This window comes from Musa acuminata, chromosome BXJ2-5 (genome assembly GCF_036884655.1).
Source record: "Musa acuminata AAA Group cultivar baxijiao chromosome BXJ2-5, Cavendish_Baxijiao_AAA, whole genome shotgun sequence".
Classification (NCBI taxonomy): domain Eukaryota; kingdom Viridiplantae; phylum Streptophyta; class Magnoliopsida; order Zingiberales; family Musaceae; genus Musa; species Musa acuminata.
This window is the reverse complement of record NC_088342.1, coordinates 30272248-30416426: the sequence shown is the minus strand read 5'-3', so window position 1 is coordinate 30416426 and position 144179 is coordinate 30272248. Positions and strand designations below refer to the sequence as shown.

Sequence of the window (144179 nt, the reverse complement as noted above, 5' to 3'; positions counted from 1 at the left end):
TCAGCATAAAATAAATGAATGAGTAAATTCAATTTAGTTAGATCTCTCCTCAAATCAGAGGTATCAATTCCTTAAAAGTTAAAATACAAAAAAGAAATATGATTTGAAACTAATGGATAAGAAACAAAAAAGCAAGGAAATGGAAGAAAAATAGCTAACCTCGAAACGAAGGCCACAGATGATGATCCAACACTGGAGCTTCTTGAGAAGGCCTTTGTCATGTAATCTGATGCCAGTGTCAGCTTGGCTTTGCTGTAGCTTAACTATCAAGGAAAGAATAATTGATGTTTAAGCCCAGATTGCTCTGATCTCGTTGTACATCAACTTACAAACTGTGTTAATGAAGGCCCCAAAAGCATGCCAACACTTGGGAATCTCCCGAACGCTTTTCCTGTGCCTGCCCAACTTTATGCTCTCCATTTGCTTCTTGTGTTCCTGTGATGAGTTCACCAAGCTCTAACAGTAGTCAGAAGAAAGGGTGGATTGGTCATTGCCACAAGCACAAGTGCATTACAGTCAAATCTGATAAAGGTAAATGCACATAAAGCAAGTTTTGATCTTTATTTTTACAGATGAAAAGCTGCAAAGGAAGGTGACGAATAATCATATGTAAACCACATTTGAGTGATGGAACCACATGAACAGATGCCATCAAGGAACTATTAGGAGGATATCAGAGAGAGAATGAAAGAACACTGAAAGCCAAGAACATGCATGACAGGAAAAACCAAAGAAGAGGAAGGAAGGAAGAGTTGAAGTGATCCATAACCCTAGGCTTTTGTCAGAGACACACAGCTGATTTATGCAGCACATGCGGCGGCAAAGAAACACTGAAGAACTGCAAAGATCCAATTGGTACCGCAAACAAATGATGTGCACCCACCCTTTGCTTCAAAGAGAAAGAATATGATGCAGAAGGTGGTGCGCTCATCAAAAGAAGAGATGACTTCTTTTTCAATGTAATGACGATGTCCCGAATGAAATTAAAGCCTACAAAGATGTACAAGCTATCTTTGCCAACAGGTGGATTAAGAGTGACAAACTAATTGCATGATCTTTCTTGGTTTTATATGTTGAGATGTTGAATTTTCTGCTATCTCAGGATCTTACTTGAAAAGTACATGAACATCAATCAATATGAAGCAAAGCTTCATGCCTTAGTTAATCTAAAATAGCAAGTCATTAACTGTGAATAATTCTTGAAGGTGCTAGCTAGCTTGGCAGGTAATGATTGAATCTCGCATTTGTCGCTTATATGAACAATTCCCTCTCAGAATTCAGTGTTGTTTCTGCTGAAATCAAATAATTGAATCACATGATGAAGTATTATATTTTCTTAAGATTATTATTTGAAGAATATCATCTATCATTCACTTTTTTTATCATCATCAAAAAGACTGTCAACAGACACGAAGGTCCTTCCCACATGCATCAGGTATTAGTTTTCTCTTATACACTTGAGAAAAGGTGGGCAAAAAAACCTTGGAGAAGTGAATGGCAAAGGAAGCTACCAAAAAGAATTGGAACAAGATCAGAACATAGTAATTCTGGAGCAATTGATTATAGAGGGAACATAGAGAAGTAGTAATACAATCTAATAAAAGATCAAAGGTAATTTTAAGAGACTAGTCTAACTAATAACACATCTCATTTTCTAATTACTCATGTTACTACTGATGAACAAGTGTAAAACTCACAGAAGACTTCTGAACTGAATCCCATAAAAAGCAATTACAACAAGTGTTGCTGCTGCTGCAATTAGGAATGCAGACCCAAAAGCATGATGAAACAGTTTAATGGTGCATAAACGATGCTAAAAGATCTTCCTAACATCACCAAATGATTGTGGTGCCTACTCCAAATGAATCTGTTTGTTTGCAGATATCACGAGAACTGAAGTGTCTATGTTGGCCAATTGCTAGAGACCCACTGAATAAAGCTCACAAAAGATCTCCTCATATGTAGCCCTGCCCCATATGTGTTGCTCAAAAGAATATTAGCTTAACACAGTTGGTAGCCAAACAGATCTTAGCTTTTCTGCTCAAGAAAAAAGAGTATCTTAGCTTAGTTCAGCATTTTTTTTGTTTTTTCCCTCTTTGAAGTCTTTGGATTGTCTATAGACACCCCATCTGTTCATATAATATAATATAATATAATATTATATTATATATGTATATTTATATGTATATATATATATATATATACACATGTATATATATATATATATATATATATATATATATATATATACATGTGTATATATATATATATATATATATACATGTGTATATATATATATATATATATATATATATATATATATAGAGAGAGAGAGAGAGAGAGAGAGAGAGACAGAGAGAGAGAGAGAGAGAGAGAATATGGTTTACTTAATAATGGCTTCTGCAGCCAACTTTGCTAATAAATGATTGGCTCTTAACATTGCAAATGTTGAAGAATAGATTAAGTTGGAGTAATGTAAATTATCAACAACAATCTTCTGAAAGGATGTATAGAGTTGTTAGGAAATATAAGAACTTGTATTGCAGAAAATAGTGAAGAACACAATGTCTCTGTTGTTTTGTGTAACAAGAACTCTGCAAAGAGCACTAGTGTTCGTAAGTATGAGGTAGCATCATATCTATCACCACCCAACTCAGAACTAATCATTAAAAATTTAATGTCTGAACTGTTGGTAATACAGTCCTTATAAGTCAATCAAATATTTTGATATCGACTTAATAGGATAATTGAAAAGAAAATTTTCACTTCTCCTTTGCCAACCAAACACATTTCTTAATTTGATTGTGAATGACAATCTCTTCAACCAAACACATTTCTTATATCACAGAACATGTTTCTAGATCTAATTGAAGGTTTTGCAAATATTTCTTATGGCAACACCTAAAGCCTTATATCTTATACCACATCCAATATATTTTATACCTTAAATAGTAGTGTGATGATGATGCACCAAACTTACTTACCAACATATTTTTTAAGGTACTAGCAAGCTTCATTAGCAAATACTTTGTTAGATCATAAGTTTTTGGATCAAATCCCATTTTCTTCACATACCTTCTGCAAAAAAATAAAATAAAATATTTCTCATGACAAATTTGTAACTTCAAATATTTCTCATACCAAGTTGATCAGAGTTGTAAATATGTTTTTCACCACAAGTACGTACATCAGCATATATTTTCATTTCCCAAATCTTATATTAGCAATTTATTTTTCTAATACATTATTTATCATTTGTAATGAGGCATGTGCAGATGGTGGAGCCAATTCAACACCAAAAGAAAAGAAAATTAAGGGGGAAAACAAAAGCAAACAAGGTTGAGTATCACTTCACAGGACAAGGTTAGGAATTCCAAAGCATGATTAGCTCCCCTCCTAATGATGACATAAGCCTAAAGTGTGATGGGTGCTTTCACTAGCACACTTGAGTGTTCCAACATAAACTACTGTTGACCTCACAAACAATTTGAGGCCACAGATCGCAAAGCTTCACAAAAGCAAATAGCTATGATGCCAAAGTAGACTCTACATGGACACGCATAGAGAGAACTGGATGACTACATTAGCCATGCTTTCTTTAAAATCTGATGAAGATTACAACCACTATACACCTTTGAACAAAGTACATCTTTCTTGGTTTTCCTGGTTCTCCTCTGCAACTTGCATCCAGATCTTGGGAACATATAGAAGAAGCACCTGTGCATACTAAAGTCCTTCATTCCTTTACAGTTTTGTAGTAATTAGGTCAAGAGATCCGGAAAGAGCTTGCAGTAGTTGGTCTGCTTCTTGTCACGTGCAGTAGAAGAGGAAGAGGGAGACTGGTTCTCGGGAACATGGTGAGGGAACTCAGACAACATCTGGACCACCTCCCTCATCGTCGGCCTCTCCACGCTGTTCTCCTGGACACACAGCATGGCCACGAAGAAGACATGCATCAGCTCGTCAACGGGCACGGTGCTCAGCCTTGGGTCGACAATGGCGGCGGCGTTGTCTCTGCTGCAGCTGGTGACACTCTTGGCCCACTGAACTATGTCAACTCCGTCGCCGAAGCCTCCCACCGGGCGTCGACCCGTGATGAGTTCAAGTAGAACCACTCCGAAGCTGTACACGTCGCTCTTCTCGTCCACTTTGAGTGTGTATGCGTATTCTGCGTGCACAATGCAAGCAAAAAAGCCAAACTTATTTAGATCAGAAGAAAGAATCCCTTCTAATACTAATCAGATACCAGGAGAATCGTATTCCTTCCTCACATGCTGATTCATTGGAAGCATTCTAAGAAGAAAGCAATTTAGATGGGCCGAATCATCCGAATAATGAAAACTATTAGAGGTGATTATTTGGAAATTAGATGCATGAGCTCCATCGAGAAAATTTTGTGCAGATCTGAAGGGTAAGATAGAGACGGAGAGAATATATGTTAGTAGAGCGTTTGGTAGTTCCCAGGAAAATCCTTCACGAGGATCAAAAGATCTCATGCTTAAGCACCTATGCATGGGAGAGGAAACATGCTATCTATCCTCACTAAATCACCTCAAGATTCTTCTCTTCTTCATGTGATGGTCTCTCGTATCCAAACGAGGAATCAAGTCATGAGTGCTGAAGACGGGAGATGACAGCGAGCAAAAGCCAGATTGATGAGCGCACCTGGAGCGATGTATCCGTAGGAGCCGGCGATGGCAGACATGGTCTCAGAGGCGCCGCCGTGCTGCAAGAACTTGGCCAGCCCGAAGTCCGCCACGTGTGCCTCAAACCCCGCGCCCAGCAAGATGTTGTTGGACTTAACATCTCGGTGTACGATCATGGGACTGCAATCGTGGTGGAGGTAGCACAGCCCCCTCGCTGCCTCCACCGCGATCCTGTACCGGCGGTCCCAGCCCAGGAATCCGCCCCCCTTGCCGTGCAACACCTCCCCCAGGCTGCCGTTCCCCATGTACTCGTACACCAGAACGTTGGTCTCCTGGTTGGTGCAGAAGGCCAGCAGGCGCACGATGTTCCGGTGGCGGATGCTTCCCAGCGTCCTGACCTCGGCCCTGAACCCGTGGTCGTGGCCTCCGGCCCGCAGCTGCTTTACCGCGATGGCGTCCCCGGCGCGGGTCCGCCCCATGTACACCACCCCACCGCCGCCGCGCCCGACCACGTTGCCGTCCTTCATGCACTCCAACACGTCGGACACGCCGAAATCCACCTTCTGGAACGCGGTGAGCCGCCATTCGGCGCTGCCGCGGTGAGACCGGGCTCGCACCGCCGCGGCGGCCGCGAACACCAGCGAGCACAGCAGCAGCCCCAGCGCGAAGACCAACTTGAAGTCCCCCGCGCCGCGCTGCGCTTGGACCGGGCTCACCGTGATCTCGCACGGGTTGTTCACGGCCGGCCCACAGAGCCCGGCATTGCCCACGAACGCGGAGGCGTTCAAGTAGCCCAGCTGCCCGGCCTCCAGCAGCTCGCCGGAGAGGTCGTTGAAGGAGAAATCAGCCGCGGTAAGGCTCCTCATCGCCGCGATCGACCTCGGTATCGAGTCGATCAAGTGATTCCGCGACAGGTTCAGGTAATTCAGGATCGAAACCCCTGCAATCTCCGCTGGAATTGAGCCCGACAGGTTGTTCTGGCTGAGGTCAAGGTAGGTTAGCTGGGTGCAACTGCCGATCTCCGGCGGGATCGAGCCGGACAGGCCATTGCTGCTCAGGTCGAGTTTGACCATGCGCCGTAGCTGGCCGATGGCACCGGGGATCGGACCGGCCAGCTGATTGCTCCCAAGTAGCAACGTTTGGATCGAAGACAGGTCTGAGATGGAGGATGGTATTGGACCAGTGAGCAAGTTGTTCGATAGGTTGAGCTGCGCCAATTGGGTTGGATTGTGGCCCCTGTTAGGATCATTCTCCGGTATTAGACCAGAGAGGTAGTTGCTCTGCAACTCTAACAAGTTAAGGTTGGGAAGGTAAAGAAGGCCTGATGGGATGCTGTCATTGAGATAGTTCTGGCCAAGTCTCAGTCTCGTGAGGCTCAAACACTCACCTAAGCTATCAGGGATTGGCCCGAACAAGAAGTTGTTCAAGAGGATGAGGACTTTGAGCTCGTTTAGTGGACACAGGTGGGCAGGGACTACACCGGTGAGCTTGTTCGACGAAAGGTCGAGCACCCGGACCCGGCCGCTGGAGCCGAGCTTCTCCGGTATGGCTCCCGTGAAGTTGTTCATGAAGAGCTGGAGGGTTTCCAGGTCCGGTAGCCCGGCGACGAACTCCGGTATCGAGCCGTGCAGCCGGTTCATGAACAGGTTGAGCAGGCTGAGCTCGGCGAGGGCCGCGAGCTCGTGGGGGACCTCTCCCGTGAGTGCATTGTTGGAGAGGTCGAGCAGGGCCAGCCGGGTTAGGTTCCCGAGCGTCGTTGGGATAGGCCCCGACAACCGGTTGGAGTGGAGGAACAGCGTGTCGAGATTGGTCAGATTGCCTATCTCCGGCGGTATTTCTCCGTCGAGGCCGCAGCTAGGGAGGTCGAGGTGGACCAGATTGGTTAACTTGCCGAGCTCGGTCGGAATGCCGCCGTCGAACACGTTGTAGTAGCCCAAGTAAAGCTGTTTGAGGCTCGTCAGGTTCCCCAGCTCGCCGGGAATCCTGCCACGGAGATCGTTGCCGTTCAAAGATAGGTACTCCAATCTGGTCAGGCTTCCATAGCTTGCCGGAATCCTCCCGCTGATGTAGTTGCCCCCAAGGTCCACGTACTTGATTCTCTTCGAGCCATCCAGGCCGGATGGCAAGCATGCCGTGAAGTTGTTGTCGTAGGCGTCGAGCACCTCCAAGTTCGGCAGGCTGGCGTAGTCCCAGTCGAGCCCGCCGTCGAACAGGTTGGACGAGATGTTCAAGTATCGAAGGCTCGGTAAATCGGACACTGTGATTGCACCTTGCAGCTGGTTTCCGGCGAGCGAGAGGTTGACGAGGGAGTCGAGGCCGGAGATCTCGAGCGAAGCAGAGCCAGAAACGTTCAAGTTGGAGAGATCCACGGCGACGACGCGGCCGTGCTCGCACCGGACTCCGAACCAGGAGCAAGCTGAGCTCAGGTCTGTAGTGTTCCAGCTGCCTAGTTCTGGGGTGGAAGAATGGAAGCCTTTTCTTATGGAAGCCAATACCAAAGCATCACTCTGAAGTGAAGCACAAGTAGTAGGACTTACAACAGTGAACAAGGTGAGAAGGAGAAGAGAAGGGACCATTTTGATGAGGTATTGGTGAGCTACCTAGTTGGACATGGTTTTGTAGGAATAAGACATGGAGGAAATGAGAGAGAATAATGGAGGTTTACACAGACTGTACATAGGAGAATATAAGGCTACTAAGTACATGGAATGGAAATGGAGACTGAGAATGGCATCTTCTAGAGAAGAGAATTCACACCAAAGATTTCTTGTCTTTGTTGTTCGCTGTGCTCTGATCTTTGATTTGTGTGCAGAATTGAGAGAGAGGCTGGAAATTGTGCTCAGATATGGTTAGAAATAGGATGATTGTTTCTCAAAAAACCATTTTATAATGCTACAAAACCTAGTGAAATTAAATATTATATACTAGATTATATCCTATGTTATTTGAGAGAAAGCCTAAACTCCTGTAACTAGAAAACAAAATTAAAATAAAAACTGTATGTGCAATAAGAAATTGCTTGGAAGAAACAGCAGTTGATTCTTTGGACACCATGTACCGAAACTGGCATCTGATTGCTGCTGGGGTCCCACATCAGAGCCTGCACACTGCCATTAGAATGCCCCAGATGACCATGAGGACGAGTTTTACTCATCATTTAGACATTCTGTTTGATCCGTAGATAATGGGAAACAAAAATTCATGTGCAGAAGATGCATGGAGTTTACTGTCGTAGCATTTTGCAGTTGATGAGCTGCAATCAGTAAAGCAAGCTGTGATTATAGCAGAATCATTATGTCAAGGTTAGTGAGTTCAGACAGGTCGTATTAGCAGACAGTGGAATGATTGTGGACTATAATGACGGCCGTAATAAAGCATGTAAAGCTGTGGGCATGCTGTGTGGAAAGTGATCATTGAAGGAATACATGGTCCTCCAGAGAGGCCTACAAAAGCGGATAGCAGAGAGAGAGATGTGGGGTTGAATCCCCTACACGTTCAAAGGAAAATAAAGATGCACATCTATGGCCCCTCTCACATGGGAAAGAGTGCTCTTGTATCATATGGAATGTAACAGATACCTCTCTCTCTCTCTCGCCCCTCTTCTTTGCTAAAGTTGCCTTCTTTGCTTCCTAGTGCTTCTACTGGTCTCCTTTTTCTCGTTTAGGCCTTGTGGATGGATATTGGTTCCACCCTGTCTAAAGTTAATTCACTCCCTTACAGGGGGGGTGTTGAAGCCTGCATTTGAGACAGCATTGAAGATAGCCAGCCATATGAGCGTTTTTTGGCAGTAGTGTAAGCAGCAAGTGGTCTGCAAACATGGGCAAGAGGCAATGTGATCATGAATGCTAGTGGATTGAGAAGAGGTCCAATGAGATGCAGCAACTTGGGTGAGTGGATCACCCTTTGGATGTAATTTAAGTGAGATGACCAGCTGAAAGTTCTCTAAAGTTCTGTCATGCCTTGATACCCATAACAAGGTTCGTTTGCTTCTTCCAAGTATCCATCCAGGATCCTTCTCCAATGGCCTATGGTCCCTATGCAGCCTTTCTGTGTTTGATGCAGGATCACTCACCTGGGTATGGTTGCTCACCTTTGTTTAGTTTGGTGGCATATATTCTCTTGCACATCAAGAATATGTTGACCAGTAAAAGGGAAGATTTCCATCTGACATGATCTTCATATATAATTCAGATGAACTTAAACTATATCTGCCTAAACTCCTCATTCTTAAGAACATGCAGATTGTAATGGATAGGCTATTAGGATGCACCATGACTATCTTCACAACAAAAGAGCAAAGTCAAATTTCACCCCATATTTCTAGTCTTACGTAAAGAGGGCAGGAGGCCATGAAGATGCTCAGGCAAAGGAAAAGACAAAAAGAGAAAGCCGTTGATCAAAGGGAGGAAAAAATAAAGGAAGAACACAGCATTTTGCTTTTCTCTTTTGCCTCCGAAGACTTGAGAAACAGTTGAAAGAGGTCATTGTGGCTTCAAGGACAAGTGAGGATCTTTAGAAGGTGCCATGGGTTACCCTTTGTGATGGCAATGGAAGAAGGCATGAGAGGAGAAAGCACATGAGTGCCAACACCGGGTGTCTGCTAAAGCTTTAATGTGTGCACATCTCCCCAGTGTGATGTTGGATGCTTAGTTATAATCCATGGACATCTCTCTCTCTCTCTCTCTCTCTCTCTCTCTCTCATGTGCAGGACTTAGCTTGCGGAAACTCCAACTCAGGAGTCTCAGTGGAATATTACTGAAGAAGACCATGAAATGGGTTCTTCCAATGTTTGAAGAGAGAGACGCCGGTGCACATCAATTGTACAAACTTATGTGGGGTATTTACATATAAATCCTCCCAATTTTTCATATTAGCAGAAACTTTTTTATGAAATAGTTTGTATATATTTAATAAATAGTTAGTTTTATTTATTTATTGCATTAATTTTATAGATAGTCATTAAGGATTTTAAATGTAGTTAACAATTACTTTGCACATAATTTTTAGGAATTTGTACATAATTAGATAGAATTACATTGTTAGATAGTTAGTTGGAAATTATTTTATTTAAAAAAATATTTTATGCATCATATACATTTTATAATTAATTAGCAGGAATTATTGAATATTTTATACATGAGCAAAAAATTCAACATGCTTATAATGAGATTTGGCAACTAGGCCATTGTAATACTGTACATTATTAACAAAACTATGTACATATTTATGTATTTAACAGAGATTTTATATTTCTTTGTAGATATTTTGTACACAATTAATAGTAGGGCAATCTCCCAAAAAAAAAAAAAAAAGGGCCCTTCTTTTCCCTCTTTTCCTGCATAGGCCCCGAGCACTCCTTTTTTTTTTTTGCTTAGTTACGTTTTTACCTCATATCGACCATACTTTCCCGCCAAAAGTAGTGGCCAATTGACCACTAGTTCACATGGATTCACTCAGATATTTTATGATTTTCTGCTTTTTTTTTTGGCTAAATTTGGTTCGGTATGAGTTTATGGTTGTCATAGAAATGAAAATAATAAATGCTACTCTAAGTGGGTTTAAGATGTGGCTTTTGTGGCTTAAAAGGAATTATTTTATGTTAGATTATGTCATCTAATCTAATTAGATAATTTATATTATAAATATAATTATATTTTAATTATAATTATTCATCAATAAAAAAATTTAATTATAATAAGATTCCTTAGGAGATAATCTTGATTAGAGAGACTCTCCTAATTATTTATACTATACTCTTTGTTTTCACTTATATGAAATTTTAGGAACTCAGTATGCATACGTGACATCATTGAGAGATTATATATCTTCTCTCATCTCCCTTTAATCACATGAACCAATCATTAAGATATTACAAATCATCTCTCCTTTCTTCCTAATCAATCACTAATCCTATAAAGGATAGGAAGAGAATAGAAAACAAGTTTATCTTTTCTTATGGATCAACATCACAATACACCAATAGATCAAATAAAAGTTTTTTGAATAGCATCAAAAGTAAGTATCATAAATTTGATCTATTACTATTTAATTTTAACTTTTGGCATTAAAGTTTTTTCATATAACATAATAACTTAATCACTATTTTTATGTTTATAATGAGTATTAGAGTTATGTTTAAAAATTAAATACTATAGATTATAAAAGTATTTTAGATCTATTTATTAACGTCATTCGCTTGTAAAAATGTATTATTTAGTTTTGATTTACAATGCTTAAATGATCTGTTTGTATTATTGATTTGCTTTTCTATCCTGCCTTTCTTATCACTTTTTATAAGTGATACGAGGTTTCTCATATTTGATCGATAAAACATTATCGATAATTTGCTCTCGATGATAGTACTATTAAGGGCGACAATCTCTAGTGGTCATCAGCCTAATCATGGGTAACGATTGCATATGTAGCGAAAGCACCGTGGGGTGTGATTACTAGTCATAGGTGCCCTGCAAGCCAATCATATGAGTGATGACACGCACTCTTTTTGTTTATTATATTATTTGATATTTTATTAGTTTATATTGCTTGTTGTATGAATATATATTGTGATGTCCATGGATCTATGTAATGAGAATTGGATCGTGATCAAATCATGATAATGAGACCGATTCGTCTTTAAACACAAACCCTAAATAATATTGGTCATATGTTACTCGAGAGGGACATCGAGATAACCGGACAGATTAGTATACTATATACCAATCCATATGATGGAGGAAGTTGATCTTATAGTTGCTCGTGTGGGGACAATAGGGATGTTAGGATCGTTTTAGCATTAAGAAGGGGGGTGAATTAGTGCTTACGTAAAAATCTTAGTTTAAAAAATTATATTCAATAAAAATTAATATCAGAAAAGATTTTAACTTAAAATATTTGTAAACTAGTGAGCAAGTAAATCAGTTAGCAATATGAGAAAAAAAAAAACATAATAGAAATGGTAAATCGATTTATAGTGGTTCGGTCGTTGTGACCTACACCACTCCCGTTTCATCTTCACTCAAAGCCACTGACTTCCATTACCGATCTTCTTTCCAATGGGCGAAGATCAACTACCCTTACAACTCTTTTATCCTTTTCATAGGCCTAAGAGTTAACCTTTACACCCCTAAGTATTCCCTCACACTCTCCTTTAGAACATCCTCAAATCATATGGAGAAGGAAACTTAACTTTCTAATAGGGTTTGCAACATTAGAATCATAGAGTTTTAGTTCTACTTTCGTGCTTTGTCAAGTAGAAAAGATTGGATATTTGTAGGCCCCAAATGAATTTAAATTTAGAGTCAAAACAATCTCATCACGAGTTTTCAGGGTACTAGCAATATCACCGCTAGTACTAGGAGATACCACCGCTTGATAGACTGACAATTGGTGGTACCATCACTTGTCAGTCTGACACTAGGGGGTACCATCGCTCAGTTTAATATTAACGTTGGGTGGTATCATCGCCTGACACATTCTTGAAGATTATGTCTGAGCGGTAACACCGTCGGTCTAGGTGATACCATCGTCGGTCTAAACGATACCACTGCCCTAATAACCTAAAAGGTTGAGTCCCAAGCGGTGCCACTACCAGACCTCGCGGTGGGCCTAGGCCTGCTAAGGGTTGCTATATAGGCCTCACTTGTCCCAAAATAGTCTCAACTTAGGTCCAATGGGCCCTTAATTGAGTTGGCATGGTTATACCCCAAAACCAACTCAATTAGACTCTAAACTAACTTGATCTAGACATAATCAATTACAAGCATGAATCATATATTGTTCGACATATTATTGGTTCATCCAATGCTTCCTTCGATCCTTCGGCGCATCGTCCTCTCCTTCGGACTTTTATAACTTCCGATCTCCTTGGCGTAATGTTTGATCCTTTGGCCCACTGCCCGAACTCACGACATGAAGTCCTTTTGCCGACACGTCGACCGATCCTCCGGTTAACATCCAATATTCTAACATGTTTACTCTGGCCCAACATTCGATTCTTTTTTCTTTAATCAATTTATCTTTCCTTAATTGAAGTTAGTCCTACATCACTCAAAACGTAGATTAGATCGTAAATTCATTAATTTATTTCATCATCAAAATCCGAGATTCAATAATCTCCCCATTTTTTATCATGACAACTTGACGATGGAGTTTAAACTAAACTCCCCTATCAACATATCATAATTTCAATCATGAATTATATGCAATACATCATATTATTACTTACATTATAAGTTCAAGTATTGCATCTAAACCATCATACATAATAAAATTTCATTTTACCATACATGATCATCATCATACTTTCACCCCTTTTGTCATCAACAAAAAGGAAAAGTGCAACTAGTAATTTTTAAATATGCAAGCTAGTAAAATAGCAAGTTTTGAACATGCAAACTAGTAAGTTTTTCACGTATGAAAGTTAGCAAAATTTTGCTTCTTTTGAGATGTGCACGATAGCATATTCAAGCTAGCAAGTTTTTGAAAAAAAAATATGCAAGATAGTAAATAGCAAGTTTTTGAAACATAATGCAAGCTAGTAAATTAGCAAGTTTTATATCATTTTAGAATATATAAGCTAGCAAGTTTTTTGAGATATGCAAGTTAATATTTCTTTGGTTCTTGAGATTGGCAAGATAACACTTTTGCTTCTCTTTAAGATAATCGCAAGCTAACAATTCTTGTTTCTCTTTTGAGATAAGTTTGTAAGTTTTGATTGTTGAAATATGCAACATAGTAATTTTTGCTTCATTTTTCAATGTGCAATCTAGCAATTTTTTTTTTTTTGTTGTGATGTGCAAGCTAACAAGACTTTTCTCTCCCTTTGTTATTGTCAAAAAGAAGGAAAGAATATAATATTGTAATTCTTTTTCATTTACATTAATTTTCATATCATGACAAGAATAAATTTAAATCAAATGTGATGAGGTATTCAATTATGAATACAAGGGAGTATCATAAATAAATCATGACATGAAAGATATAATAACAAAGATTATTTGAATACCAAAAGACATGATTCATTTTGACAAATCTCTTCTTTTGTAAATAGCAAAAAGAAACATAGGAGAATAGAATAGTAAAATATCTTAATTCATGCATAAAAAATCTTATGATTCATATAGAAAATCTCCTCTTAAATAAAATCCAATAATCATACAAGAATAAAGAGTAAGAGATCTTAATTTATAAAAGAAAATCTCAAGTTATAATTCCGAAAATTCAAGATCATAATATAGATAAAACTCATTCAAATTCAAATTGTCAAATCATCAAAATCACTTTCAAGAGATTCAAAATGATAAAAATAGATTTATCAATTTCTTATTGAAAATTTTAATAATTTTTTGAGGATAAAGTCATTTTCAAGAAAAATAATGCATTCCTACGTGTGATTGATTTCATACAAGCATGCCATTATGTTCTAAACCAAAACCATGCATTATCATTTAAACTCGAAAAACAAGCATCGTTACGAAAAATTATCATGATCAATAGTATGACATATTAAAACATCTTCAAACAAAATATTCAATTTGTTAATAATCATTTTAATTCCAATGGTATTTCTTTTGTTATTATTTGTTGTAGTAATACATTTTTCTTCTTAAGTGAATCTAATTTTTCATACTTAGTGCAAGGAATTAATACGTAATAGTCATACTCATTAATTAGTTTTTTTATTTTTTTTTAAATCACTAGAAAGATAAGCATGATTTTTTTTATATTTTTTATTTATTACTAACTAATTTAAAAATAACTCATGAAATACATCAAATAATTTTATAGTAAGGTAAAGGAGTTTTGATTAAGTTACTTACCTCATTGTCGAAGGCTACTAAGGTTTGGTTCACAATCTCGTCTTTAGATGCATTTGATTCGTCCTATGTCACCTTGAATGTTTATTCACATTTTGAGTGGCCTTACTGATTGCATTCATAGCAAGTTATTTTATCCTTTTTAAGTTTATTTTTATTCTTTAATTCTTATTTTATGAACTTTTTAAATTTTATTGTTAGGAGTTCAAAGTTATCATCATCATCATTATCATCATGACTTAAGTTTTCTCTCAAGTGGTCTTCTATTGTTCAAAGTATCAAATCATTCATATTCTTTGAAAGGTTATTCTCATATTCATCATGTTCAATATAAGTCATTTCATAGGTCATTAAAGACTCGATAAGATATTCAAGAAAGAAATTGTTCGAGTCCTTTGTCTCTTGTATTGCCATCACTTTCGGATCTCAACTTTTTGAAAGTGATCTTAGTATTTTGTTAACAAGTTTAAAATTAGAAAAATATTTACCAAGACTTTTTAAACCATTGACGACATCCATAAAACAGGTCTACATGTCAATAATGGTTTCGCTTGGCTTCATTCGAAACAGTTCAAAATCATACATCAAAAGATTTATTTTAGACTCTTTAACTCTATTCGTGTCTTCATGAGTTACTTTTAGTGTGTGTCAAATCTCATATGCAGATTCACATAAAAAAAATATAATTAAAATTATTTTTATTCAAAGTATAAAATAGAGCGTTCATAGCTCTAGCATTCAAAGAAAAAGTTTTCTTCTCCAAATCATTCCATTCATTCATTGGATTATAAGACTTTTGAAAATAATTTTCAATAATATTTCATAAATCAAAATTCATATAAAGCAAGAAAATTCTCTTTCGAGTTTTCCAATATGTATAGTCCATCCCATTGAACATAGGAGAATAAACGATGAAAAGACCCTCTTGATTGCCAGCAAAAATTATTTCTCTTGGGTGTTAAACCAAATAAGAAAAATATGGCTCTAATACTAATTGTTAGGACCTTTTTGGCACTAAGATGGGAGGTGAATTAGTGCTTACATAAAAACCTCAGTTTGAAAAATTATGTTCAATGAAAATCGATATCGGAAAAGAGTTTAACTTGAAACGTTCGTAAAGTACCGAGCAAGTAAATTAATTAGCAATATGATAATGAAAAGCATAACAGAAATAGCAAACTAATTTATAGTGGTTTGGTCGTCATGACCTACGTCCACTCCCGATTCCTCTTCACTCGAGACCACCGGCTTCCACTACCAATCTTCTTTCTAATGGATGAAGATCAACTATACTTATAACTCTTTTTTTATTTTCATAGGCTTAGGATTTAACCTTTACACCCCTCTATTACAAGTATTCTCTCACACTCTCCCTTAGAACAATCTCTAAGTATATGATAGAGAGAACTCAATTTTCTAATAGGGTTTGCAACCTTAGAATCATAGAGTTTTGGTTATACTTTCATGCTTTATCAAGTAGGAAAGATTGGGGTATTTGTAGGCCCCAAATGGATTCAAATTTGGAGCCAAAACAATCTTATCCTGGGTTTTCGGGGTATTGGGCGGTACCACCGCTAGTACTAAGTGGTACCACCACCTAACAGACTGATAATAGGTAGTACCATCGCTTATTAATCTAATACTAGGCAGTACCATTGCTCAGTCTGACACTAATACTAGGTGGTACCACCGCCCAATATGGCGGTATCACTACTTAACATAGTCTTGAAGAATGTATTTGGACAGTACCACCACCCAAACAACCTAGGAGGTTGAGTCTCAAGCGACGCCACTACCAACCCTGGTGGTGCCATTGCATGGGCCTGCTAAGTGTTGCTACATGGGCCTCATTGTTAGGACCGAGATCGACATAAAGAGGAGGGGTGAATAAGTGTTTACATAAAAATTCGTCGGTTTGAAAATTCTTATTCAATGAAAATCAATAGTCGAAAGATGTTAACTTGAAAACACGTTCATAAGCATAGTGAAATTAAGAAATCAGTTTGCAATGAAAATGAAGAGCTTAAAGTAAATGCAAACCAAATTTATAGTAGTTCGGTTGTCGTGACCTACATCCACTCCTGATTCCTTTTCACTCGAGGCTACCGGCTTTCACTTCTGATCTTCTTTCAATGAACGAAGATCAATTACCCTTTTACACCCATTTTCTCCTTTTGATAGGTTTAGGAGATAACCTTTACAACCACACACCCCTCTCTTAAACATCACCCAATATTTAGAGCTTAAGAGGAGTTCTTACAATATTACAACAACGTTTTCTTTCTTTTTTTTCTCTCAGTTCTTGTGTTAACTGAGCAAGGATGAGTGGGGTTTTTATATGCCCTAAATGGATTCAAATTTGAAGCCAAAACAATCTCATCCCGAGTTTTCGAGGTACTGGCAGTACTAACGCCAATAGTGGGTGATACCATCGCTTGACAAACTGATAATTGGTGGTACCATCGCTTGTCAATCTGATATTGGATGGTACCACCGCTCAATTTAACATTGATATTTGGGTGGTACCATCGCCTATCAGATTGTGTTTGAGTGGTACCATCGCTAAACCCTACTATAGGACACTGAATGAGCCAAACAACAGGCCCAATTCAACCCTGATTTAGGCTCAATTAGCCCCTAATCAAGTTGACATGGTTACACCTAAACCTAACTCAATTATACCTAACTAACTTGATCTAAACATACATAATTACAAGCATGAATTCTATATTGTCCGGCATGTCATTGGTTCATTCGGCGCTTCGTCCGATTCTTTCGGTGCATTATCCTCTCTTGCAACGTATTGCCTAATCGACATATTCACTTCTACAACATCTGATCTCCTTGGCGCAATGTTCGATCCTTCTGGCATGATGCCCGAACTCATAACACAAAGCATTTTGCTGATATGTCAACTAATCCTCCGGCTTGACGTCCAATCTTCTGACATATTCTACTCAAGCCCAATGTCCGATTTCTCTTGCTTTAATCGATTTGCCTTTTCTGATCGAAGTTAGTCCTATGTCACTCAAAACGCAGATTAGATCGTAAGCTCATTAATTGATTTCATTATCAAAATCCGAGATTCAATACTCACTTGGCCCAAAACAACCCTAACTCAGGCCCAATGGGCCCCTAATTGAGTTGGCATGATTACACCCCAAAACTGACTCAATTAGACTATAAACTAACTTGATCTAGACATAATCAATTATAAGCGTGAATCTTATGTTGTCCGGAATATCATTGGTTCATCCGACACTTCGTTCGATCTTTCATCACATCATCCTCTCCTTTGGAATATTACCTAATCGACATGTTGACTCCTGCAACTTTTGATTTCCTTAGCACAATGTCCGATCCTTCAGCTCGATGCTCGAACTCATGACATGAAGTCCTTCTGTCGACATGTCGATCGATCCTCCGATTGACGTATAATCTTCTGACATATTCACTTCGGCCCAACGTATGATTCATATTGCATTAATCAATTTATCTTTCTTTAGTTGAGGTTAGTCCTGCATCACTTAAAATGCAAATTAGATCATAAACTCATCAATTGATTTCATCATCAAAATCCAAAATTCAACAAGAGATACAATCCAGGTGCTCATTGGAGAATGAGTTCACTGATTGATCCAATCACGGAATATTAGATGGTTGATGATGCCTTATTATCAAATAGTGATTTTGTAGTCCCAGTGGTGTATTTGGTCCTTAGACTTGAGACACTAAAGATATCCTGTATTAGTACTCCACTCTTTGATACCAGACTTATAGGCTTGGAAGTTCCAGAACTAGCATAACTGGTCATCAGGAGTAATAGCCAACTTTACGAGGGCTATTGAGTATTGATGGAGGATCATCCACTCTCGGTGTCATGAGACGAATATCTCATATGTTCTTGCTGAGACAAATCCCTATAAATAGGAGGGAACCAAAGGGCCATGTGCTAGGCTCTTTTTGGCTACCACTTATTCTCCTCTCTCTCTCTCTCTCTCTCTCTTCCTCATACTGTAGCTCCTATTTGGGGCATGTGGATAACAAGAAGGGGTAGCCCCTTCTTGATTGCATGGTGCGTGCAAGGAAGAGTTTTAGGCAACAATTTCAAGAGTATCTTCACAGCCCTTGTCATGTAGATTACCACTAGAGAGGATGACATTTGAATTCCTTCATCCTATAAATCTATAGGAATTTAGGGATATACGATCTCCTTGGGTAATTCTCTTATGCGTAGTTTTTCAGTTTTACGAGTTTTTGCGCATAAACTTTTGCACGACGATAAGAAACATTTTTCTGTATGAATTCTGGGATTTTGTTTTATATTCTTTCGTTGTACATGTGATGTCACCCTAGATTTTCCAATAGTGACAACCTTACGGTGGCCGTAGTACAACCATTGCTTATAGAGGGTGTAGTAACTACATTAGTGTTGCGACTGTGGCGACTAAAAGTGTCATGATTGCAGCAACGTCGTTGCGACATTTGTTGGTTGCGACTAGTATTGATTGGATGTCGAGGTTGCGATACCTATTAGTTACGCAATCACGCATGGGCACAATGACATAGCATAGCGCGATGGTGCATAGTTGTGCATGGGCACAACGGCATGACGCGATGATAGTGAGGTTGCCTAGCTGCATGCGAACAACTATGCCATCGTGGGCAATGCACAAGCGACAAATGTCCGATGCACCATAGTGAGACTCGTGCATGCATGTGGGTGCGACAATGACAACTACAAAAGAGAATTATGGTTTTTAGAAAAGGATATTTTTACCTCTCAAAAAATTAAAAAAATAATTTATATCCTTAAATTCAACTTTAATAGTATGCCCTTTAAAATTTTGATATTTCCATTGTATATCTCATGCAAAATTATAATTGTACCCTTAAAAAATTAAAATTTTTTGACTTATTTTTAATTATAAAATTAACTAATTTAATTTATTTTAATCAAATATTTTGATTGGACTTGATCATGATTGTATCTTGATTGTTTGACTTGATTTAGATTCAATCAGTAAAGTTTTGATCAAATTCAGAAAAATTTAAATTTTGATTAATTTTTTACTTTAATCAACCTTAATTTTGATGAATCTAATTGGGAGAATAGTTAGCTCAAATATGAGTCTAATTTGGATGACTCAATTAAAGAGGGTTGACTAATCTAATAGTTCTATGTGGAATTTAAAAAATATATAAATTATAATTTTCTTTTATAATTTTATTATATAAAATATTGATAAAGTTTTACATGTGATAAATAAAAATCTAATTATTATTCTTAAAAATTTGTTTTGTTATTCACATGCATATGTTTGAAATTATGAAATAATATTTATTTTTACATAAAAGGACATGATTTATGCTTCATCATGATTCTAGTTATCATATGAGCTTTTTTTTTAATTAATATCTAATAATTATTATGGTTATTATTTTATTATTATTGAATTGCTTCGGCATGTATTAGATTAAATAAATTTTATGAATATTATTTGTAACTCATACCCTTAAGTTACACATGACTAGTAGCTAAGAAAATAACTTGGAATGGTAAACTTATAAGATATAAATTACAACAACAAATTTATCATTTATAAGATATTATTGAATTGGTTTAGTAGCTACCAAAGTAACATAGACCAATAACTTATAAAATTATATTAACGAATTAGTCCTAAATGATATTAAAAATAATAATATTCATAATGATACACATAATTATGATATTTAGATAATCCTAAAGAAGAATATACTTTAAATAATTATATTAAGGGGTAGGATGATATTGTTTTAGATATCCTGGCTTTGAATTCAAGAATGACTTATCTCAATTATGGCACATAGATACGGGGAGTTAAGGTTAACTCTGTTATCAATTGATTGTCATCATCAAAAAGGGAGAGATTGTTGAATCTCGGATTTTGATGATGACGTTAATTTTCATTTGTTATCTAATCCATATGTTGAGATAAGTATGCAGGATTAACTATGATAAAAGTAAGACATGTAGTAGGAGTTACGCCGGAGTCAAGACTATGATCACGTTGGGGGTTCGAGAATTCGACTGAAGTTCGGACAGTCGTCGGAGGTTCTGCGGGAACAAATCCGAGAAGTCCAGGAGCTTGCCAAAGAAGCTCGTCGAAACTTGTCAAGTGGATCGTCGCAAGTCCAGGAGTTTGCCAGAAGTCCGTAGGAGCTGGTTATATACCCAAAAATAGCAATACTATTTCATAAAAATGGTATCAATCATCTATAAATAATTTTGTGTCAAAACTATATATGTTAATATTTCACTCAAAAGTGAAATAAAGATAATATTAATAGTTCAACATTTACTAAAAACCTTAAAATATTAATATTATATTATTATATTATAGTGATACTTCCTTTATTATATTTTTATAAATATTCTTATATTTTTTAAATTAAATTATTATAAATAACTTAAAGCATATATAATTTACACTAAGTATGTTAAACCTTACTCAAACTAGTTGAAAGGATCACTAACATAATTGTTGAAAGTTCTATAAAATAAATAATTAAAAAATGTGTAAAAGACTTAGTTTTATGATAATTGCTAATGATGCTTAGATTTCATTACTGTCTACAACTAGTGTACTAGAATATTTAAAGATCTATTTAAATTTACTAATAAGTCATTGGCTAACATATCAATAAAAGAACCAATTGAAATATAGTATTATGGTATTTGAGGAATTGAAGATTATTTTCTTAATATGCTTGGCAAAGCTAAAATCTCAATATAGATAGGAATATAGTTGAGTTTTTTCTCATATAATTACTCTCAATATATTTCTTGTTAATTTGACTTATTTAAAATTTACTATTATAAAATAAAGGATAAATAAAATTTAAATGAGCTGATTAGTATATATGCTTAGACTAGTATATGTGCTTAGAAAGAATTAAGATTAAAATAAAAAAGACTCATAATATTTTGGACTACTCAAGGAGTGGGTAATAATAAAAAAAAATTGAAGTATAAATCCTTAAGTTTTAAAATGCTATATATAAACTCATAAAATAAAAAACTTCATGGTAAAGTATTACTTTTTTTTGCAAATAATACGAAGAAGGACTATAAGTCTTTAGTTTGAAAAAGAAAAGTATAAGTTTAACCTTTGTATTTCGAATCAAACATTATAAGAATTTTTTTTTAATACTTAGTGGATTGATACTAATGTTTCAACTTATATTACTAATAGAAAAAATTCATTTTAATATGGGAACCAAACGAGTATAAAATATTTATCATTATAAGGAATCATTTTAAAGTGAAAGCAAAAGTAATTGGTACTTATTACTTATTGCTTATGCATAAAAATGATTCATGTGATGTTATATTCCTATAATTCTAGAAATTAATGTTCTTTATCTAGAATTGTTAAGATATTATTTCTCTTTTGGTGGAGAAAAACTCATCATGATTTAATAAAAGTTAATTTTTAAATTATATATGATGATTTATATAGAATTAATGTCAATATTGAGTTTACAATGACTTTATAATCAAATACTATAGTAAAATATAGTTTGATTAACTCTTTAAGATTATATATGTTTGTATTTGCGGGTTACTCTATATTTCCTATTTTAATGAGGAGAGGCATCTTATCACCTTTATAAATAACCTATTGAGATATAATTATATATATCTAATTCATGTAAGGTCTTAGATTGATGATATATGTACATATAAATGAAGTTTGGAGATAATTAGATAAAAAAATAAAATTACAAGATTTGATAAGGGTGATAAATTTTATAATATTTATGATAAGTTTGATCATAATTCTGATTCGTTTATTAGATTCTTAGAAAAGCAGGATGTTTATATTTAGTATGTTTTACCAAATATGTCAAATATAACAAGATTGTTGAAAAACAAAATCGTACTCTTATGAATATGGTTAATAGTATAATAAATTATTCTTTTATACTTGAATTAATGTGAAACGAAGCTTTAAGGATGATTATATGTATCTTAAATATGGTTCCTATTAAGTCAATTCTATCTCCTCCTTTGAGTTATGGATCGATAGAAAACCCAACTTGAGATATTTATATATTTATAAAGAAATAAAGATCTTTAATTCACATGAACAAAATTCGGATTCAAGGACCATTTTAAGTATTTTATTATTTATCTAAAAAAATTTAAAGGGGCATAGATTTTAGTACCCTAATTATGATATAAGGATGGTTGAATCTGTTAGGATTAAGAGCACTAAGAAGGGGGGAGGGAGGGATGAATTAGTGCAGCGAAAACTTTCGTCGATTGAAACTGCGTTCGTACGTTGAAATCCGATTCCAACGTAAAAGTCATTTCATACAGATAACAACTTTGAAAGCTTACGAAAACGTATTTGAAGTAAGGTAAGGAAGGCAGTTTGTAGTTAAGATAAATAGCACAAAGGAAATGCAAACCAGATTTTAGAGTAGTTCAGTCAAACATGACCTACATCCACTTTCGGCTTCCTCCTCTAACGAGGTCACCGATGTCCACTAGAGGCATTCCTTCAATATACGAAGGCCAACCACCCTTTTACAGTTTCACTCCTTTTGACGGGCTTAGGAGACAACCCTTATAGAATTTCTCTCCTCTCTTGAAAGCTCAAAACTTGGAAGAAAAGAGGGAGGAGAACTTCTAGCCTTTACAACACTTTTGAGCTCTAAAAATCACAGAGTAAGATTGGATTTTCGGTGCCCTTTCATGCAGGAAAGGGTAGGGTATATATAGGCCCCAAACTGGTTTGAATTTGGAGCTCAAAAATGTCATTTCCTGGATTTTCGGGGTCCTGGCGGTACTACCTCTTGACTGGGGTGGTACAACCGCCTAGCGGCTTGGAGACTGAGCTTCTAGGTAGTGCCACCACCTGATAGGGTTAGTTTCACCACCCAGTCTCACTCGAAGACTGAGCCCAGGCGGTGCCACCGCCTAACCTGGGCGATTGCACCACCCAGCTTTCCTGGGAGACCATCTCCTGGGCGGTGCCACCGCCTAGCAGGAATTCTGGTCCGAATGGGTTGATCCATTCGGCCCAATTTGGGTCTATAATGGGATCACCTCCCATTCCTAACTTAATCTACATGCTAACTACGATATTTCTTAAGACATTTACTGCAACTTGCTCCGGTGCGTCAATCGCTTCTTCCGACGAGCTTCCGGTGAACTTCCGACGAACATCCGACGAACCTTCGACGATGCTCCGGCGGACTTCCGGCAAACTCCTGGACTTGCGACGATCCACTTGGCGAGTTCCGACGAGCTTCTTTGGCAAGCTCCTGGACTTCTCGGATTTGTTCCCGTAGAACCTCCGACGACCGTCCGGACTTCCGTCGAACTCTCGAACCCCCAATGTGATCATGGTCTTGACTCCGGCGCAACTCCTATTGCATGTCTTTCTTCCATCGTAGTTAATCCTGCACATGTAAAATAAAACTTCGATCGAGATAATTAATCCTAAGTAATTAGCCAAGTTGTCTGGCATGTCATTGGTCCCTCGACGTTTTGTTTGATTATTCGGTGCATCGTCTTCTCTTATGGCCTATTGCCCAATCGGCCAATTGACTCCGCAACTCCGATATCCTTGGCACAATACTCACTCTTCTTGGCCTAATGCCCGAGTCCACGGCCCGAAGCCTTCTGTCGATACATTGACCGATCCACCAGCTCGACGTCCAATCTTCTGACATGTTCCTCCGGCACAACATGATTTTTTCTGCTTTAATTATCTCATCTTGATCGAAGCATCCTGCGTCACTCAAAATACAGATTAAATCATAAACATATATCAACTGGTTTTCTCATCAAAATACGAGATTCAACATAATCTAATAATACAATATTCCTAAACAATAAAGAATCAATGAGAGTGAAAATCTTAAATTTTAATTTTAACATTAAGGAGATATAAGTTAATACTTCTTTATCATTTTATATTCGATAGATTGTTGTTTCTCAAATCGTTAAATGGTTTGATATAGATAAAATAATAAGATAACATTAGTGAACTCCCAAATAATATTGATATCGTTGCTAATGAACTTGTAGAATAATTATAATCGATAATCTTAATAATATCTCAAAGAGAAAGGAAACCTATTATTTTTATTGATTATGTGATATATTTATAAGAATTAGATTATAATATAGGAATCAAAAGATCCCATATTATTTTTGTAAGTTATGAAAAATAGTGATTTTAAAAAGTGATATAATATAATAAAAGAAGCGTTAAAATTAACGACCAGAATGATGTTTGAGAATTCATCAAATTGCTCAATAATTGTAAAAGAATCTATTATACAAATATGACTCAAAAGATAATATCAAAGGATATTATGACTAGACCTATAGTCAAATGTTTTATTCATAAAAATGCATCGATTATAACGAGATTTTTTTTAAAATAAATTTATTAAAAATCATCATGATATTAATGGCTTATTATAATTTTGAGTTACATTATAAAGATGTGAAAATAAGTTTTCTAATTATGGATTTAGATGAATTAACCTAAATAATTTAAAGAAAAAAAAATTGGTATATAAATTAAAAAAATCAATTTATGACTTTAAACAAGCCTCTAGACAATGATAGATAAAGTTTCATAATATCATTATTTTTTCATATTAAAAAATATTATTGATAAATATTTATATTTAAAAGTTAGTTGGAGTTATTTTATTATATTAATTGATATATGGATAATATTTTGTTTATGATCCTAGTTTATTATATTAAACTAAAAAATTTTGCACTAAGAATTTTAAGATAGTTGATATAAATGAGGCATTTTATGTTATTGGCATTAAGATATTCAATGATAGATCTCAAGGATTATTAAGATTATCCTATAAAAGTATATTGATCGAGTCTTAGAGATATTTAGTATAAAGATTTGTTAAGAAAATAACATAAATAAAATTTTCAATCAAAACAAGTATATTTTAAATAATTTATAAAAAAAATTAAATAAAAAAATATTCGTTATGTATGTGCAATTGGAGGTCTATTGCATGCTCAAGCCTATATCAAACCGTATATCAATTTTGTAGTTGAAATACTGAGTATATATTAAAACTACCTAGAAATGAAATACTAAAATGTTATAAAAAAAATAAAATATCTAGAAGGTACGAAGGATTATATACTCACATATACAAAATTAGATAAACTTGAAATGATGATAATTATAGATATTGATTTTGTAAATTACCTCAATAATAGAAAGTTCACTTTACATTTTATATTTATTAATAGAAGGGATAATTTATAAATAAAAATATTAAGCAAAGTATTATTACATTATCAATAATAAAAGATGATTTTATAGTGTGTTTTGAGGTCATTAATCAAGTTTTATGATTATAAACTTTTATCTTAAGACATAGTGTAGTTAGACTTAATTATTAATCGTTAAAGATACTTTATAATGTACCGTAATAGTTTTCTTCTGATAAGTATTTTAGTAGTTATATGTATTATGATATAAAATATTTAAGTTTCACTATATTGATTGTTGATCTATTTAGTTATGACTTACAGTTTAAAGTATTTGAAAGAACATATTATTATGATTGAGTTTGTAAGCAATCCATAAAAAATATAATGATATATATTTGAACAAATATTATAATTAATATTCTTGTTTATATACTTAAAGTTATTAATCATAATTAATATTATTATGATTGAATGTGATAATAGAATTATCTTGATGAGATAAATTATAATGATCATTTTCGATTGTATTAGGAAGAGGTAATAATATTATGGTACATACAACTATTATGTTTCGTATTCATAATTAAACTTAAGATAGTATTATGTTTATTGGACTTGTTAACTTGTTTTATAAAATCTATGCATATATGTAAAATATTTTTTTTAAAAAAATTAGAATTTAAATAAATAAAATTATTTTTAAATAAATTTTTAGTTTATTTATTTTAATTTTATATTTCTTTTATATCTTATCGGTCAAATGAGAGAATATTATATTATATAGCTCTATCATGATATATTATAAATATAATTGGATTAATTAAGAGATGACCTTGAGAGGGACTTTTGCCTATAAATAAAATGATCTAGTAAGAAATTAGTGTGAATATATGACATTATTGAGAGACTATATCTTCTCTCACATTCCCTTGAACAAATCATTTAGATATTATAAATCTTCTTTCATCTCTTTTCTTATTTATAATTCATCGTTTATAATAGTCCTACGAAGGATATAAAAAGAAAGATACATATCATAAATTGAATATATTATTATTTAAATTTAATTTTTAGTATTAAAATAGTTTTACAAATATATTATGATTTTTATATACTTAGCAAAAGGTATTGTTCTGGAAATAAAATAAGTTAGGGTTTTCATGATCGTTATAGCATTAAAAATATTATTTTTAGAATTGGATACTCTTTTTACTATTTTATCAGTTATTGGATATGGTTTTGATTTCATCTTTTTACTCGTGTGTGAAGCCCTCATCTTTTATAACCAATTAATAAAACTAAAGAAAGATTTTGAGTCATCCTTTGGTAATCATTTGTTAATTAAATAAATATATCATTAATTGATAAAAATAAGTATGCTATCATTTATTGTTTAATGTAAAGGGAACTCAAGAAGTATCTTATTAAATTTAAGCTTATATCTATCTGTGTTCTATCGATTTCATTGTCAGATGATTTTCTTTTAAATTTTTTTTTTATAATATTGATAATCAAATCTTAGGTGATTAGAGATAAACATGAAGGATCAGATAGCTTACAAATTGACAATCAAAGTCCATGCTTGATTAATTCATTTTTATTATGATGAAAATTATAATGTCTTTCAAAATGAGTGAGCTGAAGAAAACATAAAATAAAAGGTTAAATGCGACACTGATCTTAATATTTATACTCCATTTGACGTTGCTAGTTATTTTAAGTGAGAATATGCACGATTAATAATATTGAAGGAATATTAGTTGAATACAATCATTAGTTAGCTAGGGATCATGATTTGATTTTTATGCTGAGGATGATGCCATATGCCTCAACCTAATTTTTCGTTTGTCAAGTTTAGAACTTATGTATGGTTTTTAAAATGATATTAACTTTTAACAAGTAGCCTAATATCGATGATATATAATAAAATCTAACTAACTGAATTTGAACTTTCTACAAGTAATTTAAGATAAAAAAAAAATTTAAAAAAAACCTTAAAAAACAATGATTCGAAGAAGCCTTAAAATGGAACATGTTGTAACTCGAAGTTAATAAAAGTTTGGCATATAATTTCTGATCACAGATGGATGATAGTAGCTTGCAGTAAAATTGAAATCTTCATAATTACAAAGTCTTCCATAGAGTATCAATGTAATTTATGACTATTAAATAGAGATCATAAGAAATGTAATAATTCTTTCATTGACATCAAATTAAAAACAAATTATAAATATACTCCAAAAGTAATTATTGTAAATGTTTAAAAAAGATTTAAAAAAAAGTATGAGAGCTCATGGTGACTTTAAACGATCATATAATCATTTAATTTAATTTTTTTTTTAAAAAAATTAAAGAATTCATGATTATGAGACATGGTAATGACATCTGAAAATTATTTTCAAAATATTTTTAAGAAAAAATTATAATATATATGTGACTTATTTTTAGTATTGATATGAATATTTATCTGATTATTTTTAATTATTTTTGTGCTAATAAATTATTTTTAGTTGTATTTGTCATCACCGAAATGATAAATATGAATTCATTGTTGATTGTGAAAACTTAATAGTTATTAGTGATTTTACTTGAATTTTTTTTTAATCGCGCGAGCGATCTTCCTAAAAATAAAATTACAGTTATTGAATGATGATCTTTTTAAAATTCTTATGATAGATATAATAGGAGATCGACTATTTTGGGCTATTGCTACTGCTATATATACTAGTTTGATAAATGCATGTGAAAAACAAAAACAAAAATTTATTTCGATATCTAAACTAGAGAAGCAAAAATAGATTAAAAATATGTTCACAACAAATAGATTAAAAATAATATAAATTCATTACTAAAATATATTATTGACCTACCTAATACTTATTAATTGAAATAATAAAGATTAAGATTGTCGAATATTATTATTGTATCCATCAAAAAATAAATCGATGATTAAAATTTACTTCGACAAGACACTTTCTAACTTTTCCACGTGCCTATAATGAATTAAAAATGCTGTACGGTAAGTGCTTATAAGATATATAATCATAAAATATTTTTCACTAGAGGTAAATACTATTGAATATAATCAATCAATCAATCAATCAATCAATCAATCAATCAATCAATCGGTATTACCTCTTAGAACATGGTGCAGCTGAAAATAATAATAATAATAATAATAATTCCATGTAAATTCTCATGTGTTATTCAGACCAAAATAAAAAATAAAAAAATAAAAAAATATTGTCAGCAGGAATTTTTGTATTTTTAAATGACAGCCGAAATCCTGTAAACATACATTTTATATTTCTTTGTAGATAGATACTTTATACACAATTAGTAGTAATTTTTGTACATATAAATTCGAAATCCGAAACCTTCATTACACCCCAACCCGATTACCAAAACCCGAAACCGGACCCAAAATTCGAAATCCTGAACCCGAAACCCTAATTTTGACGTCCTAAACCCGAAATCCCGAAACCGAATCACTTGAAACCCGGGAACTGTGCTCGGCCGATGGAGGTCCGAGAACCGGACGGGGCGACGGTGGCGATGGGCGAGCCCGTAGCGGCGGGGGCCGCCTGCGTGGCCGAGCCGCCTCGGATCCGGCGGCTTGACGAGTCAGTGGTTAACCGGATTGCGGCTGGGGAGGTCATCCAGCGGCCGGTCTCGGCGGTGAAGGAGCTCGTGGAGAACAGCCTCGACGCAGGCTCCACCTCCATCTCCGTTGTCGTCAAGGACGGCGGCCTCAAGCTCATCCAGGTCTCCGATAATGGCCACGGCATCCGAGTAAGCCACCATTCCCGACTTACGAATCCTTTTTCTGTGAACCCCACTGGCAAACCCTCGTCGGGCTTTTACGGCAATCTCTGTGGAGATTAACGCACGGATGGAACATGTATCGTCCTTTAGACAGATAGATTTGATAGGCTATCGACTAATATAGTTCTTTATTCTATCTTCTTTGGGTGTTTCCAATCTCTTGTTTCTTGTGTATGTAAGCGGAAATAGATGGATCGATTGTGTTAAGTATGGGTTACTAGTAGTCCAAGACCTAATAATATTTGACCATTCGTCTCTTTCACGTGCAATTTGGCACAAGTATTTGATAAACACGTGCAAAGTAAAGAGGGACATGTACAGGTTTTTAACCTACGATGTGTTCTGGTGCCAGTACAAGTACTCTGATCGAATGGCCAGAAATCCTAAAAGCTTAAGCTATTAGGAAATGATCCAATATATTATAAGCTTTAACAGATTGTTTAGTGGTGGTTGCTCAATTATATTTATGATTTGTAATTAGCATGCATATACGCTGATGATTCCTTCTGTTGGTAGTCTTTATGATTGCTAACTTTTCTATTTGATGGTGTAGTTGAGACACTTTCATTCTTGTACATATATAATTCCATCAGTTGGTTATCAATTTGTTGTTAATATTTCACAAACATTTGCATGCCAAAGTGCACCGGTGGCTGAATTTTGATTTGCAAAATTTGGACTTCCTGCTTGGTGTTGATTCACCTATAGTGATTCAGCAACAAGACAGTCTATTATGGAACCAAATAAGTGCATTTAATATAAGGTAGGATATACCTTCCACTTTTAGTTAACAAAATAAAAATTTTCAGAAGAAACAATATTGACTACTGATGGATGTCATCATCGAGCATATTTTAGTATTGGGCAATTTTGGAGAAAATTAGTGCATTTTACATAAGACAGGATATATCTTCTCATTTATAAACAAAAGGAAAAAAATAGAAAAACGATTTTCTTACTCCTGGTGGATGTAACTTTGGGGCATAGTTTTCACTTCGTAGTATTGGCTTTTATTGAGAAAATACAATCAATTCGTATTGATATTGTCTACTGCCAATGCATTTTCATTTTTTTCGTTGGCCGTATAGTTAGACATCTGTGGAACCAGCTAGTATCAAATAAATTTAACTGGAACTGACTGATTTTGGCTAATTTAAGTGATTTCACAGTCCCAGAAAAGGAAAAAAAAAGGGGAGGAACATGAAGGGAAAAATCTATTTGCTTTTACATTATCTTACACATCATCTTCATGGTGATTAGGGACCAGGGAAAAATCTACAAGTTGTGGAGCTTTTGTATGATATATATAGTGTGGTTATTTACTGTAACAATATTTTTGCACAAAATTTTTATTATTTATTTTCAAATAATTATAATACAATTTTTTGGAAAATTTCTTAATTTTATATTTATGTTTCTTTTTTTTTTTTGGTAAAGACTGATATTGGAGCTTTTAGCATAAAATAATTTTATTTTCCCATTTTTATTTGATTATTTTGATTTTTTAATGTTGTAATTCTTTCAGATTAATTTTTGATTGATTTGATCTTACTGATCTTGATTGTAGCTTCCATAGCTGATTCTAATTCTGATTTGGACACCAATCTTGAGAACTATTTGGGAAGTCCATAAATAGTATCATATAATGTCTTTTCTAATGGAAGGCACCTATTAAGCATTAGAGGCTGCAGGAATTTCTTTTCTCGTGCTACTTGTTACAGATGCTTATAACCATAATATTATACCAAGATGTTATGAAACAACATCTATCAATTTATTTTACATAAGAGCATCACAAAAATCAGTAAATTTGTCTTAAACATAGACTAACCTTTTCTAAGAGAAGTCAATATACAGACTTGTATAACAGGTGTGTCAATTTATCATAATTGTTAATATTGCAGAAGCTTTTCTACCTACAGTTGATATTAATTGTTCAGTTGCTGGCAGTCTGAAGATCTTCCAATACTATGTGAAAGACACACCACGTCGAAATTATCTGCCTATGAGGACCTCCAGTCAATTAAATCCATGGGTTTTAGAGGAGAAGCTTTGGCCAGCATGACTTATGTTGGTCATGTGACAGTGACAACTATAACTGAGGGCCAGCTGCATGGTTATAGGTGCATTATCTTGAACTAGTTTGGTTCCTTCTTTGTAACCGTACAATTCCATAGTGTCCTTTTTGGTGCTTCTTTTACAATGCAGGGTTTCCTATAGAGATGGAGTAATGGAGCACGAACCCAAACCCTGTGCTGCAGTAAGAGGAACTCAGATAATGGTAATGGATGTAATATATTTTAATAATCTAACTCTTTCTACGTTTACAATCACTTCTTTGCATATTTTAAATTCTCAAACTTCATATCTTTCAGGTTGAGAACCTCTTCTATAATATGATTGCTCGTAGAAAAACTTTGCAGAATGCCAACGATGATTATGCAAAGATTGTTGACCTAATTAGTCGGTTTGCAATCCATAACAGCAGTGTGAGCTTTTCCTGCAGAAAGGTTAGCTGAACTCATAATTCTTCCAAAATATTTGAATTTCAAGGAATTCAGATCATTGTTGCATCTGAAGTACATCATATTTCTTTTCTATTTGTACAGCATGGTGTTAATAGAGCAGATGTTCACACTGTTACTACTTTGTCAAAGCTTGATGCCATCAAAACCATATATGGTATTTCTGTTGCTCGTGATCTGATGGAGATAACTGTTTCGGATGACAATCCTTCTCGATCAATATTTGAGATGAATGGTTTTATTTCAAATGCAAATTACACAGCAAAGAAAACTACTATGGTTCTTTTCATAAATGGTAAGTGTTAATAGTGTATATACATATTGCACTATATTTGATGTCTTCAATTTTAGGGAATCCAATTGACATGATTGTCAAGTTTGAAGAACTGCTGATTGATAGTGACCAATAAGTTGAAAAACTGTCTGCTTCATATTATGATGCACCAAAATAAAATGAAAAGTAATCGGGAAGTATTTTATGTTTTGCTTCTTCTCCCTTTTCTTAATTGCCCAAAGCTCATGTTTTCAGCTTCTTCTCTGATATATTTTGTTTTTTCACTTCTCTTCTGTAAAGCTTACACCTGCTATGACAACAGCAAAGTTGGAGAAAAATTTTTGCATCGTTTTTCTGAGCTGTGCTATGGTGAATAGTTTTTGTGCACCTATCTTTGGATGAGGGGAGGACCTTACACTAAACACTTCTTATTTTGTGCTGTGAACTTAAGTTCCTGCTGGTTATTGGAGCAAAGAAAAACATAACTTAGGAAAAACTGGATCATTACTTTAAATTTATTACCAAATATTATGACTGATATACTTACTCTAGGAGAATGGAATCATATGATATCTTTTCTGGAACTCTTAGAACTTTGTTAAAAAGTTCTCATGAACCTGAGGAAAATATTTATACCATGATTCATGTTGATTCTATCAAGTATACAATAGATATGTAAATTTTGAGTATGCAACTTTTTTTCTCCTAATTCCAATTGTCATGACTCGAAGGATTTTTTTTTATCATATCATATTTGTCCCAATATACATCTGTGTTATTAGTACTTGATCCCTGAGATGTGCCAATTAAAATCAGTCATCTTTTTTAGCCTGCATTTTTATGGTTCTGTGCTCCTATCATATTGATTATTGGATCTTGATGGTTAATTTCTAATACTTAGGAGAGTGGTTAATTTGTTTTCAAATTGATCTTTTTTATTCTGGTTGAATATTGAATCTTTCATTCACTGGAAACTTCTTATGATAAGTTATTTGGATCATGTTTGTTGTCACTGAGGACATGCTAGTGATAATTTCTGACACAGAGAGGTGTCCATTAGTGACAGGCATGAGTGTCTAACATGGCAATTGTTCAAACTTCAGAGCCAAAGTATTGGGATCGAAGCATACAAATTTGTTCTTTTAATAAAAATCATGTAGGCCTTCTAGGTTCTCTTCATGATATTTGTATGTGTTGACATGAATGCTATTGACAGATATGTGCATCATAGATCCATTTTCTGTTTGTTTGACATATCAAGTTGTAGAAACTTTTTTTTTCCTGTTGAGTCTTCTTTTTTTTTTTCAGGGAACTTATCAGATACTTTGATCAAGTCTCCAATTTATTAAATAATTATTAAAAACATCAGATACTTTTGGATGATCGGGAGATATACTTCATGAACACTTTATAGGGATAATTAGTTTCAGATGAATATTGACTTTTAGTTAAAGAGATAGATATATGACTAAATAAGTTGTTTATATGATCGTTGTATTAAGCTTAAATGTTTAATGAAGTTAAATCGTGATCGTACTTCATCTATTTTAAATTGTTGCTAGGGATTCTAGTTAATTACTTATTATTTGTGTTGATATTACGACTAATGATATAGTACTATTAATTTTAACACTATTAATATATTTAAATTATTCACATAAAATATCAAATATTTAATACTATTATTTTGATGTAAGAATGCTTTATTGTAATTTTTTTAATTTTTTTTTGATATATCAGACCCCATTATCGATGCTTCAACTAATTTTATTTTCACTTACGCTTGTTAAACTGGAAGGTCTATACTGCAAGTATCATTATCGGTTTCCTTTAATCTTTTTCTTGAGTAATTCACAGCAAAGGAAATCACATCCGAGACATAGCAAATAGAAGTAAATGATTGTCATTTGAAATTTCAGGGTTAGTGATGTCCCTGTTCTGTATCATCTCTTAATGTTTGGACCTTTTACATGTGAAATATGTGATTATATGGGACAAATAACAGTAGTGTAATGTTGACAATTCATATGATCTTTTTCCTGTCAAAGTACTCTACATGTTATTAGTATTTTAGTGGTTAATCTAAGTGTCTTTCAGGACAAGTTCACTCTCACAGGAAAGAAAAGCCAGAAGAACTTTTGGTGTTCTCATCTTTCTCATTCGTTTTTAGGTGTTATTAATCCTATCACAGTTATCCATGGGGAACCATGCTTATCATGCTTGTAATTATCATGGATGAATGGTGAATGTATGGGTGGGCACACCTATCATGTCCACAGAAATCTGGGGACCTCCTACTGTATTTCAGGAAGTTGCAGATTCAGTTTTGCTACTTTTTCACATTATCTGAATTTGTTTCTTTTAGACAGGCTGGTTGAATGCACTTCCTTGAAGAGAGCTGTAGAAGTTGTATACTCATCAACTCTGCCAAAGGCATCTAGACCTTTCATTTATATGTCGATTAAACTTCCATCTGAGCATGTAGATGTGAATATCCATCCCACCAAAAGAGTGGTACGTTGCCACAGATAAGTGTTTTATAAAATAGATTCTTCAAAATTTTAGAAGGTTATTGGATGGTTTTTTAAGTTTCTGAAAGTTGGTAACAGGATCTGTGAACATGGTGCATTTTTGTTATATGCAGGTGAGCCTTTTGAATCAAGAGAGTCTTATTGAAACTATACAGAATGCTGTGGAGTCCAAATTGATGACTTGTAACACCACAAGGACATTCCAAACTCAGGTAGTTTGAAACTTTTGCAGTCCCTTTTCAAGGAAGTTGGCATGACTTTCTCTGTCATTTAAATTGCTTGTGAGCACAGTTCAGCTTGCAATGTTTGAAATCAGCATATCTGGATATATCAGCCTTAGATTGTTCTGATCAGCCTAAGGTTGGTGAAAAGTAGCCAGGACTACAATTTTGAAGTTTTCTTTTGAGAAGGTAAAGTATGACTTGTCTATGGAAAACCATTCTACGGGTGACTTTTTTCCCCAAATAAAAGGCCATAAATCTAAGATCACATTAGCCACTTGTTATTTTAGGTTTTCAAGGCTTTTGAGATCTTTCTCATTAGTAATTATGCCACAGGATCTCTTAGAATGCAACTAACTTGTACTTAAGAGCTTCCCCTCATACTTAATCATTGTTTGCTTCTGTATATGACAGACTGTAAGCTGTGCACCAGCAAGTAACTTTACTGCAAGAAAGGACACTGAGATCAGTCCTTCCGTTTCTGGTACTAAATACTCTTCAGTTGTCTTTGCCGCAGAAACATAATTAAAAATATATCTCAGATGTACTCGGCCATGATGTTCCTGTGTTTATGACATCATGGTGAATTTTATACTTAGGGACAAAATCCCAGAAAGTGCCAGTAAATCAAATGGTTAGAACAGATTCTCGTGATCCTTTTGGTAGGTTGCATGCCTACTGGCAAGATTGTCCTGCTTCCCAGCATGAAAAGAAATCAGACCTGGCTTCTGTTAGGTATGATCTGCTATTCAATGAAATAACCAGAACTGTTTTGTGGATCCCTTAGTTTTCAATTAATTGATATTAATGTCACATTGAACACAGTACTACATAGTAATTTACAGAGGATAGGGAGATACTGTAACCGGAAATCACATGTAACATGCTGAGGGCAAATCTTTAATTGGTATAATATATTTTTATGAAACCACTGTTTCAGTTTGAGATTTCTAACTGACCTGTAAGCCACCAAACTGCTAGTCTTCTCAATTTTTGGTGTTCTTCTTGGAGCTTGCATATATCTGTTTTTGCCATCTTCCTTTGAATGGGATGTTTCAGTGTTTTGCTAATCTCGTTAACCTATTATGACCATATTGTGGTATATGTGACAAAAAATCTGGAGATGGGCACTCAAGGTGACACAAATGCTTGAAATTAAATAATTGCTAAATTAACTTTATTTGATAAAATTGTTCAGTTTGCAGTGTGGAGGTTGCGTTCTTGAATTTATTAAAAGTTTCATGCAAAACATATATTCTTAATTTTTTTTTGGCTGCATACTGTATATACAAAGCATACATTACGCTCAAACATAAGGCATTTGTTTTCACTTTCCCATAAGAAGGCATCTTCTTTAGTTTATAAATGGTTTATAGTTTGGGATGTATGCAACATATAATTTTATCATAGTACGCTTGTTTTTGTTGTGGAGGTTATTATCTGATTTTTCTAATCATATATTCTAGAAGATAGAAACTTAAAAATGATATATGGTCACTTTGTGTGCATGCTAATTGCAGCTTTTTATATGTTTCTTTACATGCACAAATTTTGCTGTAACTTTTCTGATATTGTTATTAATAGACTGTTCTATCCTCATACATAAGAATTGCTGTAAGGCAAAGGAGGAACCCAAGGGAATCTGCAGATCTCACCAGCATCCATGAGCTTCTTAATGAAATCGATCAAAACATTCATCCAGGTCTGTTGGAATACAAGTTTTATGTGCTCACTTAAATAAAACTAGATGGTCAGCTATCACATTTGGGTTGATTTGTTTCCTTTATCAATGTAGGTCTCTTGGAAATTGTCAAAAATTGCACATATATTGGACTTGCTGATGAAGTTTTTGCACTACTTCAACATAATACTCATCTGTACCTTGTGAATGTGGTGAATGTTAGGTAAGGGTGTAATGCTTTGTCCATCTTCTGTTTGTTCTACTTGTTTCTTTTAGTAGATTCTTTCCAATTATGGTTCTATTGATTTTTCTTTAATGGAAGGAAGAAATTTACATAGTTGCCTCTTTGAAAAGAAAAAGAAAGAAAATCTTTCTTGAGTATTATATGTACATAAGGTTAGTACTAAAGGCATATACTTATCTACCATTTCTTGTGGCAATCGAGGATTAAACTGCATTGTACCACCTGGTGTGTCCTCAACTTGGGGTTTTGGTATTTATAATCAGATACATTGTGCCATCTGTTGCAGTCTGAAAAGCATGGACTGAATTCAATTTCAGTGGCATAGTTAATTTACTAATCCGAGATCTGAGTTTATGATTTGCTTGTGTGTGGTACCTCATTTTTACATAGTTATGTTGGCTGCTTCGAAAGTTTGGTCATTTTTTGCATCTTTTAAATGACCAACGCCAAGTTGGTCCTGCTCTTAGAATATAATGACGCTATCCTATATATAATGTTTAAATTCTTATATCAACCTCCAACATTTAAACTCCAAAGCATAAATAGTATGAAGATAATAAGAATCTTTTGGACTTAAAATAAAAATGAAAATTTTGGAAGTCAAAAGTTTATCGAGAGCAAGGTTCACAATACCAGCTGGTATGTTTTGGTATGAGTGAGATTTAGCGATTCAACTAGTTATTATTACACAGATTAAGGTAAACCAGGTGGTATGTTCATACAGGACATATATTTGGCAATATTGCTTACTACGAGGTTGGTACCATCCTATACAGGGTATAGGGCGGGTATAGAGCCATGATACAGGCTCTATACCAAGATTTTTTTTTTTTTTTTTCAGTTTTTTTTATTCTTATTTTAAATTCAGTACGTACTAGTGGACCGAGTGTTGGACTCCAATATGGTCCTGGTTCAAACCTTGACCGATCAGTATCGGTACATGAAATTGTGAACCCTATATTTGAGGATCAACAAACAAGTTTTACTTTTTTATTATGAATTTAATTAAGATTCAAATTTGTACTTTTTTTTAAAATTTGTAAAGTCATGTATCTTCACCGAACAATAAAAAATTTATTGACAATTCTTCTAATTTAAACTATTTAATTATGGCATTGATGTAGCTTGAATCAATCTTGAAAATAGTGCTACAGGAATTGATAGAATCTTGAGGAAGGTAGCTTAAAGGATGGCTACTCAGATTTGGAACATGCACTCAGATCAAAGTCAAAACTTTAAAAGAGTGATGGGATATAATAAGAGAAGTTCAAAGTGTGACAGTAATAAACATTAAGATGTCCAATTAGCAAATGAACCCATACATGCTTTTCCCTCTATAGCATAATATGTACTATGGATCATCAGAACCGAATACTCAGCCATGTCTTAGGCCATTGGGTCATCGGTTAACCTGGTGAGTCAATGGTTGGACTGCAGTTTTAATATTTTTTTTAAAAATAAAATTATATTATATGTATAAAATTAAAAATATATGAATAATACTATGTAATTAAAAATATAATGAATGTGGATGATAGGAATGAAGTAGACATGTTGAGCGAATAATAAATAATAATAATTTTTTTTGTTACAAGAAAAACACCTAAATACCTTTGTGCATGGATTGCTGTACTATCGAATTGGTATGGTACGAGCAGCACATACCAGTCCGAGCATGGATTGATATGCAGACCACTCCTGTTTTGAGCAATCCGATTAAAATAATAAGAAAAATCAAAAAGTGGTGGGCCCTATCCAACTTAGTGTTAAAAAAGAAAAAAAAAAGTAAATTAGGGCTCATGAACACAAGCCCTCTTCTCGTGTATGAAGTCTTTGCCCTTGCTGCTACGACTTCACTGCTGTGATGCTACCTCTTTGCCGTAATGATGCTGCCACTGCCTCTGTGATGCTGCCACTTGCCGTCGTTGTTGCTGCTTTCAAATTTATAACATTTTCCCTTCTCTAAAATTTATGTGATTGGAAACTTGGCATCAAGTTTAGAGGTTCATATCAAGTTGGCATATGTCGATTCTCCTTGTCTTTTTGACTTCCAGTCACACACTATAAACAGTATTTTTGTGGTCGACCAGAATCTACTAGTTACAAAAATCTGGTGCTTTGTTAAATAGTTTCTTTATTCCGCTTAATTCCAATTGGTTTTCACTCTTAAGGAAATGTTGTCATCAATCGAACCGTATTCAGGTAATCCTTATAAATTGTGTATAAATTTCTAGATAGTTACTGTCCTTGTGGAAATTTCTTGGCTACTGTAGCTTATATTTGTTGTAGTTTCCTTGACAAAACTAACTACTTATGTTTTGCTAATTTGTCATTCCTGCATATCAGCAAAGAACTTATGTATCAACAAGTCATACGCCGCTTTGCCCATTTCAATGCCATCCAACTTAGTGAGCCAGCACCTTTACCAGAATTGTTAATTTTGGCATTAAAAGATGAAGACTTAGAATCTGGAGGTGACAATGATGATGAATTGAGAAAGAAGATAGCAGAGGTAATATCATTGCCTTACATGTGCTTCTTATTCAATGTAAATTATTGTAATATTATCACATTTTGTTTTTATTTTCTCTGCCTTTTCAAAAAAATGGGTGGAATAAATGCACTTGTCAGTTTTTCTTAACAATTGCATGTACTTTTTGTGCTATTTTATGCTGTTGAAGCTAAATGGAAAAAAATGTCTGTTAACACAAGTATTTTCTTTCAAAGAATTATTAGAAGCTCATGCGGTACTGCAGATTGGTCTTTCTCGAGGTTCCAAGTTCCAGTGGCACACCTTGTGCCAATGAGCTATCAAGATAAAGTGGACCAACATATTAACCAATGCTGATACTTGACATAGTCTAGGCTGTCTAGCATGCCAGCAGCAAAAGAAAGGGGTGAAAAGCAATCAAAACAGCAACAAAATAGGTAAGGGTAAGCGGTGGAAGATCGGGTTCCAAACCTCGTAATATACAATCAATAATCATCTTTATCAGCTGAGCTAGTCGATATCTCTAAAATTTAGGTAAAAGCAAAAGACAACTGAGATTTGGTCACAGGACCTCATATTCACTAATAAAATTTTTTACCAATTATACTAGCAAACACCTTCGAGATGTGAGTAAAGGTAAGTAATTTTTGGTGAAGGTAGAGGGCAGTAGTTCATAAATGTCTATGATTAAATTGGTTTTCCATATTTGAGTCATTTGTCTTAAATTGTATCCTGGTTAGTCAAGTTACGATTCCAATATATTTTTGTTGTACTGGCCTTTTTATTATCCTATTCACCGCTAGATCTTTTACTGTCCCATACATCGGATGAAATGGAAGCTTAAGGGGCCTCATGTAGGCAAAACTGGATGCATTTTCTTCTCGAGCTCATTTTCATTTTTGTCTGTCTCAACCTCTTTTACTTTTGTGTTCATTGATGCATTATCTTGAGTGTGCTGTTCAACTTAGAAGAAGAGGCACGAGTACTTGCCCGACTGTGCATCTACCTAGAAGAAGACTGTCAGTGAGCTTCTCTTCTGCTTTTCTATTTCTTGTCATGGGCTAGGTGCATGATAAAGAATGGATTCTTGTTTTTGTCCTTTCTTTTGTGAGTTAGAATGACTAATATTTGATTTACTGTTATATTGATGTCTGTTACTTCTACTGCAGCATATACTACACATTTGAATTGTTAATAGCATATTGTAATCTTATACTAATAATCCACTTTGGGCTCATGGTGTTCACAATAACATTGAGGGGTATATGTTTTTTCCTGAGTGGTGTATATGCCAAAGGGAAAAGAATCATAGAGAAGCATGTGCCAATCTTATTGATCTTCAATCTAATTGCTTAGATAGTTGGAAATATGTTTAACCATTATTCTTGTGGATCTTATACAACTTGCCTAGAAATACTTGAGTGGATTTGGCAATAAAATGTTGACGAGAGTAGCATGACATAATCATCTTATCTTATCCACACTTTGATGTATCTCATACAAGTGTATATGATGTACACAGCTTTATGTTGCTTTCTGCCTTGCGTGTCAGATGAATACCGAGTTACTTAAACAAAAGCGTGAGATGCTTGAAGAGTATTTCTGCATAAATATAAATCAAGAGGGGAATTTGACGAGACTACCCGTGATACTTGAGCAGCATACTCCTGATATGGACCACATTCCAGAATTCTTGTTGAGTTTGGCTAATGATGTAGGTTCTGAGTTCTGTATCTTATTCTTTTGGTTTTTGTGGATCAACATATTTGTATATAATTTTTTCACCTATTTAATTACAGCAGAAATTATTCTGTTGCAAAAAATTTCTTAAAATTAAAATTCTTGATTGGATTATTGTAATTTAATTTCAAATAAGCACAGGAACATAAGAGTCTCTTTACCTTCTTCATGACATTTTAATTTGTTACACTTACAAATAATACATCACTGCACTTGCAATTTTCCTTACCAAATGCTGATTCTGAAATGTTCTTTATTAAGTGCTAATGCTGGTCAGATGCTTAGATCTTATAGATAAATGCAGTCATCCTTAATTAATATAGTATCTAATGATTCAAATCTTGATTGACAGATAATTTATATATGTTCAGGGAATAATATCACTTTATTGTCACCATGTGCAATCTTTACCTTTCTCTGTTTGGCTTTTGGCTTAAATCTTAATTCTTGGTTAACTTTATAGGTTGATTGGGAGAATGAGAAAGAATGCTTCCAGGCAATATCTGCAGTTCTCGGTAACTTCTATGCCATGCATCCTCCTGTCCTGCCTAATCCAGCAGGCGATGGGATTGAATTCTACAAGAAAATTAACGGCAAAGCTGCGTCTATTGATGATGCAGGTAATGAGTTGACTGGCACCGGTAAGCTATAGATTTTGCCAAGACACTAATCTCTTTTCTATGTAAGAGTTGATAATTATTAACGCTGCATATAGTTCTTTGTAAGGCTTGTCCTCAATTCATAATTGTAATTCTTGTCCTTGAATTCCTAAGAGTAGGATTACGTCGGTAGGTCAGATAATAGGTCTTCTTAGTTCCAATCACAATTGCAATTGTAAACATAACAAGAAAGATTTTTTTTATTGGTCTTCTGATCTCATAACAGATGATCATGGACAAGATGATCTTGACCAGGAGCTACTGGCTGAGGCAGAAACTGCCTGGGCCCAGCGTGAGTGGAACATTCAGCACGTATTATTCCCATCTATGAGACTGTTTCTCAAACCACCAAAATCAATGGCTACAGATGGAACTTTTGTTCAGGTTATCTTCTCTCGCTGCTAGCTTTAGGAGTACCAACTTTATTGCAATATTTGATGCTCTATCTTATTGTTGTTACTTCAATATCAGTTAGCTTTTCAGGCCATGTGAATACATGGGATATATAGAATCAAATGCTCTTATCTTATTGGTTCTCAGTAGTTCACACCTTTATCCCTAGTCAGTCCATGTAAATACATGGGATATATAGAATCAAATGCATCATCAATAATGACCCTCTTGTTGTGTTTGTCCTCCCATATTCTAACCTGATTCAATCTAGATGACTGCTCCGTAGAGTTTCTTTTGATGTAGGCTCCCTTGCATGAAAGTTTTGTATTATCATTGTGTTATAAACATTGTTCTCTACTAATAAAACTAACAGAAATTGTACCTTCTGATTTGTGATCTATACATGCAAGTCCTGCCATAGAATCACATGATGGGGCTTTAAATGCAATATATTTGATATCATACTGAACTGTTCTGGCAAGATAAGAACATTGCTCGTCTGTTTGTAAAACATGTTAGTTTTTTTTTTAATGGAATTTTTTGTAATTAGATAATAAGTAGATCTCAGTTTCATATTCTCGTGTTTAAACATTGACAGGTTGCTTCTCTAGAGAAGCTCTACAAAATCTTTGAAAGGTGTTAGAAATAGCTCGTACAAATGCAAGCTACTTAGTAAATGCTCAAAGATAGGGGAATTAGATGCCCTGTAAATTGAACCATTCTACTATGGTTATCAAAGATGGTTAAGATCTGCTCTAGTATGTTTGGATGAAAAATGCAGGAATTTTGATGCTTTTTTGTTTTTTCACGGATAGAGGGCATGCCTTGTGTCATGCTGGTATAGCTTTTTGATGTGAAATATCATCATGCATTAATATTTTCAAGAAAGTTCCTGTTTAATCAGTTGAGAAAAGCTTTCTGTATTCTCATTAAATTTCTTCGTGGTTCAAATGTTTCGAACTTAAATTAATCTTTAAACATTAGGAAGGTAAGTGGTAACGGAGAAAAATGTTCTTGATGGCCGAACTTATATATATAAATGATTTTTTGATCCTTGTGCTCCATCTCTGTTTTAAGAATATTTTTTACCATCTAAAGTGAGAATTGTATATTTATGTTTGTATTTTGGTGTTTTAGAAACATATTTAAGTATTAAATTATCTTATATTTGGTATGAGAGCAAAAATTAACCTATGCCATGACATAAACAAATTTTAATTTTTTTTTCATTTTTTATATCATGAATATAATTTGATTTGAGTTTTTATTTTGGAACTTTTGATGCTTTTTGGTATTGAAAATTATGAGGATATAAGATTTTTAGCCTTTTTAGTGAAATAAAACATTCATTTTGGTAAAATACTCATATTATGTATGAATATTTTATTATATTTATATAATTAATCAAGATAAAATATCATTATTTTTATAATTTAATTACACGAATTATGAATTGATACATAATTTGATAGTTTTATCATAAAGATTATTTGAAGCTATTTGAATTAAAAATTTAGATTATTAAGCCTCAAATTTTAATATAAGCATTTAGGGTCTTTACCAAACTATTAATTTCTTCGATATCTTATGTGACATTCTCGAACTTAGGGGTAATAACTATAAAGAATGGAAGGAGTGGATTCTCTTTCATATATGGTGGATGGATATTGATTATCCTATTAGGAAAGACGAGGTCGTGTTATATGAGCGAGGTCGTGTTATATGAGTGATGAGAGTGATCCAATCGGCTTAACCTGATGTTTATCAAGACTAAGATAACTGTTAGTATATGTGGTTCTATTGATCGGTATGAGAAGATCCGAGACTTGCTGTAAGCTATTGATGAACAATTCATCACATGGAAAAGGCATTGACAAGCACCCTAATAATGAAATTCTCATCCCTTAGACTCACCAATTTAAAGGTGTGTGCGAGCATATAATGCAAATGTGGGATATATTGGCTTAACTTAGGAAACTCGAGACTTTAAAGATTTCATACAACATATATAAAGATAAATAGATAATTAATAAATTAATAACCATGTGTGCTCAAGAATAAGAGAGGCTAGTAAAAGAGCTAGGTGAGAGTGCATTACTAGTAACCGTTCGTAGGAAGAACAAAACTAACAAAACCAACAAAAATCAAGTCAATCAGAAAGCTATTTAGTAAGGAAAAAGTGAAATACCATCTCAAGTTAATATCAAGAAAGAAGTAAAATATTTCTTCTATAAAAAGAAGGGACACATGAAGAAGGAATGTACAAAATTCTAATAATGACTTGAAAAGAAAAATAAACCAACCTCGTTTGTGTGCTATGAATCTAATATGGTTAATGTTAATATTAATACCTAGTGGATTGACTATGGATCAACAATCCATATTACAAACTCTTTGTAGGGTATGCAAAACCTAAAGAAGCCAATGGGAAGTGAGCAAAGCATCTTATCAAGTAATAAGATTGGCTTACATGTGGAGGCGATGGAAACTTATATTTTAACTTTAAGTAGTGATTTTGTTTTAGAATTAAAAAGGATTTTTATGTACTAAGTATCTCACAAAACTTGATTTCTATTTTTAGACTCGTACCATTTGGATATTTCTTTAATTTTCAAGAAACAACATTGGAAATCGAGTTTGTGATATATGTGGGTTTGGAGATATCCATCTAAGGTCAGGATATATAATCTACAACTTGAAACATTTTCACATGCCATGAGTTGTAAAGAATCAGATTTGTGACACGATGCCATGAAGAGAAGATAGAATTCCATGAAGAGTAATGAAGTTTGGGATATTGTAAAGTTGCCTAATGGGGTAAAGGCCATTGGTTGCAAATGGGTCTTTAAGACCAAGAAAGATTTGTTCGACAACATTTACTCAAAAAGAAGGAATCAATTATATATAGTTGTTTTCTTCTATATCTAAAAAAAGATTCTCTTCGTATCATTTTGACATCAGTTGCTCATTTGACGTTGAATTGCAACAAATGGATGTAAAAATGATATTTCTTAATAAAGATCTAGAGGAAAAGGTTTATATGAAACAATACGAAGGTTTCTCTTCTAGTGTTGGTGAGCACTTAGTTTATAAGATTAAGAAATCTATATACAATCTAAAACAAGCCTTTGGTCAATGGTATTTTAAATTTCATAGAGTAATTTCTCCATTCGGATTTATTGAAAATCCCATGGATCAATGTATATATCAGAAGGTTAATAGGAGTAATATGTTTTTTTGTTTCATACGTGGATGATATTTTGCTTGCAACTAATGATTTTATTGTATGAGATGAAACAATTCCTTTCTAAAAAATTTAACGTAAAAGATATAGGTGAAGCATCTTATGTCATTGGTATTAAAATCCATAAAGATAGATTTCGAGGAATTTTAAGCATATTATAAGAAACCTATATTAATAAGCTTTTAGAGAGATTTTGGATGAGAGATTGTTCACAAGTGTTGCTCTCATTGTGAAAAGTGATAGGTTCAATTTGAACCAATGCCCGAAGAACAACTTTGAGAGGAAATCAATGAAAAACATTTCATATGCTTTTGTCATAGGAAGCCTTATGTATGCTCAGGTTTGTACTAGACTTAATATTGCATTTGCTATGAGGATATTAAGGCGATATCAAAGTAATCCAAGTATGGAACATTGGAGAGTTACAAAGAAAGTGATGAGTTATCTTCAAGGAACTAAAGATTACGTACTTATGTATAGACATACAGACAATTTGGATGTGATTGACTATTCAAATTCAGACTTTACCGGCTATGTTGATTCTTGTAAATCAACATCAAGGTACATTTTCAAGATAGCTGGTGGAGCTATTTCTTGGAGGAGTGTCAAGCAGACCTTGATTGTTACTTCTATTATGGAAGCCGAGTTTGTCTTTTATTTTGAGGCTATTTCAAATGGTGTATAACTTAAGAGTTTTATTTCTAGGCTTAAAGCCATAAATTTTATTTCTAAGCCATTGAGAATTTTCTATGATAATTCAGTTACTTTTTTATGAATAAGAATAATAAAAGTGGAAGTTGAAGTAAATACATCGATATTAAGTATTTAGCCATAAGAGAACGCATAAAAGAAAAGAAAGTGGTCATTGAGCATATTAGCACTGAATTAATGATTGCTGATCCTTTGACTAAGGGCATACACCTTTGAAATTCAAGGATCGTGTAGAGAAAATAAGACTTGGTTTTACTTTGTAATTGGATTTACTATTGAAACTCTTATATATTATGATGTTTTTTCATATTCATGTGCACATTAATTTATTTAACAAAATATATTTATATTGGACTAAGAATAAACATAAGTTTTGTTCATCAAGTAATATTACAACATTCAGATTAATACTTGAGAACTAAGTACATCGTAATACATGGATGATAATACTCGCTCTTAGCGGACTTATCGTTATGATTCATGTATTTATTTCTTAAAAAAATTATTTGATAAAATTAATTTAAGTTATTAAATTAAACGTATAGACCAAGTGATCAGTTCAGGAACATAGTTTCTACACATGATCATATAGAATCTCAACCTCCATATCGAATAATAGATTAGTTATAGTTCATAGCAATTCTCAAGTAAAAATTTGTGTTGAACAATCAATCATTGAGGTTCCACAAGTTGCTGACAATACTCTAATAGATCAAGCAATTCAGTAATTATAATAAACTCTTGAATAACTAGTTGAATCACAAGTTTCTCGTGGAGACATTGGTACAACATTAAGAAGATCTACTAGAAATAAAATATATGCAATTCCTAGTGATTATATTGTATATCTATAAGGATCTGACTATAGTATTGGAGCAAAAAATGATCCTGAAATATTTTCTTAAGTCATTAGTTACAAAGAGATAGATTTATAGCACGATGCCGTAAAAGAGGAGATGAATTCCATGAAGAGCAATGGAGTTTGGGATTTTATAGAGTTGTCTAATAGAGCAAAGATCATTGGCTGTAAATGAGTATTTAAGACTAAGAAAGATTCATTAGGCAACATTGAGAGATACAAAGCGAGACTTATTGTAAAAGGATTTACTAAAAAAGAAGAGAGGTGTTTTCTCCTATATCTAAGAAAGATTCTCTTTGTATTATTTTAGTGTTAGTTACTCATTTAACTTTGAGTTGTAACAAATAAATGTGAAAACAATATTTCTTAAAAGAGATCTAGAGGAGAAGGTTTATATGAAACAAATTAAAGGTTTCTCCTCTAGTGTTCGTAAGTACTTAGTTTGTAAGCTTAAGAAATCTATAAATGGTTTAAAACAAGTCTCCTATCAATGGTATTTTAAATTCCATAGAGTAATTTCTTCATTCAGATTTATTAAAAATCTCATGGATCAATGTATGTACTATAAGGTCAATCAGAATAAAATATATTTTCTTATTTTATACGTGAATGATATTTTGCTTACAAGCAATAATTTTATTTTATGAGATAAAACAATTCCTTTCTAAAAAAATTGATATAAAGGATAAAGGATAAGAGTGAAGCATCTTATATCATTGGCATTAAAATTTATCGAGATAGACCTCGAGGCATTTTAGGTCTATCACAAGAAACCTATATAAATAAACTTTTAGAGAGATTTCGGATGAGGGATTGTTCACAAAGTGTTGCTCCCATTGTGAAAGGTGATAGGTTCAATTTGAACTAATACTTGAAGAATGACTTTGAGAGGGAATGAATGAAAAATATCCCATATGCTTCTACCATAGGAAGCCTTATGTATGCTCAAGTTTGTACTAGACCTGATATTGCATTTACTATGGAAATGCTAGGGTGATATCAAAGTAATCTAAGTATGAAACATTTGAGAGTTACAAAGAAAGTGACGAGGTATCTTCAAAGAACAAAAAATTACGTACTTATGTATAGACATACAGACAATTTAGATGTGATTGACTGCTACTTTGCTGGTTATGTTGATTCTTGTAAATCAACATCATGGTATGTTTTCATAATAGCTTGTTGAGCTATTTCTTGGAGGAGTGTCAAACAAACCTTGACTGCTACTTCTGCTATGGAAGCCGATTCATCTCTCGGCTTAGAGCCATGAATTTCTATTTCTAGGTCGGTAAGAATTTTTTATGATAATTTCGCTACTATTTTTATGACTAATAACAATAAATGTGGAAGTTGAAGTAAACACATCGACATTAAGTATTTAGCAATAAAAGAACACATAAAAGAAATGAAGGTGGTCATTGAGCATATTAACACTAAATTAATGATTATTGATCATTTGACTAAGGATTTGCTACTTCTGAAATTCAAGGATCATATACAGAAAATGAGACTTGGTTTCACTTTATAATTATATTTACTATTGAAACTTTTATATATTATGTTTTTTTCTTATATTCATGTGTACATTAATTTATTTGAGAAAATATATTTGTGTTGGACCAAGAATAAACATAAGGTTTATTCATTAAGTAATATTACTATATTCAGATTAATACTTGAGAAACTAAGTACATTGTAATACATGGATGATAATACTCACTCTTAGATGATTTATCGCTATGATTCATGTATTTGTTTATTAAGAAAGTTATTCGTTAAGATCAATTTAAGTTATTAAATTAAACTTATGGACAAGTGAGAGAATGTAACCATTCTCATTAAGTTTCTCTATTTATTATGTAATTATTCTTATTAAATTTCTTCATTTATTACGGTCCAAAAGTTAAGTTTCGAATTTGAATTAATCGGAGGTCGATGATAATAGAGAAAATTAGTTTTTATGGTACAACATCTATATATAAATGAGTTTTTGGTCTTTGGGCTTCATCTCTGTTTTAAAAAAAATTTTACCATATAAAATGAGAGTTGTGAGTTGAGAAGCACCAAAATACTATAAAAAAATCATTACTAAAATTCTCAACAACAATTATAAAGGGTATGTAATTTTCACGTTAGGTTTGTGAGAAAGACAATGTCGCCGAAGTGCCGAGGTCCGGAGCCAGAAGCTGGGCGCGACACTACCCTTGGCTGCGCTCGGGCTTGCGCCGCCGTAGTCGTGGTGCAAGCAGAAGTGGAAGTGGGTCGTTCTTTCTCCTCCCTCCGCCTTGGCCATGGTGGCAGGCAATCCAAGGGAGCGTGGTGGATCACATGCGGTTGGCTGCGCTCTTTATAACCAGCCAGGGAAATTGTCAGTTTCGTTCACCTTCTACTCGCTCTGCGTGCACGTTCCTCCATTTCATGCTAGAAAAACATTGTGGAGGTTAGAAACGATTGAATTGGAAGGACCCTACGATACATAATATGGATGCAGACGAGATGTTGGGGTTCGTTCTCTTTCGTTTCAGAACGTCCCAACTAACGATTTCGAACGTTTTCCTGTGTGGTATTTACTTACCTATTTGGTTCTCATATCTCATTCTAATCCATTTCTTTTGCTTTTGCTTTTGCTTGTGAGACTTGAAACGAACAAGACGAATATGGCATTTGCATAGGTGCAGTGCTAATCCAATTATGTGTTGCCCACTACATTATTGTTCTCCATGAAGAAAAAAGAGGAGATCTAATGGGAAAAGACAGGGAAAATTATTAAGATAGATATGGGTCAGTCAGCTTTACTTTTCTTTTATCAGGTTATTTAATGGGGAAAAAAAAAAGTGAAAAAGATCATAATCTCGTGCATGTTCTTTAATTCTATGCCTTTAAAGTGTCAAAATTTCAAGTTTATTGTGTCCTCACCACCCTAAACATAAAGAAAGTGAAGGCTGCTCAAAATTTAAGATTACGTAACTTTGTATTTGAATTTTTATTATCCATCGGTGATCGATCTGTTCATTTGCCAGAAACTTTTATGCCTAACAAAACCTATTTCTTTTGTTTTGATTTGATTACTGTTAGGGTAAACACCTTTTGGAATACTTACTACTACGGTGTAACTCTTGTCAATAGGGTGTAACTCCTCGTTCTCTTGTTAACAGGGTGTAACTCCTCGTTCCTCCTGTTGCTAGGCTCGACTAGGTGAGGAACGAAGGAGAGAGATCCCTCCCCTTTAAATAGGAGGAGGCGAGCCTCTATTAAGGGAAATAAATTTTTAATTTTCGTATTTATAAATTATTTCCATTTAATATACTACCAAATATGATATCATCATATTTGGAATACTTACTAGTTATTTCCTTAATTCATATCAACATATAAGGAAGTAGATTAAGATTTCCTTAAATTATAATAACAAGTAAGGAAAGAAAATCAATTCCTAACTTAAATATTTGATGTGATTACATATCCACTTTACTAATAACTTTCACCATCAAATCATTCTCTAGACTCAACTTACTAGTCATCTTATCGTTCAGTGAATTAAAATAATCCTTTTGAGTTCAAACATGAGTAACACGAGTAGAATCTAAAAATCAACTCTTATAGAAAGATGTATTATTATCTTTAGAGATTATGATGATATTTTCATCATCATCTATCACAAAAGAGTACTCATCGACCTTTTCTTTTCTTTTTTTTCCTAAATAATTTTGTTTGATTATACTCTTTACATCTATAACACTAAACATCATCCAAAGACCTAACTTTTGATTTTGATTTGCCACGCTAAGATCCACTCTCGTTAAAAAATCATCCTTATCAACCTCTACCCTCGGTAGCTAATACCTCATCATCCGTATTCTTATATTTATCCTTTTTCATGATAGTATGAGATATTAAAGTTTTGTTTGAACTTATTTATTTTAGAGTTACTATATCCTTCCCATACAATATTATCTCCATAAAAGTTGTCATAGGAGTAGACAAGCGATTAAGAAGCAACAATATCTTATCTTCTTTATTAATCTTTTCATCAACTTTCTTCAATTGCTCCAATATTTCTTTGAATATGTTCAAATGTTTTACCAAGTTTATGCCTTCATCCACCCCCAACCTATATAACTTTCAATTTTTTACTTATCCCAAATAACCAAGTCATCATTACTAATATTATTGATAATATTATCGATGATGCAAAGATGAATAATATTTACATACTTTTTGCCTAAGCTCATCCTAATCTTCATTTCTCATCATTTTTAGTTTATCTATTTATCAATTCAACATTTTTGCTAGGCATTACTGAAAAAAAAAAAAGTCTTTAACACTCCTCTATCATAAAGTGAAACTATTTTTTCATTAATTTTTTTTACAAAACTAGCAAAAACAACCAATATTATCCTTATTGAATTTTTAATCATCATAATTGTTAAATCTGATACCACATTTTGAGGAAGGGAGGAGAAAATTTTGAAAAACCAAAAAACAAAAAGACCCCAATATTACTTATTAAAATAATATATTGGAATACTAATGTAAGATTTAACAAGTTTCCACATCTTCTACCATAAAGTGAACATAAGATTTAATATAGTTCGACAACTCTCACCTATATCTATGGGAAAAACTAAATTCTTCAATATACGAGATTAATTAAAAGACTTTTGAACTATTCTAAATATAGCTTTTCTTATATACTTTCTATATCTTAAGAAGTTTTCTTAACTATCTCAATACCCACTAGAGATAAATGCTTAGAAACACCCAAAATATCTTACCTCTCCTTCTCTCTCTCCCTCTTCCTCTCATCAAAACCTTAATAATAAATTCTAATTCTTTAAGACTCTCACTATTCGAATCCATAATTAAATCTAAATTTTAATCCATTAAGAAGTTTAAATTTAATTTAGACTCTTCCAAATAGTTTGAATATAATCAAGACTCCTAAAATACTTATCAACCGTAATATTTAATAATTATTGTATAATTTGATGTAAAATAGTTTTGTTCTTATTATCAACTAATGCTGTGGATTTGATACTCAATACCCACTGGAGCATTATAAATATTTTCATATATTTATGAGTGCAAGCACATGTTTAAGGTAGAGGTAAATCTTAAAACAACGAGTAATAATTATTTCATCGTTAACGTGATTGAATAATCTGTATGTTAACTTTCTTGAGTATGAAATATTTAAATCATAGAATGAATTTTCATAATTCATTTGATTTCTCACAAATATTATAAAAAGAAATTAGGATTTATAATTCAAATTCTATTCTCTTACTATGTTACATTCATTAGTCCATATTAAAAGTTATGACATGAAAAAGATAAGATAAAAAATTATCTAAATCTTGTTTTTTTTTTTTTTTTTTTTTTTTTATCTTATATCTTAGATGTCTTAAATGATAAATGTAATAGGTAGCTCTTTGGTACTGACTATACTCTTATTATAGTAATACTAATAACTATTACAATAACCTGACTTAACGGGACAATCTACTTATTAATCTTGTTGAGCTTAAATAAGTAGGTCAAAATATTTGAGTTTAAGACGATATTAGTATATCTATCAACCTCTAATGACTTAATTTAAATCTTAACCCACTTCAGATTTAGAATTAAATGGTAGCGTCACAAAATCGATAGAGATTTCGTAATTTAAACCATGTTGTCTGATTCAACATATGAATTAAATGAAAAATATAATTTATTTATTTGATTCTAAATAGGGTTTATTACATAAAATTTTAGACATCATATTTACATTTTTAATGTGCATTTGGAAAAAAAAAAAAAAGAAGAAGAAGAAGATTTGGGTGAATATATATAGTTGTAAAATGCTTTAAATGTTTGATAATCAATAAATAAAAAAATTACATTTTAAAAATATATTAATTACATTTTTAGTTATATTAACATCTCGTAAATATTAAAATACGGGTGAAATCGCGTTCCAATCACAACCTTTTCGTCTCCGAGTTGACGTGAGGGAATTAAACTTCAACATCAAATCTAAATGAGGCTTAGCAAACCCTAAAACTTAGCCTATGAAGGCTCGTTGATGGCTCTACTTGTCGTTCAAACCAGCCCTCCTCCTTTTGGCCGCTCTTGTGTGGTGTTGGATCCATTGACAACTACTGCTGTAACCACAAAGACTGGTAGGAGAAACAGAAGAACACGCATAGGAATCGAAGTCAATGTCCGCCCATCTCCGCTTCCATCCTCTCCGTCGTTCTCTCTCTCTCTCTCTCTCGCATTTCTTCGAACGGCCTCCAACCCGACGACTCATTGCCTTCTCTGTCCATAATTCTTTCGTCCTCCCTAAGATAAGAATCCAACAAGAGACAAGGAAAGTCTTTGCCCCTCTCTCCCTCTCTTTCTTTGCGGTAGAGGTAAACCATTGAGCTTTGATATCCTCCTTTCTGTTTCTTCAAAAGATTTCTGGATTCAAGATCCGATGACCCCTCGAATGCCGGGAATCTCTGGGTTTTCCGCTGGTTTTTGGTGCTGATTCGATCTGGTGTTTCCTTTTTAAAGGGAAAATTTGTGTTTTTAGGGAAAAATATGATTTTGAGGGTTCTGGGAGAGGTTTTTGGGTGTTAGATTTTGATTTGGGGTTGGTTTGATGTTTAGGCTATTGATTGCCTGGTTCTATTTGCAGGTCGGTTTGCGATGGCTACCGCTGCGGCGTTTGCGGATCGGGCGACGAGCGATGCGTTGATTGGTCCAGACTGGGCGATCAACATGGAGTTGTGCGACATTATCAATATGGATCCTGGGTAGGGTTCTTGGTTTGTTCTTGCCTCGTGGTTGTGCTTTTAAGAAATCTAGTTTTAAGTTTCTTTTTTGGGCTTAAAGTTTGAATATTCGTCCGGAGTAATATATCAGACGGACGAGCAATTTGTTAAAATTGCTTATTCTTTCCTTTTTTGGTGACCTTAAAGGATAGAACCCTGAGCATGACTCCCACCTCTTTCCTCCCAATGTGTATGCTCCGACAAGTCCAAAGACACTCTTGTGAATTTACCGGAGATGTTATGAATAACCAAGCATTTTATTATGCATGTGGGATTGTTTGCCAGGCCAAGTAATTGAAAGAAGGCTGAATGCATTAGTTTATGGACCCGTCCTTGTCTTTCATAAACTGTTTGTTTGTTATAGCTGTCGTCTAAGTAGTCAATCTCTAACAAAATATGCATCAACCTTATTTGAAATCTAGACTTGACTATATATTTCTGTTAAAGTTGCATCCCCTTTAAATTGTGCACCTTGAGCAACAACAAAGGCACTTGTCTCTTTGCCGCTTGACATTCTACTAAACACTAATTTATACATCGAGAACAAAATTCTAGATTCTACTTTATTTTCCTTAAGGATGTAACTCTGTGTCTCAACTAGTTGATGAAGGTATTTTTCATCTTGAAAGACTATATCCTTATCATCATATTCACTGTTACATAGATGCAAATATTGAGGCACTGATTATTTCCGAAATGTGAGTTGTCCGTTTAACAGGGTAATCATTATCTGCTTAACCAATTTGCTAGAAAAATTTTGATGTCAATGTGTTCTAGTGTCATCATTCTGTTAGTGTTATCTGGTTCATCTAGTAAAGAAACTACTGTTGTCCTTTATTGGAGGCTTTCTATATGAATTATTTTCTGATGAACAGACAGGGCAAGGATGCACTCAAAATACTGAAGAAGCGCCTCGGAAGCAAGAACCCTAAAATCCAACTTCTGGCACTTTTTGTAAGTACATACTGTTTCTCCTCCAATTAAAGTTATATATGATTTTTATCATATCAATTGAGGCTTTTCATGAATCAACCAAACAAACTGAAAAACTGAAAATAATAGGAAAACCTCTTTGTATATATAAATGTGAATATTGTTCACAGAAAACATTAATCATTTAAAAAAAATGTGGCTAAACACCATTAGAAAAGATTAACTTATAGGTGCTGTTATAATGTTTTAGGTATTTCATGACTTGCTAACATGATTTTCTTCTTTGGAGATAAAACAAATTCTCTGTTTCTAATATATTGGTCTTCTTTATAAGTAATGCATCAATATTTTTCTTCTTCATTTGCTTTCAATGGAATGACAGGGCCCAAGTGCTTCTCAAGCTTTTTGTCTATACTCTAGGGTACTGCGACTGTTGTTATCTACAGAAAACAATTTAGACCAACATTTGCATCATGGAAGATTAAATGCTGTTAGTTATTAAATATAAAAATATGAAACTTAGCTACATTGTCAACATGTTTTTTTCTCTAGTAAGTCTATCCAGGAATGTTCTGTTGTATGCAATGGTTTAATCCATCTAAGAACAGATGGTAAAACAGATTATGAAGCTTATATAAATAAATGTTGTCCATGGTATTTTGGCATGCTTCCCAAACAATTAATTAGAGATTTGTGGTAAACAAAACTCCACGAAATACCACTATTAGCTGGTTTTCTCATAGAAAGTTCACAAATCTATCTTTTAGCTAGTTTTGTATGTCTGCAATGATAATATTATGTTCTGGAAAATTCAAACTAGGTGCTAGAAACCCTAAGCAAAAATTGCGGAGACAATGTTCACCAGCAAATTGTCAAGCGGGATATTTTACATGAAATGGTTAGAATAGTGAAGAAGAAAGTAAGTGTCACTTCTCATAACACACCTTATCAATTGTGTTTGATATATTTATATTTGTTCTTTGTTATCATCGTGTGACACCTGTTCTTGAATCGTATTTTCAGCCAGATTTAAGTGTAAGAGAGAAGATATTAGTGCTGATAGATACATGGCAGGAAGCTTTTGGAGGAGCAGGAGGAAAATATACCCAATATCATGCTGCATACCAAGAACTTAGGGTATGCATTTTTTTCCCTGCATCTGGTTATCTTCATCGTTGTTCTAGTTATTGTGGCAGTGTACTGTTTATGAGGTTCTTCATGATTGTTCTGTGATTTGTTCTAGTTTATTTTTCTTATGGAAATTTTTCTTTTCTTTAGTTTATTTTTCTTTGGTAGTTCATGGAATTAATTTTGAGTTACAGGTGAAACTTTCAAGTGAACTTTAATAACTTTTAGGCTCTGAATTCTCTTGATGGCAAAATTGTGATATCTGATTGTTATCTTTGTATAATAAAATATCAGGGAACAATTATAATCACAAGTTTTCAGTTTTCTTTATTTCTATTTTGCCCACAACACTTACATGACATCATGTTGATGTGTTATTTATCTATATGCAATGATACAAGTTCCAGTGCTTGTCTAAGATGCAAAAAATTAAAATATACGGAAATAGGTCTGTAAATTCACATGCTCTGTGTATCTTAGTTTTTTGCCATAAAAATGAGCATTTTTGCCTGTATTATTTTTTCTAAGAATCAGAAGCATGTTATTTCTTTGTTCTTAATTTGTTCTGAGGATGCATTTTCTAGCAAATATTGGTGTTATGTATGATTTGTGTATCTTGTGTTTGTTTCTTGCATATGTACAGCTGCAGTTAGCGTCTCATCAAAGAATGATTTTGGAATAATTCTGTACTTTTGTGTGGGCAGGCCACGGGAGTTGAGTTCCCACCTCGTACAGAAAACACTGCAGCAATTTTTACTCCTCAAACGCACCCAGTACCATATCAACCTGCTACATCAATATATGAAAACATGGCTTTAGAATCTTCACTTCAATCTGATGTTTCTGCTTTCAGGTTACATGCTTTTGATTTATCTATTTCATATGCAAATAATAATAATTTTATCTGTTTTAACCTCTATGCATTGTTGTAGCTATAGTGCTGATGTTTTTAGCTTGATACGTAGTTGCTATTCTTTTTTCTTCTTCGTAGTTCATTGTATTTTGGTAAAAATCACATTTTAGTAGCAACCGATGGTCTTGATGCAGCTTGCAAGATATCCAGAATGCTCGAGGAATAGCAGATGTGTTATCTGAGATGCTCAATGCATTGGATCCCAAGAACCCAGAGGTAGGACCGACTTATTGCTTTTCGGAAAATTATTTCAGGATCAATATAAACATCTTTTACACTCTCAACTGAACCATCTCATGTTTGTTCAAATCAAGGTTTGCCGTACCGGACTGTACCGCCCGGTACGGACGGTACGTACCGGTCCGACAGGCTAGCGGTACGTGGACCGCCCTGTACCGATCCGCCCGTACCGAGCACTGTAGCTGTAGCACTGTAGCACTGCTACAGTGCTCGGTACACCTAAGTGTACCGCTCGGTACACCTGGGTGTACCGAGCTGTCACGGACAAACTTCGAAACAGGGTGTTTGATGTAATGCTTATGTATGTCCGTGTCTTTTGGCATGTTCATGCCTTGTACAGAATGTAAAGGGGCGGCCGAAGGCTTAATAGTCCCATTTTAGTTGGGTTGGTGGCCTCTTTAGGCTTGTAAATAAAGGTTGTGTCATGTAGACACGTGCGAGAGCTTTTCGGTCTGTAATGGACCATTTTACCCTTTGTTGTGCCACTGTTCAGAGCTTGTAAAGTCTGTTGGTAATTTGCATTGTCTATGAAGTGTTTTTCGGACATGTTTGCTTGTGGATCCCGATTGAGGCGTTCTCTTTAACCCGTTCTCTCTTTTGTTGGTCCTAAGGGACAATGGGAGGCTTCGGGGAGGCTGACCTTTGCGGACGGACGCGCAAGGGTGCCGCACGACTTAGGCAAAACCAGCTAAGTCCGTGACATTATGGTATCAGAGCGGGACAAGCACTCATAGAAACACTTGACATGCAAACGTGGGGGACCTAGCGGGGCTGCGTTGAGGGCAGTCAGCACACGCGCGACCGTTTGAGGGAAAACGGGCATGGAGATGTAGGGAAAAGAGTCGCTCAGAGGAGCGGGCATCTGAGATTGACATTCAGAGGAATGGCCAACCCTTCGCGCAAGAGGCACCACGAGAACAGGCAAGCTTGGAAGAATTTGGAGCGCACAAAGGTTGGGATGGCTGAGTTTGAGCTACGGCTCAACGTTGACAACTATACTTGATGGTGCTCTAGGCAAGCGAGGCGCTTGGCAAGAATGAGACCATGCAAGGTGGAATGAGTTGCTCAACGACCAAAAGAGTTATGCAAAGCTCACAGAGGTGAGGGGAATTGCTAACTCGAAGAATTTGGTACTCATGCATGGGCTTGTATGCGGACGACGGAATGTTCGTGGCCATCCCAAGGCGACCGAGACTCGGCGCCATGGAGCATTGAAACTTTCTCTTCGGCATGCGAAGGATACGTCCGGAGGAGGCTGAAGTGTGCAACGAGTTCAGCATGTTGCTAGGCCTTGAGGGGTGCAGCGGTGGCTGTATTGACGTGGAGGCGCAATCTAGCAAGTGCGGTTGCAAGAGGCAGAACAATGCACAGTTTGTTTAGCAGATCGGAGTAGTCCAAGGGGATGGTGGTCTCCGAAACGAAGAGAGATGTTGCTCCAACGGGACAGTTATCCAGGAGGGATAAGTCTCGGCTCTCCAGAGGGAGAATCATGTGAGACGGACTTCACATGTTGAGGAGGAAGTACCTCACAAACAACAACTCCACGAAGCTCAATGGACCGAGCAAGCAGCGAGGAGTTGTCGTATGATCTCGCTCGAGAGAATGCATTGGTGGATGCATTACGAGATCAAGTGGGGGAGCGACCCAAAGCAACTTAAATGAAGGCACACTTGGAGTCGATGTGGAGATCGGACTCAAGGTAGGGCTGACCCGTGGAATGGTGGGCACGAGGGCCACCATCGACTCAATGCAAAAACGAGGAGCGGAGCAACTTGGGCGTAACTTGGTGAAGTACCCAAGCCGCATGAAGGGAGCCAGCATAGAAGTTGGAACGTGGAGCAGAGGCACAGGGCTTTCCTTAGACAGAGGTCAAGGACATGAACTCTTGCAGAGGCAATAGTAGGATCATGTTGTTCCATGGGTCCTTCATTCTGACGGAGCGGACTCATCTTGCATGGTGCCAAAGACGAAGGGAGCTTCGGGGCACATGCACCTTATCTCGGAGAAGCATTTGATGGAGGAACTAAGGCGACTCAATTTGCGGAGGCGAAGTTGGGTTCAGAAGGCCTTAGCACAGGGCAAGAGGACGCAGAGGCGGGTACTCTTGAAGAATATGCCATAGTGTTGCCATTCGAGTTGCTATGAAGGAAGCGGTGCGCAGCGGAGATTGTGCTGGTAGGGGCAGAGGCCCAGGATCCAGACAATGGTGCACAAATTACAGTGAAGTTGGTGGACTTCGGGAGCTACTAGGCGACGGACTGTCCTAGAGCGGTGCTTCATCTAGGTGTGACCCAAGAGTGGGTGGATGAAGGTCGATTGCCAAAGGAGCGAACAAAATCGAAGGTGGAGGAGACCCTGCGATGTATTGGTAGAGGTCACACATGGAGGGTTCACAATTCGAGTTTATTCCACAAGGATCAGAATGCAATGGAGATGTCACCAGGAGGCGACATGGTGCAGCGGATCGTGGTGGAACAGTTCGTGGCAATGCGACACACACGACATAGTCCCGTGAGGGATGAGATCATATAGAGGTATGATCGGGAGCTACTGGGAGCTCCGCTTTGGTGAACAACACGACGGCAAGAAGGGCTATGGATTCAAGGAGTGAAGGCCATGGTACCGCAGAGGCGGGTCTTCCGTGCGTGTATCGAATTTTGCATCGGACGAAAACCTTGGTCATCAGCATATGGGGGCTGTGTTCCACTAAGGGAAAAGTTCGAAGGCAAGTACCAGTGAGTTCCATGGGAGGGACTTGATCATGCAGAGGTATGATCGAAGCAGCTAGAGAGTTGGACTGCTCCAGAGCTCATATTCGCTTAAGGGAGCCCGACAAGTCAGAGGACAAGGTCGAGTGAGCGAACGTTGCTACCAAGGAAGCTAAGGAGAACAGAAGCGGTGCATACTCTACAACGTGATGGCAGAGGCCATGCATGGGAGTTGCAGTCTGTCTTTCCATCAACAAAACGGACTGCTTGGAAAACACAGAGGTGTTGAAGTAGGGGGTCGAAAGGGGCGAGGAAGCGACGGCGAGTCCAGAGGGACTTAGCTACCCAAAATCAAGCAATTAGTTAGAATGGAGGTGGACTCAGAGGAGTGCCACGGAGACATCTCTACTGATTGTGAAGAAAAGGGATGCAGATGCGAGGCAACGGATAGTAAGGCCATGGGCATGGCAGCGCCATGGTACCGCAGAGGCGGGACTTCCGTGCAAGTCATTGATCCCTTGCTCTCATGGAGGGAGAGCGCTTGGTCGTGAAAGGGGCCGAGGAGGTGGAGCATGCAGAGGCAATCTCCAAGTACCGAGACAAGGCTGAAGGGCAGAGGCCAAGAAACTTCGTAAGACCGGTGTCAACAAGTTTCTCATCAAGATAGCCGTAAGTGAAGGACTTCGGGTCATGCAAGAGTGCACGACCAAGGAACGAAGCAAGCAGTACGCGGTGCTGTACCTTTGCTACTCAGTGGAGTAGGCGGCAGGGTTGATCGAGAAGACGGTACAATCCCAGAGGCGACCTCATCTATCAGAGAATTACTCCAAGTTGGGGTGAAAACTTCCTGCATTCCAGAAGTTCAATGGCATTGAGAAGGTGAATCACAGTAGCTAACTCAACGCAAGGAGTGCAAACACTTCAAGTGCTTCAGAAGTGTGAGCAAAGAGCAGGCGAAGGCCAGTAACCAGCTCGATGCATGAAGTACAACCTCGAGGAGGCGGGCGAAGTCAAGTAACCTTTGCCTTCTCAACTCTTAAGAGAATGGGCGAAACCGAGTACCCCAATTCTCTTACCTATCCAGCAGAGGAGCTCTGCACAAGTTCAAAGACCCTTCGAAGAGAATGGAAGACAACAGTTGTCAAATCCTCACCAATGGTGATCAGTGCTACTGAGAGTAGATTGTCCGCTTCATTTCCTAACGAAATGTCAATCGAAAGCGGAAGTGATGCGAACCTACTTGGATGTGACAACTAACTGAAAGAAGAGTCAATGAGCAGATTTTGTGGAGGAAGGACCCAAAACTTCAGAAGTTTGCGAGGTGATGCTCGTTAAAGCTCCAACAAGCATCCACCCAGTTCAAGCAGCATGTGGAAATTTTGAGAAACTGGCGCAGTAAGAATGGTCTTTTCCTTCATTTGGTGGATCCGCAAGAATCAACAAGGATCAACACAACTCAACCAACCCCACACCAGAGTCAGAGTCATTGGCGAGTTAAAGCAGCATGGCGGATCAAAGGTTCGACTACTCAAAAACAACAGCGGAGAGCAGCTGGGAGCCAGGAGGCGCATTGCAGCTGGAGCAGAAGATTGAAGACTCAGCAAAGGCGAAGAGTTGCAGTGTTCACAAAGGCTTCGACGAGGACGTCGAAGGGATAAGTGGGGGAGAATGTCACGGACAAACTTCGAAACAGGGTGTTTGATGTAATGCTTATGTATGTCCGTGTCTTTTGGCATGTTCATGCCTTGTACAGAATGTAAAGGGGCGGCCGAAGGCTTAATAGTCCCATTTTAGTTGGGTTGGTGGCCTCTTTAGGCTTGTAAATAAAGGTTGTGTCATGTAGACACGTGCGAGAGCTTTTCGGTCTGTAATGGACCATTTTACCCTTTGTTGTGCCACTGTTCAGAGCTTGTAAAGTCTGTTGGTAATTTGCATTGTCTATGAAGTGTTTTTCGGACATGTTTGCTTGTGGATCCCGATTGAGGCGTTCTCTTTAACCCGTTCTCTCTTTTGTTGGTCCTAAGGGACAATGGGAGGCTTCGGGGAGGCTGACCTTTGCGGACGGACGCGCAAGGGTGCCGCACGACTTAGGCAAAACCAGCTAAGTCCGTGACAAAGCGGTATACCGTACCGTACCGGTACCGAGCCCGGGTCGAAACACCGGTACAGTACGGTACGGCGAACCTTGGTTCAAATTATGAGATGATATTAATCCCTCCTACTTATTAGCCTGAGAATTATGGAACTTGGTTCTATTTATTCATTTAGAATAATATAGGGCCTCCTATTAAGCCACACCTTTAATAATAAGAGACAATATGTCTCACCTTTAATAATAAGAGGCATACTGTGTTGTCATGCATATTTGAAAAGAAAATGCTGAGACAAATGAGTGGTAGATGCTTATGGTATCTCACTGCGTTGATTGACATTATGGGAACTTACGGAGTTGGTAATGTTGCGTGAATCCATCAGGCAGAGAATTACTGGAAATAGACTCCTATGATCTTGGCAAGAACTCTTTATTATTTTGAATGGCTGTGGATTCAACGATGAAGTTTGCAAATGGTTTAGGCAGTTTAAAAGCCAATTCATCTATAGCAATTCAAGCAATTCTAATTGCTTGCTTTGTTTCTTATATTTAACTTGCTATTTATGTGCTGCATCAGTCCTGGCTCTTAAAGTATCACATGAGGAAGATGTCTGATGCTCATAACACATTATAGATAGGTTTGAATAAGTTGTAGATTGGAAGTGCCTTGTATTGTACTCCTGACAACTTACTCTGCCTTTGTTTAAAAGTTACTGCAGAAGTCAGGTATCACAGGCCAACAACCCTTTGAATCAAACTTCTTCTATCATATCATAGCTAATTGTGCTTCGTATGACAGGACTTAAGACAAGAAGTTATTGTTGACCTTGTTGAACAGTGCCATTCTTATAAAAAGCATGTCATGCTTCTCGTGAATAGTACTGGGTATGATCAATTTTTGGTATGCAGTGAAGCATCATTGAGTCAAGATTTTATATACTGATTCTTTACTCATGTTTCTTTAATATTATAGGGATGAAGAGCTGCTTTTTCAAGGTCTGGCACTGAATGATGACATTCAGCTTGTACTTGAACGACATGATAATATGTCGAAGGGAACTGCTCCAAGTGTCAGGGCCCCAGTTGCTTCACCTGTACCTCTTGTTAATGTAATCTATGAGGCTGATCAGCTTGAGGATGATTTCTCCGAGCTATCTCTCAGGTACTGTACATGAGAGTCCATTCCCTTCTTTTGCTTATCTTTTCTGAATTTAGATTTTTGTAAGCTGTAAAAAAGACACCAATGTTTTAGAAGTTAATAAGTTTATTGCCCTAATTGCTCTTACCATATACAATGTTGGTTTGTCTCATCTTTAGGAATTATATAAGCATGTTGTGGAGTAGCAACAAAAATGGAATATTTTTCAGCCTCTTAAAACTATTGGCAACTATGTATGCAACAGTAACAAATAGTTGACTACCATAAAAAGTCACTAAAGTACAATATTCAAACATGTCATGAGATGAAAATACACTACATACTCTTCTCTCCAGATATGCAAAATTTGATTGACCATATGATACAACTTTCAGACAGTGGCCCAACTTTTTCCAAGCTTCTGTGCTGAATTAGAAATGATAGTTCATGGTCTGTGACCATTGCTTTTTCTGTTTCATGTTTATTTTAGGTAAATATTAGATATTTTTTATCAACAAAGAGAGTACGCCTTTTCACTACCGTATTCTTATCTGCAACTTGGGTGATCAGGGTTGGGTCATGTTTGCATCAGTAAGACTACATTTTAATCCTTCCAGACTCTGGATTAGCCAATGCCTCATGCATTGGTCTATCCTTCTTTATTGAAATAAGCAGATACATTGGGTGCCATTTTACAAATAGTAGCCTATGATTTATTATAAAATTGTATTCCTGCTTGGCAAATCTGCTTTAACTGGATATGCATGACTAACCAGATCATAATAACTTTGGACATTGCACCAGGACTTCAAGAGATAATGCAACAGCACATGGTCGGAAAGCTTCTACCGCCAAAAGTCGAAGCCCTTTTCTTCCTCCACCTCAACCATCAAAGCCAATCAGCACAGACGCAAGCAGAGTAAATTATTCAAGTGGTGATGTTTTCAGATCAGAACAAGCACTGGATGCTCCTGCTGACCCACCTGTGCCACCTGCTACTTTATCACCTGTCATCCCTTCTGCTTCAGCTCCATCTTTGGAGTCTGATGAACTGCCCAGGTATGATGAACCTATTCAAGCAGCAAAATTCAGCACAGACCAACTTCCAAAGGTTCCTCGGGAACATCAGCCTTCTGGTTTATTACCACCTCCCCCATCAAAATACGGCCAAAGACAGCAGTTCTTTGAGCAGCAGAAGCATGGCTTATCTGGTGGTGACTCTGGTGTATCTTTCAATGGATCGTTAGATCAAAACCGGAGCCTCTATTCTAATCAAGAAAATACCAGTTTGGGCCCAAAACATGATCAACAACATTTGGAAGGGCAGAACGTGTCACCATCAACCAAACAAATGAAACCTGAGGATGCACTCTTCAAAGATTTGGTTGACTTTGCAAAGGCCAAATCATCTTCACCAACCAAACCGTCCAACAGTCATAGAACACGCTAAGTGGTTTCTCAGTCAGGTCTTGTGCATTTCATTGTGTTGTTTATAATCTTTTTATCAGGCTAGGGGAGGGCATAGTTGTAGTAAAATAAAGGGAGACATTTATGTGTTTGATTCTTAGTTGGTTTGGTTATTCTGTGGTGTATATGATGAGGAGAGTAAACTTGTTATCCGATGTTAGAAGAGATATTGCTTCATTTATACATTGTGACTTATGCCATCAAGGTCTTCATTTGATTAGTTGCAAGAAAGATTCATGTGCCATTGCTAGTCGTTTATGCATGATTTTGTGATGGACTAACTGGGCATTTTCTCCAAATGTAACTCATATTCCTTTTGTCATGAGTTTATGTAGTGAGAGATATTAAGAACAAATATCTGTTAAACATACAATTGATTCATTCTTGATTTCTGGAGACATTGAAGTGCTGGGTTGAGGATTAAGGTCTTCAGGAGAGTTAGTGAGCCCAATGTAAAAAACTGGTATTTGTTCTCTGCTAAAACTCTGAAAACTCTTTGTTGGTTTGATCCAAACAGTGATTGGTGATTATTGGTTAATTAATGATCTGTCTATTTCAACTAAAGTGGAAACAAGCACCCAAGAAGACTTTTGGACATTTGACGTAGAACTTGACTTCCTTGTTTGTTTATTGAAAAGTTATCTACTTGGACTCTGAATCTACTTGTTAATGTTTACTGCTCATACTCTTAATATAATATTAGAAATATATTTTTCAGAATTCCAATTCGCATTAGGTAAATCAAACAAAAAAGTTTTGAGTCAAATATAATTAATGGAAGTGCACTTTGCTGATTATTCACTGTGCTAAATGGACCACTAAATAACAAGCTTCTAACTCAAGAGGTTGATGTTCATCAAGCTAGCTTGATCCACACACACACACAATCATATATATAATCATCATTTGTTGACTATTATATTAAATTAATACCCTAAAGTTTATTATGATGGTGAGAATATGGAGAATATTTAAGGTGAATTCTTTAAAAAAACCTATAAATTTAAGAATTTCCTGCCAAGTTTGAAATTTTTCATAAGAACGATTTTTTTTTTTTAAATGATCATTTTGCTTCTGTTGGCCATTGCCCTCCGCCTAGCCACTAGTCGCACCTCCACCTCATCGGTCACTCTTCTCCATCATACCTGACTAGCGACGGAGGCACAATGACCCTCGCCAAATGCTGCTAGACTTGTAATGGAGGTGTAGCCTCCACGACTAGCGATGAAGACTACAAATGAGGACTAACCGTCTCCCCCTCTTTATTTGCTCACGATCAATGAGGAGGAGGGGGTGCGAGAAGACCACACCAACAAAGGGTGCGAAGAGACTACACAGCCCCTCCCCAAGTAACGACATAGGTGTGACAATGAGTCCTTATGTGAGAACCAAGTGATGATGACGAACCCTTGCACGAAAGCTGTGGATGGAGGGGATAGGCAAGGTTGTAGGTAGTGGTAGACCTCCCTCACACGAGGGCTACAAGTGACGATAACAAATCCTCACACGAGGGTTGCAAGCAACATAGCGAGGTCTGCATGCAACAATACAAGCGGGAAGTGATGAAAGATCTAAGAAAAAAAATAATTTTTAAAATTTGCTAGGAGTAAAATAATCTTTTTTACGCGATCCGGAGTGTTTTGTAAAAAATTTTCAAACTCAGGGGTTTCTTTGAAGAATTTGTTTATATATATACATATATACATATATACATATACATCTATATATATACATACATATATCTATATATATACATATACATATATATATATATATATAAGACTGTAATAATAATTAATGAAAGTTAATGTTGACTTTTTATTAACCTTTAGAGAGACACTTCTGCTGTATTAAAATTTCAAGCGCCAATATTCCTAACCATCATCATCATCATCAAAAGGAGGCCGCAGCGGGAGCCAGAGTGATATCGTGATCTCCCTCTCCTCCATCGGGGATCGGCGTGGGGAAATCGATGGTAGCTGGCTGCGTAGATCATCCCGATCGATCGCCTGCCTGATTAGAACAGAGGAAGAAGAAGGCGAGAGGGGATGGGTTGGTGGTGGGGTGGACAGCAGAAGAACAAAGAACCGTGCAAGAAGGAGGCCTGCGACATCCAGGCCTGCCTCTCCAAGAACAACTTCAACCCCGAGAGGTACCTGATCGTTTCTTCCTTCTCTTTTCATTTCTCTTCCTCCTCTTCTTTCTTACCCTTCCAATTGATTTCTGCAACCTGTTGAGCGACGCACAAGGGGAAACTATTGACTCCTATCCTGTGTTGGATAGTTGCTCTTCTTCTTGCTTGCAAACACTTGGGAATTCCCATATAGAAACCCTATTAATTGATGACTGAAACCTGTTGGGAGAGGAGGAAAGAGAATCTTTTTTGTTTTTGGATCATACTTCGAATGCTTCCTCATATCAGTTGGGTCGTTAGGGAGGAGGAGGCTCATCATGTGGTGTCATTTGTTGAAGATGGGAAACGGGGACACAGGGTGGTGGATTATCGAGGACGGATATTTTGGATGGATTCAAATAGATGGTGTCTTTTGATCTCGATAGGCTGGTCACTGTTAGTGGGTTGGATCGTATAAGAGCTTCTTTCAAGGGATGGTGATAAAGAGGAGGGTGTTACTGTTTTCGTTGGTGGAGATGGCTTGCACGGTTGATTGCGGAGGAGTAATATTTGTCTGTCCTGTCACAGCTTTAATCTGATGTCTGAACCGAGATTGTATGAGTAGTTTCAGATGCGATCGTTTTTACTAAGTTGTCGTTATCACCATTAGACACAAAGCTCTTCTATGTTTGGGTCTGAACTAAAATTCATCCCTAACCTCTGTTTACAATGTCTTTGGGGAGATAGTTTAGGATTTTTTTTTGGTCTAACTGGAGTTAAATAACTTATAGATTATACTCGTGTTGAGGTCAGATTTCTGTTAGCATGAAATAAATTTCTTATCTTGTAGCAGTTGTGCAGATTCAAATGATAGTTGCTACTGGATTATTAGAACAGTCTGGCTAGGGAGAAACAGGGATTGTGTGATTGATGATTATTTGGAGTTTTGGACATAAAATAATATTTCTGTGAAGCTATGCCTCCATGCATTATTTTTTTTCCCCTTAGTATCTCTCTAACTCTTCACCTATCTCTCTTCTATCTTCAATCTCTTATCCTCGGTTACATTTTTTTTTCATTTTATGTGTTTTATCTTTAATTTGAGTTAGTTCTTTTTCTACATGTTTCAGCTCGCTACATTTTTTATTCAAGATTCTGCTGTTCATATATCTTGTCAATTGTCCATACTATAAATATCAAAGTCTTTTACATTTTGACTTGGGCATTCATTTTAATATTTGTTTTATAACACACCCCGATTAGCTTCATATCTAAAGTGGATAATACTAAGTTTGACTTATAAGGGTCTTATAGTTGTATTACTATCAATTTCAGCTTAAGTATTTTGACTAGTTGTTTAGGTTAAACGAAGTTGATTGACCAATTAGCCTATCAGGTCTGTGTCATGACTTGTTTGCTACTCTTTATATCATCTTTTAGATCTCACACAAGATAAACTTGTAATTTCTGGAATTTGCTGCTTGTTTGATATAAGTCCATTCATATGGGAACCATTTTGTTAATGTTTGTTAGGACATCTTCTACATCATAGAGCAAGTTTAGACTGAATTTATTTATTAGCAACCAGCAGTTCTGCCTTTCTTTCAAGGACATCGGTGCAAGAACTAGAAGAGAGCAGACCTGACTTAGTAAATCCATTTAGTCCACTGTGACATTGCAAGAACTTCTCCTTTTAGTTCTCAACTGATAGCAACACTTATAAGCTACTGTATCGACCAGCCATATATTTAATAGTTCTAATGGCAGAACAACTTTGGGCTCCATGGTAAGGCAGGAAACTTTCAAGTGAAGTTGCTTCCCCAGTTCAGATTTTTCTTGTTGCCTGGAATCTTTTACTGAGCTTATGATGGGATTACTTATTTCAGCATTCTACATCATTGTTATTTGTAGGTTTGTCAATCACTGTAAGCCCATGAGAAAGGGCCAGAAAAGGACTTGCTGATGATTGAGGTTCTAGAGAGTTCTAGTTAAATCCCATAAATTCTAAAATTAGTATGTTTTTTGATAGTTTTGGAATTTGAAATTTAGTTCATTGTGATGGATTAGATAATTGTTGTTCTCTTCTCAGCTTTTTCCCCCATGCATTCTAGTAACTTGTCTCTTCTGTATGAAGTCCCATGTTATTTGTTCTACTGAAGTGATGTTTTACATGTCATTCCTTTATTTATCATATCTAATTGTCATATTTTTACATCAGTTAACTCTGATTTCTAACAGGTAAACAATGTATCAATATTTTCTAACTTATTTTCTTCTTTATTTTTTTTAATCATCTTAGAATTGATTCTCAACACATAAATAATTGATTCAATATCCGTATAGATAAGTCCAGATGGATTGAGATGCTTGTTTATCTATTTTCTGTTAAGGACTAAAGCATGGTATGCATCTCAAGTCAAGGGACATGGGACATTTATTATATGTGTATAGATATATACCTGCCTTGTGGTTTGTATATCGGGTTCTAGTTAAATGATTTTTAAAATATTATTCACAGTTATACTACCAGTATGACAATGGGTTAAAAAAAGGAGAAGATCTCTGGTGATTTCCTGCTGATTCAAAGCTTCACTGATATGCTAGTGATATAAATGATCAAATACCAGGTTTCTGGTTGTTGGGAGGTCATGAATATTACTAGGTAACTTCTTGCAGTTAACGAACATGATTTTGCTTAGCCATGTTTAAGGATTGATGCCTTTTCTGCTCGGACAATATAAATATGCCCTCATAGTCTAGCAGCTATTGGTAACAAGCTCTCCACTCAGAAGGGTGGGGCTGCTTTCATTGACCCTTCCAAAACCCTTTTTTGGTGGGAGGTTTGTGCACTTGGACATCTTTTTTTCACTTCTCACACACAATCTAGTAACTACTTTTGACAAAAGTAAATTCTGATGCTGAAAGAAATTCTGGAAATGGTTTCTTCATTTCATTTCGATGTAATTGTATTTTCAACTTGATTCTTTTCTTTCTAACATTTGTAAATTTATGGATTAGATTATGAGCCTGCATATCAGAATGTGCAACAACATCGACATAGTAAATTGTGATAGATTATGTTATTAATTATGGTTAACCTAAGGTAAATAATTTTTCCTTGTAATATTTATTTCAGGTGCATGAAGGTCATTGGACTGTTGCAACTATGCTGTGAAAAGTGCAACTATGACTCAACACATTGTGCTCCACTTGCTGGACTTCTGAAAACAAATACCAAGTGACACACTGCAAATATTGAACCATGAAGCTTCATGATTACCCAACAGTAATTTCTCTGTGAGCCAATAACATTTTTGGTCAAAAAAAAAAAAAGGCGTTATTGTTACAGTTTGTTGGATATAACCTTGTTGCCAATTTGACATAAGATTTTTTTTCCCAGTTTTAAATCCCAGTTCTTCTGTTTCCTGGTAACACCAAATTAGTCAATAATGATCATTTGTTTTCCTACTACTAAAACAACAACAACAACAAGTCATAATGTCCCATCTATTCTGGGTCACCTACATAGATTGTTTCAAACCATTGAGCTATGTATAAGGCAATATGTTTAGATAATTATTTAAACTGTTTGTCACTTGTTATATCTCACAATGATGTGATCTCCTCCGCTCTCTCTCCTATTCTTTTTATTAACACCATGGATTTCTTGCTCTATCAACTCATTTTAAGTTCTTAAGACTTTCTAGATTTGGTATATAATTAATCATCATGCTTCATTATTTTTGTTGTCTTATATCCATGTGTGTAAAAAATTTGACACTCGCTCGAAACATTTTATTGCTTAATTCTTTTAGATGAACATAGTTATATATTGATCTAAATTAAACAGGAACTTGTAATTCATGTCTTTGAGTTGATGTCTGTTTCTATTTTTTGTCATTGCTTGGTTACACATGGTATTCATAAATATGGGTGATAATTGGTCAGATAAATATTGGAGCACCATGTTTTTTATTATGGATATGCGATCATTTTCACAATTTAGAAACATAAGCTATGAAAGAGTGCACAACATTTGATCTTCTATCGCAACCAATTTGCTAACGTACCACCGAGCCATTTTTTTATTAACTTAGTGGCACTGTGCCTCTATTGCAGCTGATGCTACTGAATCTGCTGCTTTATTTTTGGTACCAACAGGTCTCATGTGTTTGAACACTGAAACAGCTGACATACATCAATAATAAGGATCTATACATCTGAGCCCCTCCAGATTCCACAATACTGTCTTCATGCATGTGGTTGTTTTTCTCCCTAAACTTTTAAATCATGAAGCCATGCTCTTTGGTTTTTTCATCAGGAGTTAGTTGGTTGAATATGCAATTCTTATTGGATAATACGTTAGTTTACAAAAAAATATAAATATCATGGTCACATCGGAAGGGACTGACAATTTTCCTAGTGTCGTTTAAAATAAGCTGTCTATTTTAGCATATTTATAATTTGAATCCTGTCATGTGGTCAAATATGTTGTAACATGTATTTACATCCTGACATCACTATTCATTTCATGTTAGCTCTTGCTGCGATAGAACATCAAAGAGTCAAAGACCACATAGTTGAGAATTTGTAACCAAGGGCAATAATGCCAATTCAGATGCCTTGTTAGGAATAAGTAAGTGGGTTAATTTAGAAACTACAAAAATGTTTGAAAGATATGAGTAGTGGATAAGACAGGTATCCAACAGTCAATATGCCAAAATGGAGGAGCCTATATGAGAGTAACCCTTTATTCTTAAATACTAGTTTGTTTCTTTAGTTTTTTGTTATTTCAGTAAAATCATTTAGTGAAAGTTTCCATTCATTTGAAATCTTGGATGAAGCCATACGAGCTTTCTTTTTGCTGTCGTTGAATGGACTACATGCGATGTTATTGAGATCCTTAAAGAATCATATTTGTATCTTGCAGGACAATTGGCCTGACTTTCTATGATGGGAGAAAGTCTATGAGTTTTGTGGATCATTTATTTTCGTTTTCTCTTCAACAGACAATTTATGTTGAAAAATATTATTTCTGCAGGAGCTGAAAGAATGGAGAAATGGCAGATTTAGATGACTTTCTATGATGGAGAAATGGACTACTGACGATGTAAAACAACTTTTTCTTTTTTGCACGGCATGTTCACGTCTGCTTTTTTCCCCGGTTTTTTTAGAACTTTAGCTGTAGTATTTTAAGTTGAAAATTGTGAGAAAAAAAAATTGAAATTGCAGAAGAATAGCAAGATAATTTCTGTTTTCATTTTCCTTTTTTTTCTGGAAAATAATGGAGGGTGAACCATCACTTGGTAAAGATTTACCTTAGTGAAATAATTGGCAGCCACATTTGGATTCTGGTCCAAAGCCTGTAAAAGATTTTAAATTGCATGAATTCTCTGCTCATAAAATGTAGTGGTACTTGCATAACTCATATATATATATATATATATATATATATATATATATATATATATATATATATATATATATATATATATATATATATATATATATATATATAGTCTTTTTATTACAATTTCTAATTGGTTTGGTACGACCAAGTCAACTGTTTTAGCACCCAAAGGTGCATCTCGTCCGGATCGCATGACGGCAAACTTAAACTTGCATCAGTTCATATTTCCCAGACATCGCCTGTACGCGCTCCTGCAGCTCCAGTTTCATCGAACTAAAAGTGTCCTGCGGGACAAAGCAAGCATTACACGTACGGCTTCCTAGGCCAAGAAACATCCACTCAGCTTCTCATAACGGAATTATTAATAGATTTAACGGCTAACATCACCTGAAACGGATCTTAATTTATCAGGAAAAATCTGGGTTAAAACAGTATAAATTAGTCTAAAAGAAGAACAATATAAATACATATTTAACTCTCGGAACCCAAATAGGATGATATGAACATATACGAGGAACAATGACACCGCTGCACTCAGAATGGCGTTGTATAAATCAAATTGTGTACTTGATCTGGTATTGCCAAAGCAAGCTTTCACCTTTCTCGTAATAATCCTGCATGCTAAGAGTCTGTAAAGAGAACTGTGGAGAATTTGCATATATCGATGCACCCCTCCATGCATCTAATATGGGGTCACATGCTCTGACGACTGTTAGAGGAGAGAGGTAAGGGCGCATTTGTCGGATTCCAGCTTCCAAGCGAGGCAACAAGCCAGGAAGGAGAGCGCTACCGCCGGTAACTAATATTGATTTGGTTATATCATCCTTCATAGGATCATCCACCCTATCTAGCCTTCGGAGCGAGATTCCTGCCATCTCATCGAGGCCAGCTTGGTCGATCCCAATCATGTTAGGCTGGAATAGAACTTCTGGGCATCGGAAACGCTCCACACCGAGAACAATCTTGAAATCTTCTAAACTTTGAGGACGGAATTTTGAAAATTCAGGTGTTGCTTGAGGTGGGACCAAATCAGATTTAGGAACAAAATTAGGATCTATATCCTGCCAAAGTGAAAAAAGATCACTAAACAAACATTGGCATCAATGGAAGCCGATATGGACAGCTCACTGCATAAAGTAATAAACGGACTTTGATAGTAGATGACCAGAAATATGGAATGAAAGATCACTGCATGAAGTGTCACAAAAGATCACTAAGTTTCTACATGAACACAAAAGTTGCTTACAACTTGGAGTTTAATGTCAGCACTTTTTTCAATTCTCTCCTATCTATACAAACTGACATATCACATAATGAGTCAAATATGCAGGAAAAGAAAATGGATATAATTAAGCAAAGCATCCTTAGCTAAATCATACTGAAACTCAGCAGCAATATTCGGGGAGTCAAGCAAACCAAAATCTAACACAATATAACCATGAAAAGAACCTATATCTTCCACTTGCATTTACAGGAATGGAGAAAAGGATGTAATCCTGCCATGCTTAAAGGGTTATCCAAAAGGTGGTGGGTTCATTCAGAAAGCAGAACACTACATCAATCTAACACTATTATTAGACAAGGCTGTCAAGTTTGAGGAGACTAAATAATTGATAATGTGAACGATAAACTCTAACAGTAAAAGATATTTGTCCCCAATATCCACACCCCATAGACAACATATGATATGTCCAAAATATTTATACAACTTGATGGTGAAACCTAAGTTGTATGTTAATGCAACCTCAGATCGACTGAGAGGCTGCAAGAGGTTTCATGATTTAGATACTGAGAAAACAGGGATAGCTCAGCTGTCATCCAGCAAATATTTATTCGCAGTCCAAGAGATCCACAAACATAACCTTGATGCTAGGAAGAAACATCGAGATCACGGTTGTTTAAAGACAAGCCAGCTGAGAGAACGTAATGCATATATAAATGCAATTAGAAAGAATAGGATAACTTCCCCCCAATAATATTTTCTTCTAAAAGACGATCATCTCACACCTTGTTTGCCCAGTCTAAGGGCATCCATATACCCTATATTATAAAAACAATCACTTCCACATCAACAAAGTGATACTGATAGAATTTAATATGGTCATACAATGAAAAAGATAGTCAAGAGAATGACTAACCTCCTCATTCTGAAATGAATCATGAAAAAGTGAATGGAATATGGAAAAGCGATTATTATATAATGGTTAAGAAGAGGTATGGAGAAACTATAATAGAAGAAATTTAAATTTTCCAGAAGACTTTGTTCAATATCAGCTATTGTTCAAGATATTCGACAAAGTTCAAGAATTTTCACCAAGGAATTGCATGAGTTTTTAAGTAATTGTGGTAATTTATCAGATAATATATTTTGTAAGGATCTCCACGACATACAACTATCACAAGACAATCAAAAGCTTCAGAATTTCAAAATTACATGCCATAGGAACTTAATAAAGCATAAACAGGAAACGATTGCAAATGACATACAAAGTGATGAATCATCATATGGCTACCCACAAACAGTACTATGCTTGTTTAAGCTAGGTTTTTAAATTGTTTATAGTTCTAAGATGCAAGAATATCAAGCAAAGGGAAATTACAGCAACTATAAAGTGGATAAAATAATTAACCAGCACCATATAGCATATGTCAAATTGGATAGCCAAAAACAATAAATCAATAAGCACAGTTTTATCACTACAGGCAAGACAAAGTTGATACATACTACCTATTTCGGAAATGTAAATAAAATTCAACTGCATTTGTTACTGCATTTTCCAGGTGAGGAAGGACCAAGAACCTACTTAATTCCACAAATTCTGTAGCATTAAAGCTAATAGGTCTCAAACTGTGGTCATGACAGACTAGAGACAGTAAATTATGAAAATGCAAAGTCGCAGAAAACTAACCTGGAGTCTAGATGTGACACGTGCTAGTTCTGCTTCATCCTCATCTTGCCCATTGTCATCATCATCATTATCCTTGCTCATCAGTTTGTAGAGTTGCCAGTCCTCATCTCTAGCCCCGAAAGTGTCTTCACCTTTTCCCCTGTCAAATGCTGCAGATGTCAAGAGGCGCATCCTCTCCTTTTGAGCAGCACTCAAACGTTCACCACGGCCAACACCCCCTGACAAATTCTGATTGCCATTTGTTTTCACCCTTTTTCTTAACTCGACTTTCTCGCTGAGTTCTCGATATCGATCATGCAGTTGCTCAAGGTATAACTCTGGATTTTCTCTGCAATTAGATCAGAGAAAAAAATGAACACATTATAGCAAAAGGCAAAGAGAACCTGGAAATTAAAAGGAAACATGGTAGTGTTATTGTATCCAGGAAATTCAGCTTATATGGTTCCCACAGTTCTAAAAAGTTCGATTGCCTAATAACATTGCAAGGTTACTTGTGGCCCCCCAAATTGAAATATCATGCTTGTAAAAGCAGTACTGGCACTAGTGCAACTTCCTGGTCTGCTACTTTAACAGAGTCTATTTAACTTTCACAGGATATTTCTGCCATCAACATAACATAATTTGAGTATATTAACATCACAACCACCAAATAGCAAGTCGTCTTATCCCAACAAAAAGCATGATTTTCCAAATAACATTTCTTAGCTATGCCTCAGCATGCAACTTCATGTCATTAAGGATATAAATGTATTCCATCCAGATTTATTCAAAAGAAAAATTGTTTGATGTAAATACGATACATACAGTCTCTTCTCTTCATCTAGTTGATTCTGTTTCTCTCGTAATGATTCCTCTTCAAAGCGTTTTCGTTTGGCAAGCAATCGACCTTCTGAGGTAGTCTTGAGAAATATCTGCCTTTTCTTTTCTTTTAACTGTCAAGGAAAGTTGAAACATCAAACAGAATTTATTCACACCTTTCAACAAGATAACAAGGTTGGAGTGACAACTCTCATAATTGATCAGTGTGCCAACGGGGTGCAGTCAAGTATCATGGGAACAAAATCAAAGACATCATGGCAATTATATTGGAAGAACACAAGTGCACATAGCAAAATACCTGTTCTGGGGACAGCAATTCATCAGGTACACTGACCAGGGGATATTTCTCTGACAACGAAGAATCATTTTTTTCCTCAGGTTCGCTAGGTTCACCTTTAGCCTTCCGCAACGATTGTGTTACTCTTAGAATGGCAGACTCAATTTCTTGCCTTGAGAAGAACTTTGTTCCAGACAAGATAGATGAGACCTCAGGTTCCTCCACCTCATCAAGCTGCTGCAATAAATCCTCCAGACCATTCAGTTCATTTTCAAGCTCTGTTATCCTAATAGACTTTCGTGCAGCAGCCATATCTCGTAATCGTTGTCCTTGTTTTTCCTTTAAAGCAGCTCTTCTTGCAAGTTCTTCTTCAGATGGTACATCCCCTTGAGTAGGTGGAACCCATGGTAGTTGCCAACACCTAGTCTTTTCTTTAGCTTCTTCATTCCCTTTCTGCAATGAGAACGAAAAAAAATAAAAGTTTGTACTTAAGAAAGCATTCTTCCTGTTTTGTCTGAAAGAAATCCACATGGCAGCATAGGCAAATGCAGACATTTTTAATGCCTTACATATGGTCTACATGGACTCAAAATGTGGCATCGTTACATATTCAGAATATTCAAACGTGCAAAGGAACCATCTAAACCCTGAATATCTGCATATGCAAAATGTTAGAACATAAATATTAGATCATATATGTCACCTTGTTAGTTTTAGTTTGCTACTACCATTATTTTTATGACATTTTTTAACATGATAATATAACATCCGTCAACTGTACGTTTACCCATTAATACCAAAATATAGACTTAAGTAGCTTCATAAACAAAAGTATGAATATTGTCAAATCAATTCTCAGTATCAACATTATCTTTTTACCTATTAATAACTTATATAAAGTGATTTTTTCTGTTGGAAATTAATTAGATATCATTTTAATATTTTAATATGAACCACATATTTGGCCAGACATGCAAATGCATAGTGACCACCCACATCACCGCTAGTTTTATAATAAACTGGTTCTTCCTTCAACTAGGTATTGATTCCAAAATAGAAATGTTCTTTATTGATAAAAAAGCAAGTAAACACATTTTTTCTACACCTGCTTCGACTCGCTTAGGAAGTACTAAGTATGAATATCATATATTACAGCTGTTTTTTATGATAAAAGTGGTTCTTCCTTCAACCAGATAATAATTTCAAAAAAATTGTTCTATTTGCATAAATAGCACATAAACTCAAATTTCTTCATACTTCTTTTGCCTCTCTTGATTAAGAAGTAGGATAAAAAGCCTATTTTTAAGACACAATCACCTCCCATTTTGAATACCATACTAAATCTGGTGTATTCTCAGCTTCCAGGTGCAAACCTACATCGCTCCAGGAACCATAGACAAGTACCAGGCTATACATCTAAAAAAAGGAGTTCCAAAAGGCATTTGATATCTAATAATGAACCTAGGTAATGGGCAAACCCAATAAATATGGCTTCTATGGGAACTAGGAAAGGTCAATATATGCAGCCATACCCCTACAAACCAGAGAGACTTTTCCTGGCCTGCGCATTGTGGAGGAGCAAACTTACAATCATCAAGCCTCATCCACTATAAAAAAATTATTTAATTAAATTCTACCAAGAAGCTGTAAGCATCTTATTAGCTGAGAAGATAGAGGTTGAAGTAACCAATCCAAAGATGCTGAATTCAACGGACAAAATGGAACATTAAGCCTGAGTTGCTATATAAGGGAAGCAGTGATGTTGCAAGGATGGAAGCTTACACCTAAAATTGGCATACATACTGCATACTTCATGTTACAACATGGAACATATGGAAGGTGACTAAAGAAGCATATAAGTCTAACTAATGAGATAATGTAAAGAAAAGATGGTTGTATATATGTCTCAGAGAGGCCCCTTTGTAGCATGGAGTTCCAAGAGCACAGATCGATTCTGAAATGCAACTTTGCAGCCCTTCTGTCTTTCCCATCAAGACACTTGATTCCATGGTTGATTGGCATTTAGACCAACAGCTATATGTGAAAACTGAACATCAAATATGCATGAGACAACAACATTATGTTCAGGGCTATGTCAAGAATCACCAAGAAAAAGATTTCTGGGTCATCCATTTGAGTATATAGTTACCAGTAAAATTGTTTTTTCTTAAAGCAAATATGTATGTGACAGATCTCTAACAAAATATGGTGACAGTAGCTAGTATTATTTATCACTGTTATAACAGAACTTTAGGTCAGAGATGATAGCTATGCAGTATGCTACTGACAACACAATCTTTCCACCCATGTAATTCAAAGATGTCATACATGATACCAAAAAGCCAAAGAAATCTTCACAAGTGTTCCAGATGTCCCAATTTTTAAATGCTATAGTTATCAATGTCTGTAAAAAGATAAACGATATTAAAATGGGCCAACTTCCTATAATTACATAGTGTCTTGTGATTTTAAAATAATTATTGTAAATTTCAAAATATAAGCATGTCAAAAATTGCATTATCCATGCCATGACATTCGTGATCTATAAGAATACCAAAAGGAGCAATCTAAGTACAGTATCCACAACCCCCTGTTGTGGCACCCAATTGAATACTTACATGGGAACAACTTAGGCTAGAAGAACCATCCTTTTTGTGTTTATGGTATTTCATATATGCATTTTATGTATCCATCTGTATTTCCTAACTAACATGATACCGAAAATTAACTAGATTATCTGTCCTACTACCGTGTAACTCAATTTTTTTTTCAGGGTCATCAAGATTAGAGAATATAAAGATAAAAAATACATCATAATGAGCTTAAATTCACAATCTCTTGAAACCATGTATGATGCTTCCAATGCCACAAATGGGCACATGTAGTAACACTAGGTTGAGGCAGATAACCCCTATAATCTGCAAATTGACTGTCTAGTTTAAGAAGTTCACCATCCATGAGAGATTATACATGCAGGGTCGGCTCAACAGCAATGTAGAACAGTTGGAGAAGTCCACATTGAACAAATGCATTAGAAAAATTATGGCACCGTCCACACAAATGGTGATATCAAACGTGATTAGAAGAAGTGGGTAAGGATGTCAAGTTTTCCACCTGAAACAATTGCAATTCAGATGCAAAATCCGTAGCTACATAACAGTGCTCCATCTTCAGCTCCTCAGCCTTCTCCCATGTAATGCTTGACCTGTTGAAGTGCAACCGATCATGCATGGAAGTTAACCAATTTATAAAACATAAAATTTAATGAAATAACATGCAGCAACATACATACATGTGATATGGGTATTTGAGGGAAAGAAGCTGCTTCAAATAGTTGGTAACATGATATCCACCAATGTTAGTTCGGCAGCATGCTTCAGTAACAGGCTCCCCTTTTACAATCTAAATAACCATAATTGGTCAAAGTTCATTAAAATCCAAAACATGGAAAAGATAAAAGGACTCGGGACAAGCAAATATATCACATAACAGAGAAGTATACTGCATACAAAATGTAATGCCTACATATATGCATAGGGTTGTCTTAACATGTTACCCAAGTCATATATTGCCTAACAAATATTTGCCCATGCAACGTGTTGGCATATTCAGAGACCTGCTTTTCTAAAAAGCTTTACATGCAACATTCCACAAAATGTTAATGTGAAAAACACTCACCGGTATTACATGGCTTGCTGAAAATCCTGAGCAAATAGCAAGACCATCTTCATTGCATCTTCCAAATTGTTGATTTAACTTGTAGCTGAATACAGCATCAACACCAAAAGCTATACAGACATGCTCCAAGCATTAAAAAAATGCAATAGAACAGCACAGGCCATAGTACCACAATGATCTAGTACAAATGACAAGTAAAACATAATACAATTTTACAGCACAAGAAACCTATAAGATAGCAGCAACAAAGGTAATTTACCTATTGATGGTACACTATAAGTCTCAAAGAGAAGTTCAGCCATTTTACTGCGTGAGGAGAGTGGGTTACATATGCATTCTGTCATTAAAATAGGATGATCAACCTATTCAAGCCACACAATAACATTAGGAGATAGAGCAAACCTAAAAAAAGACATTAATACTCCTACTAAGCTTTCATTCAAAATTTTCTGAAATACAATTTATATGAAACATGGTACTTCTGTAACTAATAAAGAATGATTTGCTCTTTGTGCACAAGGAATTATTGAAAGACAACAATCAAGTTTTTTATCCATGACAAGCAATTAAAAAATTGTTATGTTGGTTCCAAGATTTTCAGCAAAATCTGATAAAAAATTGGTTCAAATACAGGATTATATGCATGACTGTGGCCACACCAAACGAAAGGATATATCATACATGACACTAGTGCATTTGCCATATTTGTGGTGTTGAGCACATCGACCAAGTGTAGTAGAAAGAGCAAGATAAACTAAAATCTAACAAAACAAAGCAAAAAGAACTCAGATTCTAGATTAAATATTCATTTCCTATATTTTGAATAAGGTGACAATAATTAATATATGTCTCTGTTCTACCCTGTTTTCTTTTTTTATTTACATGCTCTTTTCTTACCTTTTTTCTATTCTTTTGCATTTTTTTTGTTTTCTTTTTTCTCATTCTTTTCATTGTAAAGAAAGATAAAGCACACCAATGGAACATGGATCAAGCAATCCTTCATTCCTATTTTTTTTAAAAATGGTGGAGGTGGCTAACGACAGACATAATCTTAATTAGACATCCAAATTATTCTTCATGTAACCATATGTTCTTTTCTAAAGAACAAAGGACCAGTAAAGGTATGAAATGGCGACTACAGAAGTGGTAAAATTTTATTATCTGCAGAGCAATCAACTCAGTTATAGAACAAATAAGGAGATAACAATAATCATAGAATCATAATGCCATGCAACATAATTATGGCATACCATAATTAAAACATCATACCACCAGATAATTGTGTTCAACAACAACAGCAAACCATTATGTCCTAACTATTTGGGGTCGGCACACACAAATATCTATGTACCAGTCATACATCAATAAGCTTGTTAGAACTACAATGCAGTAATGACATGGAGATCGGATTACTTTTTGTTATTGCTATAAGGAAAATATAACAACACACCTGTAAGTTAGCACCTAGACGCTCAAATCCATAGTCAAGAACCTGCAAGAAAAGATATACATGAGAAAAGCATGACACAATAGAGAGAATGAAGCTTACAGAAGAATATATTCACAACTTCCTAAAAGGGAAGCAGTAAGAATAAATTAGAAAAAAATATTTAAAGTGAAATATCAACATTCAATATAATATTAGATCACACGTTACAAAGGATGATGAAATAAAGCAGATGTGGTACAGATGCAAGTAACAGATCCTTATGATGAGAAAGGATATTGATGAAACTTTATTTATCACATAAGGCTCTTTATCTTTCACGAAAGAAGTTTGGACATAAATAGATCCTTGAACAGAGGTAAGTGATGTGTCTCTTTCAGTTGCTCTGACAGAAATGGATTCTTAGACATGTGAAGTGCTTTCTCGACGAAGTCTCGGAAGGAGATTAGGTAACATGTCTTAAATATAACATATGGACGATCATTAAGTCTTATTGTTTCCATGAGTTCTCCTTGCTTGTTCACACTAATAGTTACCAAAACTACTAAAAGTTTCCTTTTCAGTTGCTTTGGTACTAGTGTAACCCTGTGTTTTTAAAAGCATCAGGCACCAAAAAGCGTCAAAGTCTCAAAACACCCAAGGCACTAGCGCTTCGCCTAGGCGCCTGCTCGAGCGAAGCAGGACACTCTAGAATATTAAAATATAAAAAAATATATAATATGATTGATAAATATGATTATAAAAATAAAAATATGGCATTAAATTGAAAAGATATAAAGTACCAAGTCGCATTGTCCATAAAATAACAAAAATGTTAAAAGACTCAAAACAATAAAGTTTTACATCAAATTTAATCATCATCATCCTTTAGATAATTGTATTCTCAACTAGGATCCTCTCATGAATTTTGTTACAAATCTTTTGAATTACTTTCTGCACTTGCCATTATTCCTAAAACCCTATTAACAATTCTAAATAAATAGAGGTTAGCAATGCTAAATAGGTATTAATAACATTTCTAAATAATCATTAACAACGTTAAATAGGGATTAGCAATTCTAAATATGGTTAATAATTCTAAGGATTAATATCAATTTTAAAGGATTAATAGGGTTAACAGTTATAACAATACACAATAGTGAGAAGAAGAGTCATCGACGGTGGAAGGTGGGGAAGGAGAGGGCGGCGGTGATGGAGGAACCTTCGGATGATGGCAACGACAATGACAGAGGAACCTTCGAACGGCGACAACAACGGAGAAAGCTACAAACGACAGGGTCGAGGGCAGAGGAAGCTTCAGATGTGTCCGTTGGTGGTGGAAGAAGCTACGAACCTGTCCCTCGACGACTATATGAGTTGCACACGAAAACAGCGGTGGCAGAGGGAACCGCGCACAAGAGCTACAACGGCAAGAGCTTTGTACTTGTTCGTCGATGGCAAAGGAAGCATCAAAGCTATCCGTTGACGATGAAGAGAGTTGTACACAGAGACAACGACGATGGAGCATAGGTGCGTCGGGGGCGACGATAGTAGTTAGGGTTTTACTGTGGCATGGGTTTTACTATATGTGTGTGGGTTGCACAGGGGGAGGGGTTTATTTTCCTAGTTGGTTCAATTGAACCGACAAATGCCTAGTTCAATTGAACCAATTAACAATCTGGTTCACATTTAACCTAGCACTTGCCCAAGGCACCCGACACTTGGGCTGAGGCAAATGCCCAAGCGATGCTTCACTAAAGCGCGTCGCCCAAGCATGTGCGAGGCGCTCGAACCTTGCTTCACCTCACCCAAGCACCTAGGCGAGTGCCAAGGCGCCTTTTAACAACATTAGTGTAACCATGACATGCTATATAGCTCTCCCCAATGTCACGGACAAACTTCTAAACAGGATGTTTGATGTAATGCTTATGTATATCCGTGTCTTTTGGTATGTTCATGCTTTGCACAGCATGTAGAGGGACGGCCGAAGGCTAAATAGTCCTATTTTAGTTGGGTTTGGTGGCCGCTTTAAGCTTGTAAATAAAGGTTGTGTCATGTGGACACTTGTGAGAGATTTTCAGTCTATAATGGACCATTTTGACCCTTTGTTGTGCAACTGTTCAGAGCTTGTAAAGTCTGTTTATAATTTGCATTGTCTATGAAGTGTTTTCGGAAACGTTTGCTTGTGGATCCCGAATGAGGCGTTTTCTCTAACCCGTTCTCTCCTTTGTGGGTCCTAAGGGACCATGGGAGGCTTCGGGGAGGCTGACCTTTGCGGACGGATACGCAAGGGTGCCGCACGACTTAGGCAAAACCAACTAAGTCCGTGACAGAAGGCGAAGCATTCATTGGGATATTTCCTTGCATAGTTAGTTAAAGATGTTTGATTTGCATGATGGCTCATCCTTGTTGCCATCTTCAATTTTAGGAGCTTTTTAGACTTCAATATATTCAAAACCGTCAAGCTAACCTTCTCGATAATCAATAATTTTCTTTGTGGGCTGGGTGGCTTGAAGATGTCATTTTGTATGAAGGCCTTTAGTTGATGTTTGTGTGATACCTTTGCACATACCAAAGCATTATACACAGCTAAAGAACGATCAGTCCCCAAACAATTTGCAAGAGGGCTACATTAGCATAGATCAATTCCTCTTTGCCACAAGGTGGTTTGTTGGCCTCTATTAGGGAAACTTATACTAGGAACTTGTACTAATATCACATAGTATTTTACACATGCCTCCAAATTAAATATCTCAAACCATAGTTTTACAATCCTAACTTGCATGCACATGACAAGTCTTAAACTTAATCTCTGTACTTGTGTATCAAATTCAAAAATCATTTCGCTTCCGTTTCCAGCATCCAATGGCCACTGCTTAAGGGAAAAAATGGATATGGAATCAAACAACAAGCTCTTTCTAAAATGGTGAAAGACATGATTTTCTACTGGTCAAACTATAAGGATTAGAGGAAGCAAAAAGTTCAATATTAATTAGAACTGGAAAAGAAGCTCACATATTCCATTATCTCAAACTGATAGACAACATTGTTATCAAATGGTGATCGGAAAGATGTTCGAGTGCAATCAAAGTACTTCATCAATGATGGATCATGATCACCAACTATAGTGACAGTTTCACCTGCATTTTTCAGAAGAGATGTTAACTTGAAGTACGAGGATACCAAGAATATATTTAATGATTCCGTTAACCTTATTGTCACATGATATAATTGATAAAAATAAAGCCAAATATTGGCTTGCATCACATAGTATCATGTCATCAGAATCATGTCTATTCCTCGCATAAATGACAGACAGGAGAAATTACATGAAATTGTTGTATTTTCGTCCTTCTATAAATCAAATCAGTACATTGCAAATTTTTTTAATATCATTTTCCATGGTAAAAAAAAGGTTAGTGTTCAACAATGGGGCTCCTTTCTCTCCTAATTATATGCTCGTGCAACAAATAAGAAAACTATCGCATTGAAAAATAGCAAACTCACAGCCTCCAAACCCTATCACTGGAAGGGGGTAATCTGGCCGCTAAATTAAGTGGATTAGGACAATGTCGTCCTTAAAAAACCACGTTTTGACGACAAATATTAGTTAGCAGAACCAGATAATAGCAAATTGTATATAAACAGAAAACATTGCGATTCAGAATCCCCCGACACCTAGGAACATAGTAGAGTACCGGTAGCCTTGTGGCGAGGCCTCTGGACGACGTTGCGGAAGGTGACGCGTGGATCCGACTCCCCAGCCCACCTGTAACAAGAAGAAAACAATTTTGAAGGAGAAAGCAAGACGAGGCGACATCAAGAAGCCGCGACGGAACGAAATCCAGGGCTAGGGTTTAGGGCGTCACCCAATCCGGAACGAGGAGCCGCCATTGTCGATCACGATGGGGGTGTTCGGGGAGAAGCGAGCGTAATCTTCCTGCCGCGACGGCCGCGTGATCGAATAGGAAGGCATCGCCTCGTCGTCGTATTCTCCTCCTCCTCTCTCTTATTCTTCTTCTACATGGGCGAGGTGTGGGCCGATAGCGGTGTCGAGCGATTAGGGTTTAGGTTTCTTGATGAATCGGGGTGACGACGGATGGGGCACCGATTTGAATTTGAGCTGGGCATTAGACACCCACAGAACGTACCCAAAATGACACCTAACCACAAAATTTGACACATATTTAAATAAAAATACTGATAATTATAAATTTGGGAAATTATAGTAATTCCAATTAATTCGTATAAAAATAATTTCTCTTACTGTCATACCCACATAATTGCTGTATATGTCAACGATATTGCATAAACTTGTAATCAATTTCTATATAGGTTTAGTTAGTACGAAGTTTATCAACTCAGTTTATCTACTCGAGTGGAGTAGTGAGTACAAAAGAGATTTAAAATAACAGGAGAAGAATAATTTGAGGAAATTATTGTTTGAATAATCATTCATAAACAATTTGACGTAACTCGATATCAGATAAAATAAAAATAAAAAAAATCATTTGAGTTAGTTTGAATATATGACATAAATACTATGATAACAAGAGATAATGTGATAAATATTAATAGTGAGAGGAGTAGGTAATAGAAAGACTTTATTTGAAAGTATAAATCAACATCCAATTTCTTGTGACAAAAAATTTATGTTATACTTTTGAATCATTTAGATTTTATCTTTGGACTTTCTTTTTTAAAAATTATTTCTCACTAGTGTCATGTGCTGCATGGCTAACATTTCATGGCTATTATCTTACAAAAATGATGATATATCATTTAGAATATGATTCGATCTGACTAGTGAATTGTAATTACTTTTTGCACAAGAAGAATCAAGAGAGTTTGAACAGGAAGCTCATAGTTTGTGAACAATGGAATATTATGGAGAGGGGAAGATCAAGATCACATGTTGCTAACTGTTGTAGAACAAAGGTGACATCTAAATCATTAGCTAATTGATTCCTTTCAACAGAAATCATCATTAGCTAATGGTATTGAGCAGATTCTTTAGAAGGTAAAACTCTTATCAATGTTTGAACCATATATATATATATATATATACAGTGAGGCGGCGGCAGCAGCAGCACTTTTCTTTACTTGTTTGTCCTTCGACACCAAAATCCTCCTAGTGGGACTTAGACATTTGGATACTAGTAGAATTCCTCATGAGAACTCCGGCTAACGTCAACTAAGCACGTCATAGTGGGCCCATCAACTATTTCATTACCGTGAATCTAAATATAATATCCTTTAATTTTTTTAATTATTTATGATATTCATGATTTTTTCTTATTAACTTAACATGAATCTTTCACAAATAATATTCAAATTCTAAGATTTATAATAGGCCCCTAACACTAAGCTTTCGCTATAAAATTATTTAATATAAAAAATTATTAAATATTTTATATTTAAATAATTAAAAATTTTATGAATATTATTAATAATTTAAAAATGAAGAATATAACACTAAGAGAAGATAGAACTATTCTTGTTATTACAGGGTTTAGAATTCTGCAAGACATGAGGCTTCCTTGGAATGTAAACTGAAGCTTAGCTTGACACATCATTTTTGTTGGAGTTCTATGATGTTAATTCACTGATCTCAAGCGGATGTGTGGTTGGGACGTCCAAATACCAATTATTCTTACAGTATGAGCAACCATACCAAGAAGATCATCCAGCAATTGCAGGGGAAAACAGATCATTCGAGATACAAACTACTGAAGAGAGCAGTTTTAGCGTCGTCATCTCATGTGGATAGATTGAAATCATCCATTTGAGATCGATAATTGGAGCCAATTTGATCCATCCCCTGTGTAAAGCACGTCACACAACTTTTTTTGGTTTCATAATTTAGTCCCTTTTATAAGATCGCATTAGAGCTGTTTTGGAAAATATTATGAGACCAAAAAAATTATAAGAAATATTATAGTTGAGCTGCCCGAATTGCAAAGGATCCTACTGTGTTGATGTGTAATGCAGCTTTCAAATTATTTTGCCCATATCACATCTCATGAACTCGAAGCAAGATGGAGAGGAGGCACAGACTGATTGCTTTGGGTTGGCGACATTGCCTGGCATTTTGCTTCACAGTGAGGCATGTCCTGTGCCCACTGTACGTATCACTTCATTGACTCTTGCATGCTCTTCGAGCGTGGGGATGCAGTTTAAGGTCGCTAATAACCAGTGGAATAGTTGCAGATCTTTACGGATTCGATTGATCTTTTTCTTTGTTTGGTTTTAATTGAGCACTCTGCATGAACGATCATACAGCTTGTATGATCTTGTTTTGTCGTGCATGAATCATATGATTCCTTGTTCCGTCTTGCTTTTGTTCTCTTCGAGATTAGGCGTGCCTTTGAAGTGGAAGCCAAGCAAACAAACTCATCATCATCGTCATCATGCCATCGCAGCACTCCCTTCTTATCCCCTTGCACTCTATGGGTGCAGTGCATCGTCGGACACTGCTGCGCTCCTGCTACCATGGCGTTCGAGCCCGCTGAGGTCGACTCCACCAGTCCTTTTCGCTCCGTGAAGGAGGCCGTCGCGGTCTACGGCGATCGCTGTCACGCAGGCAACGCTAGTTCTCGCAAGACCACCAGCTCATCTGCCAAGCTCGACATCATCAGAAGCCCGGTCTGTTCTCTGCCGCCTCCTAAGCCTGTCTCTTCGGCCAACTCCTCGCCGCCCTCCCTGTCTTCCACGTTCCGCTTCGTTCATGAGCGAGACAATGAGCTCAGAGTCGTCAACGCTGTCAGGAAGCTGGAGGCGGAGCTGTACGAGGCAAAACGAGAAGTGAAGCTGCTGAAGGAGATGCAGTCGGAGACGAAGGTAGCGGTCGCTGCTCTGTGCCTCCAGCTCCAGAAGAGCATGTCCAAAACAGAAGCAAGCAGCTTGGCGATCGAAGAGCGGCCCTGCAAAGTTCGAAGTGATCGATGGGGAGAGGAGAGGATCGGGAGCAGCGAGCGCTTGCCGACGCTGGCTCAAGCGCTTAGCCTCGGAAGGATGGAAGATGAGCTTGGTGGAAGAGGAAAAACAAAGGTGGGGAAGAGGAGGCCTCTCATTCCACTGATCGGGGACTTCTTCCCCAAGAGGAAGACATCTCCTGATCTAAGAAACACTCTCTACAGTCCATCCTTTTACAGTGTGCTGAGCTGATGTTTCTGCGATTGATGTTTTGTGTTGGCCTTCTTTCCTTGTGTGCTGCAAGCTTGAGATGAAAGAAAATAAAACAAAAGAGAATGAGATGAAAAGATTTATGCTTTAAAGGTTTGAAGTGAGATGAATAAAATTGAGATTATTGGCAAGTGAAGTTCATGTGCCAAAGTATGTGGATCCATTAAATTGGTATTTCATCAACTAAATTGAAATGTAGAATCAGTCATTCATTAGTACTCTTTGTGCTTGCAAGGATCATTGCAAATGTGATGATCCAGTTTTCAAGTTGAAACACATTGGAATCAATGCTTGAACTGGCCATGGAGGACTTGGGGATATAGTGCAACACAAACGAAGATAATATACCACAGAGAAAGGGAGAAGCTGGGTAAGATCTCTGCCAAAAGATTTAGTTGAGAGTACAAACGATGTATTCATTTAAACCATGCCAATTTGTGATGCCAAACTCCTCTTTGGATTGCTGTACACAGTCCCTAGGCCTAGATTATGCCTGTTGCAAAGGCATTCATTCAACAAACATAATGTCATATTAACCATGAGCATATCCAGCTTTAATTGCAGGAAATCAAGGCTCTTCCACTGTAATCGGGAACGAGAATGGTCACCATCCAGGCACACCACTCTCCCCCCGTCTCTATCTCAAGCCTCAGCGCTTGCATGTACTGTTGCCACATTAGCACTTACACGAGTTGGAAAAATAATGAGAGAAGACAACCTCTCAAGAAGATGCATGTGTGGATGCTGAAATGGAGCAGAAAACAATAACCACATATTGCTCAGGACAAGCTGGAAGGTTGAAGAGAACAGTCAACAAACCAGAGCCAAGTTACAGCACCATTATCCAGTACTAAATAGAGGAGAACCATGCCTAAACTGAAGTACATGTGCACAAGCTAAAGAGTGCATACTCTATCACTTCTAGGTTTGTTATAATGCTCTAAAATAATAAGTTTATAATGTATATGAGCTGATTCTGTGCTCAAACTAGGAGTTTAAGTTGGACTGCATCTTCATCAGTAAGCCTTTAAAGTAGATCAAATCACCATAAGGGCATGATTTTACATTAGTTTAAGCCTCGTATAATATCTTCTTTGATCAATAATCTAAACCAATAGCCATCCATTGATACAAAGGTTAAACCCATAGAAAAAGGACACTAAAAGATTGGAGAATGAAACAAAATCCTAAGTCGAACCCAATGACTCTTAAAAATATGATTGGATGATCATGATTCTAAAGTCTTAAGCTTTAAAAAAGTCTAAGCTAAATGAAGAATGAGAATTGTATGAATATATTTAAGAAAGAACTTAACGTATATATTAACATCCCATCTCCTCTTGCAAGTAAGTGAAGGAAACCGAGTATATAGTGTAAGCTTAAACGAAGAATGATAATTGTATAAATATTTTTAATTAAACATCATGAAAAATAATTAATATTTTTTAATCATCTTAAAGACTTGATTGAGTGACCACAAATCCCAAAAGCTTGATAATTTATAACTTATGATCATTCGATCATTTTTTAAAATAAACTTATAATATTAATTTAATAATATGATTGAGTGATCAATAATATTACAAGTTACTTTTTTAGATGGCACAATATGGCTTAACAGAAACAAAGGCAAGGGGTAGTAGCGTTGAGTGAGGTCATTTGGCTACCAACCACCAAATTCCAGTCCAATGTATCCTTTTTCTTTTCTTTGCTTAATTTGATGGGATCATATATATATTTCCACCCATATGTTGGATGTTCAAGGAGGAATAATCTTTTATGCCTAAAGGTCAGGCCAGTGGTGTGCTATAGACATCAACTCATCTTAAGACACCATGAATACTCAACCTCTACATGTATCAAGGTATTCTAAGTTCTCTCTTGACCTTGAGGAAGCATGGAATTAACACATCACTATATAAACAAAGAATTCTAAGCTTTGTGATTCATAGTTCGCACCTAAGCAGGGAAGGAATTACATGTAGAGTATTGAAATACTGTAATAAAAAGATGAATAAAGAATGAGAGTACTCTTGTTAGAAACTCACCTTAGTGAACTGGAACAGTAAAATAGTGCCTTGCATGCTTTTATTTTTTTTGTTTTAACGGTTTATGAGCTGCAGTCATCTAATTTTATTTTTCCCTTCTAATCAAACCTAGACTTAGATCATTCAAAACAAATTATAACTTTCATCTGGAGTTATATAATTTAAGATGATGCATAATATTCATCACCCCTTTTTTCTTTTGACAATCTTGCTATTGATATTCTCTTAAAAATAATAAAATATTATTTTATTATCTATGGTCCTAGTATTATTGATTTTATCTTTTTTTTTTTCTCATAATCTCGCTCTTATTATCGAAGCTGTCATTGCGTCGTGCTCTCTAACGACACTATCTTCAATTGTTGCTCTATGCTCTTCGCTCGTTGCTCTCTTATGCTTTTTGTCGATATGATCATCCATCATTATCTCATGCTCTTTATTCGTGATGCTTACCTAAAAAAAAAAAAAGAAAAACAAAAGAACAAAAGGTGAGGAAAAAAAGATATTTAAGTCTATTTGTTAAAGTATAGGTTAAAATATTAAAAAAATTAAAAATAGATTATAAATAATAAAGAGATTTTACAAATAAATCTTCTTTAAGAGTAATCCTAGAGAAACAAATATTTCACTTGGCATTTGAAAGCAACCACAGGCATCCTTCCACTTTACACTGCGGGAGAAGTACCATCACATAGAAGAATCTCAACTAGTGTTAGCTCTTAGGAGACGTGGGTTTTTGGTGGCGGGGCAACCACAAGCTCCACCGCTTTGGAAACCGAGGTGGCAGCACAGACGAAGGGGTGGAGCGCAGCAACTTGCTGCAGCTGTTGCCGGAGCAACTGAAGTTTGGGGAAGACGTTCCGGAGAGCGGCCAGGGAGGCTCATGGAGAGGCCGAGATCGAGGTCGACGCAGCCGTCGGAATCTTGGCTGGCGCCGACGCTGCTGATGGTCTTGTCGCAGCAGTCGACTGGGGCTTCCGAGAGAATCATGTCCTGCGCCATGGTCGTGATTTCTTGTCGTCGCGGAGCGGCGTTGCCACTGGCCGGGCCGTGACTCTGGGGATCGATACCCCGGCTGAGGAGCTTTCGCTTGATGTGCGTGTTCCAGTAGTTCTTGATGTCGTTGTCCGTCCTCCCCGGTAATTGCCCGGCTATCAGCGACCACCTTGATCGATAGAAACAACATTGCATGCATGTTTATGACCTGTAAAGGTAAAAAGAAGGTAACTTACTTGTTCCCAAGCAAGCCGTGAAGCTCGATGATGAGTTCATGTTCCTCCTCTGTAAATTTGCCGCGCTTGAGGTCGGGCCGGAGGTAGTTTATCCACCGCAGCCTGCAGCTCTTACCGCATCGAAGCAAACCTACAAGTACAGAAAAAGATCAGCAGACAGAGAATTGTCCTTTGAGCAGATCGAACTGTTAGAATATGTGGTCCTTTATAATTGAATAAGATAGAATAACTAATTGGTTCCGTTGACACGTATAGACGCATCTCTCCGTTGAGGAATTCAGTTATTCTCGTCGACTCTCTCCCCAAAACCCTCTTCCCAAATCCATCAATCTGTGTGATCCTATGAATGTGAAAGGATAGGAAGAGAGGAGAAAGGGTCTATTCTTCGCACTCCCTGCAGATTCCGCAGCGCGATCGGATTAAAGACGGAGCCTATAGCAATCTTGGATCACGGTGTGCTGAGCAGATCAAACAAGATCTCTGAACGGATGACATCAAAAGGTACGCATCGTATAATTAGATCTATGTATTGAATTTCAATCCTGGCATATAGGTTAATTCCGCATAATTGATTTAGCATAATTACAGATTTTTATGCTTACAATTGGTATCAGAGCCTGGTTTTTGAAATCATGCATTAGATCTGTAAATTAATTTACGATGCATAATTACCTTTATCTTCCAAGAACTGCTAAGCAGTAATGGTCACCGTCGACCTCGCTGCAAATCTACGGTTACGCCGAGTAGCGTACGCATTACAGAACTCGTCCCATATGCGGACATCATAGAACTCGTCCCATATGCGGACATCACAGAACCCCGTCCACGTGACGGCATCACAGAACTCCGTCCGCGCGACGGCATCACAGAACTCCGTCCACGCGACGGCATCACAGAACAGAACTCCGTCCGCGCGACGGCATCACAGAACTCCGTCCGCGCGACGGCATCACAGAACCCCGGTCGCACACGGCCAGAATCCGTCCATGCGACGGTCGGCCGCACGCAGGCTGACAGCCCAGGTGGCGGCCATGCGTGAGTAGGCCGTGCACAGGCGGCGGCCGCGTGCTGGCAGCAGCCACCCGCGGGCAGGAACCGCCGCAGCGGCACCGGCCGCGCACGACAGCCCCGTGGCGGCAGCGCCGTGGCGGCAGTGGCCGCGCACAGGCTAGAACTGCCGCTGGCAGCCGCGCACAGGCGGTCGCTGGCAGCCGCGCACAGGCGGTCGCTGGCGGCCGCGCACAGGCGGCAGCCCGCAGCCGCGTACAGGCGGCCAGGCCGCAGGCAGCAGCGGCAGCGCCGCTCGCGACGGCGGCGGCGATGGCAGATTAGGGTTTTGGCATATTTACGTTTTTGTCCTCGAGGCTAGGGTTTTTGAAAAATTACATTTTTACCCTTTGCAAATATCGTAATTACAGTTTATGTTCTGTCAACATATTTATGGTTTTGCCCTCGGGTCTAATTTCTGCCAAATTACAGTTCTGCCATTCGCATATTTTCGATTTATTTCCTATCAAATATTTTCGTTTTTTTATCATTATGAAATTGAGAAATTTAGGTTATATTCTCAATTATAAAATTGATAAATATCATTTATTATAATTATGATTAATTTTAATCATGATTATATTTTTTGATTATTTGATTGGATTTAATTATGATTAAAAAAAAAACTATAAATTATGGTTTATTTTATAGTTTTCTCATATGAATTATTCATTATATATGTGGTAAATAAAATTAAAATCCAATTATTGTTTTTTGGAATTTTTTATTTATTTATTCACATGTATATGCTTGAAATTATCATATGAGTTTTATTAAAGTTCAATAATTGTTATGGTTATTTATTATTGAACTACTTAGCATTAAATTTCAATAATTATTATTATTATTTATTATTGAATTACTTTGCTTTAATATTCAATAATTGTTATGGTTATTTATTATTGAACTGCTCTACATAAATGTTCAATAATTATTTTGGTTATTTATTATTGAATTACTTTACATAAATGTTCAATAATTGTTATGGTTATTTATTATTGAACTGCTTTACATAAATGTTCAATAATTATTATTGTTATTTTATTATTGAATTGTTTAGCAAAATTAAAGAAATATTGATGAATATTATTTGTAATTTATTTCCCTTAGTTTTATCTGACTAGTAGCTACCAAAGTGGCCTAGGATGATAAACTTTTGTGATATGAATTACAATAAAAGTTTTGTCAGGACATTTTTATTTTATATCATTGCATTAGTCTTGAAGCCACCAAAGTGACCTGGACTAATGACTTATAAAATAATATTAAAGAATTAGTCCTAAATGATATTAAAGAAATAATATTCATAATGGCACATATAATTATGAGATTTAGATAATCCCAAAGGAGAATCTAATTTAAATAATTATGTGATGGGGTAGGATGATACTATTTTAGATATCCTTGCAGTTTAGGGTTGTATACCCAAAGGTAACAATACCTATTCCTCAAGGATGGTATCAGTCCTCCAAAATATTCTTGAGTGAACACTAGATATGTCAATATTTCACCCAAAGGTGTAATATAGATGATATCAATAGTTCATCAATTTTTTGACAAATTCAAAGCATTAATGTTGTTATATATCTTTTTGCAGTGGTACTTCCGCATATACATTCATATGCTTCAAGTGTCCCTATACTTTCTGGATCAAATTATTCAGAATGGTTAGAGCATGTGCAATTCACACTGGGTGTATTAGATCTTGATCTAGCATTACTTGTTGAAAAACCTGCAGACTTGACTGATGAAACTACTGCAGAACAAGTTAATGAAATGAAGGCTTGGGAAAGATCTGATAGGCTTAGTTTAATGTTCATAAGAATGACAATTGCAAATAATATAAAGACTTCATTACCGATTGCAACTAGCGCAAAGGAATATTTAAAGGTTATTGAAGACAGATTTAAATCTGCTGATAAGTCATTGGCTGGCACATTGATGAAAGAACTGACTACAGCTCAGTATGATGGTACTCGAGGAATTCAGGATCATATCCTCAATATGGCTGACAAAGCTGCAAAACTTAAAACATTAGGCATGAATGTTGATGAATCCTTCCTTGTGCAATTTATTCTCAATTCTCTTCCTTCTCAGTTTGGCCCATTCAAGATTCACTACAATACAAATAAAGATAAGTGGGACATGAATAAGTTGACTAGCATGTGTGTTCAGGAAGAATTGAGATTAAGGCAGGAAAATTCATATAATGTCATGACGACTACTCAAGGAGGTGGTAATAAGAAAAGAAAGTTGAAGCATCATCCATCAAAGAGATTTGCTAAGTTTGGAAATGTTAAACAGACTAATGAAAAGAAAGCCTTTACTGTAAAGTGCTTCTTTTGTGGCAAGAAAGGACATGTGAAGAAGGATTGCATTAAACACAAGACTTGGTTCGAAAAGAAAGGTATTAACTCGACCTTTGTATGTTTCGAATCAAACATTACAGAAGTTCCTTCTAACACTTGGTGGATTGATTCCGGTGCTTCAACTCATGTTACAAATAACATGCAGGGATTCCTTTCAATTCGGAAACCAAAAGAACATGAAAGATTCATCATTATGGGAAATCGTCTTAAAACGAAAGTGATATCAATGGGAACTTATCGTCTACGCTTAGAGACGGGTCACTTGATGGATCTTGTTGACACATGTTATGTCCCTACAATTTTTAGAAATTTGATTTCTCTTTCTAGAATTGATGAGTTGGGATATTGTATTTCTTTTGGTAGTGGCAAACTCAGCATATTTTATGATAAATAAAAGTTGGTTCTGGAATTCTATGTGATGGTTTGTACAGAATTAATTTGGATCTTGAGTTTGCAAAGACACTAATGACCCTGCAATCAAATGTTGGATTAAAACGTAGTTTCAATAATGAAAGATCTTCCATATTGTGGCATAGACGATTGGGGCATATCTCCAAGGAAAGAATTGAAAGATTAGTGAAGGATAATATTTTGGAACATTTAGACTTCACTGATTTTGATATTTGTATAGATTGCATTAAGGGAAAGCAAACTAAACAAATAAAGAAAAATGCCACAAGAAGCAAAGAACTCCTTGAGATTATTCATACTGATATCTGCGGACCACTCCACATTCCTTGTTTTAGTGGAGAAAAATATTTCATCACGTTTATAGATGATCTGTCCAGATATGGCAAAGTTTATCTAATACATGAAAAGTCTCAAGCCATTGATACTCTTGAAGTATACATAAATGAGGTTGAGAGACAATTAGATAGAAAAGTTAAAATTGTCAGATCTGACAGAGGTGGTGAATTTTATGGCAGATATGATGGATCTAGTCAGAATATTGGTCCTTTTGCTAGATTCCTAGAACAACGGGGTATTTGTGCTCAATATGCATTACCAGGTGTGCCACAGTAGAACGGTGTTGCTGAAAGGCGAAATCGTACTCTGATGGATATGGTTAGGAGCATGATGAGTTATTCCTCTGTACTTGAGTCGATGTGGGGTGAAGCTCTTAGGACAGCTATGTACATCTTGAACAGGGTTCCTAGCAAGTCAGTTTCATCGACTCCATTTGAGTTATGGACTGGTAGGAAGCCCAGTCTGAGACATTTACATATTTGGGGATGTCCTGCAGAGATAAGAGTATTCAATCTACATGAAAAGAAATTGGAGCCAAGAACTATTTCGGGATATTTTATTGGTTATCCAGAAAAATCCAAGGGATACAGATTTTATTGCCCTAATCATAGTATGAGAATAGTAGAATCTGGTAATGCAAAATTCCTAGAAAATGACGAAATCAGTGGGAGTGAAAAATCTCGAAGGATTAATTTTGATATTGAGGAGATTTAGGTTAATTCTCCCATATCATCTCCTGTCCGAGAGATTGTTGTTCCTCAAATCAATGAGAGTATTGATGAGGGTGAACAACAAAATAACATCCAAGAACTCTCACATGATGTTGATGTCGCCGCTGATGATCTTATAGAACAATCACAATTGGCAGATTTGAGAAGATCTCAAAGGAAAAGGAAACATGCCATTTCTGATGATTATGTTGTATATCTACAAGAATCAGATTATGATATAGGAATAAAAAGAGACCCCTTATCGTTTTCACAAGCCATAGAAAGTAACGATTCTGAAAAATGGTATGATGCAATGAAAGAAGAGTTAAAATCAATGGTACAGAATGATGTCTGGGATCTCGTTGAATTGCCCAATGATTATAAAAGAGTCGGTTGTAAATGGGTCTTTAAGACAAAACACGACTCAACGGGCAATATCGAACGATATAAAGCCAGACTTGTGGCCAAAGGTTTTTCTCAGAAAGAAGGCATCGACTATAATGAGACTTTTTCTCCTGTTTCTAAAAAGGACTCATTAAGAATCGTTATGGCATTAGTAGCTCATTATGATCTTGAGTTGCATCAGATGGATGTGAAAACAGCATTTCTGAACGGGGATCTAGATGAGGAAATCTATATGGAACAACTCGAAGGATTCATAGAAAAGGGAAAAGAAAGTTGGGCTTGTAAACTTAAGAAATCCATTTATGGCCTTAAACAAGCTTCCAGACAATGGTATATAAAGTTTCATAATACCATTACTTCCTTCGGATTTAAGGAAAACACTGTTGATCAGTGTATATACCTAAAGGTAAGTGGGAGCAAGTTTATTATATTGGTCTTATATGTGGATGATATTTTACTTGCCAGCAGTGATCTTGGTTTATTGCACGAAACCAAGATGTTTCTCAACAAGAACTTTAAGATGGTTGATATGAATGAGGCATCCTATGTCATTGGCATTGAGATATTCAGGGATAGATCTCAAGGATTATTAGGATTGTCTCAGAAAGGATATATTGATCGTATCTTGGAGAGATTTAATATGCAGCTTTGCTCAACCAATGATATGCCTATTACTAAAGGTGAAAAATTCAGTCAAAACCAGTGCCCAAGAAATGACTTAGAAAAGAATCAAATGAAGAATATTCCTTATGGATGCGCAGTTGGAAGTCTACTATATGCTCAAACCTGTACAAGACCAGATATCAGTTTTGCAGTTGCAATGCTGGGAAGATATCAAAGCAACCCAAGAATGGAACATTGGAAAGCTGCAAAGAAAGTAATGAGATATCTACAAGGGACAAAAGATTATATGCTCACATACAGGAGATCTGATCAGCTTGAAGTAACTGGATATTCAGATGCTGATTTTGCAAATTGCCTCGACAGCAGGAAGTCCACTTCAGGATTTGTATTTATGTTAGCTGGTGGGGTAATTTCTTGGAAAAGTGCAAAGCAATCGCTTATTGCATCATCAACAATGGAAGCTGAATTTGTGGCATGCTTTGAGGCCACAAATCAAGCTTTATGGCTGCAAAATTTTATCTCAGGACTTGGTGTGGTCGACTCAATTGCCAAGCCGCTGAAGATATTTTGTGATAACACCGCATCAGTTTTCTTCTCTAAGAATGGCAAGTACTCTAGTGGTTCCAAGCACATTGAGTTAAAGTACTTGGTGGTTAGAGAAAGAGTCCAGAAACAGCAAGTGTCAATTGAGAACTTGAGCACCACTATGATGATTGCTGATCCATTGACAAAAGCCTTACAGTGCAAAATATTCAAAGAACATGTTCTTAGAATGGGGCTTGTGAGCAAGTCATAAAGGATATGGTGATGCATGTTTATGTGGATGCTATTATTGACATTTATTTAATTAAAGTTATCTGTTTCTGCTATCCTGTTTACATTTATGTTTATGCATATTATGGTTGAATGTAATAACAGGATTGTCTTGACAAGACAAATTACAAGGGTTATTATGGACTATGTTAGGAAAGACTAACAATGTTGTGGTACATAGAAGGGAGTATGACATTGATGAAATACAACCGCTATGACTCACATTGATAGTTGGACTTAATATAGTATTATTGTGATTATTGGACTTATTGGCTTATTTTAAAACATGGCCATGTATAAAATGTTTTTTCAAAATTTTTTGGAATCCAATTAGGTAAAATTGTTTTCAAACAAATTTTGTTTTGTTTGTTTTGATTTTGTATCTCTTTTATATCTTATCAATTAATGGGCCAAGTGGGAGAATGTTAGAATATGTGGCCCTTTATAATTGAATAAGATAGAATAACTAATTGGGTTCCGTTGCGCCTATAAACGGACAGGATCTCTAGTGGTTGAGAGGGTGTTAGTGTGTTAGAGCGTCATAACGTTAACGTTGACACGTATAGACGCATCTCTCCGTTGAGGAATTCAGTTATTCTCCTCGACTCTCTCCCCAAAACCCTCTCCCCAAATCCATCAATCTGTGTGATCCTATGAAAGGATAGGAAGAGAGGAGAAAGGGTCTACTCTTCGCACTCCCTGCAGATTCCGCAGCGCGATCGGATTAAAGACGGATGACATCAAAAGGTACGCATCGTATAATTAGATCTATGTATTGAATTTCAATCCTGGCATATAGGTTAATTCCACATAATTGATTTAACATAATTACAGATTTTTATGCTTAGATGCATAGCTCAAACGAGTTGTAGTAGGACCTGCAGCTTTAGGGAGTGATCTCCAGCAACCTTCACCATGGGTTCTGATGTAGGAGATGAGCTTCTGGTCTTCCTCCTTGGTCCATGCTCCCTTGTTGGTGTGAGCCTTCTCACAGCACGGAGATCTGCCCATTTCATATGGAGAAGAAAGAGGATAACGAAGATAGAAGAGAGTCGAAACAATTGCTTTGAGTTGGAGAGGAAGGAAGCCAACAAGGGAAGCCGGAAAGGGAAATGGATAGGAAAGATGACAGCTAGTCCACAATCCAACTCCAACAGTAGGTGTGTACTTCACTCTATCAATGCGTCTCTGCACCATTACACTCTTCAGTCTGCCTACTGGATATCTATCCATCAAGTGGCCTGTGACCCAGCTTCATGGAGAATCAAGGAAAGTTGGCTCATGTGGTACTGAAGAGGTGTCTCAAGGACCTACATGATAGGAAAGATGACAGCTTTTATTCTGAATCAAGTGGTCCGTTCATTGACTTTTCCAAGCTCAAAGAAGGTAAGGGCATCAAATGCCTCTTGACTACCTTTCTGAGTTGAGTCACCTCTTTTCAACTCATTCATCAGCTTCTCTATGTCTAGGACTACAAGAAACAACCTTAAATGGGAAAATGATACATTCTCAATGGTCTCAATCTAAACCTATCATGCCTTCATCACGGTGAAGCTTGAGAGTCGGAGGGCTTCTAGAGAGAGGAGAGGGACTCTTGCATTAGGGTTTGGTAGGTTTGTGTTGGAGGACAAGTAGAATAAATATCTTTACTGTCACTGCCGTGGACATTGTGGCCGAAAAAGATCCTTGTGGGAAGTCCAGTTGATGGCCTAAGGTCTCAGCCAAAATCTTCTCCACCTCAGTCAGTCTCTGCCAGGTTGAAAGGCCTTTGTCTTTCCATTTTCTTCTCAAGTATCCTATACCAGGTTGATGTACATCTTGCAGTGCAGCCATGAGAAGCAACTGAGGTATTACAGTAGAGTTCAGAAAGTCCTGCACATGGATCAGAAATTATATGTTTTTGAGACATGAGAACAATCTGGGCAGAGTGAAGCAGAAAAGAAGAGAATGATCATGTACAGAAGGTAAAAGTAAAAGAGAGTTATCAAAATAAACAAATGGAACAAGTTTTGGTTCTCTATATGTAAAGGAACACTTACCATTTGTGTGTGCTAATTAACCTTTAAGCTTGATAGTTATTCCTAGATATGATTTAGGACCCTCATAATGTGCTTCCATCATCTTCCTATAGAAACTTCTTGTTCTGCTTATTGGAAGTTTGAACTACTAAAGTGCCTCAGACTTCAGATTGCTTCTCCTTTACATGCTTGAAAAAGAAACCAAATTAATTAGCGAGGTAGGTTGCAGAGCTAGATAAGTCGAAGCTGTGACTGAAGTTTTTTGTTCTGCACTAACTACATTTCATAAGCCAATTGCTAGAAGCTAATACTGAAAAAGTAAATGCGGAGTCATCCTAGGTATAGTAAAACTGTTTGACCTTGCTGATTCACAAAACTAATATTTTCTGGCCTCACCCACAGTTTGATGCTAACGCTGATAGGTTATTAGACCTTACATGTGACTTCTAGAATGCATCCATCAACTTCGATTGTTTTATTAGACTGAACGCTACTGTCACAGACTGGCCTTTACACAAGGCATGCATTCTGCAAACCAACCAAACAAGCCTCCATTGCCACACACACACTGTACCACATCGACTGATCCCACTGATACGTCAGTTGTATCACAAGCTAAACCAACCATTGTCTTCTCCTACATCACTACGTTACAACCCAGACATAGGATTCCAAAACCTCAGTTCCAGATAAAACTTTTGGCTTGAAACGTGTCAATCACCGAACCCATGCATCTTTGAAAATAAACAACTGGTTGTTGTCATTTGAAGTTTGAATAGCCAAATCCATTACGAGGATGTGTTTGTTCGATTATGTGATATTATTTAATTAGATAAAATATATTATAAATTTAATTAGATTACGATTATCGATCAATAGAAAAAAGATTTAATTATAATATAATTCTTTAGAAGATGATCTTAATGAAAGGGATTCTCTTAATTACTTATCATAGACCCTTTACTTTTGTCTATAAATAGAAATAACCTTCTATACAACTCTAAACTATAAGGATATATAAAATAATATTATCATACCTATTATATAATTATTCAAAATATATCTTTAGTTGGGATTATCTAAATCTCCTAATTATGTGTGCCATTATGAATATTATTTTTTAATATAATTTAGGACTAATTTTTAAATTTAATTTTATAAGTTATTGATCTAGACTACTTCAGTGGTTACAAGACTAATATAATAATATAAAAATAAAGTTTAAAATATTTTATGAATGATAAAATATTTATTGTAATTCATATCTTATAAGTCTCATTCTATGCCACTTTAATAGTTACTGGTTAGATAAAACTTAGGGATATAAATTAAAAATAATATTTACTAAATCTTCTTTAATCTAATTTATATAAAAATAGTTTAATAATAATAAAATAATAATCATAATAATTATTAAATATTAATCAATATAAAAGAAAACTCATATGATAATTATAATCATCATAAAACATAAATAATACCTTTATAAAAAAATAAATATTATTTTTATAATTATATATATATATATATATATATATATATGAATAATTTTATAAATATCAAAAAATAATAATTAAAATTTAATTATCACAAGTAAAACTTTTACCAATATATCATATAAGAAAACTATAAAAGAAAATTATTATTTATATTTTTTAAATTTTGTATAAAATCCTAAATTAGACTAGTCAACCCTACCCAAATATGAGCCAATAGATTTAGACTAAACTGTTGAATCTTGGATTTTGATGATGAAATCAATTGATGAGTTTACGATCGAATCTGCATTTTAAGTGACGTAGAACTAACTTCAATCAGAAAAGGTAAATTGATTAAAGTAGAAAGAATCGGACGTTGGGCCGGAGTAAATATGTTAAAAGATTGGACGTCAGTCGGAGGATCGGTCGATGTACTGGCAGAAGGACTTCATGCCGTGAGTTCGAGCATCGAGCCGAAGGATCGGACATTACGCCAAGGAGATTGGAAGTTACGAGAGGTCAACATACCGATTGGGCAATATGTCGAAGGAGAGGACGATACGCCGAATAATCGGACGAAGCGTCGAATAAACCAATGACATGTCGGACAACTTAAAATTCTAGTCTTGTAATCGATTGTCTTAATTGGATGTAGTTAGGTCATAATTGAGTTGATTTCGGGTGTAACCATATTAACTCAATTAGGGACACATTGGGCTAAGTAGAATGCCCATTTGGTCAACCAAGATCAGGTGAAACCACCTATGAGTTGAAAAAATCAAGAGCACACTTTTCTAGGCTATTGGTGGTGGTACTATTAGACTGGGTAGTGGTACTGCCTAGACACAAGCGGTGGTATTACCATTTTGGGCGATGATACCGCCTAGTGTCAGTGCTGCAAGCGATGATATTGTTAGGACTTGGGAAACCCATGATGAGACCTTTTTTTGGCTTTATTTTTGAAGTTATTTGGGGTCTATAAATATCCCAATTATTTCTACTTGGAAGAGCATGAAATTGAGTAGAAAATGGAAAAAATATACTTGAAAAAAAAGTATTGTAATGTCTAAAGTTACTGAGTATCTTCCTTATAGAATTAGAAGGTTTCTGAGGGAGGAGTGAGGTCTATAAGAGAGAGGTGTAAAGGTTTTCACCCGAGCCTATGAAAAGGAGAAAGAGTTGTAAGGGTAGTTGATCTTCGCCCATTGGAAAGAAGATCGGTAGTGAAAGTCGGTGGCATCGAGTGAAGATGAATCGGGAGTGGATGTAGGTCAGGGCGACCGAACCACTATAAAATCTGGTTTGCATTTACTTTACACTTTTTATTTACATTACAAATTGATTTCTTACTCTTACTACGCTCATTATGCTTTCGTATGTTTTTAAGTTAAACATCTTTCTGATACGGTTTTATCGAATGAAGTTTTAGAATCGACATAAGTTTTATAAAAGCACTAATTCACCCCTCTTAGTGCTGATTTCGATCCTAACAATTTGTATCAAAGCCAATGTTTTTCTCGTTTGGTTTAACATCCAAGAGAAATGACTTTTACCGGTAATCAAGAGTCTTTTTATCATTCGTCCTCCTATGTTCAATAGGATAGACTATATTACAAAACTCGAATGCGGATTATCTTGCTTTCAATGAACTTCGATTTATGGAATATCATTTAAAATGATTTTTAAAAGTCTTCTAATCCAATGAATGAATGGAATGATTTGGAGAAGAGAACTTTTTCTTTAAATGTGAAAGCTATGAATGCTTTATTTTATGCTTCAGATAAAAATGAGTTTAATCGTATTTCGATTTGTGAAATTGCACATGACATTTGGCATACTCTTAAAATTACATATGAAGACACAAGTAGAGTTAAAGAGTCTAAAATAAATCTTTTGATGCATGATTTTGAATTGTTTCAAATGAAGCCAAGTGAATACTGTCTTTTTCTTTAGTAGCTTCTTCTTAATTCATCCTAAGTCACCTTAAAGACAAAGTCTGTTTCGAATGACTTTCAACAAAGGAGCAAACCAACAAAGAAGAAGTGGCGAACTACGCCTTAATGACTTTCAACGATGAGGTAAATGACTCAACCAAAACGACTTTATCTTATAATGAATTGCTTGATGCTTTTCATGATTTATTTGATGAATTTAAATTAGTTAATAAAAATTATAAATTATTAAAAAAGATTATGCTTCTCTTTCTAGTGAATTTAAAAAAAGAGCATGATAATTGCGTATTAACCTTTTGCACTCAATGTGAAGAATTAGATTCATGCAAAAAGGAAAATTTGTAACTAAAACAAATATTAGAAAATTTTGAAATTGGTAGCAAATCTTTAAATATGATTCTTGCCAATAAGAGTCATGTTCATAGAAAAGAAGGAATCGGCTTTGTGAGTAGTAACACTCAACAAAAGCCAATCACATTTGTTAAAGAACTCATATTGCATATTACCCCCAAGGTTAAGTGTAATTTTTGTAGTAGACATGATCATTTTACATATAAATGTCTATTCAAAAGGTATGATCTACATAAATTAGTTTGAGTTCCTAAAGGAACTATAAATGACCTTATGCTAAAAATCAAGATAGATAAATCTAACCATGAGGGATCTAAAGTCGAATGGGTACCTAAAGGAAACCTACATTTCTTATAGACATCTCTACAATCGAAAGCTGAGAGCAAAAATAAAATTTTGATAGTGGATGCTCAAGGCTTATGACCAGAGATCCAACACACTTCACAAAGCTCACTAGCCGAAATAAAATAATTTTGATTGAAAATATTTTATGTTTAATGAAATCATGCTTGATGATTTAATGATTTAATTATGCATGATGATTTGAAGTCTTGATGATTTTTGTGATAAATCTTGTTTTTCGATTTTAAACATGATGCATGGTGTTAACATAAAAAAAACTTGGGCATGCTTGTACGAAATTAATTACATAAATTAAAACAACTAAAAAAGGAAAGCATTTTTCTTGAAAATTTTTTAATCTCTATTTTATCGAGTTTTTTTAATAAGAGATTGATGAATTTATGTTATTTTATGAATCTCTTGAACTATGAAAGTGATTTTGATGATTTAAATTTGAATGCCTTTTTTCTAAATTTTTCACTTGATACTTGAGATTTATTCTAAATGAATCAAGATCTATTATCTCCTATGTTTTTTTTTTCACTATTTACAAAAGGAGAAGTATCTAAATGAATTATGAGTTTTCTTTTACATTCTAGGAATTATAACTTAAAATTTTTAATATATAAATCATGATCTTGACAACTTGAGATTTCTTATACATGAATCAAGATATTTTATTCTCTTATGTTGCTTTTTACTATTTACTAAAGAGAATATCTTTTTCGGAATTCATGACCTAAGATTTCCCTTACTATTTGGTCTCCTAAGATTTCTTTTCATTTTTTTTTTAAGAGATCAAAATGAATAATGTCTTTTGGTATTCACATGATCTTTGATATTATATCTTTTTTGACATGATTTTTATTATGTGCAAGTCTTTTGTATTTTTGGTTGTATACCTTATGTGATGTTTAGAGAATTGATATAAAGGGAAATGAATTACACCGTTGTATTATTCCCCTCTTTTCCTTTCTTACAATGACAAAGGGGAGAAAAAAACTTGCTAGTATCTCAAGAAACACAAAAATGCTAGCTTGCACATCTCAAGAAGAACCAAAAGTGCTTGCACATATAAAGAGAAGTGCTAGCTTGCACATTTAAAAAAGATGCAAAAACATACAATCTTGCACATCTCAAAAGATACAAAAATTTTGCTAACTTTCATATCTGAAAAACTTGCTAGCTTGCATGATGATAAATATAATTATTTTAAATTATATTTTAAAAACTTGCTAATTGTATTTCTCCTTATGACAAAAGGGGAGAAGGTATAATGATGATCATAAATGGTATAATGAAATTTTATTATGTATGATGGTTTGGATGCAATACTTGAACTTATGATGTAAGTAATGATATGATGTATTACATATAATTCATTATTGAAATTATGGCATGTTGATAGGGGGAGTTTAGTTTAAACTCTGTCAACAATTGGTTATCATCATAAAAAAGGGGGAGATTGTTGAATCTCGGATTTTGATGATGAAATCAATTGATAAGTTTATGATCTAATATATATTTTGAGTGACGCAGAACTAACTTTGATCAGAAAAGATAAATTGATTAAAGTAGAAAAAATCAAATGCGGGGCCAGAGTGAACATGTCAAAAGATTGGACGTCGGTCGGAGGATCGATCGATGTGCCAACAGAAGGACTTCATGCCATGAGTTCGGGTATCTGGCTGAAGGATCAGACATTGTGCCAAGGAGATCGGAAGTTGCAAGAGGTCAACATGCCGATTGGGCAATACGTCGAAGGAGAGGACGATACGTCGTAGGATCGGACGAAGCATCATATGAACCAATAACATACCGGACAACTTAGAATTCTAGTCTTGTAATCAGTTGTCTTAATTGGTTGTAGTTAGGTCGTAATTGAGTTGGTTTCGGATGTAACCATACCAACTCAATTAGGGGCCCATTGGCCTTGAGTTGGCACTGCTTTGGGCAAAGTGAAAGGCTCATTCAGTCACCTAAGGTTAGTTAGAACTACCTATGAGCTGGAAAAGGTCAAGAGCACACTTTTCCAAGCTGTCAGGCGATGGTACCACCTAGACACAGTCTCCCATATTATGTCAGGCAGTGGTACCGCTAATCTGGGCAATGGTATTACATAGTGTCAATGCTGCAGATGGTGGTACCGCTAGGACCTAGGAAACCCAGGATGAGACTTTTTTCGGCTCTATTTTTGAAGTCATTTGGGGTCTATAAATACTTTAGTTATTTCTACTTGGAAGATCATGAAATTGAGTATAAAAGGGGGAAAATATGCTTGAGAAAAAAGTGTTGTAATCTCTCTAAAGTTAGTGAGTCTCTTCCTCGTAGAGTTAGAAGGTTTCTAAGAGAGGAGTGAGGTCTAAAAGAGAGATGTGTAAAGGTTCTCTCTTGAGCCTATGAAAAGAAGAAAGAGTTATAAGGGTAGTAGATCTTCGCCTGTTGGAAATAAGATCGGTAGTGAAAGCCAGTGACCTCGAGTGAAGAGGAATCAGGAGTGGACGTAGGTCAGGACGATTGAACCACTATAAAACCTTATTTGCATTTACTTTATGCTTTTTATTTACATTGCAAACTACTTTCTTACTCTCACTATGCTCATTATGCTTTCATACGTTTTTAAGTTAAACATCTTTTCGATATTGAATGAAAGCACTAATTCACCCCCCCAGGGCAAAACTATAATTTTATCAAGATATATATTAGAAATATCCTATTTTTGAATGGTTGAACGAAAGCACTAATTCACCCCACCCAAGGCAAAACTATAATTTTATCAAGATATATATTAGAAATATTTGATTTTTGAATGGCAGAAGTATCAATGGGATATCGATTAGAATTAAAAGAATTTAAAAGGGTAAAATAGTCTTTTAATAAGTGAAAACCCTAATCCCTTCTTAGCTTGTGCGCGACATGCGTAAGGCATGCGATCGTCATTATGCGCAATCGTCCGTCACCTATGTAAGGCCTACTATTGCCATGGTGTGGTGCCGTACTTCGCTTATGTGCCGCCATCTATTGCTTGTGCGCCACCTACCCGAACTCCCTTCGTGGTCAACCAGTCATCATTAGTGTTCCACTACATCCATGCACGATGATGAGATGCATTTATCGTCATCGCGTGAGTCTCATTGGTCGTGCATCTCCTTTGTAGTCAATCAACGAGCCCTACGGCTATCGCACAATCGTTAGGCGACCTGTTAGGATCAAGTTAGCACTAAGAGGGGGGGGTGAATTAGTACTTTTCTAAAAATTACTTCAAGTCGAAAAACTTTGTTTTGATTAAAAGAGTATCGGAAATTTGTTTAATACAAAAAAGGTGTGAAGTGGAGTAAGTAGCCAAGTCAATAAGCAATATAAGAAAAAGCAGAATAGAGATGACAAGGAAGAGATCATACTAGATTTATAGTGGTTCGGTCATCGTGACCTATGTCCACTCCCGATTCCTCCTTGTTGAGGCCACCGGCGTCCACTAATGGTCTTCCTTTAATAGGCAAAGACCAACCACCCTTTTACAACACTTACAACACTATCTCCTTTTTATGAGTTTAGGAGAACTCTTACAACTAGAAAGAGAGGAGGAGGACACTTAGCAATTTTACAATCCAAAATCTCAAGATTTTTATTCACACTTTCGTTGTTCTTTAATACAAGAAAGAGTGGGATATTTATAGGTCCCAATGGCTTCAAAAATGGAGAAAAAAATTATCTCATCCCCTGTTTCTAGGGTACTAGCGGTATCACCACCATTATTGGGCGGTACCACTATCTGCAGACTAACACTGGGCGGAACTGACACTCAATTTGATGGTACTATTGCCTAACAAAGCCTCAAAAACTAGGCTATGGCGGTACGACAGCCTAACAGGGCGGTACCATCGCTTGACAGCATTAACTATCGACAGTACCACTACCTAGACCACTTGGGAGGCTAAGCCCCAAACGGTTTCATCGCCCAGTCTGGGCAGTGGCACCGCTTGACGTGGCTCCAAGTGGCTGAATGAGCCATCTAATCGATACAATTTAGCCTTATTTTTGGCTCAGTTGGCCTCTATTTGAGTTAGTATGATTTCTTCTAAAACTAACTCAAATTAAAGTCATAACTACAATAGTTAAGGCTAAAATAATTATTCTACTTACAATCTAAATTATCTTGTACGTCAATGGTTCAACCAAACTCTCGGTGAACTTCCGATGAACTCCCGACAATTTTCGATGAGTTTTCATTAACTCCCAGTGAACCTCCGGCGAGTGAACCTCCACCGCCCAGTTTGGGATGTGGCACCGCTTGACGTGGCTCTAAGTGGCTGAATGAGTCATCTAATCGACACAATTTAGCCCTATTTTTAGCCTAGTTGGCCTCTATTTGAGTTAGTATGATTTCTTCTAAAACTAACTCAAATCAAAGTCCTAACTACAATAGTTAAGGCTAAAATAATTATTCTACTTACAATCTAAATTGTCCTGTACGTCAATGGTTTAACCAAACTCTCGGTGAACTTCCGGTGAACTCCTGATGAACCTCCGGCGAGCATTTGGCGAACTCCCGGTGAATTTCTGGTGAGCTTTCACTATATAGTCTGATCCTTCAATGTATCCCCCGATTCATCCGACCCGATGCCCGATCATTGACTCTGGCTTAACTTCGATTCTTCTTTAATCGTTTTACCTTTCTTACGATTGTAGTTAATCCTGCATCACTTATCTCAACACACGGATTAGATCATTAATTCACTAATTGATATCATCATCAAAATATGAGATTCAACAATCTCTCCATTTTTTATACTGACAACCAATTGATGATGGAGTTAACCCTAACTCCCCCTATTTATATATCATATTAAGATAAAGTAAACTTGAATTCAAAAGAAATCATGACCTTTGAATTCAAGTAAAATAAATTCGATCACTATTATGATCGAATACAATATATCAAAATTTCATACATTGTATATCATCATAGATTAAAGTCATCCAAGTATAACATGCACAATTTCATCACTTTATGAATGATAATAAATCACTTTGAGCATAATCTACATGATGCTAAAGCATTCATCACTTCATGTATGATATCAAAATTAACATCATCTTAAGCATAGCATTCATGATACTAAAGCATTCATATTTTTAATTATTTTGGGCATAACATATATGATACTAAAGTACCATTTATCACTTTATGCATGATACCAAATTTAACATAACATACATGATACTATAGCATTTTTTAACCATTTATCACTTCATGTGTGATGCCACATTCAACAACATTCATCATTTCTCCCCCTTTGTCATCAACAAAAAGGAGAATTATTCAATAATTTATGCAAGTATTTTAAACTATTCAAGTAAGTTTTACACTAATTTATGCAAGCTAGCAAATTTGTGAAATGAGAAGTAAAGCAAAAACTTTGCAAGATAACTCCTTTTGCTTCTTGAAATGGGCAAGCTAGCATTATTGCTTTAGATACACAAGCACTTTTTGGTACAAGTTTCTTTCTTCCTTTTGTCATAAAAATAAGAAGAAGATGAAGAGGAATAAGGGAGGAATTCATTAATCACAAGAAAAATCAAGAACCAAATCCATGAAAGGATTTGAACCAAATCAAATCCATGAAAAATAAGTTTCATTGAATCAAGCTTCTATTATCACAAAGAGAAAAGATTCATAAAAAAAGACTAAAATGTACATACTAAAAATTCATGAATCAAATCCCTTTTCTTGTAAATAGAAGGAAGAAGAATTCATAGGAAATGATTATCGCATAAAAGATCAAGTATTCCAAAAGTCTGTGAATAAAACCTCTTCTTTCATGAAAGATCAAAAATCCATGAATAAACTCTCTTCTTTGGTGAATTACATGAAGAAGGAATGAAGGAAACGATCTTGATTTAAAAAGAAAACTTAAGTTACGAAAAATCGAGAAATCCAAAAAATGTATAAAGGAATTCATGCATTCGGAAGATTTAACATGCCTAATTCTCTTCTAATAAAATCAAATTATTCCTCATTTAAAAGTTTTATAAAAATATTAGCTAATTGATATTTTGGATCAATAAATTCTAAAGATATATCATGGTTATTAATATAATCTCTAATAAAATAATGTCTACTGTTAATATGTTTAGTTCTAAAGTGTTAAATATGATTTTTTATTAAATATATTACACTAGTATTATCACATTTTATAGATATGTTTTTTAAGTGAATTTCATAATCTTCTAATATGTTTTTCATCCATATAACTTGTGCACAACATGTACCTATTGCTATATACTCAACTTCGATTGTAGATAATACAATCGAGTTTTGTTTCTTAGAAGACCAAGAGATAAGTGCATGACTTAAAAGTTGACATGTTCCGAATATGCTTTTTCTATCTATTTGACAACTAGCAAAATTAGCATCGACATAAGCAATCAATTCAAGATTTTTAGTTTTGGATATCATAATCCTAGATTAAGAGTTCCTTTTAGGTATCTAAAAATCCTTTTAATAGATTTTAAGTGAGATTGCTTAGGATTTGACCGAAATCTAGCACATAATCCAACACTAAACATACTATCAGGTCTAGTTGCTGTGAAGCATAATAAACTACCTATCATACCCCTATAAGTCTTTTGATCAAAACATCCACCATTAATGTCCATATCTAATTTTGTAGAAGTACTCATTGGTATATTTATAGCTTTAGCACTATCCATATTAAATTATTTTAATAGATCTAATGCATACTTAGTTTGACTAACAAAAATTTAATCACTAAGTTCTTTGATTTGTAAACCTAGGAAAAAAGTTAATTCTCCCATTAAACTTATTTTGAACTCTTGGCTTATACACTTGGCAAAAGACTCATATGAAGACTCATTTAAAGAATTAAAAATGATATCATCAACATAAATTTAAACTATAAGAAAATTATTTTTAAAATATTTAATAAACAATATAGTATCGACCTTGCCTTTCATAAAATTATTCTTAATTAGAAAGGAAGTAAGTCTCTCGTACCAAGCCCTTGGGGCTTGTTGCAAACTATAGAGAGCCTTAGAAAATTTAAAAACATGATTTGGAAAAGTGATATTCTCAAATATGGGTGGTTGTTCAACATAAACTTCTTTGAAAATGAAGCCATTGAGAAAAGCATTTTTAACATCCATTTGAAATAACTTAAAATTATTACAACTAGCATAGGCAAGGAGAATCCTTATGACTTCAAGTCTAGCCATAGGAGCGAAGGTTTCTTCATAATCAATACATTCTTCTTGGTTGAAACTTTTGGCTACTAATATAGGTTTGTTTCTAACCACGATACCAGTTCATTTTGCTTGTTTCTAAAGACCCATTTATTACCAATTATCAAATTGTCACTAAGTCTAGGAATAAGCTTCCAAACCTCATTTCTCTTAAATTGATTTAATTCCGTATGTATTGCAAAGACCCATGAATTATCTTTTAGGGCTTCGTCGATGCATTTAGGTTTAATTTGAGATAAAAAGGCTGCATTCACACAAAAATTTTTAAGAGAAGAACAAGTCTGAATACCTTTTGATGTGTCTCCAATAACTAGCTCCTTAGAATGAGCATCTATATACTTCTAATCCTTAGGTAATGATTCTTTGAAAGAATATACATTCAAGTTGCTTGGAGGAGGAGAGTGTTCATTCAATTTTAAAGCATCAAAATCAAAATCAAAATCAAAATCATCATTAAAATTATTTTTCTTAAATTCGGGAAGCTTATTAAAAATAACATGAATAAATTCTTCTATAACCAAAGTTTTTTTATTAAAGACATGAAAAACTTTAGATATAGAGAAATAACCAAGAAAAACACCTTCATTAGATTTAGCATCAAAATTTTCTAAGGCATCTTTTTCATTTAAAATAAAATATTTACACCTAAAAACTTTAAAATATAAAATATTGAGTCTTTTGTTATTCCATAATTCAAAAGGAGTTTTGGAAAGTAATGATCTTACGAGAACCTTGTTCATGACATAGCATGTTGTATCAACGGCTTCGGCCCAAAAATATTTGGGTAGGCTATGATTGTTTAACATGGTTTTTGTCATTTCTTGTAAGTTTTATTTTTTCTTTCAACTATTCTATTTTGTTGTGGATTTCTTGGAGTAGAAAAATTATGATTATACCCATTTGACTCATAAAAATTTTATAAATCATGGTTTTGAAATTCACTACTATGATCACTTCGAATAAAGGTAATCATAAAACTATTTTTATTTTAAACTAATTTATAAAATTTAAAAAAAAATTAAAGCAATCACTTTTATGTGCTAAGAAGTATATCCAAGTATATCTACTATAATCATCAACAATTACAAAGGCATATTGACTATCTCCTAGGCTTGTTATATCAATTGGTCCAAATAAATCCATATAAATCAATTATAGTGGTCTAGAGGTGCTTATTTGATTCTTTGATTTGAAACTATTTTTTATTTATTTTTCTAATTGACATGCATCACAAACTTTGTCTTTAACAAACTTGATGATATGCATTCCTCTCATAAGTTCTCTAGTCGAAAAACACGTTTCATCGTAAAAATTATCAATATCAATAGTATACATATTATTATTTTTTAAGGCAATCATAGATCGATTTTTGTATGGTATTTCAATTATACAAGCATTAGATTTAAATTTGATGATATACCCTTTATCACATAATTGACTAATGCTTAGTATATCATATTTTAAACCATCTACTAATAACAATCTTCAATTAAAAGGTTTGTTTTATTACCTATATTTATTTTATCAATAATTTTTCCTTTGTTGTTGTCTCTAAAGGTGACAAATGTTTCATCTTGGCTAGTGAGCTTAGAGAAGTGTGTTGGATCTCCGGTCATGTGCCTTGAACATTTACTATCAAGGTACCATCTCTTACTCCTAGCTTATGATTGTAGACATATATATAAGAAAGGGGGTTTTCTTTTAGATACTCATTTAATCTTGGGTCCCTCATAAATAGATCTATCATTGAGTGATTTATTGTTTCTTTAGGAATCTAAACTAATTTGTGTAGACTATACCTTTTAAATAGATATTTATAGGTAAAATGATCATATTTTTCATAAAAATTATATTTTTCTCTAGGTGAGACATGCAATGTAGGTTCTTTAACAAAGATTGTTAACTTTTGTTGAGTATTACTTACAAAGCCAATTCCTTCCTTTCTATGAATATGACCCTTATTAGCATAAATCATGTTTAGAGATTTATTACCTATTTTAAAATTTTCTAATATTTCTTGTAGTACAAGAAGCTAACATACTATCATCATGCTTAATTTTTAATTTATCAAATTCACTAACAATAGAAGTATGCTCCCTTTTTAACAACTTATATTTTTTACCAACTAGCTTACATTCATCATATAAATCATTGAAAGCGATAAGTAAATCATCATAAGCTAAATGAGATTCAATTGAGTCACTTACCTCATCATTAAGTGCCATTAGAGCGTAGTTAGCAACTTCTTCTTTGTTGGTTGGCTCTTCGTCTTCAGATGCACTCGAATCATCCCAAGTTTCTTTGAGCACTATCTTTTTCTTTGGTAGCTTCTTCTTCACTTGAGGGCATTTATTTTTTAAGTGCCCCAACTTCTTGCATTCATAGCATATGATTGTGTCCTTTTTTAGTTCATTTTTGTTCTTAGTATCTTTTTTTACAAAATTTGTTTTGTTTATTTTTATGAATCTTTTAAAATTTCTTGTTAGAAGTGTCAAGTCCTCATCATCACTTGAGCTTTCGCTCGAGTGGTCTTCTTTAGTTCTAAGTGTCATATCGTTCCTAATTTTTGGAAGATAGTTCTCATATTCATCATGTGTCTTGCACGTTATTTCGTAGATCATTAATGACCCGATAAGTTCATCAAGAGTAAAGTTGTTCATGTCCTTTGCTTCTTGTATTGTCATCACTTTTGGATCTCAACTTTTCGGAAGGGATCTTAATATTTTATTGAGAAGTTTAATATTAGAAAAACCTTTACCAAGTACTTTCAAACTATTGACAACATCCGTAAAATGAGTGTACATGTCTCCAAAGGTTTCGCTTGGTTTCATTCGAAACAACTCAAAAATATATATCAAAAGATTAATTTTTGACTCTTTAACCCTACTTGTGCCTTTGTGTGTGACTTCGAGTGTGTGCCAAATCTCATATGCAGTTTCGCATATAGAAACCTGATTAAATTTATTTTCATTAAGAGCACAAAACAAAGCATTCATTGCTTTAGCATTGAAGGAGAATGTTTTATTTTCCAAATCATTCCATTCATTCGTTGGCTTGGAAGACTTCTTAAAACCACTTTCAACAATATTCCATAATTCGAAATCCATAGAAAGCAAAAAAATTCTCATCCTAGTTTTTTAATAATTGTAGTCTGTCCCATGGAACACAGGAGGACGAGTGATAGAAAGTCCCTCTTGATTGTCGGTAAAAGCCATCTCTCTTGGGTTTTAAACCAAATATAGAGTAACCTCACTCTGATACCAACTATTAGGATCTAGTCGATACTAAGAAGGGGGGGGGGGGTTGAATTAGTACTTTTCTAAAAATTACATCAACTCGAAAACTTCGTTTCGATTAAAAGCATATCAGAAATGTATTTAATATAAAGGTGTGAAGTGGAGTAAGCAACCAAGTCAATAGGCAATATAAAGAAAAAGCAGAATAGAGATGACAAGGAAGAGATCACACTGAATTTATAGTGGTTTAGTCATTGTGACCTACGTCTACTCCCGATTTCTCCTCGTTGAGGCCACCGACATCCACTAATGGTCTTCCTTCAATAGTCGAAGACCAACCACCATTTTACAACACTTTCTCCTTTTTACGGGTTTAGGAGACAACCCTTACAAGCCTCACACCTCTCTTGAATGATCACAAAACTAAAAAGGGAGGAGAAGGACACTTAGCAATTTTATAACCTAAAATCTCAAGATTTTTGTTCACACTTTCGTTGCTCTTTTATGTAGAAAAGAGTGGGGTATTTATAAGCCTCAATGACTTTAAAAATGGAGCCAAAAAGTGTCTCATCCCCGGTTTCTGGGGTACTGGCTATACCACTACTATTATTGGGCGGTACCACCGCTTGCAAACTGATACTAGGCGATACCACCACTCGGTCTGGTGGTACTATTGCTTGATAGAGCCTCGGAAACTAGGCTCTGGTGGTACCACCGCTTGACCACATTAACTCCCGACGGTACCACTACCCAGTCTGGGCGGTACCATTGCCTAGACCACTTGGGAGGTTGAGCCCCATGTGATTCCATTGCCCAGTTTGGGCGGTGCCACCGCATGTTATGGCTCCAAGTGGCTAAATGGGCCATCCAATCGGCCTAGTTTAGCCTTGTTTTTGGTCCAGTTGGCTCATATTTGAGTTAGTAGGATTTCTTTCAAAACTAACTCAAATCAAAGTCCTAACTACGATAGTTAAGGCTAAAACAATTATTCTGCTTGCAAACTAACTCAAATCAAAGTTCTGCATGTCAATGGTTCAACCAAACTTTCGATGAACTTCCAGCGAACTCTCGGTAATCTTCCGACGAGCTTTTGATTAACTCCTAGCGAACCTTCGATGAGCTTTCGATGAACTCACGGCGAACTTCCAGTGAGCTTTCACTATATCGTCTAATCCTTTGGTGTATCCCTCGATTTATCTGACTCGATGCTTGATCATTGACTCTGGCCCAACTCCGATTCTTTTTTAATCATTTTATCTTTCTCATGATCGTAGTTAGTCCTACATCGCTTATCTCAACACATGGATTAGATCATTAATTTAACAATGTATATCATCATCAAAATCCGAGATTCAATACGACCCACATCAATAATACATGTGTTCGCAATCGATTGATTGTCACATTGATATCTCCACCACCATCCCGTCGCATACACTACATGTCCTCCTATGATAGCATGAAGAATCCCCTTGATGTGGCCCATGCTCGTTCTACCATTGTCGATGTTGTTGCTTGTGTAGCGTCACTTACAGCCAATTTCTATCGTTATATACAATAGTGACACCACCCAAAGTCATTGCATGTGCAATGTTGGCAACCACAATAAGCCATCGTGATGCTTGGAAGGGGCTACTGCACATAGGCAGCAATGATGTAGCACTTGGGCTATTGCACATAAGCAGCAACAATGCAACGATGGCTGCCATCTGCATAGCCATTGCCCACGACTGGGTTAGTGACCAATGAAGGTCATCTCTCTCAAAGTGCTATGGTCGATAGCAACCCATCGAGCAAATACGAGCAACATGTCATAGATTCATTACATTACAATACCCGTAAGTAGGTGAGGAGCACAAAGGAATAGATTCATAGATCGGATAAGACAGATAAGATAGAAAAGAAGATTGATAGTATGAAAAGAAGATCGATAGTACAAAAAGATCATTCAAGCATCGTGCAGTCAAAATCGAAGAACACCTATCACAAATGAAGGGTGTTGATAAATAGATCTAATTACAAAATAGATCTAATATACCTTTATAATCTAAAGTGTTTGATTTCAAAACATAGCTCTGGTATCAATTATAAGCATAAAAATTGTAATCATACTTCTATTATACAGAAAAACTTTAATGCTAGAATCAAAATCAAATAACGATATATCAAGATTAGGATTACGTACCTTTTAGTGATTCAACAAATCTTTATTTGATCTACAATTATACTATCATCTAATCTGAAGGAAGTAGTGATACCGATCTGCAAGGAGAACTAGATTCGTATTCTTCTCTCTTTCTATCATTCATAAGACCACTATAAATAATAAAATAAGGGCTAAAAGAAGATGAGAGAAGATATATAGTCTCTCAATATATATTGTAATGATATTAGTCCTACATAAATAATTTTGAGTGAACACTAGATATATAAATATTTCAGCCAAATGTGAAATATTATTGATATCAATAGTTCATCATATTTTGAAGAATCAAAGTATTAATGTTATTTTATATTTTATAATGGTACTTCCTTCCATATATTTTTATACTTCTAGTATCCATATAGTTTCTCGATTAATTGATTTTAAAGTCCTTGAGTATATGCAATTTACACTTGGCATGTTAGACCTTGATTGGACTAGTTGAAAGAATTATAAACTTAACTACTAAAAGTTTTATAGAATAACTAATTAAGATAAATGATTAAAATATATTTAAAATGCTTAGTTTTATGATAATTGCTAATAATATTTAGATTTCATTATGGTCTACAACTAGTGCATTGGAATAATTAAAGATTAATTTAAATTTGCTAATAAGTCATTAGCTAGTATCTTAATGAAAGAATTAACTAAAAATCAATATGATGGTATTCAATGAATTCAAGATTATATTCTCAATATGGCTGATAAAATTATAATTTTAAGAATATTAGGCATGATTATAATTGAGGCTTTTCTCCTACAAGTTATTCTTGATTCTATTTCTTCTTAGTTTAGCTTATTTAAAATTAAAATAATAAAATTAAGGATAAGTGAAACTTGAATGAGCACACTAGTATAAGTGCTTAAGAAGAATTAGGATTAAAATAAAAAAGACTCATAATATTTTAAATGCTATTCAAGGAATGAGTAACAATAAAAGTGTAACATCCCTCATTTTTTAAAATTTTGTAAGGGCCTATTTGTAATGTAGGGACTTAAATGTAAATATTAGAAATATGATATGATTTGTGAAAGATTCATATTAGGTTTAAAAAAGAAAATGGTGGACATGTGTCACTAGTTTACCTAAGGTTAGTGCTACTTATGTTTGTTCTAAAGATAACACATAGGCTACTTTTATGGATGCTTGCCACATAGTAATTCTTGTGTTAGTTAAACCTAAGTAATTAAAGGAGAAACTAAAGAAAAAACTAAGAGCTGCAACCATCATAAGTTTGAGAAGAGAAGAAAGAGGAATTGAAGTAGAGGAAGAAAAAGCTTCACTTTGGCTTAAGATTTTACATCAATTCTACACATTTGTGACTCAAATTTTTCTAAGGCAAGTGTTCTAACCCCTTCCTACATAAATCTTGATATCCGATTTTATCTTAATTCTGAAAAATTTGGAAGATTTTGGCTTCATACATGATATTTCTGTCGTTTGGGAATAAAACTGTGAATCTAAAATTTTTTTGAAGATTTGACCTTTTTATATTGTTCTAGCCTATCCAAACTGTTATTTCAACTAACCCTATGAAATATGTAAAACAGAAACTGTTGGTTCTGACCTTTTAGTACTCTCTTGCTTATAACTCTCTGTTACAAACTCTGATTTATGTGAAACATGATTTATTAGAAACTACACTCATAAATCTTTCTGTGCATACCTAACTTGAATAATATGGAGCATAAATTCTTATTGAATCATATGTTCTAATCAACTCTATGCAAAACAGAGATAATGTTCTCTGACTTTTGATGTCTTTTAGGAATCTATGATGTCTAAGGACATTTAATTCTCTTGCTTCATCTTTTTATAAGTAATTGAGTGAGATGAAAGTGTTGACCGGGGACATCAAATTAGAATGGACTAGGAATGAGATAATTTAAGGAGCTTAGTCATATCAGTTTTAGTGGTGAGCCTAATCCAATGGTAGCAGAACGATGGATGATGCAAATAGAGGAAATATTTAACGTCTTAAATTATCCTAATAATCGGAAGGTTTCTCTTGTCGGCTTTATATTGGAAGAAGAGGCTGAGCATTGGTAGAGAATAATAAAAAGGATTTTTGAAATCAAACATGAGTCAATAACATGTAAGGTATTCATAGAAAATTCAACGATAAATATTTCTCATGTTGCATTAGAGAGTAGAAAGAATTAGAGTTCTTGAATCTTATCTAAGGAAACTTGACGATATCATAGTATAAATCTAAATTCACTGAATTCTCTAGATTTGCCACTCATATAACTGATGATGAAACTAGAAAAGCAAAGAAATTTGAAAGGAGCCTAAGGCCAGTAATAAGAAGTTGGATATCAGCCTTAAAACTCAAAGAATATACAGATGTGGTAGAAAAGGCTTTGATAATTGAAAGACACTCGGAGAAAATTTAAGAAATTATGGGTAAAAAAGATAATAACAAGTTTATCAACAAAAAAAGAGAGGGAAAGAATCTAAAATAAGTTATAAGAGGGTCCAGATGTCTAGATTTAGAAAAGGAAAACTCACTCAATAGAATGTGAAATTTATATGGGGTGATGATTGTGAGTGAAGTTTTCAAAAGTAAAAAAAAAAAAAGATTGACTAGTGCCCATATTATCACCATTTTAAGTGGTTATGAGGGAGTTGTAGTTTATACCGATGCTTCAAGAAAGAGCTTTGGATGTGTTTTGATGTAAGAAGGGAAAGTGGTTGCATATGCTTCTAGACAATTAAAAAGTTATGAACTGAATTATCTAGCTCATGATTTGGAATTAGATTTGGAAGCATTATTTGTATGGGTGGACATTTGAAGTCTTTACTGATCACTAGAGTTTTAAGTATATTTTTACTCAGAAGAGTTAAACATGAGGTAACAGAGATATATAGAACTTCTAGAGGATTATGATTGTACTATTTGTTATCACTCGAGGTAAAGCCAATGTTGTAGTTGATGCACTTAGCAGAAAATCTACAAGTTTTATGACTAGATAGGTTATGAAACAATGAAAGTTATTATAAGAAAATTTTGATTTGAATGTTATGAAGAAAGGGCAAGACTCAATGATGTTAATGGCTTCAATCCAATTGCAATCTTGATCTCAACTTTTCGTCGAAGGAGGTATGACAAATTTAGATGACTAAAATTTTCTTTCAAGGGGAGAGTGTAACATCCTTTATTTTTGAAAATTTTGTAAGAGCATATTTGTAATATAGGGATCTAAATATAAATATTAGAAATGTGATATAATTTGTGAAAGATTCATATTAGATTTAAAAAGAAATAGTGGACATGTATCACTAGCTAACCTAAGGTTGGTGCCACCTATATTTGTTCTAAGGATGACACATAGGCTTCTTTCATGCATGTTTGTCACATAGCAATTCTTATGTTAGCTAACCCTAAGTAATTAAAAGAGAAACTAAAGGAAAAGTTAAGAGCTGCAACCAACATAAGTTTGAAAAGAGAAGGAAGAGGAATTGAAGTAGAGGAAGAAGAGATTTTACATCAATTCCATACATTTGGGACTCAAATTTTTCTAAGGTAAGTGTTCTAACCCTTTCTTATAGAAATTTTTATATCTAATTTCATCTTAATTCTAAAAATTTTGGAAGATTTTGGCTTTATACATGATATTTCTGTCGTTCAGGAATAAAACTGTGAATCTAAAATTTTTTTGAAGATTTGACCTTTTTGTATTATTCTAGCCATAACTTTCTGCACCAAGTCTGGATTTAGTGTTGAATCTCGTATTTTGATGATGAACCAATTGATAATTGTGTTTATGTTTTAATCTGTGTTTTGAGTGACGCAAGATGCTTCGATCAGGATGAGACAATTAAAGCAGGAAAAATCATGTTGTGCCGGAGGAACATATCAGAAGATTGGACATCGAGCCGGTGGATTAGTTGACGTATCGACAGAAGGCTTCGGGCCGTGGACTCGGGCATTGGGCCAAGAAGAGCGGGTATTGTGCCAAGGATATCGGAGTTGCGGAGTCAACTGACCAATTGGGTAATAGGCCGCAGGAGAGGACGATGCACCGAATAATCGGACGAAGCGTCGTGGGACCAATGACATGTCGGACAACTTGGTTAATTGCATAGGATTAATTGTCTCGATCGAAGTTTTGTTTTACATGTGCAGGATTAACTACGATGAAAGTAAGACATGCAATAGGAGTTGCACCAGAGTCAAGACTATGATTACGTTGGGAGTTCGAGAGTTCGACGGAAGTCCGGACGGTCATCGGAGGTTCTACGGGAACAAATCCGAGAAGTCCAGGAGCTTGCCAAAGAAGCTCATCGGAACTCACCAAGTGGATCGTTGCAAGTCCAGGAGTTTGCTGGAAGTCCGTCAGAGCATCGTCGAAGGTTCGTTTGATGTTCGCCGAAAGCTCGCTGGAAGAAGCGATTGACGCACCGGAGTAAGTTACAGTAAATGTCTTAAGAAATATCATAGTTAGCATGTAGATTAAGTTAGGAATAGGATGTGATCCCATTAACTTAATCTAGGGGCAATTGGGCCCTTGATAGACCCAAATTGGGTTAAATGGATCAACCCATTCGGACCAGAATTCGTGCCAAGTGGTGGCACCGCTAGTGTCGGCGGTGGCATCGCCTAGGAGATGGTCTCCCAGGAAAGTTGGGTGGTGGCACCGCTTGGGCTCAGTCTCCAAGCGAGACTGGGCGGTGCAACGGCCCCTGTCAAGCGGTGGCACTGCCAGAGCTCAGTCTCCGAGCTCAGTTTGGCGGTAGTACCGCCAGGACCCTGGAAATCCGGGAGGTGACATTTTTGAGCTCCAAATTCAAACAAGTTTAGGGCCTATATATACCCCACCCTTTCCTGCATGAAAGGGCACCGAAAATCCATCTTACTCTGTGATTTTTAGAGCTCAAATGTGTTGTAAAGGCTAGAAGTTCTCCTCCCTCTTTTCTTCCAAGTTTTGAGCTTTCAAGAGAGGAGAGAAATTCTGTAAGGGTTGTCTCCTAAGCCCGTCAAAAGGAGTGAAACTGTAAAAGGGTGGTTGGCCTTCGCCTATTGAAGGAATGCCTATAGTGGACGTTGGTGACCTCATCGGAGGAGGAAGCCAAAAGTGGATGTAGGTCAAGATTGACCGAACCACTCTAAATCTCGGTTTGCATTTACTTTCTGTTCTCTATCTTAACTGCAATCTGTCTCCATAGCTTTACTTTAACTACACTTCACCTAATCTAAGTTAAAGCAACTTCCGAATCGGCTTTCATACCGAAATCGCTTTTATCGTACGAACGTCGTATTTCGGTTTGCAATTACATTCTATTCTTTATCTTAACTACAAACTATCTCTATATCTTTACTTTAACTGCATCTCGCTTGATCATAAGTTAAAGTGATTTTCGAATCAGCTTTTTTACCGAAATCGTCTTTATCGTACGAACATCGTTTTAAATAGTCGAAAGTTTTCCGCTGCACTAATTCACCCCCCCCCCCCGCTCCCTTTTAGTGCTCTTGACCCTAACAATTGGTATCAGAGCCCGGTATTTTTCATTTCGGATTTATATCCAAGCGAAATGGCTCTTCATGGCTTTCAAGAGGGTTATTGGTTGTTCGTCCACTGTTGTTTAACGGATTGGACTACATTTATTGGAAAACTCGAATGAGAGTTTTCTTGATTTCTATGAATTTGGATTTATGGATTATTATTGAAAACGATTTTTAACTTCCCTCTAAACCGATGAACGAATGGTAGGATTTGGAGAAGAAGTATTTTTCTTTAAACGCAAAGGCTATGTATGCCTTATTTTATGCTTTGGACAAAAATGAGTTCAATCAGATTTCTACGTGTGAAATGACTTTTGATATTTGGCGAACACTTGAAATCACGCACGAGGGAACTATTAGAGTCAAAGACTCGAAAGTTAACATTTTATTACATGATTTTGAACTTTTTCGAATGCAACCAAGCGAGACTATAGGCAACATGTACACCCGTTTCACGAATGTCGTCAATAATCTAAGAGTTCTTGGTAAATCTTTTTCGAATTTTGATCTCGTGAGCAAGATCTTAAGATCCCTTCTAAAAAGGTGGGATCCTAAAATAACCACAATATAAGAGATAAAAAATTTAAATGATTTTCTATTAGAAGAATTAATCGAGTCATTAATGACCTATGAAATGACACTTTTGGAACATTTTGAACCTGATGAGCACTTGAACCACCTTCCAAAGAATAAGAAGGATTTGGAACTCCGGACAAATGAATACCACTTGAGCGATGACTCAAGTGATGAGGACAATGATGAACTTGAACTTCGAACACTAAATCTTAATAAGTTTATTAAACAAAAATATAAAATAAACAATGAACTTGAATGGAGGAAGAGGCCAAAGAAGAGGAAGGCAACCAAGGATGAATTAATAACTTCCAAAGGTGAAACGACGAATTGGGCTTTGACGGGCTTCGACTACAAGGTAAGTAACTCAACTCTCTTGAATTATTTTGAAATTACTTGAAGTTTTTTGTGAGTGCTTAATTTAGATAGTAGGAATAGGAAATAAAAAAATTGTTTTTCAAAAATTATATCATGTTTTTCTTTTTAACATCTTTGAAAAATTAAAAATTTGATCATGAAAAGTATATTGCTAAGGTTTCATGCATGTTATGTTTTGAAATGTTGAATGATGTATGCAACATTAGGGATGATAATTATATGATATGTGATAATGCTTAGGATTAATCCATGCATGTGTATCTTGATGATTTTATGTCATGCATGAGTTTTTGAAGTAAATGTTGATTTGAAACTCTCATTTTAGATTAACATGTTTTTTGTCTAATCGTTTTTATGACGAATTAAGATGACATTCTCATGACATATTAAGATGACATAGTGTATGTACATCTATGTATGAATTTCTTGATAGTCTTTTGATGATAGATGTGATATCATGATGTGTTTGGTCTTGACGGTTTCATGACGAAACTTATGTTTCGATTTTAAATGTTGATACATGTTTTCATAAAAGACTTGAATACCCTCATATGAAATCAATGAAATGGAAATGAATTTTCTATCCTATTGAGATTAATGAATTTATTTTACCAATCTTGTGAATCTCATGAAAATAAACATGATGAATATTTTAAAAATAAATGAGTGTATCATGCATTTGGTCTTAATGATTTCTCTTGAACATACTTTTTGAAATCATACTTGATGATGAATATCAAGATATTAAAATGATGTTATCATGGAATCATGCTTGATGATTTGTTTTATGAAATTTACCTTTCCGTCTTAAATGTTGACACTTGTTTTATTAAAGGTAAAGACATGCTTATAAGAAGCAAATCACATGAATAGAAATTTATAAAAACGAAATGCGATCCTCTATCTTATCAACTTTTCAATAAATCTATGCTTGTCATGTATGAATTTATTGAATGTGACTTTGAGGATGATTTCAGATTTCACAAATGCTTGATTCATACTTATGACATGAGACACATTTTAAATATGAATCATGTTCAATGCTTCAATCATGTTATATCTCCCTTAATTCATTTTGTTCTCCTAGATTTATTTAACAAAAAGGAGAATCTTTCGAATGAATGAAATGATACAAATGAATCACTTATCGATATATCTTTTTGAAATATCTTTTTAATGTGATGTTGATAATTTGAGATGCCTGTTGGAATTCATGACATGAGATAATTGAATCCTTGACTTACTCTTTATATGACTTGAAAATAGATGTTTAAAATCTTGCTTGATGAGTTATTTTATAAGATTTTAATGTGATGTTGATAATTTGAGATGCCTGTTGGAATTCATGACATGAGATAATTGAATCCTTGACTTACTCTTTATATGACTTGAAAATAGATGTTTAAAATCTTGCTTGATGAGTTATTTTATAAGATTTTACCTTTACGTCTTGAACTTTCATGCTTATCTTGATTTGGCATATAAAGACTAAGGCATGCTTAGATAAAAAGAATCACTTAAAAAAATGCTTTTCCCATCTGATCGAGATTAATGATTCATGATATTCTGTGAATCTCGAAATTGATTTTGATGACTTGATTATGAGTTTTAAGTTAACGATTTGATTTGAATGAGTTTTATCTAAATCATAATCTTGATCTTGCAAAATTAGAATCACAAATAATATCTTTTGGTATTCATGAATTGATACTCACAATATGAAAGTATTGGTATTCATGACTTGAATTTGATTGAAACATTGCATGCTTAAATTAATCATTCTTCTATGTTTCAAAAATTCTTTAAATGCCTTATGTGATGATTGAAAATTAATTTGCTTTATGATGAATCATGAATCATGACTTGATCTATGATATTGATATATTTTAATCATGATCCTTGGTTGTATAATTCTTTTGCTCTATTAAAAAGATTTATCGAATGAATCATGTTCTTCGTGAATTTTCTTGATATCATGACATGATTTTGTAATATGGCTTGTATAATGATTAAAAATTTTTAGCCATTAATTTCTCCCTTCTTTTCGATAATGATAAAAGAGGAGTTAGTTTACTAGCCTGCATATTTCAAAGGAAGGAAAATTTGCTAGCTCGATCATTTCATTGAAAGAACTTGCTATCACAAACACTACCAAATGCAAATCTTGCAATCTAAAGAGAAGCAAAGATTGCTAACTTGTATATTTCTAGAAGCAAAAGTGCTATCTTACCTATCGCAAAGAAAAGAAAATATGTCAACTTGCATATCTTTGAATTTGCTAGCTTGTATATTGTGAAACTTGCATATCGTAAAAATTGCTAGCTTGTAGTCTAAAGAGAAGCAAACAGTTGCTATCTCAAGAAAAGCAAACATGCTAAACTTGCACATCTTTAATTGTAGATTGCATGATGATACTATGTTTTTCATGCAATGAGTTGAACTCATATAACAAACACTTGATTGTGGTACTTCTCCTTTTTGTTGATGACAAAGGGGGAGAAGTATGTTGATGACATGACATGTGATGCATAAGTTTATGCATATGTTCATGATGACGTGTTGCAAGTATTCATAATGAATATTGCAATGACTTGAATTCAGTTTGAATTCAAGGTTCTATCAATATGGCATAGTGATAGGGGGAGTTTGTTTAAACTCCAGGAGTTAAGTTTAACTCCGTCATCAATTGGTTGTCATCATAAAAAAGGAGAAGATTGTTTAATCTCGTATTTTGATGATGAAACCAATTGATAATTGTGTTTATGTTTTAATCTGTGTTTTGAGTGACGCAGGATGCTTCGATCAGGATGAGACAATTAAAGCAGGAAAAATTATGTTGTGCCGGAGGAACATGTCAGAAGATTGGACGTCAAGCCGGTGGATCGGTCGACATATCGACAGAAGGCTTCGGGCCATGGACTCGGGCATCAGGCCAAGAAGAGCAGGTATTGTGCCAAGGATATCGGAGTTGCAGAGTCAACTGGCCGATTGGGGAATAGGCCGCAGGAGAGGACGATGCACCGAATAATCGGACGAAGCGTCGAGGGACTAATGATATGTCAAACAACTTGGTTAATTGCTTAGGATTAATTGTCTCGATCGAAGTTTTGTTTTACATGTGCAGGATTAACTATAATGAAAGTAATATATGCAGTAGGAGTTGCACCGAAGTCAAGACTATGATCACTTTGGGAGTTCGAGAGTTCGACGGAAGTCCGGACGATCGTTGGAGGTTCTGCGGGAACAAATCCGAGAAGTCTAGGAGCTTGCCAAAGAAGCTCTTCGGAACTCGCTAAGTGGATCGTCGCAAGTCCAGGAGTTTGCCGGAAGTCCGCCGGAGCATCGTCGAAGGTTCGACGGATGTTCGTTGGAAGTTCGTCGGAAGCTCGTCGGAAGAAGCGATTGACGCACTGGAGCAAGTTGCAGTAAATGTCTTAAGAAATATCATAGTTAGCAGGTAGATTAAGTTAGGAATGGGAGGTGATCCCATTAACTTAATCTGGGGGCAATTGGGCCCTTGATAGACCCAAATTGGACCGAATGGATCAACCCATTCGGACCTGAATTCCTACCAGTCGATGGCACCGCCTGGGTCGGCAGTGGCACCGCCTGGGCTCAGTCTTCGAGCGAGACTGGGCGGTGCAACCGCCCTAGTCAGGCGGTGGCACCACCTGGGCTCAGTCTCCGAGTGAGACTGGGTGGTGCAACTACCCCTGTCAGGCGGTGGCACCACCAGAGCTCGGTATCCTAGCTTTGTCAGGCGGTCGTATCCCCCAGTATGGCGGTAGTACCGCCAAGACACCGGAAATCCTAATAATCAGAAGGTTTCTCTTGTCGGCTTTATGTTGGAAGAAGAGGCTGAGCATTGGTAGAGAACAATAAAAAGGATTTTTAAAGTCAAACATGAGTCAATAACATGTAAGGTATTCATAGAAAAATTCAACGATAAATATTTCTCATGTTGCATTAGAGAGTAGAAATAATTAGAGTTCTTGAATCTTATCTAAGGAAACTTGACGATATCATAGTATAAATCTAAATTCACTAAATTCTCTAGATTTGCCACTCATATAACTGATGATGAAACTAGAAAAGCAAAGAAATTTGAAAGGGGCCTAAGGCCAGTAATAAGAAGTTGGATATCAGCCTTAAAACTCAAAGAATATACAGATGTGGTAGAAAAGGCTTTGATAATTGAAAGACACTCGGAGAAAATTTAAGAAATTATGGGTAAAAAAGATAATAACAAGTTTATCAACAAAAAAAGAGAGGGAAAGAATCTAAAATAAGTTATAAGAGGGTCCAGATGTCTAGATTTAGAAAAGGAAAACTCACTCAATAGAATGTGAAATTTATATGGGGTGATGATTGTGAGTGAAGTTTTCAAAAGTAAAAAAAAAAAAAGATTGACTAGTGCCCATATTATCACCATTTTAAGTGGTTATGAGGGAGTTGTAGTTTATACCGATGCTTCAAGAAAGAGCTTTGGATGTGTTTTGATGTAAGAAGGGAAAGTGGTTGCATATGCTTCTAGACAATTAAAAAGTTATGAACTGAATTATCTAGCTCATGATTTGGAATTAGATTTGGAAGCATTATTTGTATGGGTGGACATTTGAAGTCTTTACTGATCACTAGAGTTTTAAGTATATTTTTACTCAGAAGAGTTAAACATGAGGTAACAGAGATATATAGAACTTCTAGAGGATTATGATTGTACTATTTGTTATCACTCGGGGTAAAGCCAATGTTGTAGTTGATGCACTTAGCAGAAAATCTACAAGTTTTATGACTAGATAGGTTATGAAACAATGAAAGTTATTATAAGAAAATTTTGATTTGAATGTTATGAACAAAGGGCAAGACTCAATGATGTTAATGACTTCAATCCAAATGCAATCTTGATCTCAACTTTTCGTCGAAGGAGGTATGACAAATTTAGATGACTAAAATTTTCTTTCAAGGGGAGAGTGTAACATCCTTTATTTTTTAAAATTTTGTAAGAGCATGTTTGTAATATAGGGATCTAAATATAAATATTAGAAATGTGATATAATTTGTGAAAGATTCATATTAGATTTTAAAAAAAATAGTGGACATGTATCACTAGCTAACCTAAGGTTGGTGCCACCTATATTTGTTCTAAGGATGACAAATAGGCTTCTTTCATGCATGTTTGTCACATAGCAATTCTTATGTTAGCTAACCCTAAGTAATTAAAAGAGAAACTAAAGGAAAACTTAAGAGCTGCAACCAACATAAGTTTGAAAAGAGAAGGAAGAGGAATTGAAGTAGAGGAAGAAGAGATTTTACATCAATTCCATACATTTGGGACTCAAATTTTTCTAAGGTAAGTGTTCTAACCCTTTCTTATAGAAATTTTTATATCTAATTTCATCTTAATTCTAAAAATTTTGGAAGATTTTGGCTTTATACATGATATTTCTGTCGTTCAGGAATAAAACTGTGAATCTAAAATTTTTTTGAAGATTTGACCTTTTTGTATTATTCTAGCCATAACTTTCTGCACCAAGTCTGGATTTAGTGTTGAATCTCGTATTTTGATGATGAACCAATTGATAATTGTGTTTATGTTTTAATCTATGTTTTGAGTGACGCAGGATGCTTCGATCAGGATGAGACAATTAAAGCAGGAAAAATCATGTTTTGCCGGAGGAACATATCAGAAGATTGGACATCGAGCCGGTGGATCAGTTGACGTATCGACAGAAGGCTTCGGGCCGTGGACTCGGGCATTGGGCCAAGAAGAGCGGGTATTGTGCCAAGGATATCGGAGTTGCGGAGTCAACTGACCAATTGGGTAATAGGCCGCAGGAGAGGACGATGCACCGAATAATCGGACGAAGCGTCGTGGGACCAATGACATGTCGGACAACTTGGTTAATTGCATAGGATTAATTGTCTCGATCGAAGTTTTGTTTTACATGTGCAGGATTAACTACGATGAAAGTAAGACATGCAATAGGAGTTGCACCAGAGTCAAGACTATGATTACGTTGGGAGTTCGAGAGTTCGACGGAAGTTCGGACGATCATCGGAGGTTCTACGGGAACAAATCCGAGAAGTCCAGGAGCTTGCCAAAGAAGCTCATCGGAACTCACCAAGTGGATCGTTGCAAGTCCAGGAGTTTGCTGGAAGTCCGTCGGAGCATCGTCGAAGGTTCGTTTGATGTTCGCCGAAAGCTCGCTGGAAGAAGCGATTGACGCACCGGAGTAAGTTACAGTAAATGTCTTAAGAAATATCATAGTTAGCATGTAGATTAAGTTAGGAATAGAATGTGATCCCATTAACTTAATCTAGGGGCAATTGGGCCCTTGATAGACCCAAATTGGGCTAAATGGATCAACCCATTCGGACCAGAATTCGTGCCAGGTGGTGGCACCGCTAGTGTCGGCGGTGGCATCGCCTAGGAGATGGTCTCTATCTCATCGTAGGAGGAAGCCAAAAGTGGATGTAGGTCAAGATTGACCGAACCACTCTAAATCTCGATTTGCATTTACTTTCTGTTCTCTATCTTAACTGCAAACTACCTCCATAGCTTTACTTTAATTGCACTTTACCTAATCTAAGTTAAAGCCACTTCCGAATCGGCTTTCATACCGAAATCGCTTTTATCGTACGAACGTCGTATTTCAGTTTGCAATTACATTATGTTCTCTATCTTAACTGCAAATTGTACCTATATCTTTACTTTAACTGCATCTCACTTGATCACAAGTTAAAGTGATTTTCGAATCGGCTTTCTTACCGAAATCGTGTTTATCGTATGAACATTGTTTTAAATCGTCGAAAGTTTTCCGCTGCACTCATTCACCCCCCCCCCCCCCCCTCTTAGTGCTCTTGATCCTAACATTTAGGAGAAACTAAATTCATCTGAAAAATTACTCAAGCTCTTTCTTTTGACACTAAGATTGATAAATTTGGAGTCTATTTGCCTAAACTGTTATTTCAATTGACCTTATGAAATCTGTAAAATAGAAACTGTTAGTTCTGATATTTCAGTACTCTCTTGCTTATAACTCTTTGTTGTAAACTCTGATTTATGTGAAACATGATTTATTAGAAATTACACTCATAAATCTTTCTATTAGTACTGAATAATTTGGAGCATAAATTCCTATTGAATCATATATTCTAATCAACTCTATAAATTCTATAAAATAGAGATAATGTTCTTAACCTTTGGTTACTAAATTATTTATAACTCCTTGTTGGAAACTCTTATTTATACAAAACTTAATTTATCTAAAACTAGATTGATACATCTTTTGAATGACTCTTATTTTGTATAAATTGGAGTATAATTGGTTATCCAAATAATTTATGTAATATACCTCTCAAATTCTATTAGAATCGAGCTTTGATCGATTTCGACTATTCTTGTTTCATCTCTTTGAAAATTAATTTCAACTAAAATCCTTACTTTAATTAAGATTTATATTTTTACTTAAATTCCTATATACTCTTGTCATACAAGTATTTGCATACCTGAATCTATTATATAAAGTTCATGTTTGTATTATAATGTTTCGTACAAGCACATGCATTCCATTGTTCCGCGTGTGTTTTCGATATGTCCCAATTTTATTATTCACAATACCCTTTTGTACTCTGGTATTTGTGGGATAATGTGAACCTTTACTAGAAATAGTGAAAGGATTATTTGGACCTTTGTTAGAAATGGTAAAGGATATATGCCTAGAGCTCGCGATGCTCTAGATTATGTTTGGTGGTCATTCAGAAATGGATGGATTATATTATGTTATAATCCCACTTCACCATCTATGTGTTTGATATGATATCTAGAGCTTTGGTTATATGCTTTGGATAAGAATGAAATGTATGCAATGTCAAATGCGACGTTTGAGCTTCTATTTCATATTTGTTCTTCGATATGTTCCGAAATGTTTCTTATGCTTCTAAAACATTTCATACGTCGTTGATATGCTCCGAAATGCTTCATATGCCATTGACATGTTTCGAAGCATTTCATACACCCATTGATATATTTCAAAATGTTTCATTCGCCATTGATATGCTTCGAAATGTTTCATCCACCATTGATATACTCTGAAATGTTTCATATGTCATTGATATGCTCTAAAATATTTTGTATGTTATTGATATATTCCAAAATATTTCATATGCCATTGATATGCTTCAAAATACTTCATATGTTATTGATATATTCCAAAACATTTCGTATGCTATTGATATCTGAAATGCTCCTTACATCATTGATATGTTCCGAAATGTTTCATATGTTATTGATATGCCCCGTAACATTTCGTATGCCATAGATATGCCCTCTAATGCTTTTCACATCATTGATATGCTCCAATTAGTCTTTACTCCCTTGTTATGAACAAAACATGCTTCGAATGAAATGATATTATAATTATGCATTCATTGAGTGGTTATTTATGAACTTTTGTATCCCTGCCTTGTATTTGGTACCTCATTTATTTGAAACAATCCGCTTTTGTCATGGATATGTTAGTTGCTTGCTGAGCTCTATATGCTCATCTCGTTGCTATATAAATTTTTTCAGGATAGCTTATCGCTTGCGAAAATGTTTAAATTGGGCCGAGGCTGTGGAAAGCTAAAAGATTTTGGGGCAAACCTTTAGTGGATGATATGTTTTTGTTGTATAAGTATACTTGGTGTCTAATTATACTTGGTGTCTAATTAAATATTGATGGTAAATCTGAAGTGATGAGTTTTGTAAAAGTTTAAAGACCCTCTCATATTTAGGATTTTGGAGTGTTAACTTTAATTTATGTAATGATATGAACATGTGATAAATATTGGTTTTTGAGATTATATAGAATATCATACTTGTGGATTATGATTTGGTTATTATTTTAGTAAGTTAGCTTCAGATTTTATGATTCATCGAGTGATGTGGCATAGGATTTTAAACTGCATGGATTTTATAAATTATTGAATTATAGATGTGAATGACTTGAATGTTTTCTCAATATTCTCAAATGTGTATTTGGATCCTAGAATGGATTGTTGATAAAAATCTTAATATTTTCGATTTAAGATAGGTTCATGCTTCCTGAACAGGAAGATTCGGGGGGGGAGTGACAAAAAGAAAGTTGAAGAGCAAATCGCCTGAGTTTATAAATGCTATATAAACTCATAATAGAAAAATATTTACATTAAGATACTATTTCTATGATAAGAAAAGTCATGTAAAAAAGGACTATAGGGTTTAGTTCAAAAGGAAAAGGTATAAGTTTGACATTTGTATATTTCAAATCAAATATTATAGAAATTCTTTTCTAATATTTGGTGGATTAATTATGATACTTTAACTTATGTTACTAATAATAGAGATTCATTTTAATATGAAAATAAAAAGAGTATGAAATATTCATTATTATAGGAATCATCTTAAAGCGAAAGTAATAGTAGTGAATACTTATCGCCTATGCTTAAAGACGATTTATTTGATAGATATTGAGAATGCATACTATGTTACTACAATTCTCGAAATTTATTTTTTTTATCTAAAATTATTAGGATATTATCTTTTTTTTAGTAGTTATAAACTCAATATATTTATGATTCAATAAAAGTTAACTTTTAAAATTTATATGATGGTATGTATAAAATTAATGTGAATCTTGAGTTTGCAATGATTATATAATCAAATATTAGAATGAAATATAATTTCATGAACTCCTTAAGATTATATTTGTGGGTCACTCTATATTCTTTATTTTAGTGGAGAGAAATATATATCATCTTTATAGATGACATATTGAGATATGACTATATATATATATATATATATATATATATATATATATATATATATATATATATATATATATATATATATATATATATATATATATATATATATATATATATATATATATATATATATATATGTATATAATATTCATATAAGGTCTTAAGATGTTGATATCTTAAATGTACATAAATAAAATTAATAGACAATTATATAGAAATGTTAAAATTATCAAATTTAATAGGGTGATAAATTTTATAATTTTTTGTTAGATTATTAGAAAAGCAAGATATTCAATATGTTTTACTAGGTATGCTATAGCAAACTAAGATTGCTGAAAGGTAAAATCGTACTCTTATATATATGATTAGAAGTATGATAAATTATTCTTTTATACTTAAATCATTGTGATGAGAAACTATAGGGACGGTTATGTATACGTTGAACAAAGTTCATAATAAGTCAATTCCATCAATTTCTTTTATATTACAGACTTATAAGCCCAACTTGAGACATTTAAATATTTAGGGTTATCTTACGGATATAAGGGTCTTCAAATCATATGAAAGGAAATCGAATTCAATAACCATTTTTGGACATTTTATAATTTATCCAAAAAATCAAAGAGATACATATTTTATTGTCTGAATTATAGTTTGAGGATGTGATATAGGAATAAAAAATATCCCTCATTATTTTCACATATTTTTGAAAGTGATGATTCTAAAAAATAGTTCAATGTAATAAAATAAAATTTAAAATCAATAGACCAAAATGATGTTTGAGAACTCATCGAATTATCTAATAATTATAAAAAAAATTTATAGATAGATCTTTAAGACTAAATATAACTCAAAGGACAATATCGAATGATATAAAATCAGACTTATGATTAAGAATTTTACTCATTAAAAAAACATAAACTATATCGAGATATTTTATGTAGTTTATCTAATGGACTCGTTAAGAATCATTATGACATTAATGACATTATGATTTTGAGTTATATCAAATGAATAGAAAAATAACATTTTTGAATGGAACAATCTAAGCAATATATAGATAAAGAAAAGAAATATAAAATTTGATATATAAATTTAGAAAATCTATTTATGACCATAAATAAGCTTCTAGACAGTAATATATAAAGTTTCATGATACCATTACTTCTTTTATATTCAAAAATAATATTATTGATTAGTATTTATATGTAAAGATAAGTGAGAGCAAGCTTGTTATATTGGTCCTGTATGTGGATAATATTTTATTTATTAATAGTAATCTTAGTTTATTGCATGGAACCAAAAAATTTCTCGCTAAGAATTTTAAAAGGATTGATATGATTTAGATAATTTATCTTATTAAAATAGAAATATTTATAAATACATCTTGGTAACTATTAAAATTATATAAAAAAGGATATATTAATCAAGTCTTGAATAGATTTCATATACGACTCTCTTCAACAAATGACAAAACTAAAAAATTCAGTCAAAGCAAGTGTTTTTTTAAAATAACTTGGACAAAAATCAAATGAAAAAAATTCCTTATGGATGTGCAATTGGAAATCTATTATATACTCAAGCCTATATCAAACCAAATATTAATTTTGAAGTTAGAATATTAGATATATGTTATAGTTACCTAAGAATTAAATACTAAAATATTATAAAAAAGTAATAAAATATCCGAAAGAAACAAAGGATTACATACTCACATATATAAAATTAGATCATCTTGAAATGATGATATTTTCAGATATTGACTTTGTAAATTACCTTTATAGCAAAAAGTTCACTTTACAATTTACATTTATATTAGTTAGAGGGATAATTTACAAAAAAATATAAAACAATGTATTATTACATTATTAATAACATAAGTTAATTTTGTAACATGATGTTATTAATTAAGTTTTATGATTACAAAATTTTATCTCAGATTTGGTGTGATTAGATTCAATTATCAAATCCTAAAGATACTTTATGACATATCACAATAGATTTCTTCTTTAAAAATAACAAGTATTCGAATAGTCCTATATATTATAGTATAAAATACTTGATAGTCAGAGAAAGAGTACAAAAATAATTAAGATCAATTAAAAACTTAAAATCTACTATATTGATTATTGATTCATTCATTAAGACCTTACAACCTAGAGTGTTTAAAAGAAAATATTTTTATGATTAGGTTTATTAGTAACTTATAAACAATATGATGATGCATGTTTGAGTAAACACTATAATTAAAGTTATTTATTTCTAGAATTCTATTTACATTTATGTATATATATATCATGGTTGAATGTGATAGCATGATTGACTTAATAAGATAAATTATAGAAATTATTTTAGATTATATTAGGAAGAGCTAATAGTGTTGTGATATATAAAAGGAAATATGATATTAACGATATATAACACTCATATTGTTAGTCAAACTTAATATAGCATTATTATGTTTATCAAACTTATTAACTTATTTTATATAATTTATATTCACTTGTAAAATATTTTTTTTTTCAAAGTTTTAGAATCTAATTAAGTAAAAATATTTTTAAATAACATTTTATTTTACTTGTTTTGATTTTGAATTCTTTTATGTCATGGACCAAGTGAAAGAATATTAAATTATGTGATCTTGTTTAATTGATTAAAATATATTAAAGATCTGATTAGATTATGATTATAATTATTAATTAATATATATTTTTTTAATTATGATAGAATTCCTTAGGAGATAATTTTAATGGGAGAGACTCATAATTACTTATCCTAAATCATTTACTCTTGTCTATAAATAGATATGATCTCCTAGGGAATCAATACGTGATACTATGTTATAATATACACTGAGAGATTATAGATCTTCTTTAATCTCTCTATAGTCTCTGTTCCATCGTTTTTAGTAATCTAAATAAGAAAAGAGAAAAAGACAAGTCTAGTTCTCCTTTCAATTGATATCGTTACTTGTAGATTAGATAAAGATTTTTTTAAATAATATCAAAAGATATATATATGTAAATATTTGATTTTAATTTTGATATTAATATTTTATACAAAAATATAATTATAAGTCTTATCTTCCTTTCATTCCATTGCAAATCTGAAGGAGAACCCATTGGCCACCCGTGTGTTTGAGCTTTGTTTAGTTAGTTTACAAAGATTTGTACGAGAATATAAAGTATGAATAGAATTTGAAGAATGAGATCGGAGAATTTGGAGTATGAAAACGAGATAATAGAGTGACATATAAAGAATATTTTCCTCATCATTTTCATTTTCATATGCATATATCTAAGAGGCATTTGTGTAATATATTTTGGAAAATATTTTCAAAGAATATTGCACATTGGTTTCACCTGTCCTTTGAGACACGCAAGGGTGATTTCAAGCATATCATTTTCTCTTACATTCTTCTCATTTAGCCAAATTTTGATATTTATTTCCAAAAATGTTCCTTTTTCCAAAAATGTTCTTTATCCTCTCTTTTGTGTGTGTCTTTGTATCATGGCTTAACGAGCAATAGAAAGATGCATCTTAAAAAGGTAAATTATATCTATTAAAAATATTTTTATTATTATTTTATTTTATAAATATAGTCAATATTTTTATCCATTAAGCTAACTTGCACTCTCAATTATGTATAAGGATAAGCAATACTTTCGTAATATAATAAGAAGTATCATCTATTACTTATCACACAAATTAGCTACCTTTAAAAGGTTTAGCATACTTATAGTATTCTTTAACCAAAAAATTGAGTTGGTTAAACATTTATCCTACCGTTTTAACAAGATTTAAATATAGTTTTGTGTGCTTTGGATGGCAGAATCCTCATCTATTTTAATTTTTAATCACTAAAAATCATGATATTCTAATTTATTTTTATGTGAAACGTGAGATCGTTTATAAGGCTAAAGTACGTGTATTATCTTAATATGAACTTAAATATTTTAGGTTAGAAAGATAATTAAGTCATATCAAGAAATATCTATTCCTTTCTTTTCTTTTCATGTTAATATTCCTCATATATCCTTAATTATAATATAATTTGACTTATATGCCATCCTTTTGATACGCCAAAAAACCGACCGGTTCGTTTTTATAGAATCGGATCCGGTTCATGAGTTCTCCAGTAGGACCGGCTGGTCCGATTCTGATAACTGTAACTCTCAGCTTTGCACATTTTGTTGCGAAAAACACTTTTCGCATGTTTAAGTTACGCAAATGATGAAGCACAATGACAAAAACACTTTTGGTAGTGCATTTGTTAACATGATCTCGAACTAATCACACAACGACAATAATAGTTTTTGGTAGCCAAACGGCCTAAAACAAAAACAAAAACACAACTCGGTGCCGAACACTCAGCGGAGAAGCCAGCCACCACGCGAGGAAGCGACGGCGATGGCGACGACGCAGCCCCGCCGCCGGATCCCATATCCACCGCTGATCTCGGTTTGTGCATCCCTTTGGTGGCTTGCCGCGGCGGCGGCGGCGGCGGCATCGGTCCACGAGTTCCCGACGGACGGCACCGTCATCGAGCTCGACGACGCGAGCTTCGACCGGGCGATCTCCGCCTTCGACTTCATCCTCGTAGATTTCTATGCCCCCTGGTGTGGCCATTGCAAGCGGCTTGCTCCGGAGGTATTCATCCGTGCCATGATTCTCGGCTCCTCTCCTCTGTGTTCTGTTGGTTGAGCAGTTAATCCGAGATCTAAAGATCAGGCGAGCTGCCGTTAGTTTTATGAGCGTAAGTTAGAATATATGCCCATTGAAATCCGGCTCAGGCATTTTTTTGCGGTTTGCTTGAAGTCATTTAAAACCCTATTATATGAATCTCAAGGAGGATTTCTGAATTTGGCACCATAATCTTTTCTTTGCCAGGGATCTAGTTCGCAAGAAATATGCTGTAAAATGATCTTGTTATTCCTTTAAATTTGCATGTTTTACATCATTTGAGGAGTAAAAGAATAACTTAATTATGTTTAGTTTAAAAGCATTGTTCCTTCAAATCTCTTACCATTAAGAAGTGATAACTTAATTATGTTTATGTTTAGTTTGAGCTTTGATAAGAAAATGCATGGTTTAGGAAATTGTCTGTCAGATTGGCATAAGAAGGAAGATTTGACCTTCTTTTTTATTATCTGCTTTCTATGTGTTTCAGAACATTATGTACACTAATTCGAGACACAGCTGAAGCTTTTGAGGCAGAGATATCTTACATGGACACTGGACAGGCCATATGACGATTACGTAGAAAAATCTAAAAGAAAGTTTCTACACAGGTTGTTAAGGAAGGAGATGCAAGTTTTCCCAGAAAATGATGAGAGAGCTAAAATATAACTTTTGCATCAGTATGTGGGAATATCTGGGTTATGTAGCTTTTATTCCATTCCTTTGAGTCCAGAAGGTAATTGGAAAAATCAGTTCCAATGGATGTTGATTGGCACAATGTAGTGACTGAGAAAATTGAACTGAGGGGTTTGCCATATTACTTCTTGGCTTCGGAAATTCAAAGAAGGATTTATGTCGTTTCACATATTTTCTGTAACCTTTTAATTTAATATAAACTGCAGAGAGTATGATAACTAGAATCAAATGCAAGCAACAGATTCCTTTAAGCCTTTTGGTTTGGGATTATTGGATGTTCTACATATATTTGGATCTTGAGATATTTGTGACAGAATGTCATGCAATTCTCTAGGCAGTGTGTTCAAAGGCGAAACTAAGATGCATTTAATGGTCAAGGCCCACCAAGGCCCTAATCTTGTTCCCCACTTGAGCTGAGGCTTAGAAGCTCCAACAAAGACGAACAATAGCGGTGCACCTCATGGGCCTCATCAAAAAATTAGGGCACAGAAAATGCAAACCTTCTTATGTATGGCTACGATAAGGTTTTTTGTGTACTAGCTTAGGAATTCATTGATGGAAACAAAATCATCATTTATCTATTAGGATCCTCTGATAGGTCTGAAAAGAAGAATCAAGCATTGCATTCCTCTTCCATTTTTATACGTGAAAAAGAAAAACCCATTCTGCTTCATCTTGGAAAAGGATTTGATTTATATTTGAAAAAAAACAAGTTATCTTTATTTATTTTGCTCTTTTATTGAAAGGCACACCTTATGTGTATAGCTATAAATATCTCTTTTATATACTACTGCAGGATTTCATTATGGAAATAAAATTATTGGATCGGTTCATTTGTTATTTATCTTTTCAGGATTTCCTGATAGGTCTGAATAGTGGAGGAATCAAGCATAGCAATCATTCCCCTTCTGTTCTTATACACGAAAAAAGAGGAACACATTTTGCTTCATTTTGGAAAAGGATTTGATTTATATTTTAAACAAGAACAAGTTATCCTACTTTCTCGCTCATCTATTAACGTCATCTTTCCCTCTTTTATTTTTTCTTATTCTTTGTGGTTTTCTTAATCCCGCTTCTTCATTCTTTTTCTTTTTTTTTCTGCTACTTTCCAGTGTTTATGTAGCAATCTTTTTAATTTTCTTCTTGTCCTGTGTTCTGTCTGTTGTTTGGCCTGTGTCTTTCTTCCAAAAAAGGAAGAGCACTAGAATGGAATGGCAGTGGTCCACCGGCAGGCTCATTCTAATCTTGGATGGGGTACATGGGAATCAAAAAGCACCACCATGAATGCGACCACACATGCACCTGCAGTTTGGTAAAGCACTCCGATTAGCATTGTCATCAGGGCCAGAATTTTGAGACCACGGTCAGATCCAAATTGGTGAGACTTCCTATGAAGCCTTATCCAACTATTCTAGTTCCCTTCGTCACATTAATTTCAAAAGGATCTCCTGATTGAGAAGAAAGGGGACTTCCATGTCCTTTTCTTTCTGCTTTGAAGTGAGTTGGAATTGCTTCTGCTGATGACTATCATGCTTGTCGATGTGGGCGGGGTGTTCTCTAGTCGTCACTTTGGCTCACTCTATTTTCCTTCTAGCTGTACTGTGTGGAAAAAGGATTTTGATTATTTGCATTATCACGGAATGGCAGATAAATATTGATTCTTGATTTGATTAAATTTTAGCATCATAATTTCATTAACTAAGTGCCCTTTGCTTTGGTAAAGCATGTGTTTTTTGCATAGTGCTGCAGTGTTCCTGGAGCAATAATTTTGCTTCTAGAGGGTTTTCTTTCCATATAATGTTAGCTTGGAGCTTACTTCATGTTTGCTATTCCTAATTTTACAGTAGAGACGTATGAGATCCTCCTCATACGAGCCCCAGAATTGGTATCAGCTTTATGACAATACATTATTCTCCTAGAACTGAAAATGTTTGCAGCTTAAATTGTGTATCTTACTTTTATTAGTTATGTAGAGTGACACTAATAATCCTTTTCTCTGATTTGCAGTTGGATAAAGCTGCCCCAGTTCTGGCTCAGCTGAATGAACCTATCGTGATTGCTAAGATAAATGCTGACAAGTATACAAAACTTGCTGCCAAATATGAAATAGAGTATGTGCTTTTCTCCCTTATCATGTTGAATCCCTTGACAAGTCTGAATGTGTAATATCAGACTTGGTAAATACTGTTTTGATGATAGCTTGAGATAGTGAGATAGACCCATGGATCATTACATAATACTAGGAATTTCTGATGTTAAACCTAGTTTTTATTATTATGCTAAACTGCAGCGGGTATCCTACAATTAAGCTTTTTATGCACGGAGTCCCTATGGAGTACACTGGTCCAAGGAATGCTGATTTGCTTGTACGTTTCCTACAGAAGTTTGTTGCACCTGATATTTCTTTCCTTGAGTCTGACTCAGCGGTCCAAAATTTTATTGATATGGCTGGTGCTAACTTCCCTATGTTCATTGGCTTTGGCCTGAATGAATCTGTTATCCTGGAACTTGCCCGCAAGTACAAGAAAAAAGCCTGGTTTTCTGTAGCAAAAGATTTCTCAGAGGAAATTATGGTGGCATATGATTTTGACAAAGTTCCAGCATTGGTATCTCTTCATCCCAAATATAATGAGCAAAGTGTGTTCTATGGCCCTTTTGAAGGTGAGTTCCAGTAGGTCTTTTAAACAAATTAAGGATGACATTTCCTATTATTAAGCTAAAGAAGCTAACTTAGTGATTAAGTCAAGTACTATAAAAAATAAAACTCACAATTAGAAAAATCTGTAACTTCATTGTCTAACTCACTGCCTGCTTGCTATAGACATTCATCAGGGTTCAGCAATGGTCTTGTGATCATGGGTTCAATGTTATTTTTTCTATTATTTTAAATGGGTTAGGTACTCTTGAATTTTAATTATAGTTTGCATCTTTATCTGTCATTGGTTTCTGGTTCTTCTGCATTGAAATTAATTAGGCTCATAATGATTTGTATTCCTCTTGGTATTTGTTTCTCTTTGTAAAACAGTATTGTTGGAAGACTGTTACTAAGATTTTTAAGTTCAAATTACAGGAGAATTCTTGGAAGATTTTATACGACAAAATCAGTTGCCTCTTACTGTACCCATTAATTCTGAAACACTCAAGTTGGTGAAGGATGATGAGAGAAAAATTGTCCTAACAATAGTGGAGGATGAGTTAGATGAGAACTCACTAAAATTGGTTAGAATTTTGAGGTCTGCTGCAACTGCAAATCGTGACCTAATATTTGGATATGTTGGAGTCAAGCAATGGGGAGAATTTGTTGACACATTTGATATCAGTAAGAGATCAAAACTGCCAAAACTTCTTGTTTGGGATGGAAAAGAAGATTACCATATAGTAAGTTCATTTTTACATCCATTAAAATGCACTCATTCCCTGAATACTAATTCAATAATATATGTTTTGTATGTAATGTTATATGCTTATTATACGATTTTCCTTAATTTTATTGTATTTGTTTAAATTTTTTAGTTTCTAATTATGTAGTACAATCAATTAGATTAATTTGTTATCTTCTTTCTTGCTGCAGTTGCTGATATCTTTATTACTTTCTGTAAGCATATACATTGTATGATTATATGCGTGGAGATGTAATATAAATCATCAAAATTTTCAAGTCCTCTTATGCTATGAATATCTGATCATATGTTCCATGTCTATTAAGTCTAACCTGCAATTATGATGATACCGGAGCCTCCTAAACATAACTTGATGCTATACATAGAACATATTACACAGTATTCCAATACGTCAAGTGTTGTAGTTCATAGCTGAATGATTCATCAAGACATGTTTGGGAAATTTACTGCTCGAAGTTATAAAAGACACACCCAGTTCACATGTCTTGGCATATAATTTTATAGCCACCTTTCTTCCTTCTAGATTGGATAAATGTTGACCAAATTTTACAAAATTGGTGCTTCAGACTTCTCTTGCCTTCTTTTTCTTTACGTGTCAAGGTATGTAGATTTTTTTGTCAAGATTTACAGAGCAAACAAAAATCTTATAAATAATGCTGAATCCCTAGAAAGTTGATTTTAGCAACTGCTCAAAACTATAGTTGAACCAAAATCCACCTGCAGTCACATGCTAGTGTTTGGAGATTCTTGTCCACCCTGTTGATCAACAAGAAGGATATTCAATTCTGAACAATTTTGACAAGTCAGGGGCTGATGGTATTGCCCTAGTGGTATGTTGAAAAATTCCTCATTTTTTTTGTTTTTTTTGCCATGATTGTTTAAGGTCAAGGTTGATACAACATATCTCTAGGCTAATCTGCCCAATTTTACCAGGTGTTGCATCATAAGAGATCTCTGCCTAAATCCATCGTGTTAATTATAGATGGCTTAGGCATTGGTAGACAAAAGCATATGACTGTACCTGGTCATTCAGGTCTTTAATATGTTGATAAGAAAACTGTGTTGTTCGGATGTTCCTTTTTTCCTGATTAAAGTCCCAAGCCTCTTTTTAACAAACACATTGGTAATAGAATTGCAAGAAAATGAAGTCAAAGAAAACCACAAGAACACAGAATTCAAAATGATTGTGATGGTCTCTATAATTAACAACTATTGTTGCATCTCAGAAATTTCATTGAAATTTTAACCTCCTGACAATTGACCAATAACCATAATGATATAAAACAGTCTGTACATAGCATACAGTTAATTGAATGATTTATCATTACAAATAGAAATTATCAAATTGATCTTTCAAACAAAGCCACTTAATCTTATGACAGATAGAGGAAATAATTTTGTGAATATAAACTAGACATGATAAATTCCAAATTTTCAAGTGATATGGTATATAGTTGGGAATGTTATTTCATTGTAGTTCCCTAACTTAAGCCGTAAACTCTTGGTAAAAATTTGTCAAGCCAGTAATTGTTCTTAAGTTAATAAATGAATAGTTCTCTTGATTATCAATGTCTATTAGTGAAAGGTCAACATTTCTTAAAGTGGAACATGAGTCAATTACATGTTCATATGTTGAGCAGCAAAGCAACTCACTTTTGTGAAGCATAGAGTGTTCACCTACTTATTCGAACCACAAACTGGTCGTGTTTAGCCGGGTAATATTTGGGTCCCAAGTTCCTAAACATGAACCACCTTTCTTATCATTATAGTGGCAACAATGGATTAATTTTTAATGGTTTGTTTAATAAATAGTTAAAAGCATTCTGGAGATTAACTTAAACTTCTGATTTCCTTGAAACCTAAAATTAGAATTCATTGTATATAAAGTGAAAAAAAATCCCCGGTTTGAAGTATAACTCTAGTCTCACATGTAGTTAGTGAAGGCAAATTTCT

At 35.0% G+C, this 144179-nt stretch overlaps 9 protein-coding genes across 25 annotated transcripts in view; 5 read left to right on the top strand and 4 right to left on the bottom strand.

Moving 5' to 3' along the window:
* The window catches only part of LOC135583947 (uncharacterized), a 2850-nt gene extending 1973 nt beyond the window's left edge, over positions 1–877 (bottom strand). The window contains exon 1 of the mRNA XM_065109127.1: positions 160–877. The gene's annotated coding sequence lies outside the window, so the exon portion shown is untranslated. The remainder of the gene's footprint in view (positions 1–159) is intronic.
* A 2686-nt stretch (positions 878–3563) lies between these two features.
* Positions 3564–7409, bottom strand: LOC103985206 (leucine-rich repeat receptor-like serine/threonine-protein kinase BAM1). The gene is made up of 2 exons (XM_009402838.3): positions 4666–7409; positions 3564–4168 (listed from the first exon to the last, which is right to left on the bottom strand). The coding sequence occupies exons 1-2, from the start codon at positions 7220–7222 to the stop codon at positions 3762–3764; spliced, it is 2964 nt and encodes a 987-aa protein (XP_009401113.2). The 5' UTR covers positions 7223–7409; the 3' UTR covers positions 3564–3761.
* Positions 7410–29211: 21802 nt separating this feature from the next.
* On the top strand, positions 29212–43211 carry LOC135583953 (DNA mismatch repair protein MLH1-like). 7 transcript variants are annotated; one of them, XM_065109118.1, is made up of 16 exons: positions 29212–29516; positions 31500–31672; positions 31758–31830; positions 31925–32059; positions 32159–32369; positions 34714–34862; positions 34993–35091; positions 35515–35584; positions 35700–35835; positions 36708–36802; positions 36896–37004; positions 39372–39537; positions 41039–41230; positions 41720–41897; positions 42142–42299; positions 42907–43211. In XM_065109118.1, the coding sequence occupies exons 1-16, from the start codon at positions 29244–29246 to the stop codon at positions 42949–42951; spliced, it is 2262 nt and encodes a 753-aa protein (XP_064965190.1). In that variant the 5' UTR covers positions 29212–29243; the 3' UTR covers positions 42952–43211. The 7 variants fall into 7 exon arrangements, with proteins under 7 accessions (XP_064965190.1, XP_064965194.1, XP_064965192.1 ...); XM_065109120.1 differs by having other exon boundaries at positions 29213–29516; positions 41069–41230; XM_065109119.1 differs by having other exon boundaries at positions 29213–29516; positions 41720–41876.
* Positions 43212–53167: 9956 nt separating this feature from the next.
* Positions 53168–64744, top strand: LOC103985208 (TOM1-like protein 4). Of its 7 annotated transcripts, none has more exons than XM_065109113.1 (10): positions 53168–53286; positions 53790–53907; positions 54801–54879; positions 55679–55777; positions 55933–55995; positions 56691–56839; positions 57034–57115; positions 62739–62824; positions 62913–63101; positions 63882–64744. In XM_065109113.1, exons 1-10 carry the CDS (start codon positions 53190–53192, stop codon positions 64525–64527), a joined length of 1608 nt encoding a protein of 535 aa, XP_064965185.1. In that variant the 5' UTR covers positions 53168–53189; the 3' UTR covers positions 64528–64744. The 7 variants fall into 7 exon arrangements, with proteins under 7 accessions (XP_064965185.1, XP_009401116.3, XP_064965187.1 ...); XM_009402841.3 differs by having other exon boundaries at positions 55882–55995; XM_009402839.3 differs by having other exon boundaries at positions 53192–53520; positions 55882–55995.
* Positions 64745–66421: 1677 nt separating this feature from the next.
* On the top strand, positions 66422–72046 carry LOC103985209 (cx9C motif-containing protein 4, mitochondrial). Of its 4 annotated transcripts, none has more exons than XR_671697.3 (3): positions 66422–66696; positions 69794–69954; positions 71699–72046. XR_671697.3 is itself a non-coding variant. In XM_009402845.3 (3 exons), exons 1-2 carry the CDS (start codon positions 66593–66595, stop codon positions 69897–69899), a joined length of 210 nt encoding a protein of 69 aa, XP_009401120.2. In that variant the 5' UTR covers positions 66423–66592; the 3' UTR covers positions 69900–69943; positions 71699–72046. The 4 variants fall into 4 exon arrangements, 2 of the variants coding, with proteins under 2 accessions (XP_009401120.2, XP_009401121.2); XR_010487020.1 differs by having other exon boundaries at positions 71588–72046; XM_009402845.3 differs by having other exon boundaries at positions 66423–66696; positions 69794–69943.
* Positions 72047–72450: 404 nt separating this feature from the next.
* Positions 72451–85299, bottom strand: LOC135612620 (actin-related protein 5-like). Of its 2 annotated transcripts, XM_065109111.1 has the most exons (12): positions 85046–85299; positions 84875–84945; positions 84192–84316; positions 81201–81242; positions 80010–80112; positions 79751–79860; positions 79365–79474; positions 79187–79277; positions 76094–76525; positions 75781–75908; positions 74977–75304; positions 72451–73128 (listed from the first exon to the last, which is right to left on the bottom strand). In XM_065109111.1, exons 1-12 carry the CDS (start codon positions 85150–85152, stop codon positions 72622–72624), a joined length of 2154 nt encoding a protein of 717 aa, XP_064965183.1. In that variant the 5' UTR covers positions 85153–85299; the 3' UTR covers positions 72451–72621. The 2 variants fall into 2 exon arrangements, with proteins under 2 accessions (XP_064965183.1, XP_064965184.1); XM_065109112.1 differs by lacking the exon at positions 84192–84316 and having other exon boundaries at positions 85046–85240.
* Positions 85300–87651: 2352 nt separating this feature from the next.
* LOC103985220 (uncharacterized) lies at positions 87652–88492 on the top strand. Its single transcript, XM_009402857.3, has one exon. The coding sequence runs from the start codon at positions 87669–87671 to the stop codon at positions 88341–88343; it is 675 nt and encodes a 224-aa protein (XP_009401132.2). The 5' UTR covers positions 87652–87668; the 3' UTR covers positions 88344–88492.
* A 2408-nt stretch (positions 88493–90900) lies between these two features.
* LOC135611749 (transcription factor MYB8-like) lies at positions 90901–99456 on the bottom strand. The gene is made up of 3 exons (XM_065107392.1): positions 99235–99456; positions 91642–91771; positions 90901–91574 (listed from the first exon to the last, which is right to left on the bottom strand). The coding sequence occupies exons 1-3, from the start codon at positions 99365–99367 to the stop codon at positions 91112–91114; spliced, it is 726 nt and encodes a 241-aa protein (XP_064963464.1). The 5' UTR covers positions 99368–99456; the 3' UTR covers positions 90901–91111.
* Positions 99457–137774: 38318 nt separating this feature from the next.
* LOC135612619 (protein disulfide isomerase-like 5-2) overlaps positions 137775–144179 on the top strand; it is a 7297-nt gene continuing 892 nt past the window's right edge. Inside the window, exons 1-4 of the mRNA XM_065109110.1 lie at positions 137775–138099; positions 140833–140936; positions 141116–141486; positions 141896–142203. Coding sequence (XP_064965182.1) covers positions 137860–138099; positions 140833–140936; positions 141116–141486; positions 141896–142203 — 1023 coding nt within the window. The 5' untranslated portion in view covers positions 137775–137859. The remainder of the gene's footprint in view (positions 138100–140832; positions 140937–141115; positions 141487–141895; positions 142204–144179) is intronic.

Bases quoted from the DNA above. Each gene is read 5' to 3' on its own strand.
- LOC103985220 (XM_009402857.3), top strand. From the start codon at position 87,669: ATGGCGTTCGAGCCCGCTGAGGTCGACTCCACCAGTCCTTTTCGCTCC.
- LOC135583953 (XM_065109118.1), top strand. From the start codon at position 29,244: ATGGAGGTCCGAGAACCGGACGGGGCGACGGTGGCGATGGGCGAGCCC. The intron at 35,585-35,699 runs GTACTAAATACT...TTTTATACTTAG, and splicing joins GATCAGTCCTTCCGTTTCTG to GGACAAAATCCCAGAAAGTG. The intron at 36,803-36,895 runs GTCTGTTGGAAT...TTATCAATGTAG, and splicing joins CGATCAAAACATTCATCCAG to GTCTCTTGGAAATTGTCAAA.
- LOC103985209 (XM_009402845.3), top strand. From the start codon at position 66,593: ATGGGTTGGTGGTGGGGTGGACAGCAGAAGAACAAAGAACCGTGCAAG. The intron at 66,697-69,793 runs GTACCTGATCGT...TATTTATTTCAG, and splicing joins AACAACTTCAACCCCGAGAG to GTGCATGAAGGTCATTGGAC.
- LOC103985206 (XM_009402838.3), bottom strand. From the start codon at position 7,222: ATGGTCCCTTCTCTTCTCCTTCTCACCTTGTTCACTGTTGTAAGTCCT. The intron at 4,169-4,665 runs GTGCGCTCATCA...TTGTGCACGCAG, and splicing joins CTACGGATACATCGCTCCAG to AATACGCATACACACTCAAA.
- LOC103985208 (XM_009402841.3), top strand. From the start codon at position 53,190: ATGGCTCTACTTGTCGTTCAAACCAGCCCTCCTCCTTTTGGCCGCTCT. The intron at 55,996-56,690 runs GTATGCATTTTT...TTGTGTGGGCAG, and splicing joins CTGCATACCAAGAACTTAGG to GCCACGGGAGTTGAGTTCCC. The intron at 63,102-63,881 runs GTACTGTACATG...ACATTGCACCAG, and splicing joins TTCTCCGAGCTATCTCTCAG to GACTTCAAGAGATAATGCAA.
- LOC135612620 (XM_065109111.1), bottom strand. From the start codon at position 85,152: ATGCCTTCCTATTCGATCACGCGGCCGTCGCGGCAGGAAGATTACGCT. The intron at 79,278-79,364 runs GTATGTATGTTG...GCACTTCAACAG, and splicing joins CTCAAATACCCATATCACAT to GTCAAGCATTACATGGGAGA. The intron at 76,526-79,186 runs GTGGAAAACTTG...TTCTCATTGCAG, and splicing joins CTGAATTGCAATTGTTTCAG to AAAGGGAATGAAGAAGCTAA.
- LOC135611749 (XM_065107392.1), bottom strand. From the start codon at position 99,367: ATGGGCAGATCTCCGTGCTGTGAGAAGGCTCACACCAACAAGGGAGCA. The intron at 91,772-99,234 runs GTCCTACTACAA...CTGTACTTGTAG, and splicing joins ATCACTCCCTAAAGCTGCAG to GTTTGCTTCGATGCGGTAAG. The intron at 91,575-91,641 runs GTAAGTTACCTT...CTATCGATCAAG, and splicing joins CACGGCTTGCTTGGGAACAA to GTGGTCGCTGATAGCCGGGC.